This window comes from Rhipicephalus microplus, chromosome 8 (genome assembly GCF_043290135.1).
Source record: "Rhipicephalus microplus isolate Deutch F79 chromosome 8, USDA_Rmic, whole genome shotgun sequence".
NCBI classification, from domain to species: domain Eukaryota; kingdom Metazoa; phylum Arthropoda; class Arachnida; order Ixodida; family Ixodidae; genus Rhipicephalus; species Rhipicephalus microplus.
Genome location: NC_134707.1, coordinates 70,973,256 through 71,117,434, shown reverse-complemented (window position 1 = coordinate 71,117,434; position 144,179 = coordinate 70,973,256). Strand labels below are relative to the sequence as shown.

Below are 144,179 nucleotides of genomic sequence, written 5' to 3'. Positions count from 1 at the left end.
GAGAACTTTCTTATGTAAAGCTCCTTAGGTGCTTAATATCTGCAACGTCTTTATTTTGAAGATGATAGTCTTTCTTAGCATACTTCAGCGCTAGAAAACGTTGCTAGGGGCACCGAATGTTGCCGACACACTCGCTTATAGCTCTGCGATTTTCAATTCCTTTTGGTCAGTGTTCCGTGTGTGGCGGAATTTTCTTGACTGTGAAGTGAATCCCTAACTGTTGATACCTCTAGATACCATTCTTGAAGTTGACAACCCGCTTTTTCTCATCATTACAACCCTGTACGTACCAGGTTGAATGTGAGTAGGCAGCAGCAGCGCCTCAAGCGTCTCAACGGGGCCCGAGCGGCCAATGGCTGCCTCCACCCCTGCGGCTCTAGACGCGGGCCGCGACGACATTGATGACGTGGACTTTCGAGAGGTAGATGCGGAAGATCTTGCGACTTCGCGAGACTCGAATACATGGGAGGCTGGCAGTCCTAGGCAGCGCGAGCATGGTGGGGAGGTGGCGCTGACACTGCATCAGCGAAAGGCACAGGCTCACGAGCGCAAGAAATAGACGCTGAACAATGCCGGTGTTGCTAGGCAGCCGCCACCTTTATACGGGAGGACACAGGAGCGTCCACGTAGGAAGCCGAAGTATCTCAGACTTTCATCTCTTACCAGGAACAATTTCAAGGTCATAGTGAGGCCCCTCCTGGACCTTCCCATAGAGTATCTCACAATCCTGACGCTCGCCACCACGGTGATAGCCGCCTGCAAAGGCTTGATTACAGGTGAACAACTTTTGCTTCGCATGAAGCCTGGCTCGAACAACTCCATAATTTCTAGCCGTACCACGAGGTTACTGAGAAAGTCAGTCGCATCACTAGTTTGAAGATAAAAGGACGGCCTTATGCAGTTGACGCCATGTGGCCACCAGCGAGGGAGTCACCCGAGGCGTGAGCCATGGACTTTAGCCACGCATCCGATCCGTTGAGGTCCGGGCGAATCTCCGAATGCGCACACAAGGCGTGAAAGTCTTACAGGCACGGATGCTCGACGACACGAAAACGGCAGTAATCACCTATTACGGTGGACTTGGGCCACGCTTCATCAATTACCATGGCGGGGAGATCCCTTGCTACTTCTACAAGAACAACATGCAAGTGTGCAAAGTGTGTTACTACGTTGGCCATAAATCTGATGTATGCCCTCAACCTCACACTCCAGTGTGTCGTATCAGTGGCATGCGATGCTCTGTTCTCAGTCACGAATGCTCGCCCCAAGTGCGCAACTTGTGGAGAAGATCGGGATAACGCACTTGCAATTAAAGGTTCATACCTCGGCGCCACGTTCGCCACATCTCTTCCAACGAGCAAACATCAGAATCGCCACTAGGGCACACAATGACAAATACGAAAAAACATCACCAATGGCTCAGCCCGCGCGCCAAATACCTGGACGTGGGCTAGCCCAGTCTGCCACTTGCCACCGATAGGCCCTACTTCAATGTTCACTCAAGATCAGCGAATCTACCACGTTATGAACGCACACAAGTAATCTTGAGGTCTAGAATCGGAACTGCAACACGTATCATAAGCGCGTGGCAGCTCTTCACCAGTTCATGCAAACAGCACTAATTATTCCAGATATTATGTGTCTGCAGGAAACAGCTGCAAAGCTAGTCACGCTATGGCGTCGTTATACCGCATCCAATGAATATTTTCGAAAAATCGCAACGCTGGTGGCTAAGTATATCTCATCGAATGTACATGACATCAAAGGATGTTCAACTTTTTATCAGATTGTTAAGATTTTTGTCCGTAAGCGCAGCAAGGCCGGCATGATTACCGTAAATGTGTAGAGCCTGCCAAAAGAGAAGGGCGTGAACGTGAAAGAACTGATTTCTAGGGCAGGCTTCATTTTGCGCAAACTGGACTACCTAGTTTTTCTAGGTGATTTCAACGCTTCTGACACAAGCTGGGGTTACGAACGAGACTCTCCAAAGGGGAATTCATTCTAAGCTGTAGAGAATCACCGGTTCATCACATCACAGTCCCCTCAGTACCTGCGCGGTCTAAAAACAGTGTAGGCGTTGACACTTCTCCCGATTTAACTTGTACGTTAAACTGATGCCACCTAAACTAATCTAGAGGAGACTTTAGCCAGTGAACACTACATCATGCATTAATGGGTCCATAGCTTCTCTGAAGGTTCGTCGTGCTACCGGCTAGGTTACCAAATTCGACTGGTCAAATGACGGAAAAATTTCTCTACACCAGAACACTCTTGGTGATGCCAAGGCATGGGCAAGTCATTTGCGTGATCGACATGGTTTTGTTTCGAAAGGCATAGCCCTTACATCGGAAGCCCCTGTTGTGTACCGGCGTCTCCTTTATATGTGGGAAAGTAGACGCAGCCTAACTAAGTGGTGGAAGAACCTGCGCAATAATCGTAAAATGCGTCTCAAACTCACAGAAGCTTCAGAGTGCGCCAACGAATATGCTCGTAAAATTGCGCCGGAATTCTGGGTGCATTTCTGTGGCTCGAGGAGAAACACCTTAAGCACCGCAAAAACATGAGCTACTTTACGAAGCTTGCTCGACCCTTGTAGCACTAAATCTATGGTATCTAGAACAGTCAAGAGTTTGGTGGGCGCTTTCGCAGACACAGAGGAACAGCGCTTGAGAATTCTCCATTTGACATACGTGGGTGACGCCGGTGGCCCACCATGCACGCTTGAATACGAAGGCATGAAAAATGCAGCACTGGATGAGGCTATCACAAGGGCTAAACGTTTTGCCGTGGCACCATCTAGGAAATCTAACACAGCACCAGGACCCGATGAAGTTACTAACGCCTTGTTACGAAACCTTGGTGATGACTGCCTGTTTGAACTAGTCCGTCATTTTAAAGAGCACATTTGGGAGCCTGGAGTTGTTCCGCGAGAATGAAAAGAGGCTTCGATCATGCTAACTCCCAAGCTTGGGAAAATTCCCAACTTACTGAAACTTCGTCTAATTTGGCTCTCTTTCTGCCTCATTGACACGCCCATATCGCACTATCTCGAGGAACGGGGTTCTTTCTCTACTCTCATGTATGCTTTCCGCCAGAACCTCTAAACACAAGATGTTTTTTATCCGGTTTCGGGATGAAGTACCACGCGAAATTCCCTAGGGAACGGAACACATCTTGGTTGCTCTCTACCTAAAAAGTGTGCTCAATATCATGGCCCACAACCTTATCTAGCAGTAGCTCAGCTCCTCCAACTGTGGGGACAAATAATCTCTAATATCCAGTCTTTTCTCACTGATCGGACAGCAACAATAAGCTTAGGAGACTTTACATCATCGGCTTTTCATGTGCCTAATAGTGCAACGCTTTAAGAAGTCATATTGTCTGCTTTGCTCTTTAACAGTGGGATGGCTCGCCTTTCCCGACAAGTCGAGTCTATACCAGACTTGGGCTACGCCTTGCATGCCGATGATAAAACCCCGTTAGGCCACCCGAGGCTCTCTCCGCTGCCACAAAACTAGTCTCAGAGAAGCAGCTTCAACAGTGCATCTCTTTGCGGAAAGCTGTTGTATGAGTTGCTCACCAGAAAAAATCTGAATTCATTCGGGTACATAGTAGGGGTTACCGAAGTAAACCACCATTCGCACTGAAAGTAGGTGACCATTCTATTACACAGAGATAAGAGATAACTTGCTGGGGGCAGGAACCAAACCTGTGATCTTCGAATAACGCAGGTTCTGTTACTGCCCACGGCCAGTTATCTTTATACCCACTTTTCTTTCTTCACATTTACTTTACAAATAGGTTTAAAGTTTGAAGTTTGAAGTTTATTTGATTTCTTTCTGATACAAAGAGAGGAGGAAGAGCTAAAGGCCATAATGCCTTACAGAGGCTCCTACTCCCATGCGCATTCGGCATGCGTGTACATGTTTGCATGCAATGCGAGTATACAAACAATAGAGCAACCTGAAAAATCAAAACATGCATGTACATAATTGTCACTGCAAATAAAGCATTACAGGTAGACATCATACATGAAAACTCTCCATGAAAACAAACATATCATACAGACACTCCAAGAATATATACCTATACGCATTAAATTGTCAACTTTCAAATTGTAGCACAAACTGTATATGCGGTACACGTAGAAAATTAGATAGATATATTTTATAGATAAGTTATCGTGGAATGTAACAGAAACTTCTTTATATTTTTTTTAAGCGGGGTGAATGAAAATCTATATCATGTTCAACAATGTTCAATAGCCGGGGTACTTGGTACTCAAGGTCCTGACGCCCGTAGTTCGCATAAGTGGTGGCATTCTCGTTTTGTGGCGTAATTGATATCGAGGGGGAGAAACGGGCAGGCTACTAACATGGAGCATGCGCTTTTTTATGTGCTAAAGTAATTTATAATAGTAGATTTGATTTGCTCTGATTAACGAGTGTTTCTCAAAACGATTGTGTGTGGGTAAATCTCGCGGTCTACCGTGATAGTTTTCAAAAATTCGCATTGCCCTTTTCTGCAGAATTATTAATTTGTTCTAATTTTTTTGCAGTTGCTGTTCCCCTTATTAGTGCACAATAGCTAAGTATTGAGTGAAAAAGGGCGTAGTACATTGCCTTCTTTAATGTTAGTGTGTTAGTGGTATAAGACTACTAATTTTATACATAGAGCCTACTATTTTACTGAGGTCGCTGCTGGGTTTATTGACATGATCGTCCCAAGAGAGGTTTTCTTTAAACCATACCCCCAAAAACTTTTGCGTTGTTACCTGTTCTATTCGCTCTCCTTTAAATAAAACAGTAATCTTGACAGGCATTGGCTTATTTAATAACTTACCCAATACTTCCCCTGGCATTGTTCTCTGTTATATGTCAATATTACTGGGTAAAACACGGAAAACCAAGCCCTTAAGTATACACTTCCTTCCTAGATGTGAAATACCCGTGATGCAGTATTTGTAAAAAAAATCATTGTGTGCAACCTGGGTTTCGAGCCAGTGATTTGCCCCTCCGTGCACGTGTGCTCCTGAGCAACCTAACAGTGCGCCATTTTATGCTCCTTTTACCATCAGTGATAGGCAAGCCTCACAGGTGGTTAATTTTGACAGTGGCTTCTACACTATCACCCAGGCGATGGCGCCAAATGTAAAAGAGCGCTTTGAAGGCGTTAATAATACCAATATTAATAATATTAGCAATATGATTAAAATGTTAATTATAGCTTAGGTTTCACGTCCCAAACAATATCCTTAAGAGAGTACGTAGTCAATGGCTCCCAAAATACCCACAAGCAAACGTCCTTTAACGTGAACATAAATCTCCGCACACTGGCCTCAAGCATTTTCGCCTACATCGTAAATGTGGTCGCCGTGGCCACAATTTTTTCCCAAAACCTCTTGGTGAACAGTCGAGAATTGTAACCACTAACCCACCGTGAAATAACTGTTCATTTCAAAGCTCGTCACCCTGCTGGTATTTCAGGCAGCGCGTCTACGGTACTCTACTTTCTCCTACAGGGTGTGGTCGCATACGCGCGTGCACTCTTTCCTTGACTACCTTTATAGAGATTACTTATTGCTTTCTGCATGAAGTGCTTTCGCTGAAAAGTTCAAGACTGCATGAAGATGCTTGATCCAGCTTCTGTACTACCAGGCGTGCGAAGAACCTAACTGCTAGCCTTTCGTGACATCACAATTTCTTGCCATTGAACTTATTGATTTGCCTTAGCGGCATGTGTTACTTTTGGAACAAAGTTGTTTTTACGTTAACAAAATTCATATATACAAATTACAAGAAGAAAGCTACAAGATGAAGTTCCGGTGGTCTGATGACTGCGGCGTTGAACTCCGAACTCTTGTCTCTATTGAGAAATTTATGAGGCCCTCCTTCCTTACGCACGAACATGTATACACTAGACATCTCTATTTGCCTTATATCTTTCAATCACCAGCGGCAACCACGGCAGCCGAAGTGCAACGCCTTTGTGCCTTCACGGCTCGGGCTACGAACTCTGCCTCTCGCGTTCCCTAAGTGATTGATTGATATGTGGGGTTCAACGTCCCAAAACCACCATATGATTATGAGAGACGCCGTAGTGGAGGGCACCGGGAATTCTGACCACCTGGGGTTCTTTAACGTGCACCCAAACCTGAGCACACGGGCCTACAACATTTCCGCCTCCAGTTTCCCTAAGTGAGCGTATGCATGAGCAGAGAAAGGTCACCCCTCTACTCGAACCTCACACCTCGCCGTTTCTCTTCTGAAGCAAAGACACTTTTAATAAAGCCTACCGAGAACTTAAAGCCATCGTTGCGCGGGTTGCTTAGTATGGTTGGTGTGGGTGTAACTCAGCTAGTTCGACTATCTTGAAGGTTTTATAATGATGGTGTAGAGTAGTCGTGGTGATAGTTATGCAACTTAAGGCATCACTAATTGTCAATCCACCTAAATAGAGCGCACTAACTGCCAAACATAAGTAGTCCTTGTACAGGCACTCAAATATCAATGTAGTACAAACATTCAAGTACTCCTATGAAGACGCGTATTGCCTTCGGGGCTGTCGAAACGAGCGCTCATCAAAGCATGCGCCTCTAATTTCTAACGGCTACGTGAAAAGAAGGCGCCGTTCGGACGCGAAAAAAGCTGGCGTAACGAAGAAAAACGCATCAATAAACACCGCGCACGCACTCCTTTTCTCTCCCTCGAACAGCCGCAGCCATCACAGCTTTTAACAACCTCCTCGGATCTCAAACCCAGGGAACTCAATACACATCTCGAAAGGAAGGGGTGCTGCAAAGTGGCGTTGCAGGACGGGGAACCTGCGAGAGGGACGTCCTCTCTTCCCCGAAGCTGTGGCAGTGTGGCGCGCCGACAAACAGCCGAAACTTCGAGAACTCAGGGCGAACGTATAGAAGCAGGCAGCGAAGAACGGCAATAAAGAGATACATAGTTTTTTCCGCCAGTAATCGAAGGCTGTAGGAATTTAGGACAATACAGAGACAAAGCTAAAGACAGAGTAAGTCTTTTCCGCTAATGGTAGACTTCATACTCTGCAGTAGCAGTGTGTGAGTGGCCGATGTGTTACTGGCTTTTGGTATTTGGTATTGGTATTGAAGTAATAATATTGAACTTTGGGTATTCAAATGCTGTCAGTTGACGAATTGGAAGTTTTCTGGAAACGAAACCTCAAACACAGCGACACGACAACCGGCGCTAGAGTTAGAGTGATTGTTTCCGTTGTGTGAATCATACAAGCTTTGTCGCAAAATCTTTGGGCGAATACGTTTGATTAATATTTTAGTCAATAAGGTTCTTGGTTATTTAACTGATCAGACTGCATTGTAGCGTGCGTTGGTGTTTGTGGACATTGCTTTGCCTGTATCTGAGTACCTTGTAAGTGGTGCCGTATTGTTTTTCATAACTACCGAATTTACACGTTTGTATGTCGTTTGTTCTGCTTTTATGGGAGTATATTTTGGTTTTGCTATCAACATTCAGCTCTGCCTCAATCGATAGACTATGGCCGGCGTTTGATGGTGAACCAAAAGTATCAACACTAAATTGTTCGCCCTTTCGTGGAGCGTTTCGGGGGGCCGATATGTCAGCCGTAATTATCAGCCTGATGACTGCCTCCTATTAATAGCGTTAGTTACATTGGCAGCCAATGGCTATGATAATCGGGTCATCGATTTATTTCTTATAGGTCTATTCACTCACGAACAAAATCGTCCAGGAAGATCTACGAAATTTCATTTATACAAAAGTTCTCATAATCTTTACGAATTTATTTTTTTTCTTTCACCAGCCTGGTTTGTTTCAATCAAAGAAAAAATAATGGTAGACCATGCTTCAGTAGGCGCGTAGAATGATATATTTCAACCTTAAAAACTGTTGCCTTTGGATAAATTGTGAACGTGATATTTATAACGGCAATCTCGTGAACAGCATTGAGTGCTCTTAATCACAGTGCTACATTTAAGTCGTCTACGTGCCAACTAAACAATTAGCATCCCCCATAATAAACAGATATCTTGGTCTAAGACATTAAACCTCGCACTCTGTGGAAGAAGAAAACACATGTGCGGGGCGCACACATTAGTTTTGTGGGACATTACTTTTGCCAAATCAGGTGCGCCATCCAACGGAAGTAGTGTACGGACACACAGAGCGGGTTTACGATCGCCCCGTGTAGACTTTGTTCAACGTACGGTATTTCTGTAGCTGTTGTTGTTCTTGATGATGCTGATCATGGTTACGATGATAAACGCTTGGGAGTAGTGCCTTCGTTGCGATTGGTGCAGTGTAACTTCTAAGTTCATAGGCCTAGGCATATTTGTTATGCGACCACGTATTGAGTTTGGGACAAATCACCTGAACAACCCGAGAATAGGCTTTCATTTTCCATTACAAAACTCAAATTATCCTTACATACCATCATATATTACGTGTTAGCTCGTATTTCGGATGTGATCATGAGGCTTGCACGCCAAGATTGCCGTCATTTGGGCAAACAAATACAATTTCATTTTCCAGCACGTACTTGTTTTTCATTTCTTTAGCATAAAGCTTGGCTAATTATGTTGCAGGACCACCTGGACGACCGGCACCTCTCCGCCGTCCACCTTTACCTGCAAGACCTTCATGTACGTAGCTACTAGCTCGTTGTGACAGTATCATTTGATAGTATTGTACCCCATCCCATTGCCTCTTTTTGTCCACCTTGGTAGATAGATCACTGGCTAGGCTGCTCGGGTGCTGTCACAAAAGTAGTGAATTTGATCCAGGCTGAGGCAATTGAATTTTCATGGATTCCAGATGGCACAGGCCTATGTACTATGCGATGTAAGTGCAAAAAAAGAACAACGGATGGTAAAAATTTCCTTACTACTCCTCTACGCTGTTTCTCATCATGATATCACACTTTTAGATGCGAAGCAGCCCTTTGACTAGCCTGTGTAACGCTGTCTCTCTGTGCGTCCCTATGAACATGCCTCAGCGCGCTCCCCTCAGAGCAGTTGTTGGACTGGTGCCAAGTAGGTCACGCCGCAGCTGCTCGTCGACGTCATGCTCCCCTCGCAGTGCAAGATCACATCACTCTCTCTCTCTCTCGCCTGCCGTGTGCTCGCCCCAGCGCCCGCTGTTGCCACCTCGTTCGTTCACCTGCAACACCACCGACTCGTCGGTTCACGTGCAATGAAACTGACGTGCACTAACGTATGCGTTGAAACGTGATGGGGCGTGTCACCTCTCTCTTTCGACACTCGCAACGCTCGAGCGCACATCGAGTGGTAACACTCGCAAGACCATGGTAGTCAAGAGCAAACGTGCGCCACAACTGGTCCAGCGCCAACGCCCACTTTGAAGAAACGCCAGCCTTCGCTTGAAGTGAATTTTCCAACGCTCACCGCAGTACCTGCGTTAGCGCCGTTCAACTCGTGTCGGTACCCGTGCCCAACGCTGCCGCTTCGCAGTCCAGTAGGGTTCCCTTTTGTAACATGGTGTGAATTTTTGGACACAAAGCTTCATACATTTTTAGGTTTCTTCTTTCACTTTCATGAACATTCTTTTCAACGTTACCAGTAATACGTTTAGCTCCTAGAAGTTGAAGGGTGGGCAAGATGGTAAAAACTCGTTAAGAAAGAGACCTTACACCTTTCGATACCTTACAAAACCAGATCAAAATGTACAAACAATTGAAAACCTAGCCATCATCAGTGTGCACGGCTTTTTTTTATACAGAAAATGGTACTACGCTTCCAATTGAATGACGTTCATTTATTTTAGTGATCGTGTACAAAAAGATAGCTCAAAGGCTTCACTACACAGCGACACAGTAAAAGATGGCAATAGAATCAAAGTCGAAATACAAATGCCCCAACATGGTCAAGTGTCACCATCAAGTGTCAAGAAACACAGTAGGACAAGTATCGCATGCCTTGTGAGAATGGGTGCTGGCGGGTTTCTGTCCGGCTGTCCCAATAAAGGCACTAACTAGTGAAAAAAATGTTCGCTCGCTTCGCGCGCCTTGCTGCTGTGGGACAGTGAACTCACTAAGCACCCTGGTGGCAGCAGATATCACGGCAAAAAGCAGAGCGTATAATATCTCCTTAAACTTCGCAAAGTAGTGACAACACCATCCTCTGCTCTCTTTTTTTTCAATCTCCTCTCTTTGGCACTCTTTTTTGAACGTGGCGCCTTCTTTCTTGCTGCTGCGTAGCAGACGCCCTTTCACGGGGAAAGCGCGAGCATTCGCACCAGCCACTTAACTCATCCCAAAAAATCTGGAAATTAGTGTAACGTTAGCCCAAGACAGCCTTCACCTTCTATGCTGCTGTTATTTGTTAATTGTTTTGTTGTGAAATACAAGGCGGCCATTCTTGAGACAGGAATAACGGGGCAAGCGTGGGTGAAACCCATGTCTCCTGTTATTGTACAATATATATAGTATTAGAAAAACTTTCAAACTAGTTTGATAGAACTACGCGTTGTAACTCAGGTAATGTTCACTTTAGCTTTGCGAAGAAAACGCGAACTGTCATTAAAACATTCAGCGAGCGTAATATAAATCGTGCCATACAGCATAAGAAGACCGTTTGCTCGCGGGTGTTTTTGAAAAAAACAAACATGATGAATTCATGCCTAATAACTTCAAGCCGGCACCGAAACCACTTGTTGTTAGAGAGCTTTTTTTATCTCATTTCTTGTAAAAGTTCTCACTTTTTATTTATTGTTGTTACAGTTATCCCGGCGAAGTAAAATTTTGACACATCTGGGATGCTGCCAAGCTGTGTAGGCGAATTGAAATGCATCGGCAAGATAGGGAATGAAGAATTGGCTTAGAGATGTTATTTGGGCTCTTTGACCCTGCCTTTGTACTCATTGAAAAGAACGTGAAGTCTGTGCATTGTCGCAATAAAAAGCTGTCTGTACAATAAATGATTTCTTGTCTTTATAAATATTCCCCCACAAAAGAACCATATAGCTAATGATGAAGGAGATTGCAACATAGACGCTAGATAAACCAGTTCTCTTTCTGGTGACCGTTGCTGCAAAATAATAATGGAGCGACTCGGAGGTGCCATACTTTATCTAAGAAGAGGAAGCAGAAGGGAAATCGGGGCAGTTCACCTCTAGAATGGGCAATAAACGGACGTCTTTCCTTCACGCCTGGGCAACGAGTACTTTCGCGATATGTTTGGTTGGCAGTTCCGCAAAAGCCGGGACTGCCGCTCATGAGACTTCACTTCACGTCACAGCCTTGGCGAACTCTGAAGGCTTTTGCAATAATCATGGTTCAATCAGATCGGGTGTCACCCGAGCTCTCGCACTTATAACGGACCTACTGCAGAAACTGGTTTTGATGCCTCTCCGATAAACGGCCGCATAGATTACTTCAAGGACAAGAAGGCAGTACTGTTGAAGCTTGACGACGCTATTTTTGTGACTACAGGTGAAGAAAGCCTCAACCACGAAGTATAAATGGCGCAGGAATACAGCGAGAAAATTTTTTACGTGGTGGCACGCGCCAATTGCTGTTTTCAAAAACGTGAGAAGATGGAAAAACGCAGACTCAAGCAACTGGACCCGGGCCTAGCTACCTCGGACCCCCGAGCTCCGCCGACCCAGCAGGCCAGGTGAGAGAGCACCATCGCCATTCAGTTCAACTACCCAAGCTACAGATACTGACTGTAAATGACAGTCTCCGTGGACGGCAGTCATTTTGTAACCAATACACATCCACACAGGTCGCTTTCGACGCCAGAATCTGCTTATGAACGAGCGTGTTGATTATCTTCTTACGTAATGCGTCGCCTTGCGCTGAGCCCCGTGAAAACACCGCCAAAGATCTCAAAGCTTCGTCTGCTGCACGATAGTGTGCAGTTCGATGTCTGTGCCTTGAAAGGGCTCTGCATTTCACCCGACCGTTGTCTTAAACCGTGTCCTGATGCGATGTCAGCCAGAGGATCTCGCCATTATGTACAGGAAAAAAAATTCACAGAACTGAACTGCGCCTCCAGCATCGCCGATACCCATGAATACCGAACGCGGCTAGCCAAGGAGTTACTAGCGTTTCTCCGCATTCAAGTGGAAATTCTGGAGGAGGGCCGGCTATACAGTCTCGCCTGCGCCGCAAGATGAAACGAGGACCCACATATCTGAAGAAATGCATGCCGTGAACGTATACCATCAGTATCAGCACTACTCAGATCTACATTGCCTGTGACACCACCATGCCCACTATGTCAAACCTGCGATCATGCTATCACTGTCTGCAGCGCGAACCTATCGGCTGAGAAGAAGTGAGCAAGGCTGCAGGACGCCATTGTTGTTTTCGCTGTGGAACACGCAATGAAATTGACAGATTGTGCCGAAAATCTTTGAACCTCAAGTGTCGTAGCTGCCGTCGGAGCCACCTGAGAATTCTCTGCGAGTTATCCAGGCCAGCGGGATATCCACAGCCAAAGCTTGAGTCACCGGCGTCAACACCGTAAGGTATTATGCGAACCATAAGCATCGCCCAAAACAGTCGCATTGAATGTGCTCCTGTATTATATCAGACAGACCGAATTCGGGCAGGGTGCCGGGACCGATGATTCCTTGTGCGATTACTGTTTGATAGCGGCAGTCAGCCCTCAAACATTCGTGCAGAGCTGTCGAAGATTTTTCAGTGCTCTGTCGCGGGAAAAGAAGAGCTGTCTCTCGTCACATTCAGCGACTCAAGGTTATCAAGACAAATCTGTACAGAGCCCCTGAACGTGCGACTGCACAGCCAGTTCTACAACTCCGCAATAAAGGTGGAAGCATTACCGATTACGAAAATATGCACCGTCACAAGCCCCCCACTCACACCAACATTTTGCATCTGCTCGATGATTGGGGAAACAACACAGCTTACAGACTTCAGCCATATTCATGGCAACGAAGAGATAAGTATCCTCGTCAAATCTGGAGCTTTTTCACAGGTTGCCACGGAAAAATCAATCATATTAACAGAGGTATAACGGCGATTGAAACTAGTATTGAATGAATGGTGCAAGGCCCTATCAAGTTACATTTCTGCTCCCTGTCTAGCGCATTGTACGCCGTGAGTCGCGCTTCCACTCCGTCTCCTCACTGTCACGTTTCGATGTTTTCGAGATCGATCGGGTGCATTTTCGAACATTATACACGTAGAACAGCCAATATGCATTTGAGCAGGATGTTTCTAAGGGAAATAAGTGGCAACAACTTGATAATGCAGTTGCCGGCGGCAAGACATTAGAACAATCTGAGATGCCATGCAGGTGAATTGACTGTTGTCATGACCGCATGCATTTTCGTTGTTGGCAGTGCGACGGTTGTAACGCTGACCCTACGAGACTTGTTCCAGAGCGGTCCCCGTCACGTCTTCGAGATTCATCAAGTCGAGCACTTCGCTCTCAAGTACGCCAGAAAGACAATGTGCATAATAATGGTCAGTCCCATGTACGTAAAGGTGTTCGACAGCCGCAAATAAATGACCGCAGTGCTCAGGCGCTACCGGAAGCAAGGAGAGTGCCGTGCAAGAAATAAAATGCTGTTCATCAAATGCGAAGGCCCGCTCAGAAGCATTTCGACCGCAAAACACAGAAGGCACGGAAGCAGCACAACAGTTCCATCGATGACGATGTCTACGATAAGAACAACTTGGCACAGGGCAATTGTCTGGACCACTTGCCTCACTTTGACGATACGTCGTCTGCCGGAAAGGACACTTATATACTTTTGGTGGACGAATTTCATGGCAATGCTACGGTTGGCTCAACACTCAGATTACCGGCAAACCGTAAAAATTGTCCGCTACTGCAGCTCAGTTGGACATTACGTCACGGAGTTGTCGCAGGAGTGATCCCGACGAGATCAAGCGCTTCGTCCCGTCCAATTTCTTACTAACGGATTGAAACACCTTGCTACGACACCATGACTTCGCCTAGAGGCCCTGGAAAGCATATGTATCGCATTGCAAGATTCATCATAGCCAACACCTTGCAGTTGGCCAACGGTAAACATGCCAGAGAGCCACCCACCCAACTTTGTTCGGCCAAATTGCTATCACTGATGTTTCACCTTCGACGCTTGTGATTTATCTTGGATGCCCTGGGAGGATGTCGCAAAACAATGAAGGAGCAACTTGGAGTGTACCGCACTCTGTCAAAGAAGCAGAGGAGAAATCGGGGCACTTGCACGTGGTCCGAGAGCTCACCTCTAGACTTGGCAATAAAAAGACGTATTTTCTTCATGCCTAGGCAATGAGTCCTCTCGCTACAACCGTAATACTGACATTTTATCTAATGTCTTCATAAAAATTATTACGGTAACCACTAAAGTCCCTCATGCGCGGGAGTCAGTTCTTTATCTTTTTATAACAACTTTGCTCGACCTAAACTTTACGTCAACTGCTCTGTCGTACTGTAACAATGACCATCTTCGGATATTATTATGTGCAGAGCTAACCACACAATATGCGAATTCCCCTGGACAATCATGTTTTAATCAATACTGGAAAAGGCACAGGGTTCTTTTTGTGTATGTCTGTTGCAGATAAACTGCACCGATATAACTGAAACTGCAGACGCAACTGATGCAAGCGTTAAATCTTTTGCAATTTTCGAATGAACTTATTCTGTGCATTAACCGCAAAAAGAACGCAAATTAGACCTGAAAATTCAAAAAGCTTGAATAATGCCCGACTTAAACGTCAAGCTTAACGCCCGAATGAAAAAAAAAGAGAAACTTTACAAACAGTTCTGATAACACGTTTACCAGAGTACCAATCAACCTTCAAGAGATATCGCAACTGATTTACAAGATGTTTATGGTCCACGAGAACGCACTATCAGTCCACATATCTAGACGCTCCTGGTAATCGATGCAACGTTTTGTGGGATAAACTAAACACGCTCCTTCATTGTGGTCACACCAACCCTGTGTCCACGTTCAAAATCAATGGAAAAGATGTAGATGACTTAGAATGGACTGAGACAATTAGTTTTTTTTACTCATGTAACCACAACGAGAAGTGTGGAATGCTTGCCAGTTCGTCAAAGACCGAAATTTTCAGTTATTGTACTTACCTCCTGTCACCGTTCACGAAGTCTTGTCAGCAATTAAGGGTATAGACTTACAGTACTAGTTGTGATGACGGCGGAATTAAAGCGTGCCCCGTTAAGATAGTCTGGAACGTCGTTGCTCCTATTTTAGCACATATGTTTGATGTCAGTTTAACTAAGTTAGTTTTTCCACTCAACGTGCAAGTGTCAAAAATGACTGTACTTTTTCTAAAAATTTGATTGAAATGATTCAGGTAAGTAAAGAGCTGTTTGGATTTTAACCATGGCCCTTTTCAGGGCCATGGTTATACAAACACAATTTTAAGAAAGACCTCTGATAAACCTCTACATAGTTCTTTGAAGTTTTATGGAAAAGCGCAATTTAATTACGCCTGCTCAGCAGGGGTTTAAAAGACAAATCTGCTGAACTCGCAATTGTGTAGTAAAAAAAGTACATACGAAATTCGACGAAAAGGCACTTGTTCTTAGCGTTTTTGATGAATTTTCCAAGATCTTTCATTTAGTTATTCTTAAAATACTGATAAATAAATCAAATGGCAATTTTGTTCGAAGCCAGGCCATATCGCTTATGAATTCTTGCTCATCCAGCAGACCTCTTGTATGCATAAAGAACTCCTTCTGCAGTATGCACCCTGTACTACGCGAAGTTCCGCAAGGCAGCATATTGCGAACACTATTATTTAACACGTATCCTCACGAAATCGATAATATTTCCAACTAGGTCATATATATTATATATGCCGATATTACAATTGTATTTTTCAGGGCATCACATTAACGAGCTTATAGAAACTTGTAGCAAAATAAAGACAACACTAGAAAGATAGCAGCGAACTGCATGCATAATAACGAATAAAGAAAACAAAAGCTGGTATATTTCAAGCTAAGAACGAATTAATTCTATCTCACCTTGATATACTACTGAGTATTCTAAAAATTGAGATAATTATTCATTTTAAATGTCTTGGCGCAATTTTGTCGCAGGACATCAACTGGGATTGTCTTGTGGGGTATGTCTTACAAGTATTAGCTCAGATAACAGGTGTAAAGTGTCGAGTTCTGTATTTACTTCAAAATAAACAAGGTTTTACTCTATCATTCACTTTTCAACTATCTTTTAAAACATTGTCAATTGCTATGGGTTACGACGATGGCTACTATTGTTGATAAAATACACATGCTTCAGATATATGTATTAGCCTTATATTTAGTGCTAATTATTCGGCATACACTGGGCCGTTACTTTGTAGCTCAGTAATAATTAAGGTTTACCAGCTATATAGTTATGCCTTAAGCCGAAATACAGATCACATATACAACCTGACAGGCACATAAAAAACCTGAGCATTCAAGCCAACCTGCTTGCAATCAATTAAAACTACCCCATCCCTCACGGGGAAAAATGGAAGGTTGACACAGCGCGGGCAGACAGCACTTATATTACACTCTTCCATCTCTTTTAAATCACAGTTACCTGAAAGATTTTGGCTTCTTCAACTGTTCATACCACGACACCTGTGAATAATTAGCAAATCTGTAACACTTGTTGTTTAAAACAATATCATTACATACAATTATATACTGTTTCTCTCAGACAGAAAATTAAACTCTTAGCTATACATATATTTTTTTTCGATTTAATGTAGGTACTTCTGGGATTATGATCTAAATAGTGCATAAAGTAGTAATCTATGTAGTGTATTATGTGCCTTATATTCTCTTTCCCAGTGACAATCGCTATATGTTGTTTGTTTTATACACAGTATAAATTTCGTTTTCAATACAGAACGAAGAAGTGCCAGACGTTTTTTATCAGGTATTTATTCTTTTCGCTTTATTATTATATCGGAGAAACTTTCCACATGTGATCACACAGAAATTATTGATCGACAGGAACATATTTCATCAGCACAAAGGAATGTAAAAGGCACATGCTATAGCTTTCCAGGAAAAAAAATATTTGACCTATTCACTCCTAACGTAAGGTTCATCAAGCAAGATACACTAAACACACACATACCGACGAGACAGCAAGTGGTTTATTAAATAATTAGAGGAACGGAAATATGCATCTCAAATGCTGCGGAGAAAAGGTCTTTTGCCTAAACAGGCTGATCAGAAAGTGGCCATACATTATAACGTTAACCTAAATTATATACTAGAATAATTTTGTGCTGCTCCTTCTAATGTCAAGTGAGTTTCACCCCCGTATTAAGAAACGCTCCTTCACTCGACCCTTAACTCGAAACGCTCCTTGAGTGGCGTTTTCCCATTCACAAACCGTCTTCACTTAAAACCCTTCCTTCACTTGAGAAAATCTCGAGTGTTTCCTCGAGATTGTCATGGAAGTGATTGAGCTACCTTGAATCGTCCCTCGAGTGAAGTTTCTGCGTCAACATCACGTCCATGGTGGAGGCCGTCTCACTTGACGGCGTTTTTTAATCAAATAAGCTGCCACCACTGCGCTCTTTCGGCAGAGACGGTACGCGATTACAACGGAGCTGTCTTCGAACGGTTCAGCAACAGCTACTGTGGCGCCGGGACAGGCGAGCGTGGTATCGAGATGACCGCACAATATTGCCATGATGTGTTGCGTTCTGTGCATGAGCCAGTGGATTACCTGCCCTCAAGTGTGCGTGTACTCGCCGTGCGAGTGCTCCAAAATTGATTGCGGACGCCTGTGCATTGAAGTGTTGCGATGAAGCTCGCACACCACATCAGTTTAAGCGTGGCGCGAAAGATTTTCAAGCAAGCGGCAAGGAAACGTAAAAGCAAACTTCGGATACGCTACATTCAACGTACTTTACAGTGGCTTCCTCTCCGGTGAATATTTGTTACCCTATCCGAAATTTACGGCGAAGCTTACCTCCGTTAGACGACCGTCTGTATCAACGAGAAGGTAAGTTCTCGTGTTTTTTTTTTCATTTTTTCCTGCTTCGATCAGATTACTATCAGTGACAGTTTAGGAAAAGCTAAGGACAATACATTTGGACGCAATGAGTGTGCTGCTCTTGCTACTACGCTTGAAACATAGCTTCCATATGCAGTGTCTATGCATCTCACAATGCCAATGAACAACCAAGCCCACCCTTAGTGAATCAAGCCGAGGATTCATGCTATGTGAAACCTCATGTACGCAAGAATGCATCGAGTGTCGTATGAAAATGCAAACATATGAAATAGAAATACAGCAGATACATAATGAGATCCCCCCCTTCCGAATAATTGCTGGCTATGACATCAATTCGCGAAAGAAGATAATGAAATTATATACCCATATGCCCGGTCAGCTGCCGAAGTGCCTGAGAAAAACATGTGTCGAAATAGTCAAAGCTAAATAATTCAACCATGTCTGTTCTTGAGCGCAAGAAATATATTGAATGGGTGCACCGCTAGGAGTAAAGAAAATGCGGTTTTGGTGTCCGAGCTATTACGTTTTTCTGATATTATTTCTGGCACATTTTGTGCAGGGTACCATCTGCCGACAGAAGAACACAAAGGAAAGGACTCGCAAAATGTGCCGTATTAGCAATGCATTGCAGAGTTTGCGGGACTGTATACAAAAGAACAAAATCTGGAATGAATGCGTGCAGCTGCACTGCTTTAGGCACGCTATGGTGTCTACTCCCTCGATCCTATTTATGATGTTTTGCGATCTCATAGTTTATTTGTACAGTGTGTAGGTTGCATATGTTTCATTGACGAAGACTTTACAGTTGCATTCTTATCCAAGCCTATTTTTTCTCAACATAGTCTCCTCAGAGGCTTTTGACACTACTTATCCTGTTTGTAGTGAGGTTAGTGACCTAGCACATATGTTCTAGCAGTGCCCCTCGTTACGGGGCCCACGTCTGCTCACAGAAGAAGATTGGGACTCTGCCTTACGATTGTTCAGAGTTGCTACCACAGCTACGGTCTGTCCAGAGAGCCCACTACGCGGCGGTGAGGTTAGGCCTCCCCGTTCCTACGTTGCTCTAAAGGAGCAGTGTTTCTCAGGACCCAATAAAGTTCTTTGCCTGTCTTTCTGTCTGCGTTTTCTACGTTGCTCTTCATCAGTCACATGTGATAAAGGTTCATTGGCCAATTACAACTTCTGTTTTGTTCATTTAGCAAAACATATTTATCGGTGTGTTTATCTTTTTATTATGAGACAGGGCTGCAAAAGCCACTTTTTCGATTCTCCAAGAAAGCAGTTCTACAAAAATCAAACTTGTTTTATATAAAGCAGCGCCTCTCCTTTTCCACGGAACTGAGATGTCGTGATTCTAACGGGTAGAAGTGCTAATGATGCAGCAATAGCGGATATTTTATTTACAGGGTTTTGACCAGAGGTAGGCGCGATGACTGCGATACTCTTGAGTATTTTTCACCGCTTTGTTGGACTGGTCTTCAATAAATCAACAGAGTAAAATACGCTGCTTCTTGACGACGCTTTCTCCAAGGTTGAAAGAATCCACAGGATTGTTTTCAAAACAGAAGAGCGCCAAACATCATACGCGGCTTCAATTTTATGATTTCCAAAATAATAAAACATCTCCTATAAAACTATGTAGTGCCGAAACTTTGGATTGCAGCACAGACGCCACGATGCTTTTCAACAGGTATTCCCAGCAATCATATTCTGCAAATAAAAGCCAAAACATAAGTGCGAAGATTATTCGTGCACTAACGAGTGTGCTTTTAAGCTTGCAAATGAAGAAGACGGGAAAATATTTTAAGACGTTGCTGCTCTGCGAACTTGCAGACGGAAGCTACACAGATTTAGATGTTACATCTATTCAAATCTGTCAAATTAGGTGCATTCACAAATGCAGAGCAAATAGAAAAACATTTAAAAAAGCATCCATAGAAGTTTAACATGTTAAAATTGACACACACACACACAGACACACACACACAGACACACACCAGTCTCTGTTAACCGACTATGTATGCTGCTAATTGAAGAAAACAACAACTTTAAAATGCATTTTTCGCCAATAGTTGAAGAAAGGCACACGATCGCTTCTATTAATTTGCATAGCAGTGTAATTCGAACGCTGAGCCACGAGAATAACATGCCAACTTTTTAACGCTACCCTGGTATAACTTTGAATAACAGTTGCGAGCATTTTCCTCAAAATTTTCTATTATACGCTGAGGAAAAACTACGAAAGCATCATGCTCAAATTCGCAGTAAATGAGAAAATAAACAGTGCACAGGCTCCTGAAATTATGACCTGTGCAGTTATTCTAGTAGTGAGAATGAATTTATGTACGAGTGATCCTTGTACACAATACGGTGGTCAATTCCGAAAGCATGCCAACGTAATGTGATATATAGTAAAAATTACTCACTCCACCACGTTATCCGTTAGGAGCAAACATTAGTGATCAGAAGGCTCTCAGGAAAGCGAAAGTAAACAAAGCCACGAACCACCTTTTGTGCTTCCTGTGATCACTTACGTAGTTCTTTAGTCACCCCGGTGAAAGTAGGGTCTCAAACGACACACACGCAGACACGAACGTAAATATAAACTGCAATAAATAGACGCATACGAGATGAAATAAACTAAGCACGTAGAAACGTTCAGCAGCACACGAAACGCCCTCAGCTGTTCGTTCAGCTCCTTCGGTGCGACTGTTGCCAGACTTGAAGCGGGGGTTTTGCTACCCCTACCGGCACAAGGCTTAGGGAAACCACGCTATTACTCTATGTACATACATTTTGCTGTAATGTCAATTTATAAAAAACAATAACCAAGAAAAGCGTTATTCTATTGTACAGAGATAGGTAATTCTTAACCACAATCACGAATACTCGCGTTATCAGGCGCCTTTCTCGGCACGTGCAGTTCACTCAAGTGAAGGGAGCATTTCCAAGGCCTCCCTTGGCGAAGGAAGTGTGAAGAAGCGTTCATGAAACGCAGCGGCCCCTTGAGTGGACGAGCACGCTCCGCCTTGACTTCGTTAAGTCGAGGGGAGCCCTTGAGTAAAGGAGCGTTTCTAAATACGGGCCCTAAATTGATAGGCTAATGTGTTATCAGAATGTGTGATCAGGCTATCCTTATGCCCTCGAAAAACAAGTGACTCTTTTATACAGATACTGTACCATTTACACTAACTTATGAAGCTTTTGTTTGAACGACTGCAAACATTGTTCCTGCCACTCGGACTGCTAACAATGCCTGTACAATGACATATTTATCGCAATAATAATGAAGTTGCTGGCACTTCGCGTTATGAATCACGTCATCTAGATTTGTGGGACCACATATTCAAATATTCATTTCATACAACGGTCTAAACTAATAACTGCCACGGAACGAAGCAACACATTTTATTTCACTGGAAATATTTCACTTATTTCACCTAAACCAAAATGCCAAATTAAGAATGTTGAGAAGCGATATTATTGTTATCAACATAACGTAACACTGTGCCCATCACATTAAAGAGAGTTTATTATGTCCAAATCGTGAAATCCTCGTCCTTGAAACTTCCTGATATTACACAAATGTATGTTCGTATATAACGATAACGAGTGTCTATTAATAACTAAGCTCATGCATTGATGGAGCTTTTCTGAACAACTGAGTTTTCATAAACCTTTGTTTATCAAGCCTGAAAATTTTTAACTGCTGCTGGCTTCAATGTCGGTAGTTGCTTCTCTGAGTACTTCTGGGAATACCCGTGGATACCGTAACGCGTTTAATGTAACGAACCGAGGCGACACGTTGCTGAACAAGGAATGACCCACTGGTAATTTGTTCATGACGCTTATATATCTGCGTGGCCAGCGAGGGGAAGAGAGAGACGAGGAAGGAAGTGGCAAGCGGTATCCGCGCACATGCGCGATAGCCCGTTCTGATACATCTTTTATTCGTTCAATTTGAACTCATAATACCAAGCAAACAAACAGCAAACAAAAGAAACAAGTGAACTAGCACGTCTGACGAAAGTCTTCTTCGTAGCGCAGGCGCTGTGGCTCGGTCCGGGATCTCGTTGACCTGCGAAGTGTTGGCAATTCGGATGAGCCTCCCGTTGATTCTGTTTGCTCGGTTTCTCCAGAAACCCTCGTGCTTTGCGGGTTTGAACATCGGTCAGCCACTGCTGCGTCACACGTGCCATGTGCCGGTTCCGAGCCTTCGGTGGGTGGTCCTACGCTATTGGGCGGCTCGACGTCTTCCAGACCGCTCTCGTAGCCGTTCTCGTTTTCACAGCGTTCGTGTGTTGGCAGCAGATGTTGTCGATTTCGCTTCAGCTGCCCTTGACTTTCCGTTTTGACCAGATATGAACGTGGCGCCACCTCCTTAAGTACCGTTGCTTTGCGGCACCAGTTCGCATTCTTGATCCGAACAACGTTGCCTGCCTCAAGGGGCAATAATGACTTACCCTGTAGTGATTGCCGATATTTCAATACAGGGCACTCTCCATCGGCGTTAAACTCAGGGACCGTTGACCGAAGACGAAGACTTTGCAGCAACTCTCCGGGCGACCGTCCGTCTTCTAAGGGGGAAGATCGATAAGCCAAAATGCCCAGCCAGAAATCCTCACGGCCCTCCTTACTTTTCTTCAGAATTCGTTTCACAATCTGTACGCCCTTTTCGGCTAAGACGTTTGAGCGGGGGAAATTCGGGCTAGATGGTATATGTTCGAAGTCGAACCGTTTTGCGAATGCAGAAAATTCACCCGAAGAAAATTGGGGCCCGTTGTCGGTGCAGACGTGCGCAGGAATGCCATAGCGAGAGAATATGGCGGATATCTTAGAAATAGTTTCCGCTGCTGTTGTGCTCACCAGTCTTTCAACATCTGGGAAGTTCGGCAGGTCGTCATACACCACGACGTAGGAGTCCCCTGCAAACTGAAACAAGTCAATTCCGACCCAATACTACGGTCGTTTCGATGTAGGCCGTTGTAGAAGAGGCTCGCTCGGCTGGCTGTAGGCGTATTTTTGACACACCTGGCATGTTCGTAATAGGTTCTCAATGTCACTGCCTAGTCCTGGCCAAAAAACTAGCCTACGTGCCCTGGCCTTGCATTTATTCTGTCCCATGTGGCCCTCGTGTACCCGCCCCAGAATTTCTGATCTCATACTTTTCGGCACGACGATTTTGCTCCCTTCTAGCAGTACGCCATCCACTGCTGATAACTCCGATGTGAATGGCTTCAGTTCCCCTTGAATCGTCACACCTGCTTTTAGTTGCTCTAACACGCTGCTTAAATACGGGTCGGCACGGGTCTCTTCTTGAAGTCGTTGCTTTGTTCGTCTGCTTACCAGGCTTGAAACCACCTGAATTGCGTGAACCTCCATGTCTTCCACTTCATCAGCGGCCCCAGGCAGCGTGGCAGTACGGGACAGCATGTCTGCGAGCACCAGGTCTTTCCCAGGGATGAAATACAAGACAGTCGTATTTGAAAAGATGGATGAAAAATCGTTGCAGTCTTGGTGGCATGTCCGCAACACTTTTTTGGGCGATGGCAATCAGGGGCCTGTGATCAGTTTCGACAAGAATCCTGCGGCCATAGACAAACGGGTGAAACTTTTCGCACGCAAATACTATAGCCAGCGCTTCCTTTCCAATTTGAGCATAGCGTGTTTCACTCTCGCTCAGAACCCGCGATGCGTACGTGACCGGGCGCCAGTCGTTTCCGTGTTTTTGCAGCAAGGCGGCACCAATCCCGCTTTTAGAGGCGTCTGCAGATACTTTCACTTTTTTGAATCAAAGAGCGCTAGTATCGGTGGGTTCGTCAATGCGCTGCAGATCTGAGCCCACTCGTGCGCGTGTGCTGACGTCGATTCGAACACCACGCTTTCCTTCAAAAGGCCCCGTAGTAGTGACGTCCTGTCACTGAGCGAGGGTACATACTTGCGGAAATCATTCACAATGCCCAACATTCTGCGAGCTGCCTGTTTATCTTTCGGTTGCGGTATATCCTGTATGCTCTCGATTAAGTCCGGACAAGGACGGACACCGCTCTCGCTGATCACGTCACCATGAAATAATATCTGTGTCACACAAAACATACATTTTTGGGCGTTAAACGTCATCCCAGCTTGCTCAGCTTGCTTTAGTACGGCTTTCAGCCGTTCATTATGCTGCTCTGTCGAGTCCCCCCAAATTAGTATATCATCAATGCATACACGCACGCCTGTCAGGCCTTCAAAAATTGCTGTTAAAGTCTTCTGGAAGACCTCACTTGCTGAAGAAATTCCAAATGGCATCCGCAAGAACCTGTAGCGACCAAAGGGCGTTGCGAAGGTGCACACGCGTGACGTAGCCTCGTACAACGGTATCTGATGGAAGCCTGCGTTTGCGTCTAGCCGGGAAAAGTACCTTGCGCTCGAGATTTCACTTTTAATGTCCTCCCGAGATGGCATGGGATAACGTTCGTGCTTTATGCTTTTGTTTATGACCCTTGGGTCCATACATAAGCAAAGATGGCCATCCTTTTTCCTTACTAAGACTAAAGGGCTTACCCAAACGGTAGGCTCGTCCACTTTCACGATGATTGAGGCCCTTTTCTTGCGGTTCAGCTCCTCACGAAGCTGCTCCTTGATCGCCAACGGTACCCTCCGGGCAGGCTGCACTACCGGAATGGCATCCGGTCGCAGTACCATCTTGTACTGTCGCTTTACACATCCAGTTCGGCAAAATAGGTGCGGAAAAGCCAGCTACGGAGCGTCTTCTCTTGAGTCTACCGCATTCACTGTTGGAACCAGTTCGAATTCCTGACATGCCTCGAGACCAATGATGGCATAGCGACCTTTCTTCACAATAAAAAATGCAACGCGACGTTCTTGGCCGTTTAAATTCAGGACTTCTGTTGGTACTCCCACGTGCTTGATAATGCCTTCGTTATAAGCAGTGATAACTGCCGTGCTTTTTCTTGGCTCCATTGCTCGGTTGACACGCCGGAACAAAGACAGAGGTAGTAGGTTGGCTTGTGAGCCAGTATCTACTCTAAATTTCAGTTCTTGGCTGCCTATCTTTCCGCACACTGTCTGATCTGCTCCCACACCATCTGCCACGCCGCACACGCTAATGTTCAAGGTATCGAAATTATGATCTGCCTCTTGTGCATCATCCACTTGGTCAACCTGACGCTTTCTGCAACACGCCGCAAAATGATTCTTTTTCTTGCACACGTAGCAAAACTTTCCCCGAGCTGGACATTCTTCTGGAGCATGGAATCTTGCGCATTGACGACATCGAGACTGGTTTTTGCTTGCTTGTTGTGTTTTTCTAGTGTACTCCACTTGCCGGGTTTCCTTCGACCACTCTGCATTTTGCTGCTCAGATACTTCGGCTGCTTTGCACATTTGATTAGCTTTCTACAAAGTAAGGTCTTTCTCACTTAGCATTCTCTGTCTGAGTTTTTTGTCCCTGATCCCAAATACCACTTGGTCCCTTATCATGGATTGTTCAAGGTCCCCAAAGTTTCAGAGTTTCGCATGCTTCTTGATGTCCCTCAAAAATCTTGAGAACGGTTCTGCCTCCTCTTGTACTCGAAGGTGGAACACATGCCGTTCATAAACTTCATTGCCTTGCTCGACGCTGTACTCTTCAAACTTTTTGACCAACGTTTGATAATCTTCTTTGTTCTCACCTTCGGAAAACGCGAAGTTGTTGTACACGTCAAGGGCATCGTCACCTGCGGCGCTGAGGAGTATGGCCACTTTCACAGCTTCTGTCCTTGGCTTTTCTGACGATGCGGCTGTGAGGAAGGGCTCCAACTTTTGTTTAAACTGCAGGCAGTTTCTTCACAGGTTTTCGGAAAGCTGCAGCAATGGTGGGGGCTTGAGGACATCCATTCGGCCGCCGAGAAAAACCCTTCTGACACCATGTAACGCGTTTGATGTATCGAACTGAGGCGACACGTTGCTGAACGAGGAATGACCCACTGGTCGTTTATTCATGACGCTTATATAGCTGCGTGGGCAGCGAAGGGACGGGAGAGACAAGGAAGGAAGTGGCAAGCGGTATCCGCGCACATGCGCGATAGCCCGTTATGATACACAGCCAGCTCAGTGTTGCCGTACTACCAAAAGTTGTAGCACGGCAACACTGTTTGATCTGAGTTTAATAGTGCTACAAGTGCAGCAGACCAGCAATTATGAGGATCTTGGGGGACACACAATTTGGCTGTTCGACAAATTCCGTGCCAACTCTCAGCAATACAGAATTATAAAGATTACTTCTCGCTGATAATTCATGGCACCAATATTTCACTGATACGTTTGGTTAACAGAGTAAGAACACTTCAAAATTGCAAACTAAGTAGTGTGTTATATCATATGTTGTATTTACAAGTACAACTGTACATTCACTGGCCTTTTTTTCATTTCATTTGAAATAAACTTAGTGAGAGTACTAGGCTTTTTATGAAAGTGCATTAGAGTAATGTGACCACCAAAGTAAATAATATGTTGGTTTAGCAATTAGCACTGCGTGCGTAGTGAATGATATAATATGACAACAAAACCCCGCGCGCGTCGTCGTTATGAAGGGACGGGTGGTCATGAAATCACATTGCAGCACTATAACATAAATGATACATATGTGAGTCGTGTTGGCAGTGTCGTGTCGTGGTATTACATGGCTGTGCCTAGAGAAGCACATTCCCGTTCATAATTTCGAACATTGACATGTTTAAACATCCAATAGCACATTTAGTATGAGCATGGGTTGTTGAAATAGCCCGCTGTTTCGACCCATCTCGGAGTCGATAGCACGCCGCTCACTGTTTCTTGTCGTTACCACCACGTGGCGGGAACGAGCCAAATGCACTCTTCGGCACCGCGCAGTGTTTTTACATAGTAATGCTATCGGCTTAAGCAAAGCAAGCGTGCATAAAATGCTTTGTACACGAAGCGTACTCTTTAATTCACCAGTCGCGACCTTGAAACCTTACAGGACTGATTGTGATTCTACCCACTATATGGAGCTTGTAGTAATTCTGAGAAGATACATAACAAGCACACATTGTTCGCAAGTAAAAAACCATGTGTATTATGACAGCTCACGCCTACTATAGGCATTGGGAGGAATCGTGCATATGCATCCAACCAGCAGAAAACATATATCATGGGCACATAATACAATTTGAACTATATCAGATATTTTTAGGAAAATATTTCAAGAGCCTGTTTTTGTAAGACTCATTATTATGAGAATAACAGACAATGGTGCCAAGCCAAGTATACGGCTTGGCTTTAGTAGTAATTGGAATGTAAATCTGAAGATATAGTAATGGACGAAAGATAACTTGTTGGCCGGGACCGAACCTGTGGCTTTCGAATAACGCTTTCGATGCTGTATCAACTGAGCTCCAAAGAAAGCCATTTTCCCGGCCACTCTATGGATCATCTATTACGTGCGTTTAAACGTGAAAGCTTCCATCAGCGCCGTTAGTACCCATGATGACGAGAAAAAAACGCAATTTTTCTGCTTGTTTCCGTCACATAGCACATGGTCTTCTTCCGGGCTCGTAGCTGACCAATCGTTCCTTGATAATATCCGCTTTTATTCAGGTTTAAATTGCGCATACTGGTAATACCAACCCCTATACAAACCTTGTCGGATTTGCCAAGCTGTACAATGTGCTTGAATGACAGTAGCTACTTCAATGTCACAATCTAAAAAAACATGTTTATTCAACAACTGCTTTTCATCACTTTACATCAGGGCAATTATAGGGCAGCACACTTGTGGTTGGTCCAAACAGAAAGAACAAATACATCTCAACCGTAGCCATACCGCTGACTAGCTTTCATTTTTTAAACGTGGCGTTTTACAAAACGACCAGGCCTCCCGCTATCTTGAAGCACCATCGGCGTTAAACAGAGCGCCGCATTCTCTGCTGAGGACCTCTCTTTTCCGGACTGCCCTGCAGCATTCACAGTCGCCCGAAATTATTGGGACGGGTGATGCGCGCAGGTTGCCTGGCTTTATCTAAGAAATTCTCTTGTGTTTTTCTCTATCGTGATACCATGGTGTCTCTAAAGCAGAGGAGACCGAGGCTGCTGAACGGGACAAAGCACTGCTGCTGGAGTTTGGCTTTCTTTTTTACACATTCCAGTTCCAGACACGAGTTGTGGTTACCAAGTTACACCATGAGGATGGTGGTAGTTGAGCCATTTCTTATGCCCAAACGTCTTGTGCTGTAATCGGAGGTTTTTGAGACTTCTCGCCTTCGATGGCACAAGCTTTATTCGGGTGTATGGTAAGCGCACAGCATCCACGCCTGCCCAACAGAAGCTGGGATGACCTTGCACGCCAGGATCTTAAATAATCCCTGTACACTAAGGATGACAAGTGACGGTTTGCAGATTGTCACATCTGTTTTATCGTGTATACAATACGTTTGGCTGCTCCACTTGACCGCAGCTACCTGGTACGGGATGTGACATGAGGCAAGCCGTAACTTGTTGCTAACAGCATGAATTCTGTGACGCGAGGACCTTTGTCTGCTGCAGTGTAGTACACGTTCCTGTAAAGTAGTAACAAAAGCTTGTACCTCACCGGTGTATGAACGAGTTTCTGTTACAAGTTCCGGAATGCGTAAGGAACGCGTTACAGGCAAGTTTTCAAAAATAGTATGAGTCCTTATATTGAAGTGAGATCTGACTTTTTTATATAAATATACAGTTCTTTATATTCCTGAAACGAAATAAAGTAAGCTCACAGCAAGCCACACATATTCTACGAAATTGAGAACGCTGACAGCACGCAATATAAAACGAATCAAAATAAAAGTTCCAGGCCAAATTTTTTAGAGACCACTGACCTTACCAGGACTACCGAAGCATGTAAACTACCAACTACAGCTTGCGTGCTCGTCAGTTTTAAGTGAGAAACATGAAGCACTTTCTGAACCAGTCTTCAAAGATCTTCAGATCTTCAAATAAAAATCTACACCCATGCGCCTATAGGTTGCATTTCTTTGATAGGAAACGGCAGGAAACAAGACAATAATTTGGCGCTTTAGGATCGATGACTCGCTTTTTCAGTGTAGTGGAAAATAAAGTCCAGGAATCACATCTGCAACTTAGTGAAGCTTCCTGTTCGCAGACGGCCTACATATATCTGAGTGTTTGTCTCTATTTTTTAACTTCTTCTCTTTCCTTCTAGATTTTCAAGTTTCCTCTTGATTACACAGTTCCTTCCTCTTTTTCTCTCTAGTCACTCTTCTTCCTTCCTTCCTTCCTTCCTTCCTTCCTTCCTTCCTTCCTTTCTTTCTTTCATTTCTTCTTTGTTTCTTTCCTTATTCCTTTCTTACTCTCCTACTTTATATTTCTCTGTTCTTTCTCACTCTGTGCCTCATTTTATACATTCGTTCTCTCCTCTTTCTTTTCCCCTTAACCTCACCACTCTTCTCTAAACCGTTCCTGTGTCATATTCTGCTATCCTCTGCCATCGTGCGCGCACGTGACAGAGAGTAACTTAGACAATATATCCTTAAACATTTCGCTGGATTATGAAGGTCACCCAGCGAAGACATATACACGAAAAAACGAATAGTCAACCAGAATGGTATTTGCATTAGTAAGACACCTATGCATTTTTACCGCCGTTGTAGTGTATCACTGAAAAGCGCCGTTAAGCACTTGATATAATCGCTATAAAGAATAATGCTGATTATTTAGTGCTCTGTGTTCATCGTGAAGCCGCGACACTGTCGAGTGGACGTGAGAGTTCTATGTTTGTATTTATTTTTGCGAGGTGTCAGTCTATTTATGTATAATACCAGAAAAAACTGAATAACGAAGTGTTATGACGCTTGCTTTAAATATTGCACAGCTTGTGTTGAATCTCGGCTCACCTTGAGTTTTTTTCGCCAGAAATTTGCCGGTCTTTCTTTCCCAATGTTCTTTTCTTTTGCTCTCTCTTCCCTCGTTTTTTCGCTCATTGAATTATTGCATTCAACAGCGAACAAATCTAGGGCGCGTGTTCTCAATGGAAAGCACAAGATGGAGAGGATGAAGAGAGTGTGTGGTGGTTCACTATTATAATTTTCGTTCTACGACAGACGGCAAATCTCGAGCATAGCGGCTCTGCTAAACAAAGTCAACTATCCCATCTGCATGCGGTAGATGTCTGCGTCGCTCACTTTGCTGCACCTCTGACGGGTGCCTCGATGTATAAACCAGGATAAAGCTTAGTCACGTGCCTTACGTTATCGCCCATCCGCCCTGTTCTGCATGGTGTGCTGCGTGCGTGCACGCGCCCATTGAGTGCCGTGGGACATATAGCAAAAAAATGCTGTTCCCTCTGCCGTTCTGTTTTGAGCGTTACCGTTACAGTTCCATCGATCCTGAATTGAACACTGAATGAAACAGTGGCGTTCCTTCGTTTCTCCCAAAAGGAACTAGTTTGTGGAACGTGTTTCCTCAGAACGTCGACAACACTGGTCTGCTATGATCAGTTTTGAAAGCCCATGCTTAGCTAATATACTTTTGATATGTATGACAACACAGACAAGGATTGCGGATGATAACGTGGGCAGCTCCCTATATTAGAAAAAATAGTCTATGACCACAACGTACGTTCTACCATCTACCATGCAAACAAAAAAGAACACCTCCAACTTTCTACCTCGGGAAGCTACGAGACTCTGGCGGCGTTATGGGCTTGGAATTTCGTATGCGCAGCCTCACGCACTCTCAACTACTGTTGACTGTGGCTCCTATCTCGGTTCGGCACCGGGACACCACACAGATTGCCGTGTCTTGAACGACATTTCTGAATGTTCTGGTTGTCTTGATGCAATGAACAAAGTACCTCACTCCTCAATTTCTGAGGCACTACGGGACAAGCCCCACATAGAAGCACATCATGGCATATGGCGAGATTCGCTCTTTTTGACCAATAAGCAATCAGCTAAGTGCTCTTTTTATTACGACGTTGCACCCTCCTCTAAGTCTGTAACCGCACAAGGTGCGAGAGAACGGACGTCAGTGGGCTTATCTGCTTTTTTGGAACGTTGCAGATTGACAATGAATATCACATGAGCTTCAACCGGAATCTTTGTATTCTATGCGGAAACGTTCAATACGCTGAGCAACGATGCGAGTGGCTTGTGATCGGTCTCAAATTGCAATTTCAGCCCTTTTAAGCATCGTTCATGCTTTTTTCACAACCCACATCAGCACAAGCGCTTCTTTCCTATTCGCGCGGACCATTGTTTCATTGGTGTTCATGAACGAGAGTGAAAAACCTTTTCCTATCTCACTGCACTGGCATGGGCACACGGCAGAGACCAAATGACGATGCATCGGTGGACACAATAGTGCACAGCTTAGGGTTGAACTTTGTGTCGCATTGCGCAGAGGTGACTATTTCATCCAGACATTCAAGCATTGTTCACTAAGGCAGGCCCCATTGTCATTAACAGTCTTTCGCCAACAATCTATGAAGCGGTACCAACACGTCAGCAAGGTTGCTCACAAAGCTAGCAGCTAGGATACATCATGGTGCCCAAAAACCTGCGAATATCAGCAACACTCGACGGCGTTAGGACTTTGCTTACGGCTAACGTTTTTCTGAATTTGGCCTGTATTTAGGAGGTTTCACCCACGTAGCCTTAAATCGCAACTGCTGTGACGCAAGAATACTATTTTGTCCAATAAAGTGTCGCCCCGGCTGCAACCAACCTTTTCAGCGCTGCTTGCAAACCGTTCATCACGTCCATGCATCGTAGCTATATATACCAGAACGCCGTTCATAAATTTCACTGCCTTTTGAAGGCCCTGGAAAATTCCAGCCATTTGTTTTTTTTTTTGCAAAAAACACAGCACATTATCTCGGCGCCAAGTGTTCACCTTTGTATTGACATTTGAAGGTGGAATCTGGAACAACTAGTCTTGCATACAACAGCAGTGGTTGCCAGCAAAAGAAACCGTAAACCAATAGACCATTGAAGTCGACACTAAAGTCGACACTGCATTCTTTGCTGTGCAAAAAAAAAGAGAAAACATATCAGAACTGTACGGCAAACTTCATTGAAATGAAAGCATTTCGAATTATTCTAACACAACTCATCACACATCATTTATGCATATATTGAAGTCTTGAGAGCATTAGGGAGGAAGAGGATGGCTCGGAAAAATGCAAATGGGAACATCTTATAAAATTGTAATACCGTGTATAAGGGAAACAAGAGGGAATATTAAATGCGTCACTCTGAATAACAATTTTATTTTATTTGGTTTTCCGAGAAAATAGCAATTACCCCAGCTAGAACATGTCACACACCGTGACCAGGGGCGAGATTGTAGATTTCCGCACAGGCGTCGTGCTAAGGATTTAATAACCGTAAAATGTCAGCTACCCTGCAAGTGTTATACGAAAGCAGTTAACACGAAAGGTCCCAAGCAGTAAGTTTGGCTGTGGAATCTAAAATGTGATTGCATACAAAGAACCAGCAGATGGAACGTAGCGTGTGGCTTCGTTTTCTGCGCGGCAGTAGTTATGCTTTAGCAGAAACTATAGTGCGTGAGATATAGAGTTGTTTAGTTTTAGGGTGGTCAAATGTATGCAATATTCAGAGCGATCTCAACTACTTTTGTATAACTCCTTGTTCGAACAGTAGGAGATCCCTATGGGTATGACAACATACAGTTATCAGAATAAAATATATGTCGTGTAATTGCGATAAAAAAATACTGCTGCTGCACGTGCCTCGCATTCCCGGATGATGAGTAAAGCGCTGATATTGAAAAAAAGAGAAAGACTTACTATGTTTTCTGTTCTTGACTCATGCATTCACTTTAGAATGCGACTGTGGTTACGTATGCAAGGTATTATAAATCATGTCTGTCCCTAAAAATATGCATTTGCCTTTGAGCTATCGTTGCACCACTTGGCGCTATAATTCTACAGCTGCCTATGTCAGATTTTTAGAATGTATTTTTGATACATTCCTCACTTCTACGTCAACTACTTCTTAGAGCACTCCAATTGCTGCAATCATAATACTTCATCACCTCGAAATTTTTTAGCAAGAAGGTTTGACTGAGCGCCGCATTGTAAATGACACTGCTCAGAAATGTGGCATATCATTTCCTCTGTAAAATTGAATAATAGTTCTCAACTCAGGAAGCACGAACTACTATTACATTTCTAAGTGATGTAGTTCTATTTACTTTAAATAAATAAGCAATACTATATCACTAAGAATATTATCCGTAGGAAGGTTTGTCTTTGTACGCCGACGCCGCATTGTTAATTACATTGCTCAGGAGTGTGGCATACCGTTTCTTTTTGTGAAATTCAATAACAGATCTCAAGTTAAGAAGCAGGAAACTAACACTCCTTTAATAAGCTTCGTCCAAGCTACAGACCTCTCTATGATCTCTGAAGTACCGCATTTCTCAAGCTGCTGCACGAAAGCACATTAGCTGTGAATTCTGATTTTCCGCACAACCGCTCAATTAGCGCGACGACAGTCCAACTTACTCGAACTTCGAACGTGTGTGGCAGAAAAGTAAAGAAGAATGCTTCAATCAATAGAGTTTTGACGAGATTCAGTTTGATGCTGAACGGACTTGTTACAGTTTGCAAGTGAACTCGCGGATACGAGACGTAAACACTTCTGCTTTCTTTGCCAATATATATATCACAAATTCTAACCACTTTGTTTCAATAAAACACCAGCGCCCAAAGTCACTTTTAGTTCCAATCGCAAGCATCCACGAGAATGTCTACATACAAAAAACTACCCGGTTTTCTTTGTTGCGTAGCGACATACTCTATGCTGAAGGTTTCCCACGTTTCCCACAAAACACATCAACTGGTGTTTTGTGAAAGTGGCTGGAAGAGTGTGAATGCTAGACAGATTTCTGCAATGCTACTTGAAAATAAATATGTGGGGACTAACGTTGAGTAATACTCAGCTTTGGCCAATCAAGGCTACTTTTGTCACAATGGTAGAAAAGATCATCTAGCATTGACTGATAAGCACCATTGCTGCCGCTTGTTGGGCCAATAATTTAACGCTGCGTAATGCATAGTGATATCTGAAAATACGAGCGGATGCTTTATTTGAAACGTAACATCAAGAGAATTACCGTAAAATTCAATTCGTTTGGTCATTTTAGCATAACTGAATAGCAACAATGACACAGACCCTTTCATTGCGCCTTAGGAAGCTATAAATGCTCGGCAAACAAAATTACAGCAAAGGACTTGACCCGAGATTTGTTGTTTTCCACAAAATAATAGTAACTACCATTTTTGGCCTTGAAAAGTAGGCACACGAAACTGATTGCGAGTGTTTTGCCTACGAGTATTCCCGTTAACGCGTATTATTAACACTGTAAGTATAAAAAAATTGTTTGACAACAAGATAGAATCAATTAGTGCGATGACAAAAATTGTGATGTTATGAGAAGCCAGCCTGACAGCTAGCTCTTTCGAAATCGATATCAAGTAACACTACAAAGCTCTGGTGAATACTACCACTTCGTGAAAAGGAGAGTGCTGCACGCTGAGACCATTGCACTTGAAAGGTTGTACGAGCTGTCCACTGATCTATTCTTGATATATATATAAATATATATATATATATATATATATATATATATATATATATATATATATATATATATATATATATATATGTGTGTGTGTGTGTGTGTGTGTGACACTATGATGAATGGGCGACGCGGCCTGGCGCATACCCTATGTTTATTCCGTTCTGACTTCTTACTCCTCTACTTATCCTAACCATCCCTGCCTTCTTACGTCACAGGATTCCCCCCTCCCCCATAAAGAAGTCGTGTCAGACGAACAGAAACGAAAATTGAACATGCATGGCTTAGAAGTGAACACTGTTAAAAAGGGAAGATTGTTCCATGTTCCAGAAAGTTTCCGTTAACACACTTTAGCTTCACAGGAGAGTGCAACACTCCGGTAAGTGCTGGAGTTCTGGTGGGTGAGGCTGACTGTTGCGTACTGGAAAACACAAGTACACGTTGAAGGTGCGGATGACGAAGGTGCTTGTATACTTGCAAAGAATGAACGTGGTGCGAAGGCTTTGGAGCACCAGCAGCATGATTTGCGTAGGCGTCGTGTTCTTTGCCTTGATTGGTACACATGCTGCGCCACCCGTCTGCGTGTTTGTTGTCCAAGACTGATGAGCTGATTTCTGCGTCCTTCCGGAATACAGGGTGTGCTTTTGCGCCTTCTTCGTCGTTTTGTGTCCTGTCGTCTCACCAGCTTTGATTGTAGACTGAGTCTTGATCTCTCCTAAAGTAAACTTGTGCGATGTTCCTTTTAGCGAAAATACCTTGAATAAGAAGACTAGTTTGTATTAAGCGAGACATATTGAATTTGTCGTCGCTTCACTTGACCAGCTTGTAGACGCCTTCGTTTAACCCTTGAGTGATCATCCGATGATGTTTGTGTTCGTCGTTGTCTTTGTTCGTATAGCCCTTGGAATCTCTGTTGTTCTTGAACTTGCTGGCATTGATGATGTTGCTGCGAAAAGAGCTGAGGTGGCAGCCCTTTTTGACCATGACACTACTTTCTGGGCAACTGAATGTGGTGTCGAGTGGGCAGGTAGTTGTCTCTAGGCTCTTGTGCTGCATTTCGGGTAATAAAGGTAATGCTTCAGAGTTGATAGATACATCATCAGGGGCTTCTTCTTCGCTGTTCGCTGTGAGTGGTTCTTGCGCCTGAATCTGAATGGTAGGTTCAGGGCTTGGCTGAGTATTCTCCGAGCTCCGCAGCTCTATCCCGACCGTTGTGAGCGTGCTAGATGTGAGGTGGGCGTTGTGAGCGACGAAAGAGCCAAGTGACGGAAAAACAGGAGGTAGCCCGATTGTGCTAGATGAAAAGTAAGCTGATCCAATGTGTGAAGACTGATTTTCACTCTTCGAGTCGTCATGGCGTTGTTCGGCATTTTCCCCACGTGTCAGCTGGTCTACCATGAACAAGGCGTCCTTATGACACGAATAGTGACCATTAGGAGCTTTTGAAGAGCTGCGTCGTAGAAAACCAGGTGGCGGACCATGTATGCGAGACGAAGCATGAAAGACATAAGTAGGGTGAGCGATGTCTCGTGTCGTATGTTGGTGCCACGACTTTGGAAATGCCGACTTTCGTGCACAAGGGAGCTGCGCTCGATGGTTGAGTGGTTCCCGAAATACGCACGGCCGTCTGTCAGTGAACTGACTGATGTACCATTTTGTGTTGTGGCAGTGGTCGATTCATTCTGGGCGTTCGAATGCTTGAGGACTGCTTTCGACTGTGACGACTGAGCGTGGTTGTCTGTGAAGGGTGGGTTATAAGCGAATCTTTGTCGTAGTCGTCATTGTATTGTTTAAACCAAACGATCATTTCTTTTTTTTTTGATCTTTTCCCATGACTCGTCGTTTTGAAATATGTGGGTGAGGTAGAATTTGAAGGCCTTACCGGAGACGTAGTCTTTCGGTGTTAGTGACCATCTCCCGTTCCGACCATGATGCATCGGTAGCGTGGAGCTCGAACAGATCGAACCAGTCCTGCACGGGCCCATCGTCCACTGCTCCGGTGTACTTGGGGATGGATTCGTCATGATGGTTGCGACGGTGTCCAGTGGCGGTACACTTCTGTGGTCCGCGTTCGGTCACTGCATCTCGCTGAGGTCTTCGCTAATGATGGCCGGTTGATGAAGTGGTTGTGAGGTCTTCATCCTGTCGACTTGTGTGGCGCTATGATGAATGGACGACGTGGCCTGGCGCATACCCCATGTTTGTTTCATTCTCATTTCTTCCTCCTCTACTTCTCCTAGCCATCCCTGCCTTCTTACGTCACACACACACACACACACACACATATATATATATATATATATATATATATATATATATATATATATATATATATATATATATATATATATATATTGTCACAGGTAATGGCTTTGAGCCATAATTGTAGCGTGAAATCGCTTGGAAGTAGAGAAAGAACAGGACTTTGCTTCCTGGTCTGGGGGCGAGCGAGACGTCAATTCGTCGCTGTCTGTTATTTCATTCGTGGCACAGGTGGAGGCGCTGGGTAAATGCGCCTCGGCTGCCGATTTTCAGCTGACACACCGAGGTACTTGGAGACAGCTACAGCTTCCACGGCAAGAGCCCGTGGCCGCCTGCGAGGACTATCTCCCGAATACGGTCCTCTCTCTCAAGACAAGATGGCAACTTCGACTACAAACCAGGCGAGTCAAACCAACGACGCCTATTCTTTTCTCCCGCATGTTTTTCATGCGCCGCAAACACCACGCTAATTTCATAGGGACATTTATGAGGATGTTGATGACTGGCTTGACCACTTCGATCGAGTTGCCAACATCAACGAATGGGATGAAGCTCGCAAGCTGCGGAGAGTTTACTTTGCATTAGAAGACTCTGCCAAAACGTGGTATGAGAATCACGAGGGTTCCTTTGCGACGCGGCCAGAGTTCGATCGACAGTTTTGTGATGCGTACTGCAGCACTGAAAGGAAAGAGAGAGTGGAGCAGCCCATCTCGTCTCGAAACCAACGACCTAACGAGAGAGTTTCGATGTTTCTCGAGGACATGCTTCGACTCTTCAAGTGTGCCAACCCTGCAATGTCCGAGGAAAATAAGGTGTGGCATTTAATGCGCGGGGTAAAAGAGCAGCTCTTTGCTGGACTAGTGCGCAATCCACCGACGACTATGGCTGAGTTCATAAATGAGGCAACTACAATGGAGCGTACTCTCCAGCATCGGTCTTCACAGTATGAACGACACGACGTGACCACTGCTGCATGCTCTATTGGGGCTGACAGCGAGAGGCATGCTCTCGCCGAGTATAAAAGAAGCGTCCTGCGGGACGAGCTGCGCCAACTCCAGGCAGCGGGACCCCAACCACCCATAAATGCTCTCGCAGACAGAATCCGAAACGAGATCCGACAGGTGGTCACTCCACTCGCGCCAACAAGGCTTGAGTCCCCTTGCTGACTGATGCGGCGGCTCTGCAATCTCCTGCACCACATGCTCCTGATCCCACACTGTGGACAATAGATGGGACTAGCCATCGATTCCAGGGCACCTCTTCGACTCTGCCACCCGACTCAAGGTTTCCGAGTGCACCAACTTATCGTCCGTTCGAATCGCGCCAGAACGCCACAAAGGCCAGCGTGTGGCGTACGTCAGATAACCGTCCACTCTGCTACCACTGCGGCGAAGCGGGTCACGTCTACCGCAATTGCCAGTACCGCTAACTTGGTCTCCGTGGCTTTCACCCTGATGCTCGGTGCCAGCGTTACGGTGAGCGTCCCCGCGACATCGAAGCGTACCTTACGGGCCAGCAAGCTTCTCGCCTTGGTCAACGCCCCCGATCACGATCACCATCACGTCGCCACCCCACGTCACCTAGCATTCCCTCGTCATCTTATGCTCCTTTCAGAGGCCGGTCACCAAGTCCCCACAGGGAAACTAGAAACCGCGGCTCCTGGGGGTGAAGCCGCGTCCCAACAAACCGTCAAAGAGCATCCCTCGACGCAAAGACCCGGCGAAGAGCATTCTGACTTTCCAGTCGTTTCTGAAAGTCATAAGACTGTTTCCGCCGACATCACCGTACACGTCCATAATCACATCGTCACTGCCTTCGTCGACACCGGCGCCGATTATTCGGTTATGAGCAGCGCCCTGGTATCCCAACTGAGGAAGGTAAACGACGCCTTGGCAAGGACCCGCGTTGCGCACGGCAGGGGGCCATCTCGTCACGCCGACTGTAATGTGCACAGCCCATGTTCGAGTTCGTGCTTCGACGTTCACAGGGTCTTTCTTGTATTACCTGTGTGCTCCCGTTCACACTTTTTGGGACTGGACTTCCTTCGCGAACATGGCGCAATTATTGACCTACGAGACTTGCAGGTGTCGTTTGAGGACCCTTTTTATTCTGAACCTAAAAACACCCAGTTATCGAAGGCTGTCTTACGTGTATCCTTCGAATCTGTTTTTATGCCTCCCCGCAGCAGCCTTTTTGTCAATGTTGAATGTGACCAAGACGTCCCCGATGCTGTAATTGCAGAAGGAAATTTGTCTCTACTTTTTGCACAACAAATCTGCGTTGCCCGAGGTATATTTCCGCCCAGGAGGAAACAGGCTTGCCTATTAGTCACGAATTTCATGGAGGAGTATTGCCATCTCACCAAACATACTGCGATCGCATACCTTGAGGATATTGCCAACATCCCTGGTCCCTCAACATTGTCTGCTCTTTCGTCATGCGACGATTCCACCATCACATTCGAAAGCACTCTCGACGTAAACCAGGGTCTACCATTCACACAACGGGAACGTCTTTGGAAGCTACTCGACTCATTTCGGGTCTGCTTTGCTACGACTTCGAAAGTGAACCAAGCACCGCTTGCCAAGCGTCGTATCATCACCGAGCCTACCTAGAGACCCATTCGACAGCACGCCTACAGAGTCTCGCAAAAAGAACAAGACGTTATACGCCAACAGGTTCAGCAGCTGCTCAAGGACGATATCTTCCAACCATCGACCAGTCCCTGGGCGTCCCCTGTTGTGTTAGTAAAGAAAAAAGGTGGTAACCTGCGATTTTGCGTTGACTACCGAAAGTTGCATAAAATCATGACGAAAGACGTGTATCCTTTGCCACGAATAGATGACTCGCTGAACCACATTCGCAACGCTCGTTACTTTTCTTCGTTGGATCTACGCAGCGGTTATTGGCAAATCTCTGTTGATGAGCGCTACCGCGAAAACACCGCCTTCATTACTTCTGTCAGACTCTAAGAGTTCGAGGTCCTACCCTTCGGCTTATGCTCGGTGCCAGCTACTTTTCAAAGAATAATGGACACGGTTCTTTCTGCGCTAAAACGACAATCGTGTCTTGTCTACCTTGACAATGTGGTCGTCTTCTCGAACAAGCTTGAGCAGCACGTCCAGCTCTTACAGGCAGTTCTTCAGGCGATTCGAACAGCTGGACCTTCTCTCAAACCTGAGAAATGCAATTTTGCTTTCGAGAAGCAGAAGTTTCTTGGTCACGTTATCAGCCTCCCCGGTGTACACCAAGACCCTGAGAAAACGAAAGCTGTTGCCGCATTTCCTGTCCCAACGAACAAGTGCGATCTCCACCGATTTCTGGGACTGTGCGCATATTACAGACGCTTCGTCAAAGCTTTTTTAAAATTGCTGAACCACTAAATGAACTTACAAAAGACGGCGTACTGTTTGTTTGTGGTCATGATCAGCATCACGCCTTTGAGACGCTACGAATCCATCTCCAAGCCCCACCTGTACTTGGTCACTTTGACGACAATGCTGCCACAGAGCTATACACGGATGCCCGCAACGTCTGGCTTGATGCTGTATTGATTCAATGGCAAAATGGCGTAGAGCGCGTGATTGCCTATGCAAGTCGAACACCATCTTCCGGAGAGAAAAACAACTTTGCAACAGAAAAATAATGCTTAGCCGTTGTTTGGTGCTATAATAATATTTCGTCCTAATTTTTACGGTCGACCAGTCAGGGTAGTTAGCGACCACCATTTTTTATGCTGGCTCGCCAACCTCAAAGATTCTTCCGGTCGTCTAGCATGGTGGAGCCTTCGGCTGCAAGAATTTCACTTTACAGTTATTCACAAGTCAGGACGCAAACACACCGATGCTGACTGTCTTTCACGTGCGCCAATTGTAAGTACGAACGCGGACGTTGAAGAGAACAATACATTCCTTTACTCTGTATCAGCAGCCGACTTGGTTCAACAAAAACGCGACGACATGGACCTAAGCCCGCTGATTGACTACTTCGAAGGCCGAAAACGCAGCCTTCCTTAAAACTTCGCACGTTCGCTGGCATCGTTCTGCATCAGGGATGGAGCTTTCTATAAGAAAAATTTTGACCATACTCAGGTTACTTACCCACTGGTTGCGCCGACCTCGCTTTGGGACGATATTTTACATGCTTGTCACGACGTACTATCATCTGGACAACTTAGCTACACGCGCACATTGGAAAGAATTCGCCGCTCATACTACTGGCCCCGCCTCGCGAAGACAGTCAAGCAGTACGTCCGCACATGCCACGACTGCCAACGCCGTAAGACTCCACCTGTCCCACCAGCAGGACTACTACAGCCTATCGCCACGCCGAAGACACCATTCCATCAAATTGGCATTGACTTGTTCGGCTCATTTCCCACCTTTTCGTCAGCAAACCGGTGGATTGTGGTTGCCTCCGATTATTTAACACGTTACAGCAAAACAAAGGCCCTGCCCAAAGCTACCGCAGCCGAAATTTCACAGTTTTTCATCACCAGCATCGTAATTCGCCACGGAGCGCCAGCTGTGATAATTACTGATAGTGGTACAGCTTTCACCGCAGAGATGCTTCAAGAACTGCTGAGACTAAGTGGTACGGAACATCGGCAAACCAAAAGTTATCACCCCCAAACAAACGGACTCACTGAACGGTTGAACAATACCATTGCTGATATGCTGTCAATGTATGTGGCCGTTGATCACAAGAGCTGGGATGATATACTCCCTTACGTAACTTTCGCTTGCAATACAGCAGTCCAAGAGAGTACATGTTTCACCCCATTTCACTTAGTTCATGGTCGAGAGGTCACTACAATGCTCGACGCAATGCTCCTTCCCAACAACCTGGGCATGTTCAACGCGGATGCTGCCTTATTCGCTCAACGCGCCGAGGAGGCCCGTCAACTTGCCCGACACCGTATTCAGGCTCGCCAAACTGCCGACGCACGCCGCTACAACCTTACACACCGAGAGGTTACCTTCCAACCAGGCGATGAAGTTCGGCTGTCGACCCCTATCTGACAGCGTGGTAACTCTGAAATGTTGCTGCGGCGCTACTTCGGCCCGTACAAAGTTGTACGCCGACTCCGTGACGTTACATTCGAAGTTCTCCCTGAGAGCACGTCAGGACGTTACCGTCGGTTTCCACAAAGTGATGTGGTGCATGTGTCAAGTCTCAAGCTATATTTGGACTCACTTACCGTGGACTCGCTTACCATGCAATGACTATTTTTTGTCACATTTGTTTCTTTTTGATCGTCTCGTGTCCTAACTCCTTTCTTTAATGAGTACTTCTATGACACTAGCCCATTTTTTTGCCTTATGGCGCAGTTGTTAGATTCGATGGTAGCGCCTATTCTTTCTCATTTTTTTCAACGCTCATCACCAGCACCAAGACCATGATTTTCAAGGAGAGGGAATAACGTCACAGGTAATGGGTATGAGCCATGAGTGTAGCGTGAAAATCGCTATGAAGTAGAGAAAAAAGAGGACTTCGCTTCCTGGTCTTGGGGCGAGCAAGACATCGATTCATTGCTGTCTGTTATTTTGTTCGTGGAAATATGTATATATTGCCACAAGGCAGTAGTGGCATTGGGGCATAAAGCGGTAGAGGGTCCCTGCCTGAAAGAAAAGACTACGAAGTGGATAGAGACTGGTCCCAGCCCGCCAGTGTGCTAGGCATTGCCGTCGCCTGTAATCATCGTAAATATTTGCAAATATACGTTTCCGTGTAAGATTATTGGTGGAGGTGCCGGGGTACGCCTACCTGGCTTTCCCGGCAAACCAACACGAAACTTCGAAGTGGTCGCCACCTTCATTTTCCTGCAATGGCTCAACAGGCCCACCCACAAGAGCAACAGGAGCCGCAACAGCAGCAGCAGCAGCAGCAGCAGCTGCCTCCTCTGATTCTCCTGCCTCCACGAGAACCCGGAACCTTCTCGGGCACAGGCAAGGATAAGGTGAATGTTGAAGATTGGGCCGCATTGTACGAGCGCGTGAGCAAATACTGTAGGTGGGACCCTACGTTGATGCTGGCTAACGTTGTATTTTACTTGCGGGATACAGCGCTCACCTGGTATGAGACGCATGAGTCGGAGTTGACCAGCTAAGACGTTTGCAAACTGAAGCTTGTATAGTTATTAAGCAGGCCATTTGGGCGAAAGCAGGCCGCGAGGAAAGACCTGGAATGTCGCGTGCAGACATCGACAGAATCATATGTATCTTACCTACAGGACGTATTGGGCCTCTGTCGAAAGGTGGACGAGAACATGAGCGAAACTGACAAAATCGCTCACATAATAAAGGGAATTGCCGATGACGCCTTCAATCTATTGATCGTTAAAGATTGCGCCACCATCGACGTGGTTGTGAAAGAATATCAGCGCTTCGAGCACGCCAAGAACGGTCGCATAACCCGCAAGCTTGCGCGTCTGCCTAATACTGCAGCCACTTCAACCTGCGAAGACCGCCCCAAGTTCACGCAAGCTACATCGTCCGAAAACGTCACCCGAATCGTTCGCCGCGAACTCGAAGCAATAGCTCCTGCAGCCATCGCCTCCGACGGTCCTCAAGACAACGCAGCCACCGTCTCCCTCATCCAAGCCGTCGTTCGCCAAGAAATAGCAAATCTGGGCATCGCACCTGTTTGCGCTGTTCACACTACCGAGACCTCGGCTTCTGTTAACCAGATTCCGGTGTACCCTTCACGCTACCCTTCCCGCTACCGGAACCCTGCTGAATGGAGAACGTCGGATGATAGACCGATCTGTTTTCACTGCTCACGCGCCGGCCACACTGCACGGCACTGTCGCAATCGTTGGAAATCCAATTCATCTTGGAACACTGGTACATGGCGCCGCTTTGAGGCGATTCTCGCTGCTTTTCTACTCTGTACGATCCACAGCCTGCTCCTACTAACGTTCAGGACCGAAGGTTCAGCCGGTCACCATCACGCCAAGGCCACCGATCTCTCTCGCCGATGATTTTGCGATCCAGGTCCCCTGCACGACCTGGTTCCTCAACCTCGGGAAACGAGACCATGCAGCTGCCGGAGGTGACGCTGCATTAACGACCTATTCTGCAAATCCTCTGTTGACGATTCCTACACGCCGCAATATTTTGGACCTTTTGGTTGATGACGTTACCGGTACAGCCCTCATAGACACTGGCGCACAAGTTTCAGTCATGAGCGCTGCTCTCTGTATTAAACTGCGAAAAGTGATCACGCCTCCTATTAAGTGGGCAGTAAAGCTTGCCGATGGGAGCACATCTACCTTTCTCGGCATGTGCACCTCTCGCGTGTGTATTGCTGGGCGCCACACCGTCGTATTGTTCACCGTGCTTGAGCAGTGCCCACATGACGTGATTCTTGGTCTCGACTTTCTCTCTGCGCACTCCGCCTTATCGACTGCTTGACGGGTCTTCTTCAGTTTGAACTGCCTTTTGACGCCGCTGTTGCCCGTGACGCTTAAAGTCGCCTTGTGCCACCTAGTTCCTGCATCTTCCGCCGCAAGCCGCGACTTACGTGCAGCTCGTGTGTGATCCGCCTGTGCGCGATGGTGAATATGTCGTTTCACCTTTTACCGACGTTGTGCTAAAGCACTCTATTGCTGTCCCACACACCGTGGTGAGAGTACGCCACAAAGCAGACCCATATGTCTCTTTTGAACTTCGATTTCTCCACACACGTGCTGCCTGATGGTTTTAAACTAGGTGTCATGTCGTCGTTGCAAGAGTGTGATATTTCTGAACTGTCGGCTCAGCAACCTACTCCGCACGTCAACTTGCTCAATGCGCCCAACCTGTCAAGCATTGACATTGCCAAAATGATAGCGCCAGATCTTTCGCCCTCCGAAGCACAAGACCTCCACCGTCTGTTGACATCCTATGTGGACATATTCGATCTTGACAACCGCCCTTTAGGCCAGACATCAGTTGTGACCCATCACATCAACACCGGCGATGCCAACCCAATTCATCGCCGCCCTTACCGCGTCTCCGCTGCCGAACGCTCTGTCATCCAGAAAGAGGTCGAGAAAATGCTCGCCAAAGGCGTCGTTGAACACTCATCTAGTCCGTGGGCATCCCCGGTCGCGCTTGTCCAGAAGAAGGACGACACATGGCGGTTTTGCGTCGACTGTAGACATCTCAACAAGGTCACTAAGAAGGGCGTTTACCCCTTACCAAGAATAGATGACGCCCTTTACTGCCTTCATGGCGCAAAGTTTTTCTCGTCCATTGACCTTCGATCTGGTTATTGGCAGATCGCTGTTGACCCACGGGACCAAGAAAAAACAGCATTTGCAACCCCCGATAGGTTATACCAATTTAAAGTAATGCCGTTTGGGCTTTGTAATGCGCCGGCCACCTTTCAGCGCATGATGGATTCCCTTCTGCGCGGCTTCAAATGGTCCACTTGCTTATGCTACCTAGATGATATAATTGTTTTTTCACCGACGTTCGCAAGCCATCTTGAGCGACTGTCCAGTATTCTCCAAGTATTCCGCAACGCTGGCCTCCAGCTGAACTCCTCCAAATGCCGTTTCGGCCGCAAAATAACTGTACTTGATCACCTCGGTAACGCATCTGGGGTACAGCCCAATCCGGACAAAATTCGCGCAGTGACTCAATTTCCCGTGCCCTCTTCTCCCAAGGATGTCCGGAGCTTCCTTCGTTTGTGCTCCTATTTTTGCCGCTTCATCCGGAATTTCGCCGATATTGCGCGGCCTCTCACTGAGCTTCTTAAAAAAGATGTCCCATTTACTTGGAATTCGCCTCAAAGTGCTGCATTTTCGGCGCTCATTGCAGCCCTCACGACTACGCCAGTATTAGCCCACTTCGATCAGACTGCCCCGACAGAAGTTCGTACGGACGCGAGTGGCCACGGAATTGGTGCTGTTTTAGCTCAGCGTCAGCATGGTCGTGACTGTGTCATCGCCTACGCCAGCCGCCTTTTATCCCCTGCCGAGAGGAACTATTCCATCACTGAAAGAGAGTGTCTTGCTCTTGTTTGGGCTGTCGCTAAATTTCGCCCGTACCTCTTCGGCCGCAGTTTTACTGTTGCACCTGATCAGCATGCACTCTGCTGGCTTTCCTCGCTCAAAGATCCCACGGGACGTCTCGGTCGTTGGTCTCTCCGCCTCCAAGAATACACCTTCTCGGTCACGTATAAATCTGGACACCTCCATAAAGACGCCGACTGCCTGTCACGGTATCCAGTGGATCCACCAGACGCCATAGAGAGAGCTACGGAGGCTTGCGTCTTATCAATATCAGACTTTCTTGATATCGCTTCTGAGCAACGCCGCGACCCGGATTTACTTCCCATCATAGCAAGCCTGAGTTCGGCTACTGCACCCACTTCTCTGAACTTGTATTTCCTTCATGAAGGTGTTCTCTACCGCCACAACATGCGCCCTAATGGTCCCGACCGCCTTCTCGTCGTGCCTTCCTATTTGCGTGTAGACGTTCTCCGACTGCTTCACGATGAACCTGCCGCTGGTCACCTAGGAGTCACCTGCTCTTATGTGCGCGTCCGGCGCCGTTTTTTCTGGCCACGCCTATATCGCTTTGTGCAAAAGTATGTCGCCAGCTGCGACCTTTGTCAACGTCGAAAACGACCAACATCGCTTCCAGCTGGCCTTCTTAACCCTATTGAGATCTCTGCTGAACCATTCTACGGCGTAGGGCTCGACCTTCTCGGGCCATTTCCTACGTATACATCCGGGAACAAATGGGTTGCCGTGGCGACTGACTACGCGACACGTTACGCGATCACCCGCGCTCCTTCAACCAGCTGCGCTACCGATGTCGCCGACTTTCTTCTGCATGACATCATATTGCATCACGGCGCTTCTCGACAGCTCGTTACTGACCAAGGCCGATACTTTTTATCTCGCGTCGTCCAGAATATCAAACGTTCCTGTTCCACGAACCACAAGTTCACAACGGCATACCATTCACAAACTAATGGACTTACAGAGCGCCTGAATTGCACTATCACGGACTTGTTGTCAATGTATGTTTCTCCAGACCACCGTGACTAGGACGCAACGTTACCTTACGTCACCTTCGCTTACAACTCCTCCAGACATGACACCGCAGGCTATTTCCCGTTCTACCTTCTTTATGGACGGGAACCCTCTCTGCATCTTGACACACCCCTTCCCGCTGGTTCAAGCTTCCCTGTCACATACGTCCGCGATGCCATAGAGCGAGCCGACGCAGCACGACAGATTGCCCGAGAACGACTCATACTTTCGCAAGCCTCTCAGAAAGATCGATACGATCGTCACCACCGCGAAGTTTCTTATGCACCAGGTTCTCTTGTACTCTTGTGGACCCCATGTCGTCACATCGGTCTCTCAGAAAAACTTTTATTTTGCTATGACGGACCATACAAAGTCCTGCGCAAGATCACCAACCTCACCTACGAGATACAGCGAGTGATCGACGAAGCGCACTCAACGCCACCACCACCCACTGTTGTGCACGTCGTAAGAATGAAGCCTTATGTGTCACCTAACACTCCCCTTTCGTGACAAGCGCCGGGTCGGCGCTTTAACGCCGCGGGGTAGTGCCACAAGGCAGTAGTGGGATTGGGGCATAAAGCGGTAGAGGGTCCCTGCATGAACGAAAAGACTACGAAGAGGATTGAGACTGGTCCCAGCCCACCAGTGTGCCAGGCATTGCCGTCGCCTGTAATCATCGTAAATATCTGCAAATATACGTTTCCTTGTAAGATTATATATATATATACATATATATATATATATATATATATATATATATATATATATATATATATATGAAGTCTTACGACACCCAACGTTACATCCTATTATCCCATTGACGAAACAATTGTCTTGCTCTCATCAAGCAACAATTTTCTATAGAGACTGCCCTGTGGTAAGGCTACAATCAATGATTGATGTCTGCTCAAAACAAGGAGTGCAAGCGCGCTCACGACAATAACTGCTGAGGTGAGCCGATACACCACCCTTTAAAGAATTTACCACCATTTAACCCCACCCTTTAAAGACACTGCAACACGCGCATTGGCATTCATAAACTACACCCATCGAACACGGAGTGTACTTCTCAACGTGCTTGATTGAACAAGCGTTATGAGCCGCCCTTGTACAACACCCTTTTGCGCGTCTTCGAATCTTTCGACATATCCTACCTAATTTATTACTATCTGAAAGAACAACATCAAACAATAAAAATATATTATTGATGAAATGGGCTAAGCGGAGTACGCCTTCACCAAGGAAAAATTCGTTGTTTGACACATCACCAAGAGGGCAATTAAAAATGGAGTTTGTGCTTTTGACAATCGGGATATTTATTAGCCATCACCATGTTCTCCGTCAAAGTAATTGCATTACCACACCCAAACGTTCAGCATATATTGGCGTGCTCTCTACTGCTGACTAGTGTTCACGTTAGGTAGTCACTCGACTCCTTTTACCGGCATTCATGTATCGGTGTGGTTCTTGGCAGCAGTGAAGCAAGCAGTAAGTAATTCAACGTTCTTTTCAACTTTTTGTGCCCTATTTGTTTCATCTCATAATAATACGGTGTCTGCGTGGAATATTCGTGAATGTTTGGTCATCATTCATTGTGTGACCTCAGTCCCAGCACGACACACGTCGGTAGTTCAACAGATTTGACGAGGCAAGTTTATGCTATTGGAACTCCATCCTTACAATGAGCAAAGGCCTAATGGTAAGATACATGAAGTATCAAAACCTTTCATGTGCTATTTAGCCACATCTCTCGTTATTTCATTTTTTACAGCGACAGCTGTTATGAGATCAGAACTCGGGTGACGCGTGGCACCTTGGTTGCTCGCCGCCACCACTGTCCGTAACCACATCACACGAAATTAGAAAAAAAAGCTAGTACCAATGACACACTGCGGCTCGAATCCGGGTCCGCTGGGTCCACTGAGTGCCAGCCCAGCATTCTAACACTTAGCCACACAGGTGCTTGAGACTTCTTGGCAGACTTGCATTAGGAAGGCTTGATTGATAGATATGTGGGGTTTGATGTCCCAAAACCACGATATGATTATTAGAGACGCCGTAGTGGAGAACTCCGGAAATTTCGACCACCTGGGGTTCTCTAGCGTGCACCCAAATCTGAGCCCACAGGCCTACAACATTTCCGCCTTCATCGAAAATGCAGCCGCCGTAGCCGGGATTAGATCCCGGCTACGGCGGCTGCAGCATAAGCAGCCGAGTGTACTCGGCTGCTTATGCTGCAGTGAGCAGAGCACTTGATGGTACCAAACGGTCGCAATAGAATAAAGCCCATTTCGCAATATAGGCAGCGAATGTTGCAGTTCTGTTGAAAAAAATTTTCGAGTTAACCAAATTGTTTCCAAACAAATAATGTTCCTTAGGTAGCACTGATCTTTCTGCAGAGCTCCTAACACCAGACCATTTCCTTAACAGTTCACTGTGTCGGCATATGACTCTTCTAATATCTAGCACTGCTTGACACAGATGCATTAATTTCACCTGTTGTCTTTCGATACTGCCGTTGTGGTGCGTTAACAAGTAATGTCAAATATTCAAGCACTGCATAACTAGAGTAGGTGTTAAAATGAAGTATGTTTGACTGCTCTTTAATATGTTTTACATGCGAAAACAAACTAACATGACGAAAATAATCATGATTCAACAATGAAACTAAGCTTTTAAGAAACGTTCTAATTATGAAAGCCGATAAACATGCGAATAAGCTGGCTTCTCTTTCAGGCAAGGAACAATGACCATCGTCATTCGTTTCAACATATTTTTCTTGCTGGGCCTATTATGCCTTATGCACACCCTGCGACAAGCACCAACGGACACCAAAGCAGTATATGTTGCTCTCAGTGGTATGTCCTTTTTTTTCCTTTTCTAATGTGCATGCTGAATTGAAATACCGTGCATATCATAGAATTAGGCTTAGGGGCAGGACACTTTCTTAGGATATCGCGCTCAATGTATGGCTTGACCAACGCTTCAGTGGCGTTATCAATGCTATGACATTTCTAGAACATACGAATACGAGTGCTACTCTGTTAAATCATTGAGGAATCGTGACAATCTGTTCGTACTAATGTCAATCTAGCGAAGGCCGTTCTTAAACGCGCACTACTGATAAGACTCTCATCCGAGGGCTCGTTCAGGTCAGTGCTTCGCGATACAGGGGAAGCGTGCGAACGTGGTGCTTTCACACATCTGATTACTTCTCAACTACCCAGAACAAATACAAAACAATTTGTAGGTTGTTCAAAAGCAAGCGCACAGGTATCCGCCGATCACGCTTCACAGTGAAATCAGCGAAGATTTCTGAATTCAACAATTGCAATTTCTAACTCTTTATAATAGTAATCATGTTATCTGGGGTTTCACGCCCCAAAGTCATATGATTTGGCGAGACGGTACAGTCGAGAGATTCGGAAATATTTTGATCCCCTGCTGTTCTTTAAGTTACACTGACAACATAAAGTACACAAGCCGCTACCATTTCGATTGTATCGGAATGCGACCACCGTCGCCGGCATTGAGCCCTTGAGCTTCGGATCAGCAGCAAAGCCCCGCTACTGTTACACCAATGTAGCGGACACGTGGCGGGGGACATCTGATAACACATCTGTACGAAGATTTCGTAACTATAACATCATTGGTGGCCTGAACATTATTTATTCGTCTATAGCAACGTATGTCCCACCAGCACGTTCTGAATACGTATCACGTAGACGTAAACGTCTTACACTGTTCTCGTTGGCATCAATGTACGGTCTGCAAATGGCGCCATCCACCAATTACGCGCGCAGAATGGCAACTCAAGTGTGCGATAACAAATGTAAAAGCCTATTTTATTTAAATTTACCATTGTCAGTAAAGTTACATATACTTCTTATGTCTGCATAGGTTTAACCGAAATTTCAGAAATTTGGGTTTCCGCCTATAATTCTCCATAAACATAGATGCTTGACCAATTGCAACAGGTGAATGAAGCCAGGAGCCCACGCGGGCTTGTATAGGCCCCGTGCAAAATAGTTGTTTGAATACAAGGTCAATGCGAAAGCCGACAGCTGGGACAACAGAAGTAGTTGTCCGAGATATGCTTTTGAGAAAAACCAGTTTCACGCGGTATTTGTGCCCCAAAAAAGTACTGAGTAGGGCATCAGCGTAGCATTGACAATAATAGTACTCCGCAGATTTTTTTTCGTCCGTGTATTATTATTCGCATAAACATAGAAGTGGGTGGTTGTTAAATGCGCAGTTTATTTTCGTGAGGAGGAATGTTCGTTAATAAACTATAAACTTTCTGCCGATCGTGCACGCATTGGCACACCAAGCGTAGAGGAGCTGTAAGTGCATTGAAAGATTGAGTGATACTTTGTTGCGAGCTACAACGAAAACTCTTACTGGTACTGCAGAGGCTTCAGTTCAGGGCACAAAATTATAAAACCAATTCGAATAAAGACTGCATCAGCAAATCTTTCTCACAAACAAGCAAATGGTCAATGTAAACGTTTTCGCGAATTTTTACAACTGTACAAGATGATTTGTTACTGTGGTACGCCATGTGTGAAAAGGGTAAAACGACCGGAAACATTGAAAAAAAACTGCAAACGTTAAAAGACTAGGAATATTGTGTTAAGGGCGTAAGTACACAGAACGAGTGGTGATGTCAACGCATAAAAAACACACCAAAACAATTGCAGATTTACTGGCAACATAAATTGCAGAGAACAGTGATAAATCGTTCAAGAATGTAATACTACTGTGGGTAACTGGGTAACTTCTGTGGTGGTAAAAAGGCACACAAAAAAGCGGACAGCTAATCATCCGCGCAAACTCAAAAGTGAGCTTTGTTCAGTTTTAGTTAGCACTATTTATTTATTAGCAGGCCTTTATTCATCCGCCTACTTTGTTGTCTGCCTTCGTACAACGAATGTGTCACGGATGTGGGCAGCCGTCTCTCACTTTCTCACATGTCTTTAGCCTAGCGCTCTAGATAATGTAATTGACCTTAAAATGGAAATCTAGGAACAAATTATATAGAAGGAACGGCCGCAGGCCTGCATGAACCAACACATCCCTCCTGATCAACGCGATATTTGCATTAAGAATTCTCAGCGGCTGAAACACGCAACCATATCTCCGCAGATTTATTGAGTTGTCCTAGAGATATGAGCAAAAGTATCATATGAAAGCAAGTGCTGGTGTGTCCTTATATATAAATCTATGTGTTGGCCACAAGCCTTTGTGAAAAAAAACCGACTGACCCTATTTTGTATATTTCAACTTCAGGTATTCCGAAACCTGGTGTTATTAAAGGTACGTATTTTGTTTTTCACATACCTTACCTTGGAACCTTTAAAGCAACTGTTAGGTGGTACCCGAATGGGTATTTCTTCAAGTTATTCAATATTGAAGTTACAGTAGAGGTTCCAATCGGAACACTATGTGAGGGGGTCGTGCATAATATTTCAAAGAACATTGATTGGATGCACAAACTCGTAGGTTGTATGAAGTGAAGCTAGATGCAAATCTATTTAGCACGCTGAACGTATCAGACAAGTAATGATTAGGCTGTGAATGACACAGTAAATGCGTAATAGTACTGCTGCATTCGCAAAAATTGTTACACTCTGGTCGTTCATACAAATTAAGCAAACGGCAGAAAGTAAGCAGAAATTTAGGCAGAAAGTGAAACACGTTTATACAGTAGCTTAATTTTTTTAACTCTCTACGGCAAAGAAAAGTTTGTTTACTGAAGCTATGTAGAAAGAAAAAAACGTAATGTTTAAACAATTTATAAAAACATTATTTTAAGTTCTCCTTTGACAACTGCTGGGTCGCGTATGTCAACCAATTTTTCTGAAAAATCTTTCCAGTGCTATATGACATGGGGTAAAACCTATGAATTGAAAGCCTTTGTTCATCCGAAGAGACGTTGTAAGCTTCTAGTTATTCTGATGAAGCCAACATATGAGATTCCAATGCCTAGGCGGTAGAGTATATGTGTAAGGAGTGCAGAAAAGGTCGTCCAATTTATGTGCCGTTTAAATGTCCTCTTCTCGTCCTCTCTATCGCGATGCTTCATTATTTGTCTACCACAGGCTCTGGCACATGCTAGGCCTTATAGTATTGCACAAAAATCAGCAAGAGTGTCAATATTTTGTAACCAATCTAGCTGAAAGCGCTTAAGCTCCGGTTAGGAACCTGCACGGCAAGCGGAGCTTGCTCTGAAATAGGCAGAATATACAACTGCATGGGTTGATATACACGCGAGTGTAAATAAACCTCCCGTTCATTGGTGCACCAGAAAGAACTTTCCTGTTTGATGCACCTGAGCTTTTTAGGTGCGAAGCTCCTTAAGGCGTGGGTTGTGCGTCCCCTGTATGTAGCCACCTCTCGTATAGTTCTTGCAGTGTTCACTAGATGGCGGTACCGTCCCCTGTATGTAGCCAGCCACCTCTCGTTTAGTTCTAGCAGTATTCACTAGATGGCGGTACTTGTAGCTGATGACGAAAAGATGCAAGCGGTATAAACTAGACGGCGGTACTTGTACTTGATGATTAAAGTTGCGAGATGTTATAAAATAGGAATGATGTCACATATGGCGCGTGTCATTGGTGGAAGGCAATCGTTCGATTTAGTGCAGCGACGTACGCTAGGGGGAGCGTTGTAATAAAATCGAGTGGGCAAAATGTACGGAGGATTCATGGTTTACCAGGTTTACCTCCGGAGCTTCGCCCACTCATCATCATTCACTTCGTGGATATGGCGACACTTTTTCAACAAACTGTTAGTCGACTACTTGGAGCTCATCGATGCTTCTTCTCCATATTTGTTGTTAAATTGATTGGGCCTCCTGGAGCTCTCCCCAACTCACTTTTCTTGGGAGACCTAAAAGCTTTTGCTCGGGGAACATCCACTTTATAAACGAGGCATAATGATCTTTGCTAATTTACAGCAAATGTGGACAGTGTGTTTTTGATGGTGCGCGGGCTGCGTATAAGAGAACGTACAGTCGGTGACAACCTAAGAATAAATTTAAGTTCCACACACGAAGCCGCATTGCCCTTATTTTCCATGCCTCCGCGCTACAAAAGAAGTAGTCTCCAAACTAGGGCAATAATTTTTTCACATACAACCGTTATCTTACCATTCTTCATTAACATTGAGATAAAGGAGCCAAAGCTCGATAAGAAAACTTGTTGGAGCACGAAGTTCAACTTCAGCTTAAAAATATATCTGTTTGCCAAATTGCGCCCCCTACCGTGTTCATCTCGGAGTCTATAAAGGAGCAATGCACCTCTCTCCAAGCTGACGTTCTTGCTGGGTACCTATAGTGGTAATAAAACAAACAATTCAACAGAACAGTTAAAGTGATTGATTGATTGATATGTGGTTTAACGTCCCAAAACCACCATATGACTACGAGAGACGCCGTAGAGGAGGGCTCCGGAAATTTACACCACCCGGGGTTCTTTAACGTGCACCCAAATCTGAGCACACGGGCCTACAACATTTCCGCCTCCATCGGAAATGCGGCCGCTGCAGCCGGGATATGAATCCGCGACCTGCGGGTTAGCAGCCGAGTACCTTAGCCACTAGACCACCGCGGCGGGGCACAGCTAAAGTGAAGTTTAAAAGAAAAGAATCCTTCTTTTACGCTTTCAAAAAATGATACAGTGGCATAAATAAAATTTTTAAGGTCGTTTGCAAACTTTACGTTCTAATAATAAACTTTTGCTATCAGGTTTCTTCGCTATCTGCTGTAACTATGGCAACTATGACTCAAAGCGAAGAATGTAGAAGTGATCTGAGTGCGTGAATTTTGCTTTCTGTGCTGCCGTAATTACCGAATGTGCGTCTCGCGTTTCGGTACTTGTCATCCGTCTTTAGGCAAGCGCCAATGTTTCATTTGATGTCTTTTTTCAACGAAATAAAAGCGCGTAGCACACATTGTGTTTACCAATGAAAGCCATTGCATGCAAGGCGATGTATGTGGCTAAATGGTGGTGACTAAAGGCTGTTCGTGAATGTTTATGATTTTGATATGAGAAGTTCCATTCGATGGTTTTCCATGACTCCCACTCAGCCTTTGAAGATTCAACATTTTCAAAACGCGAACAGTTTTGCTGAAACAGGGTTCATTCTGTGAATCCGTCTGTACGAATGTGTATCTGTGCTGGCAAGAGGGTTGTTTCTCTCTAGTTTATGGGAGTGAGTTGCGTGTCAGACTTTGCTTTCACAGGGGAGTGCAATGTATCTATCATGTTTTGTTTCATGGGACGTAATTTAATATAAAGAAGTTATCATTACGTAATACATGCAAACAATAAGGCGAAATGCAAAAAAATGAAAAACGTTAGACAAAACTAAGACTCCCTAACAATATATCATTAGGTATCGTACAAAGCCTTAAAAACAAGATCTTTTTTTCTTTTTTTGCTCGATAGTAGCTTTAGCGCTGTCGCCTCAGCAACATAGTAGCGCTAGATGCATGCAAGTGATCGTACTTGTTCGTTGTCGCTGCCCCGATAACGATCGATGCAGCAATATTAAATAGCGTGCGTCATTTCCCGCTGTGAGGAACCTCGCGCGGTGTTTTTCATGCAAGGCGTTCATGCATCGAGAGTAAGACAAGTGCTTACGCAACGGGTACTTCAACGTGGCACCTAATTATTCACATATTCACCGGATGAGCACAATTCACTTAACATTGCATATTCTCTCCACCCGATTTGTTCAATTTCGTACTGCTTGGCGTAGCAGGTTTTCTTGGACGCTTTTTTGTCACGCCTTGACTGACCTCGGATTACTGCACAGCGCATATCGCAGAAGATTGTCAAGGTTCCCACGTTGTGACGTCCAAGTAACACACTCGCACATGCACATGTGGCAACGCGGATGCCACGGCTTTTGCGGGCGATAACTCACAGTTGTTACATTTCACAGAACACAGACGCGTCAATTCAAGCTTGACTTTCACCTTACTGCACACGAAAGACTGCGACAACAATCGAGAGTGGTCACCCTCAGGCGATATGCTTGGTGCATCTGAGCAGCTGATGAAGTGGACGCTGAGTGCCTGCTTCACGCTGCTGAAACGACGGAACGCCACGAAGCTCTGCAGATTTGGTGCACTTATAACCCTGCTTAATCGGAAACGTCACCATCGAACGACGGCCAGCGAAGATGATGCTGAGAGCGAGTCGATGAAATAGATTATTGACGAAGAAAACACCCCAGAAAAACCGAATGAACGCCTCCCACTCTCGGTGCAGTGGTACATCACCTCTCGTCGCGAACGGCGCCATACTGAATTTGTCATTGGTTCATCATCATTGGTACGTCATAACAAAGAGCGGCCACACTTGGATGCGCATAATACAAATGGACTGCGGTACATTTTATTTTTTATTCTTAGCTTGTCACCGACTGCAGATGACATACCTCACCAATGTGACGGGGCAGCACCATAGAGACGCTGAATTGATGTGCACCCTCCACGATGAAAAGAAAAATAAACAATGCAAACTTAAGGGTCGCCCAACACATATATAGTGTCGGGGAGGATGGTCCAGGCACTGCGCTATCTTCCAGCTCCTACCTGGAATAATACGCTTCTTTCCGTCGTCAGGTGTTCGCCGATTGTCGAAAACATGCCGGATTTTGGCCCACTTACATCTATAGGCCAACAACCTTGCGTCGACTAGCGAACATAAAAAGGGCATCCGGTCATATCTTTCCATGGTGCCCGATGTTTACTCGTGCCTCTGACGCCATCAATTCTGTGGCCCAAGTGCCACCTGGATCATCGCCACCCACACGTGAACCCATTTAGGGGAGAAGCTCCCTCAGCCGTGGGTCGTGCGTCCGCGATGTATGTAGTAGTAGTAGTAGTAGTAGTAGTAGTAGAGGTAGTAGTACGTAGCCGCGTCCATGGCAGGGCTAGAGGAGCAGCACGCAAGCACCCTTTTCAATTGAAGAGGAAAGCCGTGCACGTTATTCATAAATAAAAAGATAGTTGTTTTTGATGAAATAACTTTCAAAGACGAGTATTGAGGACTTAATCTTCAGTAAAATTTGCCTTGAATTCGATGCTTACATTAGAGACACGGTGAGCACTAGAAGCGATCGGACGCGTCTGCACCGAACTTCGGTGTTTTCCGATGCTTCAGTAGAAAAACGTGCCCATAGCTCAAGATTTCTATTACGAATGGTTTGCAAAAATCATAGCGGTTCCAAAGATACAACTTTCCGATAGATATTGGTCACCATTTTTAAGTAAGTTTTTTTATCTATTCACGCCACGCCGGCAAGCGCCAGCACTGGACGCGAAGGCCTAGCGACGCTGCACTGGACGCCACTCTCGCTGCCACCGGGACACCAGCCGACATGGAAATCGAGGTCGACAGCGTCGAAATCTCTCTCGAGGAGTGGTCAGACAAGTCCTGGACACCACCTTAATGTTTCGGAGCCCAGGCGAAACGTCACCAGGCACTGAAGCAACAAGCCCAAATGAACGACGCGCCAGCGAGAAAAGCCCCCAAAACTGCACTAATCCCCCGGCCATCGTCGGAACTAAAACGCTATCCCTTGTCAACACGGCCGTCAAACACGTACCACATCGTGGGACGCCCCAAGACACCCATCGACCTCACGCGCACATCACCCAGAGACTTGCAAAGAGCACTGCTTGAAGGGCCACTCACCAGGTTTGACAATTTTGAGCTGACAAGCGCAATGCGTAAATGAGGGGTTCCTGGTCACGTCTACCAAAATTGGCAACGCCACGCGCCGCTGAAAGGGGTCAAACTTCAAGATGAATGCTACTCCTTCATTTTGCGGGCACCTGCCCAGAGAATGAGAGTTGACGCGCGCGTATGAATGGCCCTACGTACACTCCAATGCAGTGACGTTGGTCCTCTACGTAGACGAGTATGCTCTGACGTTGCCAACAGTTGCACGTGACGTGGCGAAAACTATTTAACACAACATGTGTGGTTCATGTATTTGTTGTTTGAAGAGATTATTAAATCTCTCAATAAATATTGAGACGCAATGGGGGAATGTGAGCGTTCTTTTTTTCCTTTTTACTCTGAGAATTGCAACGAGATGCGGGCCTCATGAGTCGGCGTGGCCAGAGCATGGCCAGAGCCACCAGCTATCATACGCAAGAGAGTGTCATCTCACTCTTCCACCTAGCACAGCGAACCCACGCCGCCCTCAAGTAATGCTCCAGCTGGTGCATCATGGCCAGCACCCGCTTGACTATCTGGCAGTGGAACTGCAGGGGCTTCCGTAAAAAGAAAGACCACCTGCAGCTACTCGTACAAGAAACACAACTGCCCAATCGCCAAACGCCTCCAGGCGTCATCGCATTACAGGAAACAACAGCTGCTATCTTACTCCCTGGTTCACCTGGAGTGAGATAATTCACCGGGGGTGAATAATTCACTGACCTGCACAACCAAGAAGCCTCAAGTACAGGTAAGCTCGCCCCCAAGAGCCTTACGGCAAAACAACATGACTTACGATTCCCGGACATTCAACACACGGTCGTAGAAATTCTTCTGCGAAAACGCTCGTATCAGTCAGTCTTTATACTCAACGTATATTGCGCACCCCGGGCACGCGCCGACGACTTCAACCTGCTCTTCCAGAAAACCAAATTGCTATCTTGAGTAAGTTTGTTGCAAAGTAGGCCATACATCATTCAGTTTGCGAGATGATTCTTTGTCCTTTGGATGAGCTAAGGCAGACGTATCAACGGACATCTATACGGTCATTCCAGCTACGCAGGCGGCGCCATGCGGCTGTGCTCCGATGCTTGCACACGGTGATAATCTGGCGATGCAGTTTGGTTTCTCAGTAGTCATGAACGAATGAACGCGTATTCACGCTCTGTGATGCTGACGTGCATGCTCGCGACATCACTGTCTCGTCCACCATTTAGACGTACCGTTGCGCCGCCTATAGTCACTGGAATGTTTTTTTTTTTTTGCAAGGCCTAGTTTTGCAGTTGCAAGTATTCCCTCATTTTTAAGCCACACCTGATTTTGAAGCCCGTGAATGTAAGTTTGTTGCCGAAAATATGTTAGTCGCCCACATTGTTCTACGAGTCCTGCTCTTATTCATACAACACTCAGAAAGTGAGAAAGAAGCATGTTGACGTTCCAAAAAACCAGAGATCTTCCTCGTAGGATGTACCTTTTAGGTAAAGGCAAGATTAGCTCACCCCACATGTGGCTGTTGCTCCAGCCAACGTTGCCGCCGTAGCATGGCACAATGGGTGAGGCTAAAACATGCTTCCAAACATCATACGAAACAATACAGAAGGAATGCTAGTAACTAACACTCGAAAATATTATTGCTGACTGCTGTGACGTCCAAGCGTTCGTTAGCGGCACTCCTTCTTCGTAGCTTCGTTCAACGCCAATACGTTCCCTGTGGTGGCATCATATATGGCGAAGCATTTTTTAGCAAACTTCGGTGACTTTGAGCGTATCTATCTATCTATCTATCTATCTATCTATCTATCTATCTATCGATCTATCTATCTATCTATCTATCTAGCTGCCTACAACTTTGGTATCAATGCCAAAATTGGTATCGCATACCACGACTGTATGAAGAACATATTTGACTAGTCAACCGATGAAAATAATGATATGTACGCCATGAATGGCATGATTTGCATTTCATGCCCTTGCAGCTCTTGCGGTGGTTCCGTTCACGTGGCATATTGCGAAACTGATTTGGTATGACATGATTGCATGATGAACACAAGCGAGAGACCTTAACATGAAAATCATTACATGCGTGTCATGTAACAACATAATTACATTGCACGCTCATTATGCGCTCACAGCCGTTCCGCTAGCATCACATATACCAAATTTGGTATTACGATACGTCAACGAATGACGAATGTACGTGACCGGTGCAAACATGATAATAATGAGGTGCGTGTAATGTAACAACATGACTACAACCCACGCTCATGATGTGCTGGCAGATGTGTTGCTAGCTTCACCTATACCAAATTTGATATCACGGGGCGTTAATGGAGAACGACGGTATGGTACTGGTGCAAACATGATAAACATGAGATGTGTGTCATGTAACAACATGACTACATGCTACGCTCATGATGCGCTCGCGGCCGTTTCGCTAGCTTCACATAGACCATACTCGGTATTACATGACGCGAACGGATGACATCGGTAAATGACACATCCAAACACGATAATCACGAGAGGCGTGTCTTGTAACATCATCACTACATGCCACACTCATGATGCACTCGCAGCCGTTTAGCTAGCTTCACATATGCCAAATTTGGTATTACGTGACGCCAATGGATGACGAAGTTATGTGACTGGTGCAAACAAGATAATCATAAGATGGGTGTCACGTGAGAATATCATTACATGCCACAGTCAAAGCGCCAATACATTTTCACGTGACGCGGTGTGCGTACTCGCTGGCGTTGCCACGCTAGGCGCCGGTCCTGCCTTATACTCGCCGGCGCACGTCGCGCTGCGTTGCATTGACGCATGCGCATTTCAGCGCGTCCGGATCCCTCCGTCATGAAAAGAGGGAGACGCAGAGTTGTATGGGTAACGCATCGGCGTGAAATGCGGCATGTAGTATTTTGGGCCAGTTACCATGTGGCCGCGCCGACAAACGCTGGTCGCGCCAGGCGTCAGACTATAGAGTGCTCGCGTTTTGCTTACGTAGCGTCGCTGTGCCCAGCGTGCACGCGCGTCAACGCTACATTGGAGTATATTGGGCCCTTCATGATGCGCTCACGGCCGTTTTGCTAGCTCCACATATATCAAATTTGGTGTTACATGACGTGAATGGATGACGAAATATATTACAGGTGCAAACATGATAATACTCACCCGCGTGTCATGTAAGAACAGGACCACATACCCCACTCATAGTGTGCTCGCGGCTGTTTCGCTAGCTCCACATATACTAAATTTGGCATCACGTGACGTGAATAGATGACAAAAGTAAATGACACCTCGAAATATAATAATCATGACACGGAAGTCAAGTACGGCATCATTTACCTTCATCTCGTAACGTTGGGCTCATTTTAAAAAGACATATCAACATTTCTCATTCGTGCTTCGCATATCATCGATTCCCACCGACTGTACGTGGGATCTCCATTTTTTTTACGTAAAGCTTTTCGTAGGCTAACAATATACTAGTATACCTGATGAAATAAGCGTAGTTGTAATGTACCACAAGTGGACTAAACTAACTTGCACCCTGAACACACACGACATTGAAATGGTAGTGATATTGCAATGGCAAATATGAATATAAATAAATCACTGAATATTTATTTTGTACGTGAATACATAAATAATACTTAAAATAAAACACACTGATCCTACATCTTGAGAATCTATATAACACAAAAGGGATACGTGTCCTTGCAGAAGTAGTTGAATGTTCGCTTTACAATTATATAACACGATTTCCACAGTATCTATTGGTACTCGAGTATCTATTTCCACAGTATCTATTGGTACTCGCTTGGTGGTACATATCCATTTCGGCGAATAACGTTCATAATCAGTGAATAAACCAACTCGTGTGGTACATAGATGCCTGTCATAGCTGTACGGTAAGAGTGGAATCTCAGAAAGCTGTGTCAGAGAAATCCTTGATTCGTGGGGAGCCTGTAAAGCGCCAATTAATGGACGTCAGACTTAGGCTGAGGTCGCCTACTTGCGGTATTTTTAAGGTATCGAACACTACCACTAACATAAAAAAAACTCAACGCGCGTCTTGTCTTCCCAGAAAGCCAGCTGCTATTTCTTTGAGGCAAGCTCTGTCACCTGGACTCATGGCTGCTTACAGAATAGAATATCCTGGGTCCTGATTGATTTGGTTCATTTATTTGAGGGGTTTAACGTCTCAAAACCACCTTATGATTATAAGAGACGCCGTACTGAAAGAATCAGGAAATTTCGACCACCTGAGGTTCTTTATCAAGCACACAAGTCTGAGCAAATGCGCCGACAACAATTTCGCCTCCATCGGAAATGCAGCCGCCGCAGCCGATATTCGATCCCGTGACCTGCGGGTCAGCAACCGAGAACCTTAGCCACTAGACCACCGCGGCGGGGCGAGATTTTAGAAACTTGGCCGACCGTATCGCCTACGCGCGAAGCTACGAAAGCCCTCTTGTACTTTTAGGGACCACCAGGCTTCATGAGCACTTGTGAAAGAACACTGTGAGAACGTGCTGTGTAGTCTCGAGCTGACTATTCATCGTTCTCTTTCTTACTCCTCTTTTCTCTCTCTTTCCTTTCCATTATTCCCGCTTTCCCCCACCCCAAGTGTAGGGTAGCCAATCGAGCCAAGCTTGGTTAACTTTCCTGCATTTCTGCTCTCTCTCTCTCTCTCTCTGTGAGGCAAGCGATGGGAACAATATGTTTTAGCCACGCGACTCAACAGTCATGCATCGCCTAGCTCTGTTAACAACCAAGCGATGCCTACGCACTGTGCAATGAAGTCATAAAAAAGAGATAAAATAAAGTGCCGGCACATCATCAAGATAGCAAAGTGCATTACTGAACTTTGCATCAGCTAAAGCCGTATACATCATGCGCTGGCATGAAGTCAGGCTATTCAAAAGGCCAAATAGTATGCGCACAAACACAAACAAGCCTCTTTTGTTGTGAATGCCGTTTTCGGTACATTGTCAGGGTGAACTTCGACTTGCAGATACTCACATGAGCATCCGATAGTAGTAAAGAATCTCGCGTTTTCTGGAGGATAGGTTATGCTCGTTATTGCCGTCAAAGGATAGCAATCTCCCATTGTACCTGAGTAGAGCTTCCAGCATTCCACACAATGACGTGCTATGCCGTCTTTCTTTGGTACCAGTACAACCAGAAAGGCCCACGGACATTCCAAGGGTCACACGGCTCCGGTGTCGACCGACCATTTGTCCAGCACTTTATTGATAAGGGCTCGCTTGTACTGGCTCAGCGGTCTCAGGTTGCAACGCTAAGACTGGGCGTCACCAGAATTGATGCAATGCACTCAGACGTAAATCTTCCCAAGATGCTTTGTGAACATTCTCGAGAACGATTTCAGCATGGCCTGAAGCTGCTTGCGCTAGTATCCAGTGCCAGTGAAGTTCCTGAAGGAGTGCATGACAGCTGACGATAGAGTGGTTTGCAGGGCTCCCACGCCTTCCACAACTCCTGCTACCGGCACGGATTGTGTTTTCTCCTGAAAGAGTGTTGTCTCGGACTGTCTTTCAAGGCAGTGGCCTCTTGCAAGAACGTCGAGCTTGAATTTCTCGTCTGCAAGCAAATCTTGGCCGAGAAGTATTGACACTTATAGACTAAGCAAAAAACAAATTGCTGCCGCAGCGTCTACCCAATAAACTTTATCTGCAAGCGAACACAAGCTTCAGCGTTTGATAAGAGGTATGACGCGGTGTGCAAATGAATATTTACATTACCAAGCATCAGATTTAGAGCTATACAAAGCTTCTGCAATGCGCCACTGAATAAAGAGATTTCAGAGCCAGTATTAAGAACTGCTGGTGCGATAATTTCCAGTGCTTTAACATTCATTGTCGATCTGTTGACTGAACCTATGCTGTGCGGCAAACAGGGGAACAATGACTGACTCAACTGCTCGTTGTTTGTCATCTGCAGCGTTCCCTGCTCCTGAAATTGATGGCTGAATGCTGCGACACACTGCCAGTGTCTAGTGGTACCGGCCACAGGAGTCTCCTGAACAATCTGTATTCGCACTATGGAGTGCAAAGCACTGCCGCTTCGCATGAACTGTTTCACCGCACTGGTAGCATGGGATTCCACATTTCTTCGTTGGTCAGTTAGTCTATCACTCAAATCATGCTTTACGGCAGAGTGACACCCGGAACCCCATTACAGGAGCGCCCGTCGCAGTTAACTCGCGCCGGACTGGTGAACGCAACATTTCGGGATTGCGGGTCTGACCGATTGTGCTTATGTATGGCTCAAGTTAGAGGAGATCACTTAGCAATATGACGCTGATCCCCGGTTACTTCCTGTAATAGTTGACTCAGTATACAGTATTGAATTGGGCTTTACGCCGACCTTGCTCAATCTCAAAGGGTTGAAGGGCACGAGAGGAAACCGCAGTGAATGCGTCTGGGATCATAAAGTTGCATGGGGGACTAGCAACGGCGGCGTGACAAGCCAGTGACGGCCCAAGAGCAGATAGACGTGCTGATGGCGGCACGTAAGTGCTCTCCGTTAACGGGGGCCTGGTACACCACGGGCTTCCAATGCGAGATGCTTAAAGGCTTCGAATGTGCACCTGTTGTGAAATGAATGGCCTGAATCTCGGCTGACTCTGTCGAATGATCCAAGCGAATTCATCCCTTTACGATGCACTTGGTGCTACTCAGCATTCCAGTTCTTGCATTGTCCAGCCGTAGTAAAGCAGGACAGGACAAACAACTTTATTTGGTCCTGAGAGGCAAGGCGGCGGGCCAACTATGTAGGTCCCCACCCAGCCGTTGGCTAGTCCCATGTCGGAACAGAGAGGCCATGCCTCTCCGCTCGTTCACGGGCCCTCTGGACAGCCTGAAGCTGGACGTCTTGTCTGGGGTCTGTGATTGCCGTCGTCCAGTCTTCTTCTGTTTTAAAATCCTGTAACGCAGGGCACTGCCAGAGCATGTGACTCAAAGAGCAAAATTCACCACAATCTGGGCAAAGTGGATCAATATCCGGATGAAGCATGCTCAGAAAGCCCCTAGAGGGGTAAGACCCCGTCTGGAGCATGCGGAGCGTGCTTGCTTGTGATCTGTGGAGCTTATGATGGGGAAAAGGAAAAGTCTGTCGCTCTCCTCTGTAATGAGATGCTATCTCGTGAAAAGTAACGAGAGGATCACTGTGGACGAGCTCTCCCGAACCCACCCGAGAGACCACCCCGTCGCGGCTTGTGAAACCTCGCGCACAGTCGTGGGCTATCTCGTTTGGGTTCAGGTGACCCGGCAGTACGTCTGGTCCCATGTGAGCGGGAAACCAGACTATGTGATGAATAACGTCTGAGGGGGGTTTGCTGTGGAGAATTCTGGCTGCCTCTGTGGCTATCAATCCCGATGCGAACGCCCTAACGGCCGCTCGGGAATCGGTGTACACCGTGGTGCGTTTCGTGTCCAGTAATGCCAGCGCTACAGCAGCCTGTTCTGCTACATCGACCAAGGAGGTCTTCACTGAAGCTGCCGAGACAAGTTCTCCCCTGTCATTGACTACTGCCACGGAAAACCCGCTGCCGCCGGCGTGGCGCGCCGCGTCCACAAATGTCTCTGTTCCGGAGAGGTTCTTTATGAAAGCCCTAGCCCTCGCCAACCTACGACCTTTATTTTGTTGGGGATGGATGTTTCGTGGAAGAGGGTCAACAATAAAAGAATTCCTTGTTTGATAATCAAGCTGCGTAGTTTCTCCCTGATTGAAGATAGGACGGAGGCCTGCCGCATCGAGCAGTTTTCTTCCTGTTTTGAAACTCGATAACCGAATTATTTGTGCTGACCTTTGCGCTTCAATCAATTCCGAAGTGGTGTTGTGCACTCCCAACTTCATGAGTTTTTCTGTGCTAGTCGTGATTGGGACGCCGAGCACCTTTTTGACACTTTTGCGCATGAGCGTGTCCAATTTATCTCTTTCCGTTTTGGTCCAATTGAGAGCCGCCACTATGTATATGATATGGCTCATGAGGAAAGCGTGGTGGGCCCTAAGGAGGATATCCTCGCCTATGCCGCCCTTCTTGTTGGACACCCGCATAATTAATCTCAGAATGTTCTCTGTTTTTGTGGTGATATGGGCTATAGTTTTTGCGTTGCATCCCTTAGAGTCTAATAAAAGCCCCAGAATTTTCATAGAATTGACTCTAGGAATTGTGCGACCATCCTTGGTGCAAACGCTAATGGGCACCTGATCGAGAGGGGTGAGTCCCCTAACACCTCGTCTAGCCTGTCTGTACAGCAGGAGTTCCGACTTTTCCGGCGAAAGCGCCAGTCCCGTACCTTTCAGGAAAGACTCTGTAACGTCCAGAGCTTCCTGTAGAGCTTGTTCAACCGCCGCCTCCGATCCTCCGGGACACCAGATTGTAATGTCGTCAGCATATAAAGCGTGTCCGACATTAGGAACTTTAGAAAGGCTTGCCGACAGCTTGCGCATGGCTATGTTGAATAGAAGGGGGGAGATAACTGCCCCTTGGGGAGTACCCCTTCGTCCGAGTTTGAAAGGCTCCGAGACTGATTGTCCCAGTTTTATTGCCGCCGTCCGACTCTCAAGGAAAGATTCAACGAAGGAGAAGAATTTAACTCCCAGGTTCAAAGCCGATATCTCCTTAAGAATATAGTCGTGTTTAACAGTATCGAATGCTTTAGTGAGGTCCAGTGCGAGGACCCCTTTTACATCTTTGCCTTGAAAGTCAATTATTTGTGTTTTGAGGAGGAGCATTACATCTTGCGTGGAAAGTGAGGGCCTGAAACCTACCATATTATATGGAAATAGGTCATTCCTCTCGATGTAGCGCGATATCCTGTTGTGTACTGCATGTTCTGCAACTTTGCTAAGGCAAGAAGTAAGGGAGATCGGGCGGAGGTGATCTAAGCTGGGTGATTTACCTGGCTTGGGGATTAAGACCACTGTGGCCCTCTTCCAAGTTTCTGGTACGACGCCCTCCTCCCATACCCTGTTTATCTCCTTCACTAAGGCCTGAATGGCTTTATCATCCAAATTTCTTAAGAGCCGATTCGTAACTCCATCGGGACCTGGGGCAGACCTTCCGTTTAGGCTATGGAGCACTTCCCTGATCTCAGCTTCCGAGAAGGGAGCGTCCAACTCTGGGGAAGGCACACCCTCATACCGGTGGGGGACAGAAGTTGAGCTCTGGCTAAGCGGGAGGTACTTGTTGGCAAGTATCTGAAATTGGGAAGCTTCTGAGATGCCTGCCATTTTCTCCTTATTAATAAGTCGGTCTATGGCTAGTTTCTGATTGCCTTTGGATTGTCCATCATCTAGGAGGTGTTTGAAGAGGGTCCATTTGCCTCCTTTGCGCATTTTCCCGTCCGCAGCCGAGCAGGCGTCCCTCCATTGTTGTTTATGGAGTTCGGAGCAGTGCTCCTCAATATGCCGATTGAGCTCCGCAATCTTTTTCCGTAGCCTGCGATTTAGCCTTTGTTTTTTCCATCTCGCGATGAGAGAGCGTTTGGCGTCCAGGAGGTGCGCTAACCTTGCATCCATCCCCGGAGCATCAAATTCTGTTACTATTTCTTTGGTGGCCTTCTCGACATCCTTCTGGATTTGTACAAGAAGTTCACTGAAGGTGTCATGTACTGACTCATCTTCACCTCTGATTTGCCTAAAAAGGTCCCAGTCTGTATATTTATAGGTTCTTGGGGGTGGTGCTCTTATTTCCATCCGGAGTTCTATGATGCTGTGGTCGCTTCCCAAGTTCTCCTGTAAGTTGGACCACTCGACCACCGCATTTCTAGTGAAGCTGAGATCAGGCATCGTTTCTCTTGCGACCGAGTTTCCCAGCCTCGTGGGAAAACGCGGGTCGGAGATAAGCGTTAGGTTTAAGTCTATACTGGCTGCAACTAGATTGACCCCTTTCTTTGTCCTCGTAACATAGCCCCAAGACGGATGGGGAGCGTTGAAATCCCCAGCTACTATTAAAGGGTGCGATCTGGCGGCAGTTGCGACCATATGAAGGAGTGAGCGGATATTATGTTTATAAGCCGAAGGAGGGCTATACAGGTTAAAAACGAATATGTTGCTTCGTATTTTGCCGTTGGGGATGATTTCAATTATATGTGCCTCGAGACCGGATCTCTTATCCGAGTCGCAAATTTTGACTTCGTGCTGCTCAAATGAGGTATCTTTCCTGACCAACGTGGCGATACCTCTGCCATTTGCGCCTTTTTGACTAATCGAACGGTAGCCCGAGAGAACTACCTTCTCGCTAAGTGTTTCCTGCAAGAGCAGGACGTGCGGCATTGACGCCTGTGCTTTGATGAGCTGCAGTAGAGCAGCTTTACGCCTTAAGAAACTTGCGCAATTCCACTGCCAGATAGTTATGTTTCCGGTTTGGCCCGCCATTTTGAATATTATTGAAGGAACATAGCCTGCGGCGAACTCGTAGCGTCCGAATCCTGCTGCACTATTTTGGCTTTTGCAATCGTACCAGTGTTGGTCGTCTTGAGTTTGCTAGAGTCAATCATTTTCATTTTAGATTCGAGGATTCCTACTCGACGTGTCAGGTGGGAGACGCTCCCGTCCATACGTTCGATTGTGCTAGATTGAATGGCTAAGGCCTCTCTCACCTGCTTGAGCGATTCCTCAATCGCCGTTAAAGACGCGAGTACATTTTTCTCAGGGACCTGAGCGGGGGACTCGTCACTTTGCATTGCCACGCTTTCCGCGATCGCGGGGGGCGAAACGGCCTTGCGCTTATTCGACCCTTCTGCTTGAACCGGTATGGGTGTGGCTACTTCACGGGGTTCACGCGAATTGCGGAAGAGCTCGAACTCGGTCCTCAGCGTTCGTAGTGCTTCTTTAAGTTCTGCATTTTCTTTTTTAAGCATTAAAATCTCTGATTGTTCTCTTTTTTGCTCTGGTAAAATGCCCTGCGTTACCTTTTGGCCGCTTGGGATGTTCATCCTGGCCTTGTCCGCCCAAGACATTTGCTTCTGAACGCGGCCCTTGGAACCCGATCGTCCTCTCGAACGGGAGCGACTGCTGCCCTTGTCACGCCCTCTGGAGCGAGAGCGCGATTTGATGCCGGAGCGTCCTCTGGAGCGGGAGCGTCCTCTAGATGCCGATCTGCTGCGATGAGCGCTGGAGAATGATTCTTCTTCCGCCAGTCCTTCTTCGCCTCCAGCTGTGTCGGAGCCACGCCGCGCGCGCCTACGGCGGCGCCGCCGTCTTTGGCGCACGATGTAGGGCATCTGGAAGCGCTTTCTGCACTTGCGGTCCGCCGTTGGGTGCGCTCCGCCACAGATGGCACACGTGGGATCACACTGATGATCCGGTGATGGTGACTGCATGCCGCATCCGCGGCATTTCTTCTGTTCATCGCCCTTGGGGCAAACATCGGACCTGTGGCCCAAATCACCACATGCATAGCACACGTCCACTTACCTGCGATACAAGGAACAAGGGTATCGAACACCATCACACACAACGTGCTGGGGGACCTTTTGTCCGTCAAACAACACGATCACTGTTGGTGTCTTCTTGATTCTTCGAACCCCCAGAGCGTCAGGGTTCCTCCGGTTGACGATTATCTCTGTCAGTTCTGCGTCACTGAGATCCACATTGATTCCACGGATCACTCCTTTACATGTGTTGTCAGACGCAGCCACGTAAGCCGGCAAGCCTATCACAGTCGAGCCCATACTTATCTCTTGGACCCTGGCGTAGGCGCGCGCATTCGCCTCGAACGGCGTGGCAACGACGAAAATGTTCTGGAAGGGGTTCGTGCACAGCGTGTCGTCGAACACCTGCTCTGCTGTTAGGGAAGCCGCCTTTGCGAGCGAGCGCTTGAAGATAAGAAGGTCTGTCTTCTTGACATCCATCCCTCCACGTGGCCGTATAATGGTCTTAAAGTGATCCCTGGGAAGGTTTGGGATCCTGGAAGCTTTCACAACACGCCTCAACACGTTCTGTGAGGCGGCAGTGCGGGAGCCGCCTTTACCGCTTCCTGTCTCTGACGTGGGCGCATTACCAGCGTTACAATCCGCCCGCTCAGCAAGTTTCTTCTTCTTGCTGGCTACTTCAATCCATCCCGCGCACTCCGCTTCTTCCGGATTGATGTCCATGCCTTCTACAACCGACACATTGGGGTTGGAGGCCATTCTTCAGCTCGACGACGCGTTAGGCGTCGTCGCGACGCTGTTGCAGCGCCCGAGAAACGCGTCGACGCGCGAGGCGTCTGCGTGGCGTGGGTAAAAGTCCTGGGGATGTCCAAAAATTCCACCCACCGGTAAGATGTTGGTATCTGCTGGTTCACTACAACAAACGGCGTCGAATGATGCACAGTTCTTGCTAGTTGAGGCAAAAAATCCGTGCCAGAACACTTGAACAATCGGGAGCCGACGTGATCGCACATCCGCACTGGACGAGCGCCCCCTGGCGAGTCCCCCGTAGTAAAGCAAACTTTCGTCCGGATGCAGGGTCCTCAGATCCAGCTCACGCTGGACTCGCTGCGCGTAACCAAGGGACAGAAGTTCCTCTGAGAAGCGTTTTTAGAAATTCGCCCATGTGCTAAAAGACGATTGTAGCCTCTGCCACCGTCCTGTGGCATCCCGTAAAGCCAATGGCAGGATTAAATCTACCACGAGGCGTCAGTAGCTCAGGCATAGCTGTCAACTTCATTCAGAAAGCTGCAACCAATATATCTAGGGAGCTTGACGTGCGGTCGGAGTCGTAGTTCTCCCACTGTCTATGGCTCGACGACAAGACCACTCACGCGTTTCATGGCCATGTTGCGCAACTGATCAACACTCTCAAATGTGTGCAGTAGCTGTGCGAATAGCTGTTCAGTGGGCGGAAGCAAAAAATCTTTCCTGCAGCTGGTAGGCAACATAGTTTTGTATTGTATGTCTGAGCCTTATGGAAAAAGAAAATAGCGTGCCGCGAAAAGCACTTGCACAACCAAGTACAGCATAACCACGAAATGATTGATTGATTGATATGTGGGGTTTAACGCTCCAAAACTATCATATGAATATGAGAGACGCCGTAGTGGAGCGCTCCGGAAATTTCGACCACCTGGGGTTCTTTAACGTGCACCCACATCCTCCGACAGCAGAGCACTTTGTATCAGCGCAACCTAACTTGAAAGGAAGCAAGGGCTGTACTCTGAGCACACGGGCCTACAACATTTCCGCCTCCGTCGGAAATGCAGCCGCCGCAGCCGGGATTCGAACCCGCGACCTGCGGGTCAGCAGCCGAGTACCTCAGCCACTAGACCACCGCGGCGAGGCATATCCACGAAATGAATGATGATGTGTGATCCGAAGTTTCGGAGGGTTTTATCGGTAAACCATGAATTGTCCATTCGCTGGTCGTGTCTGTCTGTCTGTCTGTCTGTCCGTCCGTCCGTCCGTCCGTCCGTCCGTCCGTCCGTCCGTCCGTCTTTCAGTCGGTTATTCCGTCCATCAGTGAATATTCCAAGTTCCGCCATCTCGCATATTTTCATCGCATATTTGTCATATCCAAGTAACAACATCTACCGGGCATTCCAAAGATTATAGACGTTTTTTTGTGTGCGTGTGAGCGCCGCCTGTTTGCTAGCCGGGCCACCTATCTGGCATACAGAAAGCTCGCTGTTTGCACAGAAAGTGAGCGCGCCTGCACTTTTATCGTTCGTTTTTTTTCTTCACGCGGTGAATTTCGACTGAAGGAATGCAGGTTTTTGAACAAATAAGTCTATGAGACGTTCTGACATGGTTCAAGTCGTTGAGTGTCAATTTTATTACACAGTGCCACGAACGAGTTCGCCTGTGTTGATGCAGTTCATTCACAGCATGGACTTTCTGCACCAAGAATGTGCCGTATTTCCAGGTCTTTACTTTGCAAAATGAAAGACAATACTTCGAGAGCATAGTTAATATCTTTCTTGAGCTATAGTGATCCGCTTTCCTAAGATGAGTTTGTCACGCCGCAGCGTGACATCGCATACCGCTCTTGCATGAAGCTGTGCGGTAAAGTGTATTCAGTGTAGTGGTTCGTCTTTGTTTCATAGCACTGACGAGTTATGTAAACTGCGCACTAACTGCTGTCGAAATTGCTGTTCAACTCTGAAGGAATGACGGTATCTTACTAGCTCGTTTGTTTTTACGGGTGTGCATTTGAATACAGCTCTTACGCCAAAAGATGCTGGCGTACCTGTGCGTCCCCTTTTTATCTTCTTTTTTTTTTAAATCGCGATATTTCAGTTACTCTCGGTGCCATGGTACATTGACCTGCGATAGAGAGAAATGTTGCGTGTGGCTGTTTATTGGGGAAATATTGTCACCAATGGAATAGCTGTAGGATGCGTACCTTTCGTTTATAGCCGAGGTTTAACATTGGTGTCGAAGTCGTTGCACTTCATTCGCCTGAGAAAAAGGGCTCTGAATATACTCAAGTACTCGCGCAAGGTACACAGTTCTTTCTGCTTAAGTTTGCAAGCCATAGAAGCCACTGCTCATCCTAAACAGGAAACGGTGCAACTTGAAGAGTGCAAAGCCACAAAAACTCGACGTCTGGTGATGCACAAGGCACATTTTTTCCGACAGCTGTTTTGTTTTTCTGTAGTTGTTACTGCAGCTAAAAACAGCGCAGTGCTTCCCTGATGACAAATTCTTGGCCGTCATACCAATGAAGAAAAATAATATCTGCAGGTTGGCTTAATACGTGAAAATTGTTCGATAACGCCACACATGCAGGCATCAGCACACACACTATAAGCCGTGACCCGCATGCCAGAAAGGAGAATTGCGTTGGTTGCCAGACAAGACCTCATCGCTTGATGCAAAAGTCTATACGAGGGGTGGCTACCTACTACTAAAACATACGTCGATGACACACGATCCTCGGCTTAGGAAGCTTCCCCCTAAAAATTTTAGGACTTGTCACACGTAAACGCGGTAATCAAAACTAAAGGCCCTGACCTACACCCGCCGATCCATTCCTACGGGTGCAAGCGAAAACCACGTTGGCCACCAACAGTGGGCAGACGCTGTACAACTCTGGGAGTGAGGTGGCTGCCAGCTCGAACTGTGTTAACGCATCGACAAATCTGCACTTTTAATCCATTCGAAGCTCGCCAAACGGGACAGACGTGTAGAAACACTGCTTTGAAGAAAAATAGTCATGTATTTCTTGATCTTGATGCGATACTTCACTTCCGCAAAGACACTTTGAGAGGACAGTGGTAGAAATGAAAGGCGCCTTTGTTAAGCATACTGAATGTCTGACCATGGCGTAGCGGGTAGCGTGTCCGCCATCTCTTGTCGCGTACCTAGAAGACATAAGTTCGACTCCCAATGACGGTACATTTTCTTTGTCTTTTAATATTGTGTATTCTTTCGACGTGATTTGCGTGACCCTGGCATAAAACACTTTTGAAAACCCTGAAAACGAGCAGTTCTGATTGTTGGTAAAATCGAATGTTGCTCCTGGAGTTCCACTTGAAGAATGTGTAGTGACGAACGTTAAGCACACAACATTAATCATGTTTGCCTAACGCTTGTCTTCTTACGATATCAAACCGATTCGCGTGATGATTGAGGGCACGGCGGGACCGCAATGGCAACATCGCTATACCCTTCTGTATTTTTCGCCCAGGTTACGCTGTGCGCCCTTGCTCATCACGTTTCATTCACACCGAAGAATGACAACAGCAGCCTGGATCTACCAACAATGAATTCCAACTGGCCAATCCCGTGGACGCAGCACATATGACGTCACCGAAATCCAACTTCTTGGAAACAACGCTCCCTGCTCAAGCATATAAAAACAACCGCATCAACGACTTCTTCAGAGGGCACGGCGGGACCGCAATGGCAACATCACTATACCCTTCTGTATTTTTCGCCCAGGTTACGCTGTGCGCCCTTGCTCAGCACGTGTCATTCACACCGAAGAATGACAACAGCAGCCTGGATCTACCAACAGTGAATTCTGACTGGCCAATCCCGTGGACGCAGCCCATATGACGTCACTGGAATCCAACTTCTTGGAAACAACGCTCCCTGCTCAAGCATATAAAAACAACCGCATCAACGACTTCTTCAGAGGGCACGGTGGGACCGCAATGGCAACATCGCTATACCCTTCTGTATTTTTCGCCCAGGTTACGCTGTGCGCCCTTGCTCAGCACGTGTCATTCACACCGAAGAATGACAACAGCAGCCTGGATCTACCAACAGTGAATTCCAACTGGCCAATCCCGTGGACGCAGCACATGACGTCACCGGAATCCAACTTCCTGGAAACAACGCCCCCTGCTCAAGCATATAAAAACAACCACATCAACGACTTCTTCAGAGGGCATGGCGGGACCGCAATGGCAACATCGCTATACCTTTCTGTATTTTTCGCCCAGGTTACGCTGTGCGCCCTTGCTCAGCACCTGTCATTCACACCGAAGAATGACAACAGCAGCCTGGATCTACCAACAGTGAATTCCGACTGGCCAATCCCGTGGACGCAGCACATATGACGTCACTGGAATCCAACTTCTTGGAAACAACGCTCCCTGCTCAAGCATATAAAAACAACCGCATCAACGACTTCTTCAGAGGGCACGGTGGGACCGCAATGGCAACATCGCTATACCCTTCTGTATTTTTCGCCCAGGTTACGCTGTGCGCCCTTGCTCAGCACGTGTCATTCACACCGAAGAATGACAACAGCAGCCTGGATCTACCAACAGTGAATTCCAACTGGCCAGTCCCGTGGACGCAGCACATGACGTCACTGAAATCCAACTTCTTGGAAACAACGCTCCCTGCTCAAGCATATAAAAACAACCGCATCAACGACTTCTTCAGAGGGCACGGCGGGACCGCAATGGCAACATCGCTATACCCTTCTGTATTTTTCGCCCAGGTTACGCTGTGCGCCCTTGCTCAGCACGTGTCATTCACACCGAAGAATGACAACAGCAGCCTGGATCTACCAACAGTGAATTCCAACTGGCCAATCCCGTGGACGCAGCACATGACGTCACCGGAATCCAACTTCTTGGGAACAACGCCCCCTGCTCAAGCATATAAAAACAACCGCATCAACGACTTCTTCAGAGGGCACGGTGGGACCGCAATGGCAACATCGCTATACCCTTCTGTATTTTTCGCCCAGGTTACGCTGTGCGCCCTTGCTCAGCACGTGTCATTCACACCGAAGGATGACCACAGCAGCCTGGATCTACCAACAGTAAATTCCAACTGGCCAATCCCGTGGACGCAGCACATGACGTCACCGGAATCCAACTTCATGGAAACAACGCCCCCTGCTCAAGCATATAAAAACAACCGCATCAACGACTTCTTCAGAGGGCATGGCGGGACCGCAATGGCAACATCGCTATACCCTTCTGTATTTTTCGCCCAGGTTGGTGGCAAACACTTTTATACCAGCTTTCGTAGCGATTGTAGAGGAACTGTGGTTCTGCCGTGCCCGGCGACTTGTGCATGTCTTTTTGTGGACGCATGGACGGTCATTTTGATTCTTCTAGCGGGGGATGTTGAGCAGAATCCCGGGCCTGATACGGAAGATCTCATAAAAATGATGAACACTATGCTTGCTTCCCAGAAAGAATTGAAAACGAAAATCGAAAATTTAGCTACTGCTCACGATAAGCTAGAATCTACGGTTAATGCCCGAATCGACGATGTTATCGTAGCAATAAAAGAACAGAAAGTAGAGATCAAGGCACTGCAGACTGAAGTTGCAGCATTGAAACGTAATCTTCAACTACATCAAAGGCGTCTGGATGATTTATAAGATAGAAGCAGACGCCACAATCTTGATATTTTTGGTTTTCTTGAACCGGATCGTGAAAATGCTACAAAACTAAGAAAGAAGATAATCGAGGAACTGATACGGGATAAACTCGGAGTGGTTGTTAACTCTGTAGAAAGAGTACATAGGGTTGGGAAAAAATTCCACGATAAAGTGCGACCGGTATTAATGAATTTTTTTGACTACAACGAGAAGCTTAAAGTGTTAAAACACTGTCACCAACTGAAAGGAACAAAAATCTCGGTAAACCATTACTTCTGCAAAGCTACTATAGCAAATCGCAGCAAACTCTGGTCACATTCCAAAGACTTTAGGGCGCAAGGTCAGCAAGGTCGCAAAGTATCACTCGATTACGATAAGCGGAGAGTGGACAATGATATATACGAATGGGATGAGCAGAAGGATTGCCTGATATGTATCCGCCTGCAACGTAACCTCGACGAATGACTCGATCACAAACCATTACGAGTTGTTCTCCTTAATTCTAGGAGCATTGTCAATAAAGTTCACGAGCTTGAAGAAATCATATTTACCTATGATCCCCAAATCATAGCAATTACAGAGACCTGGCTAACTCCGGACATTCAAGATTCTGAAATAGTTCCTCCAACTCATAAAATGGTTAGACGTGATCGAGGCTGCAGAGGAGGAGGCGTTGCTTTGGTGGTCAAACAGGAAATCGCTTGCATAACTATGGACGAAATAATCTACAATGAAAGTGTATGGTGTCAAATTGATTTTCGTGGGCTCTCAGATCTCGTAGGTGTAGTCTACCGGCCCCCTTCTTCGCCGGAGTTGTTTTTGGAAAACATTCAGTCTTACATGCAGCAGAAGTGCAAGCCTAATCAAAAAGTCATATTAGCGGGGGACTTCAATCTACCATCAATTGATTGGAACACTCTTCACCCAGGTTCAACAGATGTAGCGAACTGTAACTTTTTGCTTGAATTGATGCTGAACTTTAATCTCGTTCAACTTGTTAAAGATGCTACCAGAGTTGCTCGAAGCACTGAAAGTGTACTAGATCTTCTATTTGTTGGAAACTTTCCAGATGACACTAATGCCAGTGTTTATGATGGAATCTCTGATCACAAGCTGGTTTTACTTACCGCGAATTTCTGCCCTGACAAAAAGAATTCTGCGAGCAAGAGTGTCTTTAATTTTGCTGCTGCGGATGACGAAGCTATTATAGATAAACTTGGCTTGTGCTTCGGTGACTTTGAGGCAGGAGGAGATGTATTAAGTCTGTGGAATACGTTTAATAACGTTACTGCATCGTGTCTTGATAAATTCGTACCGAAATTTCAGAAAAAGAAACGGTGCAACCCCTTGATAACACGCGAGATAATACACTTGAAAAGAACAATATCAAGAAAACGTAAAGCAGCGCGTACAGATAACCAGGCCATATCTTCCCTCTCAGTAACACTGAAGCACAAAATACGGACCGCTCGAGATTATTTTTTTTGAACGACACTTGTTAACTTCATGGAAAACGCTCCGCAAAAGTTTTGGGGATACTTGTCCGGAAACAAAAAATCTGTTGAACAGCTTCGCGTTGACGGCTGCGCAGTTACTGATCCTTACGCCATTGCTAATGAGCTAAACAGAACATTCCACAGTGTGTTCAGTCAACAGGGTTTAACCAATAATCCGACGGAACCATCTCCTCTCTCGCCCAACGTAATGCCGGATATAGATTTAAATGTAAATGGTATTCGCCTTCTTCTAAAACTTGATACCAAAAAGTCTTCTGGCCCTGACGGTATCCCTAATGCCTTTTTGAAGCGTTATGCGGATATTATTTCACATTACTTATATATTTCGTTCAATAAGTCTTTGAATGTCGGATGCCTACCTACTGATTGGTTGTGTGGAAAAATTGTCCCAGTCCCCAAGGATAGAAGCAAACTGCTCGCTTCGAACTTCAGGCCAATATCATTATTCAGTATTTGCTGTAAACTACTTGAACACATCCTCTCCAGCCAGATAACTTCGTTCTTGGAATCAAAAAACATATTAGGCAGCTTCCAGCACGGGTTTAGAAAAAAGTTATCAACGACGACCCAGCTCGTATCAGTCGTACACGAATTCGCTGATACTATCAATGACAGAAAACAAATAGATGCATTATTTTTGGACCTATGAAAAGCCTTTGATAGGGTACCACACTCTTTACTGATACGAAAAATGCAGCGTGTAGGGATTGCTCCCCGCCTCGTGGACTGGATTTCTGCGTATCTGAAAAACAGAACGCAGTTTGTAGAAATTAGCGGCTGCCAAACACAAAACCTTGATGTATTGTCAGGAGTGCCCCAGGGGTCGGTCTTGAGACCACTCTTGTTCTTGATCTATGTGAATGATATTTGCGATGATATTGACGCGGGAGTGACTGTGAAAACGTTTGCAGACGACTGTGCTATTTATACAACTGTAAGTAGCCCCTTGCATCAATCATTGCTTAACGACAACTTGTGCGAAATTGCTGACTGGTGTGAGAGGTGGCAGATGGTTGTTAACTACTCAAAAACTTCCGCTCTTACAGTAACAAACAAGAAAACTCCTCTTAAATATAAATACCATGTCCGTAACCAAAGTGTTGAATTTGTTAATACAGTAAAATATTTGGGATTGACCATTAATAAGAAACTTAGCTGGGACGCTCACAGCGACAACGTTTGCGCCAAGGCCTACAAGAAGCTATGCTTCTTAAGAAGGAAGCTGAGGTCGTGTGATTGGAAAGTTAAACTTGCAGCCTATAAAACCCTAGTTCGACCAGTGCTAGAATACGCATCCCTTGCGTGGGACCCATATTTAAAGAAAGACATAGATAAAGTGGAAAGGATTCAGCGGCTATGCGCACGGTTCATTTTTTCAGACTTTAGGCGCCTCTCCTCCGGTTCTGAAATGTTGAATAAATGTGAGCTGGAACCACTGGAATGTAGGCGAAGAATTGCAAGGTTAGTCTCCTTTTATAAACTATACAACAATGAATCTGGTTTAAATAAAGAATTGTACATTCTGCCACCTCCTCAGCGCTCAGCAAGGTTAAATCATTCAAAAACTGTAAGACCATATGCTCCTAAAAATAACACATTCAAGTACTCCTTTTTTGTAAGAACCATTGAAGACTGGAATTCACTGCCTTCCGACTGCGTGCACGCTCCGACTTCTTCTAGTTTTGACCTCTGTGTTAGGAACCTTATGTAACCCTCTCCTGCTAGGATGGTGAAAAACGGTCTGCAGTATTCCTTAAATAAATAAATAAATAAATGATGTTGATGGAAATGACTGCTACAAATAGCATTTTCTCCTTAGGAGCAAGTAGAGTTATGGAACCTCTGCTGACAAACAGACGAGCTCCTCCACTACCTATTATTTTAGGTGCGTATTTTGTTTTCATTTTTTTGCTCGTTACTTGACAATAAACATTTCAATTTTCTTAGTTAGTCGCTTTACATAGACACACTTTATGAAGAATGAGGAGAACTGGCATAACATTTTATTTCAGTGATGTGTGATATCAGTGTCTGTCTCGCTGACGCGGAAAAGTGAGACTTGAGTCTGAAACTTGAGTCGGTAGGATTACTGCACCACTGTCAAAATGCGTACTAGGCAGTGAATATATGCTAATTCTCACACGTGCTCGCCTCACGCGGTCACAGAAAAAGGTATTTTAAGGCATAATGTTAGGCTTGAAAAGCGAATTTCTTCTCAAATGTTGTTTTTTTTAGTTTTTGAATATGTTCATGCGCAATTTCTTGCCCGTCATTTTCGTATCTGGAAATTCCACCTCTGAAGTTTCTTTCAAAAGATACACGCAAAGGTGTTAGAGCAGCCATCACCTACGAAACCAAAACTGAAAGCGCCAGTTTTGTGTCCGTCAATAAATTAGCTTGATAACTACTATTTTATTGGCTATTTATCAACCATATTAGATAAAAAAAACATGCCATAACGCATCATTGTTAATCATAAACACCATAAGTTGTTCATAAGGGGATGCGTGAAGTGGCACAGGTGTTATTCGCACTCAAAGACGCGTATATATGTCAGTAAATAATCTAATTTGCTTTGTTAGATGATGTTGTCAACTCGAGAACGACAACAGAAGCACATTTGATATTTTTAAGGCAAATGGGTTTGAGCATGGTCTCTACATTTCAAAAGAAGCGTAGTTCACAAACGATCAGAGCCGTAGCGCGAATGCACGCCGTCATCCTTCCCATTCTGCCAAACAGGCTTGAAAAAAATTGAAACTTTTCCCTACAGAAAAGGCACACTGTAGACCCGCTTAAAGCTCAAGCACCTGCCCAATGCCTAGCCATCTTGAACTGGTGGCTGCGTTTGCACTTATGCACAATGTAGATAAACATTGTAGATAAACATGTAGATAAACAATGTAGATAAAGCCGTGATAAAACTGGCTGCAAATATTAGGAATAATAACCCTCGTCAGTATTTTGTGTAAGCACTTCACCTAATTCAAATATTCTTGCTGATGTTCTCTAAACCCATGTTTCTGGCATTTTTCAGTACGGGAATAGTCATAGCTATTTCTCTCTATACCATTTTTCCTTAAAAATTAAAATTCTTTACAACATGAGTAGGCGTCCAATGGAAGTTATAGAGTAAAATAGAGCCACATAATTTATTATGGATGCCTGTCATACGGAGGTGCTTCTAGTGCTCAAGCATACATTTTGGTTATTTATTTGTATGTCGTACTACTCGTCAGCTCTCGTTTCTTTTGATACATTGCACACACCTTTTTCTTTACCAAATTTTTTATACATTTCTGCAAAAACGAAAAACCATTAATGACCAATGCTTGAGATAAGAGTGTTCCCTCAAAACATATCATTAATAAAATACTTACGTTTAAAGAATGAACAAAACTTATGACGCTCTATAACCCTCACTTTTGTCTCTGCTTAATATTGCAGACTAATAATTTATAGTAAATGTTTTTTTTTAATATTTGTCACTGGGCCTCATACCTCCAAGACGTTAGATGTTTTCTAAGATACTTTAAACAGCGAAGTTTATTGCACACCTGTAGCAGCTACTAATGTGAATACAACTGTCCGGTGCAACGGAATGTGTTCGGTTGGAGAAGAGCATAAGCACTTGTAACTTACAACTCTGCTATACTATCACAGAGAACGGATCACTGATGAAGCAAAAGTAAGGAAACAAAAGGCAGGAAGTTTGACCATAATCAAGGAAGCAAAACTTTGGTCTGTCTGTCACACAATTCAGCGACCCGCTTAAAGCTCAAGCACCTGCCCAATGCCTAGCCATCTTGAACTGGTGGCTGCGTTTGCACTTATGCACAATGTAGATAAACAAACAACTAATACTTAGAACTCGTTTGCGAAATCAATGCGCAGGTATTAGTTGGTGGATTACTTTACTAAACATTACTTAGAAACGCAATCGCAACAACCTCAGTGTTTCTTACGCAGCGCTAAAAATGCGGCGCTATGAACAAAAAAGTTGATGAAGAGGATTGTTAGCCTACGGCGACCCCATAAGTCGTAATTTGTGAGTTTCTTAGGAGCTAATTTCAACATTGTATTACTAGACTGGGCCAGTAATTCAAGACAGTGAGTCTGCAAAAATAATATGAAAAAATCTACGTGCGACACCCTCAGAAGAGAGTAGCAGTGTGCGATTCGGTAGTGAGGGAGTGGAAATCGTAAAGAAACGAGTGGTGACACCGAAAATGAACCACGAGACTGAAGTAACAAGCAGAATAAGTAAGCAATTGTATCGGAATTCAAGGGAAAGTTCTGCCTTTGCAGCTAGTGCGAATACACCGACGTACTCTTCCAACGTCTCGTGAATGTCCTGCTCTTTGTTCTAATCGATGTGTATTTTTGTGTTTTGTACATAGACAGAAGTATAAGGATGGAGATGATGACAGTTGGCAGGCTTCCCAAAACTATCAATGATAGTTTGTCATATTCTCTCAAGATGGGTGTACATGATTAATGCCTATTCCGAGTCTTTAAGATCCGAAATACGAATGTTAAAAAAAAGGTTCAATTGAGACTGAGGACACTAAGGTGAGCAACGGGAAAGAAAACGATAGGCGCCACCCAAAGGGATAAGAGAGAGCTCAATGGGTCAGGGAACGCATGCCTGTTAAGGAAATGTTAGTATAAATTAAGAATAATAATGGAGCTTGAGCAGGGTATGCAGGGTATAGGCAAGATAACTACTGCTCACAATGAGTGGCAGACTGAATTAAAAGACAGAAGAAGCGTGCGGAAGGTGAGACAAAAAGGTACGAGAAATTATTCCTCTTAATGAGAAACGCTCCTTGACTTGAACTTTACTTTCATTGGTCTTCAAGGCAGCACGTTTCACGCATTTGTGCTGATTTGGCACCAACCCAGGCAGCGCATTTAAAATACAATTCTTGAAATCAAGGAGTATTCCTGAATATGGTGTAAGAATTTTTAGGTGTAATGGGGCTCCAGCGCAGGACACTCAGAGGCAAATTTCCTGCAGGGGGCGTAGTCAAGCTGTTGTAAATAATGATTACTTGTTTGTATATCTCAAGTTGAACAACACGAGCAAATCGCCTACCCATAAGCTTTTATTATTGTATTGAGCCTTTCAATGTTGCTTGTTTTGTTCAATGGCAGAGATATGTTGTTCGTTGAAATTCTCAAAATCATAGCTCATATACATTTCTGTCAATGAACATAATCCTCTAAAGCAGCTTGCAGTAATGAATGCTGACATGGTGACTAGAGATACGACACTGTTTCTTAAAATAGGGCAGATCCAAGATACAAGCAATGCTAAACAACTTATGTTCAACGAATAATGAATGCCTTTTCTTTGACCTGCCGCTTGTAATACGCTTCTCATTTTCTTGGAAATAGGACCAAGTACTTTGGCGAAGAAACTCATGGATCGCGTGAGTGCGAAAATTCCAGCACCACGTCCACTGCCACCAAATGTTGCATCGCCACTTGGTAAGTACACAATAATGCGGCAATGAAGGAGCAGCATATTTATGAAACTAGTTGAATCAGAGACTCCTTCGTTGGTACAATTCTCTGAGAGAAAATATGCACTTTCCATCCAGTTTGTTTCGTCACTATATGTTCTTGTAGAATTGGTCACGCACCGAAGTGATGAGATCCGTCTTACATAATAAACAATTGTAATGCACTCAAAGTGCGTATATTTTGCAATGTTGTTACACGAATGCTCTTACCACGCGCTACGCTGGCTTTCAACACTCAAAAACTTCTCGGGATGCCTCGGCTTATAAATTTTACGCCTTCAACAGTATGAGTTTCACATTTAAATGTGTGGAGAAAAACATCGAGACGCCAAAGCTTTTTTCTCGCTACCCACTACCTACCACTCCACTTGACATTTCCGTCACCAATCTGCAGGGTAAACACAGGGACAATACTTTTACATTGGTTACCTCTCTGGTCACTCCTGACCAGCTTCCTTTGTAGGACGAGCAAGACTTTATCTTTAGCCAGTTGGCTGACCTGCAGTGTCGGCGCATCATCGGCTTCTGAACTGGCAGTTGCTCTCCACCTAATGCGAGGATTCGTCGCCAAGTCTCGCAATTTAGGCCATACCAATTTGGTGCAATACCATCAAAGTTACCATCCTGACGATCAGCGCTGAATTGCCGTTCTACCTCGTTCTTTTTTGCCACATTCTGGGAGTGTTCAATGACGATCAGACTGCTGGTCATTTTGGTTCTCGAGAAACGTTCGGCCGCACTCAAAGTTGTTTTAGGGGTGAACCTCCTTTTAGTCTATCCTTGTTATGCGTCATGCGTAGCCGAGAGAAGAGACGATAAAGAAATGAAGGCAGTAGCTCCCGAACAGTATAATAGACTACACTGTCTAATAGAAGTACATGAAAACTCGGTTGAGTGATGATATTTCAGATGACGCTGTACCGCTACTCTGCGATTGACTCCAATTAGTGCCAAGGTACGCGGATTACGAGTGCCTCTCTCAGCCTCCTGGATAGTCACCGTTGATATTTTCTGTGGGGTTTCACGTCCTAAAACCACCATATGATTATGAGAGACGCCATAGTGGGGGACTCCGGAAATTTCGACTACCTGGGGTTTTTTAACGTGCGCCCCAATCTGCCTGGATAGTCACCGTACGTGGTGGATCGCAGGTGAGGCTTGAATGAAGCAGAGTGCCAGGTGCGTTGAAAACGCTTTCGCTCGACTTCCTTGGCTCGCGTATGTTGGGTGGTACCCGGGCGCCGTCTACATTCTCGAACATAATCGGACGCCTGGGCGCCTGCACGGATGGACGGACACGCTTACGAATTAACAAACGGATGCTTCGTCCTACGCATCATCATTCCCTCTGTGAATATGCTGTGACTTTTTTTACTGACATGGCATTACCACAAGTGTAGCCAGGTACGTCAGCTCCTGCACATGCCGATTCCGGAAACTCTCGAGATCTGCTCCTGCCGGCATACTGCAGCTTCTTGTGTGCCCAACGCTCACCCCCTGTTGTTGTAGGTGCCACTTTTCCGGTTCCTGCCCGTCAGTGCGCTGTCAACCGGATAGTGACAGTCGTTGATCATTTAGCGCGCAACGCTAACACAAAATGTGTGACTACTGGATCTTGCATTGGTGTCATGGCGATTCACCCAACAAGTGCGATGGTTCACTGATATTGAGACTCACGGCATTGATCATGTTCCAACGTATCTGAAGGTCACAGGTTTTGCAACTTGTTCCTCATCAACTAACAAAAGAGTTAATTGGACAATGTACAAGGCAAAGGTGGAAGAAGCATGCGTTGATATCGCGTGCGGCCTCGAGGAGGTAATGAAAAATGTGATGGAAGAGGTTACGTGTGCCTTTAAATACACATCAAAGCGTACAAAATTTGATATAGAACTTGAACGACTACGAACGATTCGTAGGCGGGCGGAAAGGGTGTACAGGCGCACTAATTTGATTCATAACCTCAGAGACGCTCGACGTCTACAAAAGAAAATCCAACATCGAATGGACAAGCTGGAGGACCAACAGTAGAAGAAATTTTGTGAATCACTCGATCCTCGCAAGCCTATGTCCCATATTGGTGTACGGTGCGTGGCCTTGGCTCGGCTCCACAACAACGTCCATTCAGCACATTGGCTCTCTATCAAGGCCGCCTGCAGGTTGACGTTGCTGAAGACTTCTGCGTGAGAATTGCGGGCAATGTGGTTACCATGAGTGACGAAGTTCTCGGGGATGTTCCTGTAGCACGAGTTTCTGAACTGAATATGTTTTTCTCACTCGAGGAACTGGATGCAGCTTTAGCCACCTGCAGACGTTCATCGTCACCTGGGCCGGACGGTATTACATATGCTGCTTTATGTCATCTTGGAAGACGCGGTCAAGACCAGCTACTAAAATGCTACAACCAGTCATGGAACGATGGCGTCGTTCCAAAAAGGTGGAAATCCAGCCGCTCGGTACCAATCCTAAAACCCGGAAAGTCGCCGCTTGATCTGGCATCATATCGACCTATTGCGCTATCCAGCTGTGTGGGGAAAACAATGGAAAGAATGGTTCTGACACGCCTCGAGTGGTATCTTGAACGCTATAATATATACCCAGAGGCCATGGCTGGTTTTCGAAGAGGCCGCTCTTCTATTGATAATGTCATCGACCTCGTAAACTCTGTGCAACAACAGAAATACCTCAAGCGCATGTCGGTTGCAATGTTCCTCGTTGTGAAAGGTGCATACGACAACGCAACGCACGATGCCATCCTAGATGCCTTGGCGAACATTGGAATCGGTGGAGAAATGTTTCGATAGATTCGGAGCTACCTACAGAGGAGATCCTTCTTTGTGCTCACTGTGAAAGGCCGCACCGTTGATCTTACACCACTCGTGGCGTTCCACAAGGCAGGGTTCTTAGCCATACGCTGTTTAACCTTCCCATCATTGGCCTTGTACAAAGTCTACCTCGATCAGTCAATATCTCTACATACGCCGATGATAAATCTATCTGAACTTCAGCAGTGACACGCCTCCAGGTACGCGCACGGCTCCAAAAAGCAGCGAGAATAACGTCGACGTACCTCCATGCTCGAGGCCTCACAATTTCCACCGATAAGTGCGCCTTAGTCCCTTTTACCCGCAAGCCCATGATCTATTATCTTGTTTCCATCGACAACGTGAACCTTTCGTATACGAGACGTCACCGATTCCTGGGCGTCATTATCGACAGAGATCTCTCGTGGAGTGCTCACATCTCACACTTGAAGAAGAGGCTCAGCTCTATCACACACGTGATGAGATTTCTCGCTGGTAAAGCGTGGGGCACATCAGTGTCACCTACGCTTCAGCTGTTCAGAGCGCTCTTCTTAGGATATTTGCGGTATAGCACGCCCGTGCTTTCGAATGTCGCAAAAATTAACATCAGGGTTCTGCAAAGCATTTAAGGCCAAGTCCTCCGCACATGCTGGGGGCTACCTCGGTGCGCTAATACGTTAGCAACAATCGGTATTGCTAAAGGCCATCTGATCACGACATATATAACTGTCGACACACTCCGGACACATATCCGTCACATATCCAGAGTGCCTAAGCCCCACCTTGCAAGCTTGCCACTAGAAAGACCAAAGGCAGCGTTTTCCAAAGTTGTTGCGGCTAACCAGAATTTCCTTTCGTGGAGATTCTCGCCCGCAACCATACCACTATCTCCAGAGTGGTGCATGAAAAAACCGACTGTGTACCTTGAAGTGCCGGGGATATCTAAAAAGCCAAGCCTGTCATCTGCAGCCCTCAAGCAGATCTCACTGGAGCTTTTGCATTTGTCGTACGCTAACCGAATTCATGTTTACACGGACGGTTCGGTCTCGGGAAGTTCGACAGGTACCTTTGTCATATCATCTCGATCAATCACCGTCAAATTCAAGACATCACACGTCACGACATCTACGGTATCCGAGCTCGCCGCTCTTCGAGCCACTGTGGAGTTTGTTGCGCAAGAATCCCCTAGTAGATGGGCCATTTTCTGCGACTCCAAGGCAGCCCTTCAATGCGTGCGAAATCTACGACGTGGAAACTACCACCAGATGGTGTATCGAATTAATGAAATTTGTCATCGCGCTGCTGATTAAGGACACGACATTGTTTTACAATGGTTGCCGGGCCACTGTGGCATCAGTGGTAACCACCTCGCTAACGACGCTGCCCGATGTGCCAACGATCGATCGCCCACACAGTTGATACCCTTGTCAAGAGTAGACGCAGCTAGAGAACTTCGTCACATCGCGCATAGTGCCACGCTTGCGCACTGGAATTCTCCACCTAACTCCAACCATCGCCCTAAGAATCTTAAGTCATTACTCCAGAAACAACTGCCATCCAAGATTTCTCGACGTGACGCTACAATGCTGTGCCGGCTGTGGACTGGGGTAGCGTTTACCAAGTCATTCAGCCATCGCATTGGCATGGCGGATTCATCCATGTGTGAAAGCTGCAACTGTATAGAGACTATTGAACATCTTTTGTGCCACTGTGCCCATTTGATGAAGATCACCGGACTCTCCAGTGTGCCTTGAATAGACTAGATGACCGGTCATTTAATGAAGCAAAGATCTTAGGAGCCTGGTCGCGCAGCACATCAGCACAGAAAGCCACACGAGCCCTCCTGAGATACTTGACAGCAACTTCATTGAGGGACGGCCTGTGAAACTCTGCATTGTATGTGTGATGTGACATGTGTCTAACCTTTTCTCTCTATTTTATTCCCCTCTTACCCTCCCCATGTGTAGGGTAGCAAACTGGACGCATAGTCTAGTTAACATCCCTACCTTTCCTACATTCCTTCTCTCTCTGTGACTACTGGTTTAGTTTTTCAAATTGCCGAATTCGTTTTCCGAGCCTTTACACTGCATCACGGAGCTTTACGTGTTCTGCTCAGTGACCGTGAAAATACCTACCTCTTTCAACTAGTCAATGAACTACACGCCTGTGGCAAAACCGAGATGAACTATTCAAGTTAGCCCCCCCCCCCCAGACTAAAGGCCTGATCAAGCTTTAATATTGCTCTCTTGCCGACATGATCACAGTTTATATTCAAAAAGATATTACAAAACCTGGAACGCAAGTCTACCATACAGTGAAAATTGGCCCTGTTCTGGAATTAGCCATCATTTCTAAGGTGGCTTAAGTCAGGGGTCTTGAGCGTTCAACCGCCGTTGGTAGAAGTTATGCGTCTCACGAGTGGCATTACCTGCCTCGAGGAGGCCCGTATAGGCCACGCAGTCTTTCGACTCCCTGAAGTACAAACTTCCGCGCTAAGATGATTCTGGCAGTCGGCCTTAGCCTGAGCGCGCCGGACAGTCTACTGATAGGAAAACATTTCGGGGGCTACACTGGCTGCATCGTTGCCTCCGGTGACGGCGACAAGAAAACTACTCGTGGGCAGCTACAGAACGCACATCTTATTGTGAGCTTCGGCTGCGTCACCAAGTCAGTGGCTGATTTCGGACGTCTGAATGAGGTTAGCCCAACGGTGTCCGGGAACCCAGACCGGATGTCTTGGCTAGCCGGTCTAGCGCTATCTTCTTCGTTTATCGGGGTATACTCAATCTCCCCTGAACAGAATGTGAGATCAGGGACAGGGCAACTTTCATACACTGAAGCCGGAGGATCTGGCCCCTTGACCGGATGTGTTTGGGTACGCATTCGGTGAATGAATGCCGCCTAATGAGCGGAAGCGGATCCAGTGGGTTTGTGAACACAGTAGTATGTGCCATGTCTTATACCGGTACCTTTGCGCCCACACCAGCATCCTTCCTGTCCGGCCTGCTATTCGGAAACGTAGTGGTTGATGCAAATTGCGTAAAGTGCGAGGAGCGACATTATCATCATTGCGAATTAGAGTGTTGTGTTCAGAATAAAGAACAGGTGGGCGGGTGAGCTTCACCATGGGAATTGCGACTCGTCGTTTTCTCTAAATTTTCTTGCCGTGTAACCCGAGAATAAGGACCGACGGAGGTAAAACGGAGCGGGCTTCATGACTTCTCGGCCACATCTGCAGCCTGGAGGAACTTGTGAAGCCGCCGTCACGTCAAGCTTGTGAGCCTGGCCCAACCACCACTGAGACCTGAGAGCACGACTCCCGCTGGAACTAAGACCACTGGGAGCACCCATGGACTGACGTGAGTGTAGGCATCGTCTGGAGGCTCGCCAGACGGAAGCCCTCACGTTTACTTTGGCTGCGTCCTGACTCACCCTTCACGACGACGGACCAATATTCGCAAGATCATAAAAAACGACAGCCCGACAACTGACGAATATTTATTTTGCAAACCTTCTTTGACGGCTGCTCTTTAACTTCGACTTTGCCTCATGACTTGGCCGGCCACTGACTTCTCCCGTTGCCGACAATGAACCGAATCATGAAGACCCTCTTCGTAAGGCGGAGTCAAACTCGCAAAGCCATCACGCAGGTCATCACAGATATCGAGCAGCACATTCGGCTTATCAATCACTTATCATAAATATGTGAGTTGACGAAGTTTCACAGAATTTTGAGTGAGCAGTACAATAAGCTTACCAGAATCAACGAAGAAGTAGAAGATGCAGTTGACATCGATAATTTGAAAGCTGAAATGAAGCAAGCGGATATTAGAGACCACCAGAATGTTCTGGCAAGGATCGTTGCAGAATTTAAAATCACGGACGGTATAAATGCTCGGCAAGCATGCTTGGAGGCAATGAGGCAAAAGATGTGTACAGAAGTGCAAGCTAACGTGAGCTCTTCGTCTGTGCGGCCACCATCTAGACACTGCTTCTTCAGCAGCAATCTTCTTTTACGGAAGCTGGACGACTCAGACACACGATGAATTGCTGAACGTGCTGGAAGCCGAAAAGTCGCCGATTTCACTACCATAACAAGCATACAAGCACACACAGAATCGCTACTTCCAAAGAAATTACCCATGTCTTTAGAACTCCCGTCAGAGCGCGCTATGAATGAAGGAAAGGACACGACAGTTGCAACCAAGTGCACATGTATCAGGAACAAATTTTTAATAATGAAAAAGCCTTTTAATATTTAAAGTGCATGGATGAAATATTAGGCATTGGTGCAAGCCAAAGCCACCCGATTCAGATGGTGAACTGTCCTTGCCATCATGCGTAGAAATCTCTGACAGAAGCAAATGAGTCTGCTTCCTGTATTAGTCATAAGGGCTCTACGAGTAAGCTACGAACATCAAGGGGAAGAAGAATGCGGACCGTACATGCTACCACACTGCCGATTAAGTATGTTGAGACAGGGCCACAGAGGTGATTGAAGCAATCAGGTCAGAGATGGAGGCAGAAGAATGATGCTTCGAAGGTGACTAGACCCAAGAATAAATTTAAAAGAAAAACTTCTCAAGGTAAGCCACACCAGAACCACACAGAAGAAACCATGTTTCTGCCAAAGAAACCTGATCATAGAGAGCGCAAGTTAACCGAAGTCGACGAGTTCGAAGGCATGGATATGGAAAAAGCCTCGCAAGCACCGTTGAAAAACTAGACGCAAGAGAATACCCGGATTGTTTCACGTGCATTGACTTGGACCTCACACTATTAGGGACGAACATTGTGTGTTTAGTGTTTACAGCAACTGTGATATCGTTCATCATAAGGTAACACTGTGGGGGCGCAAAGGATGTTGCATATTGCGTAGAGGACGAGAAGCGACATTACCATTATCGGGGATTAGAGCAGTGTGTTCGGAATAAAAAAGAGATGAATGGGTAGGGGTCGCCATGGGGACGGTGGCTCGTCCTTTTTTCAGCAGTTGTTGTCTCTGGCAACTTCGCAAGATCCAAGTTCTTTGGCTAAGAACCCTGCTCGTGGCCGGGGTCATTTTTTGCGCGGCGGCCTGCACTGCTCTCGTTGTGGTGGCGCCTGCGGGTATGTTCAACGCTGAGGTCGTTTTCCTTATGAAAAATGACATCGAGTTCAGGGATGGTTGCCTTTGGCTCTCTTGTAGCTTTCAGTGGGGGGGGGGCGTCAAGCACGAGAGCAGCTGGCATATGTTTGTGCACTAGTGATGGTGAACCTGGTGGCGGCTTCTCCAACTGCACTGAAAATTCACCGATCTTGGCGTCTCCCAGTGATGATTGATTGATATGTGGGGTTTAACGTCCCAAAACCACCATATTGTTACACGCAAGAAGTACACGAAAAGGTTGAAAAACAGGCGAGCCTGGATGGTTCGCGTTTACTTCCACAAGGGGTCTCGAGACAGCACACCCAACGTCGTCTTCCTTCTTCACCTTTTTTCTGAATGTTCATTCGCGCTGTATGCGCCGTGCATTGCAACCGCTCGTGACATTTCCCCGTTGGCAGACGAAGCCCGCCGGGCGAGTCACTCAGTGGTTCGTGCATTGCATAGCTTCATGCGAGCGACGTGCGCCACTTCTGTTTTAGCCGAGCGCCGTCCAGTGCTTGTGAGCCGTGCTATGCGGTAGTTGACCTCACTGAGGCGTTCGAGGATAACGTAGGGCCCGACATAGTGAGCGAGAAATTTCTGGTACAGGCCACGTTTCCGTAAAGGCGTCCAGAGCCACACCTGATCTCCAGGATTGAAGTGAACATGTCGGTGACGGTCGTCATAGCGGATCTTTGACCGGTCTTGCGAGGTGACGGTGCGTAGCCGAGCGAGGCGTCGCGCTTCTTCTGCTCTACAGAGAATCTCGTTGATCGGCTCACTGTGATGAGCAGAGTAGGGAAGCATAGTGTCAAGATTATAGCGTGGTGGACGAGCATAAAGGAGAAAGAAAGGTGAGTAACCAGTGGTCTCATGTCTTGCGGTGTTGAAAGCATAGGTGATGAAAGGCAAAATTGTGTCCCAGTTTTTGTGCGCGGAGTCGATGTACATGGACAGCATGTTGGCAAGCGTTCGGTTCGTGCGTTCCACTAGACCATTAGTCTGTGGATGGTATGGAGTGGAATGGCGGAAGCTTGATGAGCACAGACGAAGGGTCTCTTCGACAACATCCGCGGTAAATTGCCGCCCACGGTCGCTGATTACGATGCGAGGAGGTCCGTGTCTGAGGATAACTTGAAACAGCAAGAAGATGGAAACGTCTTTTGCTGTGGCCGACGGCAGTGCTGCCGTCTCACAATAACGGGTTAAGTGGTCTACGCAAACGATGACCCAACGATTGCCGTCTGTGGATCGCGGAAAAGGGCCCAGAAGATCTATACCAACTTGCTCAAAGGGGGTGCTAGGAGGCGAAACAGGCTGAAGGCGACCAGACGGCGCGTCAGTTGGTCGCTTGTAACGCTGACATTGGGTGCAGCTGGCGACGTACCGTTCGGTATCATTGCGCATCCGGGGCCAATAAAAGCGTTCCTGAGCACGGTAGAGTGTTCTTGTGCATCCAAGATGTCCGGAAGTTGGTTCGTCGTGCATGGCAGATAATACGTGACTGCGAAGGCTCTTGGGGACAACCAAAAGGTAGCGCGCACCGGTAGCCGAGAAGTTCGTCTTATATAGGGCGCCGTCACGTAAGCGAAAACGATTGTCTGCAGCGGACTCCCGCGCGGCCGCGAATAGCGGCTGTAAGCTGTCGTCTTTCCTCTGCTCTGATATGAAGGTATCCATATCCGGAAATCCCGTGGACACAAAAGCGATGTATTCATCAAAGTTGTCCGCGTCACATTCAGTCGTTGGGAGTGGCAGGCGAGAGAGACAATCAGCATCAGCGTGTCGCCGGCCGCTCTTGTAGGAAACAACGAAATCATACTCCTGCAGACGGAGCGCCCAGCGTGCTAGTCGACCAGAGGGATCCCGAAGATTCACAAGCCAGCATAGAGAGTGATGATCCGTGACGACAGTAAAGGGGCGCCCGTAGAGATACGATCGAAACCGTTGCACAGCGAAGACGACCGCCAGACACTCTTGTTCGGTGACAGTGTAGTTGCGCTCGGGGCGACTCAATGAGCGGCTAGCGTACGATATCACATGCTCGCTGTCGCCGACACGCTGAACTAGTACGGCGCCAATGCCAACACCACTAGCATCGGTATGAACTTCTGTCGGTGATGACGGATTGAAGTGGCGAAGAATAGGCTGGGACGTCAACAGTAGCTTTAGCTGCCGAAACGATGAGTCGCATTCCGAGCTCCACTCGAAAGGAACACCTTTTTGGAGAAGGCATGTGAGCGGATGAGCTATGTCAGCAAATTTGGGAATGAAACGGCGAAAGTAGGAGCATAACCCTAAAAAACTTCGTAGCTGCTTCACAGAGCGAGGTGCCTCGAATGCCTCCACAGCTGTTGTCTTTTGTGGATCTGGTCGTATACCTTCTTTGTCGATCAGGTGTCCCAGCACAAGTGTCTGTCGTTCACCAAAATGGCACTTTTTAGAATTAAGCACAAGGCCGGCCTTCCTCAAGCAGTTCAGTACCAAGTCCAGGCGCTCGTTATGCTCACGAAATGTTCGGCCGAAGATCACAACGTCGTCTAGGTAGCACATACAAACTTCCCACTTCAAACCGCGAAGTATAGTGTCCATGAACCTTTCAAACGTTGCGGGGGCGTTACAAAGCCCGAAAGGCATCACGTTGAATTCAAATAGTCCATCGGGCGTTACAAAAGCGGTCTTCTCTCTGTCATCCGGGTGCATAGGGATTTGCCAGTAACCTGATCGTAAATCCACAGAAGAGAAGTAAGAAGCCGCAAAGAGGCAATCGATGGCGTCGTCAATTCGTGGGAGTGGGTATACGTCTTTCCTAGTAACGGCATTTAGGCGACGGTAATCGACACAGAATCGCCACGTGCCGTCTTTCTTCTTCACCAGTATCACTGGAGCTGCCCAAGGGCTAGACGATTCCCGAATTACTCCTTTACCCATCATTTCTTCGACTTGAGCGCTGATGATCTTTCGCTCCGCAGAGGACACACGATATGGTTTTTGACGAATCGGTTCAGCGGATCCTGTGTTGATGCGATGGCGAGTACGGGATGCAGGAATCGATGTGGGGCCGTCGTGCTGTGCAAAGTCGAATATTGAAGAGTTTCGAGAGCAGGGCCATCAAAACACGACGTTCATGGTCACTGAGCGATGTAGCTACCATTCCGAGCATGTGTTCGTTTGCGGTGTGCGAGACACTGGTTTGTGCTGTATCCGGTAGTTCTGTAAGCACTGCCATAGGTATAAATGACTCTCCCTGAAACGTAGCAAGTTTTAGGCCTTGAGACAGCACTACGGCTTCAGTGGAGCAATTTAGCGTCCATAGCCCTGCGCATCCATCGGTAACTGAAACCATACAATACGGAACCAACACATTTTTCTTAAGACAGTTTCTATGGACCGGTTCCACCGCAACATCGAACGAAGTACTAACAGAAGACGAACAAACAACAGGAACGCGCATCGCGGATAAAGCGGGCACAACAGTGTCTTCAGAAACACAAAACACACTCTCTTGCTGGGATGATTCTTCTAAGAGCGCAGAGGACACACTTCCGCAAATACTGAGTTCTCCTGTTCGGCAGTCAACATTGGCGCCACACAATTTCAAAAAGTCAATGCCGAGAATTACATCGTGTGTGGAACGCAGAAGCACGGTAAACTCAGTGTTAAAGGTTTGACCACCCAAGGAGACATCCACGTTACACACACCAACCGGGTATAATGAGTCCCCACTCACTCCACGAAAGCTTGTGCTGTGGTCCCAATGAAACATAACCTTGCGTCCCAGCAGATTTTTGAACACCACACTCATGACAGAAACAGTTGCTCCCGTGTCGACTAAAGCCATGGTAGAAACGCCATCAATAAGTACATTAACCTTATTCTTCAGCATGAAGATAGGTGGAGGTATCCGAGTCGGCAGCAAAGATTTTCCAGCGACCTCACCTCCATCGGCCGCGCTGGCTAGTTTCCCGGCGGTGGTGACGCGAAGCGGCGTCGAGGAGATGATGACGTCACACGCCGTCTGGGAGATGGAGATCGAGACGCTCGGAAAGCTGGTGGTGGTGTCAGAGTACGTTCGGAGGCAGGAGAGCGGTAACGGTTTCGATACCTTTCTTGTTCTCCAGAATAGCTGTCCAGAGGGAAGTGACGGCTTCCTTCTTCTCGGAAGTAGCCTTCAAAAGTGGTGTTTCCTGGCCTATTAGTGTCCATTGCACGACCACCGTGTTGCATAAACGATCCCGACTGTCCATTGCTGAATGCCCGACGTCGGTTACAATACCTAGCTATGTGGCCAGGCGTGCCACAGTTGTAACACACGGGCAGAGGGCGAACTTCCGGACGCTGATTGAAATATTCCACAGCGGCCACAGGCTGAGAGTAACTCATCCCCTCCCCTTGGATGTCGTAGGCAGTGCTGGGTCTTCGTGGGCGAACGTCGCGTGGATGCTGATCAAAACGCCGATCAATCGAGTCGTAATGGCGTTGTTCGGTCTGGCCATAATGCGGGTCGTGTCGGTAGCTGTTACAATCCGCAGCATTCACCGAATGCTGCCAAGTAGCCGGAGGAGATGCGCAGACGGCGTCTCGGAAAGCGACGGAGGCGCAACGCGGCACCGCATAACGCGTTTGTTCTTCGTGCCGCAGGAGCTCCTCACGGACAATCTGCCGAATGGTAGCTGAGAGGTCTGTCTGCGGACTCGCGTCAACGCTGGCCACAGTCGTGACATTGGCTAGCCGTCCAAACTTCGGCGTGATTCGGCGAGTTTTCAGCGCCTCGAATGTGCGGCAGTGCCGAATCACGTCTGATACGGTGTTCAGGTTGTCTTTTCCAATGAGGAAGTTATAGACGTCTTCCGCAATACCTTTTAAAAGGTGTCCCACTTTATCTTCCTCGGTCATTCGAGAGTCGATGGTCTTACACAGCTTGAGAACTTCTTCAATATATGTCGTGCAAGTCTCGCCGATCACCTGAGCTCTCTGAGCTAAAGCTGTTTCCGCTCGTTTCTTCTTAGTGTCCGAGTCGCTAAAGCACTTCTTCATTTCTTCAATAAGACTGCTCCATGTAGTAAGCGTGTCGGCGTGGTTTTCATACCAAACCAGGGCCGTGTCCGTCAAATAAAAAACGACATGCCTGAGCTGGCTGGCCGGGTTCCAGTTGTTGCATTGGCTTACCCTTTCGTAATGGGTCAGCCATTCATCGAAGTCTTCCCCTGGCTTTGCTGAGAACGGCCGTGGCTCTCGGTAATGCTGATACAGCGGTGGTCTTGCCGAGGCATTGCTGAGGGGGTCATTTTGCTCCAGAGACATGTCGGGGCGCGATGGCGAAAGTCCGGCAAGGCGACGGCTTCTACGAAGTTCTGGTGCTGACGGCTCCGTCGTAGGTCGTGGGAGGTACCCAGCACAGCTCCACCAAATGTTACACGCAAGAAGTACACGAAAAGGTTGAAAAACAGGCGAGCCTGGATGGTTCGCGTTTACTTCCACAAGGGGTCTCGAGACAGCACACCCAACGTCGTCTTCCTTCTTCACCTTTTTTCTGAATGTTCATTCGCGCTGTATGCGCCGTGCATTGCAACCGCTCGTGACAATATATATGATTATGAGAGACGCCGTAGTGGAGGGCTCCGGAAATTTTGACCACCTGGGGTTCTTTAACGTGCACCCAAGTCTGAGCACACGGGCCTACAACATTTCCGCCTCCATCGGAAATGAAGCCGCCGCAGCCGGGATTCAAACCCGCGACCTGCGGGTCAGCAGCCGAGTACCTTAGCCACTAGACCACCGCGCCGGGGCACCCAGTGATGACATGGTGTGATGTATCGGCACAGAGGCGGATACCAGCAATGGACTGCAGGGCATCTATCTGACGACTATGGGGGGGAGGCAAGCAGATAAGATGATTGTTGTGGGGCTCAAGGGCATCGATTGATCATGATGGTGGTGTCTTCATGCGCTCTATTACCAATGATGCATAAGTTGGTGGGTACCCAACTTGCAGCTTAGATAAGGTGTGTTTCGCAAGTGCCATCCGGGATGAAGGCTCTCTTGTCAGGTATGGGATCAACGGAGTCAAGGAGTGGGCGGAAAATACTCGTCAACTTAGCACACCATTCCGTCCTTGAACTCTGCCGGGCGCCTGCCGGGCGCCTTTGTAGGCATTCCATGCCTTCGAAGCATTGCGAAGGTGGTCGAAGGTCACCAGCCATTTTCGTTGCGCTGTAGAGGCATGAACGTGCCGACTGAGTTGATGTTTGAACCCCTCTCGAAGACACGTTCCTGTTAGCCGCGGAACACTGGCACTGCCGAAATGGTGAACGGAAGCAAAGTGGTAGGCGAGCACCTTAAATTCTACTATGCCAAAATAACGAGCTGCTACGATGGTTTCGGAAGTACACGCAAGTGCTCCACGTCCATGTCGACTGAGTGTCCCGTGGAGCCCTGGGCAGTTTTCGCGAACATACCGATGGTATGTGCGGCGTGTTGCGGTGATGGAACATCAACACGACTAATCTTGTAATGGAAGTTTTGGACGGAAAGGTCATGGCAACGTTCAATCTGGCACCAAAGTATTCTACAGGCCCATCGTTGACTGTTTTGATATTTTCAAGAAGGAAGACATCCAACGCTCCTTGGGATGCTTGAACGCCCAAAATGCCCTCTGCAGCCCTGCAGCTGGTATTGACAGTAGGGCTTTGTTAGAAGACTTTGCGAAGCGTCACAGTGAACGTGTTACTTGTGTGGAACTTTCAGACTGAATATTTTTTTGTTAGTTCAAAGTCAGAAGAACGGGAGTGCAATGAAGACGTTTTAAAGGCTGGGGAAGTTTCAACTCCCGTATCTCCAGCCGAGGTTGGAGGGCATAATAGAAAGCTACAAGACTTCATGCAAACGCAACAAGCATTTTCACAGGTAGTGCACAAAATCTTAGGTTATCCAGGCAGGTTTGCTTGAACGACGTGTTGTCTAAATGAAAAGTAGTGAATTGCTTTGAAACAAATCATATTTTAGACTTTTGACTCAATAAATGATGTGCCGAATAATCTCGCATAGTCTAGAGCTATAATGATGTTTAGTCAATTTTCAGTTCACTGAAATATTTTGTTGGAACACTTGAAGTTCCCTCAAGTGAGAGTTGACTTAATTACTCTACCGCAGTCAAAACGTGCGTCAGGTATTTCGCCATGCCTGTGTTCAAAACATTGAGGCAAGACACCTTCAAGTTGTACGAATAAAAGATATCTTTCATTAACACGTTCCACTCTCTGCTGTAACTGCCGTAATTTAGAGACACTGGCTCATGCAATGTAGCAAGTAAGCAAAAGCTGGAAAAAAATATCACATCGAAGTCACTGAAATGTTAGGTTTTTACCATGATTCATCGCTTTGCTTTTTCATGCTCATTCAGTTCAGGAAATTTTACCGAACAACTCCAACGGAGTGTTTTGGTACCGAACAACTCCTACCGAGTGTTTTGGTGAGGAACCTTACAAAAAAAAACCATTTCCTAAGCTCGCAGTACTTTAAGGGTGGGTCTGTCGTATGCTATTCTGTGCCGTGGTATGCGCTGATACGCTATATTCGGTATTTGGCCTAACACTCTCTGTGCAGCGTATTCAGCGCACGCTTATGCCGAGGTCTTCGTATGTTTTATCGAGAGTCTTCTGGATGATGGCTTATCATTGTCAGCAAATCCGAACTATGCGCTTAGCGTAGCGCAGGTTAGGTTTCGTATAACGATAAAACAAATGACAAGACAAGCGCATAAAGAAACATTAGGAGAAGAAGAAATAGCAGAAAAACTAGAAAGTTTGGAAAAGAGAAAGAAAGCCACATCTACAAAAGAAGAAACAAACAGAAATAAAAAGAGAGAAAAATATAAAACGGTTCTAAAGGGGGAAAAAAAGGAAAGACAATAGGTAAGAAAAATAGCAAAGAGAAATAATGAAGGTTGCCCAGTTTCACAGTTTCTTCGGGCTTAGAATGCGTATTGCGAAGTTTGCTAAAGTTTTAGTGCTTTTTTTATTTTAAAAACAACTAAAATAAAACAGAGATGATTTGCGCGCTAGCAAAAAGCAAGGTTTTGCTGTGCGCGACGTGAAAGATGAAGGTGAAAATTGTGCTTATATGTCCTCTCATTTGAAGACACTCATAAAAAGTCACAGTTTCGGAACAATGCCGAAGCAATGAACGCGCCAGCAGCATGTTTGCTCCTATACGAAGTAAGGCTAGGAGAATAAGGAACCATACAGAACGTAGTGAACATGGTCGACTGTGCTTGAATTGACAGTAATACAATAACCACAATATCTAAACAAGTGTTGTTATTAGTTGACTTCATGACGTCCGACAGAAGGCAGAGTCTAATATCAAGATCAAGAAACGTGACCAGACACTGGTTATTATGTCAAAGTGCATTAATGTGATTATCACCGGCACATCTTGTAGTCACACAGCACAGAAGTTGTGCTGCAAGAAGTTCACGACCTCAATCCGCGAAGATACTGGTGAGATGTACAGTGTTGCGACGATAATGCCATGCGATAATTTAACGGCGCACGCGTCACCACAAGTCAACTGGCGTGGCGAGTTGAGCTTGTCCATCTAAAGGAAACCGAGGAACTAGGAACGTCCCGAATGGAACTGTACTTAACGCAAGCAATATTTTCTGTTGCTTCAGAGCTAAAGTAAAGCCAGATTTGTTTTCGTATGTCTCTTTCATCTAATCGTATGAGCTTCAGTGAACCCACCCCTCCATTGATCAAGTCATCGTACACGTCAATGTTTAGGTAAATCACGTATGCCCTGTCGAAATGTTTCTTCAAGAATGTTTTCTTAAGTAAATTGACACTAAGCCTATGGTAAATGGCGTATATACATAGCTCGTGGTTTGAGGAATGAACAGTATTAGCGGCATGGTCTACTTGCTTGATGCAGCACATTGAGGAGAGAGGTAACACTGGTTCGAATCCCCGGTGGTTGCCTTGAAGATTTTTTATTATTTTTTTCTGCATTTACCAATATATACATACATTTACGTATCCGGCACATGATGGTGACGGTGACAGAAAAATACAGCCGACAGTGTTCATATATTGCTGTCAAAATAAAACACAAAACTCCAAAAAATATAGTCACTCGAGCTGAGGAGAACTTTAGAAAACCCTGCAGAACACGTTAGGCTTGTGATGTTACTCAACTTCACGTGGCAAAATAACCGCTTCTCATTAGGAGTAACAGATTAAAGCCCAACAGATAGTAAACACGCAAGGTGAAGGCATATGGCGAACGTGGGCAGATGAGATGAAGTCAACGAACCCAAGTGAACATGCTTCTCCACCGCGTATGTGCTTCCTTTGCTGTTGTTCAAAAGCAGATGTAACCTGTGTCGCAAGTTCGGGCCATGCACAACTCATATTTTGTTCAGTGATTGAACATATCTCGCTAAAATAGCTCACACTAATCAATGCGGACATGGTGGCCGCTAATACAATGGCCTCATCTCATTACACAGGGCAACGCGTACATTCTTTAACATTTTTTTGTTTTAAGGACTTTGAAAGTTTTTTTTTCTAACTCTCGCGTCTTACACGTTGCCCATTTTCTATCTTACAGGACCAAATAGTTTGTCGACTACACTCCAGCATCCCAAGGCGCACATTAAAAAGGTACCTCCGCCACGCCCACCACCGCCTCGATTTGCATCAAAATTCGGTATGTACATAATGAGGCCTTTACAGCACTCAAATACCGGCATATTTATGCAACTAATTCAGTTATCGATCCGTTACTGCGTGCAGTAGTGTGGCAGTAACCCTGATTTAAACAGCGTTATTGATTTTGTGGTACCATTATCTCGGACAGGATCAAGAATAGAGTGGCCTGAAAGAGCTCCATTTTAGAAGATAAGTAGTTCTAATACACCGTAGAAGCTTGCAGTGTGCAATATCTTGTCTTCGCGCGCTGCTATGCGAATATAATTTGTTGTCACACTTACTTGCTGTTAGTTTTGCAGAAACATTGAAACATAGTAATTCGATGGTGTTTGGGTACTTTCCCTAGCGCGGATATATGTATATATATATATATATGTGTGTGTGTGTGTGTGTGTGTGTGTGCGTGTGTGTTATACCCTGGGTGTTTGTTTCATTAAATGCGCCTGTAATCTCCAAATATCAGAGAAATGCGAAATTTATTTGATGCTTTCGCAGTTACTCCTGTAGATTGATGGGAGAAAGTAATATTTAAAACAGTCATTCCTAATGTTAAGTAAATTGCTTCATTTTCGTATCTGTAGGGCCAACAGGGCAAATTAGGGAATTGATGTGATTCACGAGGACCGTCCCAATCAGGTTTGAGATATAGATAAACGCATCTTTTAATTACACCGACATAACCAAATTCAACCAAGCTCGACGCCAACAAGGAAACCCGAGTAACAATATGGGCTGTGAGCATACTACCAGAAAGACGTGACTGATTGAAAGAAAGTGCTCAGAATAGTAATTCTTGGTAGTTCTTTAACGTAGGTGCATTACGCGGGCTCTAACTGCAAGTGGCGAAATAAGGGAGTTCGCAGGAAAACAATAATCAGCTTGCGTAGGATAGGGTAAGCATAGATGTAATCGGGAGAAGAATCTATTCTTTTTTTCTATGCTTTGCGTCATTCAATAGCCGCCTGCGATTGGTCGAAGCCAAGCTTAGGCCTATTGCAGGCAGCTAATGGCGCGTTTCAACCAAAAGCAGATGGCTAATAATGGCAAAAAGCCCAGAAAAAAATAGAATCGTTCTGAAATTGCACCCCTAGAGATGATAGTCAGAGGACTTCGTCCTGAATTGGACCCGAACAATTAGAGAATGATGATGATGACAAATTAAAAGCGCAGCCCACAGACCTGTGAATTTCTGTGGATTGATGACAGCAACACTTTTACTATAATACCTAGTGAGGAATCTTGCACTACTGTTCATGAAGGCTCCTTCAGTGGTGTTCGTAAAACCACAGGAATTATGGGAAATACAGGCGTCGAATATGCTTCGAATGGATGACGTGATTACGTTCTTGAAATTTGCGACGTTTGCTTGCCCAGTGTAAACAAAGTATTATAACGTTATTTAAAAAGAAAAAAAAGCGCTTGCTCTTTCAGCGTAAGCCTTATACATAAGACAAACATAAGAGACATCTTAGAAAACAGTTCTGAGACCTAGCGTTGCCCTAGCTGCAGTAGAATACTTCGTTGCCACGCTGGCTGCTGGGGTTTCATTTCTGCTTAGACCCTGACATTTGTTCTTTGAAGGCACCGCGTCAACACTACTGATGTCAGCTTTTTCTTAACGCTCTCACGTTAAAGTTATCATGTCGAGTCTCGCCGTTTCTGGTTTAATAAATAAACTGTGAATCACTTGTGGCCCATACCAGCCGACGAAAATGTTTTGACTATGTACGCGACAGCATTGTGAGATTATTTATGGCATGAATAGGGAGTCATAATGGTAAAACCATTTTACCCACCCATACTGTTTATTGTTTACGCTAAGTTTAGGGGCTGATCACGAGGGAAAGAACGTAGGCGGCTAGACATATGGATGGATGGATGGATGGATGGATGGATGGATGGATGGATGGATGGATGGATGGATGGATGGACGGACGGACGGACGGACGGACGGATATAGACGGACGGATATGGATGGACGGACGGATATGGATGGACGGACGGAAATGGATGGACGGATGGATGGATAGGGATGAACGGATGGATGGATATGGATGGACGGATGGATGGATATGGATGGATGGATGGATGGATGGATATGGATGGATGGATGGATATGGATGGATATGGATGGATGGATGTATATGGATGGGTATGGATGGATATGGATGGATATGGATGGATATGGATGGATATGGATGGATGGATGGATGGATATGGATGGATGGATGGATGCTTAAAATGTCTTTGGGACGCAAAAAAATGCTTTGCATTTAAAATTTCTCTCGTACTGGGCGATTGGACTTCAAAGCCTGCGAAACCGCGCTCCGTGGCTCGCGGTGGCTTTAGCTGCTCCGTGAAACAGAATACACTATACTGTATTGCGGTGACGAGCCGCTTTATACACCATTTACAGCTGCTGATACGCAGGTCTCCGAGGCACATCAGTATTGCAAAGGCTTCATTGATTGATATGTGGCGTTGAAGGTCTCAAAACACCATACGATTATGAGAGACGCCCTAGTAGAGGGCTCCAGAAATTTCGACCACCTAGGGTTCTTTAACGTACGCCGAAATCTGAGCACACAGGTCTACAAAATTTCCGCCTCCATCGGAAATGCAGCCGCTGCAGCCGGGATTCGATCTCGCAACAAGCGGGTCAGCAGCCGATTACCTCAGCCACTAGACCACCGCGGCGGCGCGGTATTGCAGAAGCTTCTTCACCATCGCCAGTGAAATGATGCCATGGGCAAAGCAAGCGCTCTGCTCTCTTCTTGTCGCTTGAGATTACTCCTATAATTTACCTTTTTATCGGTCGCTGCGTTATCCTCAATTTAAGGTGAACCCTCTTTGTAAGTCTCTATGTTTCTGCTCGATAGCTAAGCACCGGCAAGATGCAGCTGTTACAAACCTTCCTCTCGAGGGATAGTGGCAATCTACCAGGCATGATTTGAGAGTGCAAGTGACAATATATATGAGCAAGTGACAAGAAAATGCAACAAGGAAAAGTTCCGTTGACGTGGTTGACTTGGGCATAAAATCCCGAACTTGGCCTGTGCAGATAGTTGCTGGGTGGTATACGCGCAGCTCCACGAACTCATATACACAAAGCGTTGTGTATATGCCTTATATATCTCGCTCCTCAGCGAGAAGAGCATTAACATAATTGGAACGCCTTCGCATCTGAACGTCTCAAGCTGTGGACTGTGCCGCTCAGATTCCAGAAACTGGTGGGCATGAGCCTAGACAGGTTACCCTACTACTGCGATGTTAACCCTTTGCCTTTTACCTCCTGGAACGATGACGCCTTGATTGAAAGCGATTGAGCACCAGTGTTCACTCTCTGTCGGATGGTGTATTATTTTTTTTGCTTTGAATTCACCTTAAGCAGGAACCATAAGTAAGCGAGCTACTTTAACTACAACAAAGCTTTGTGTCGTAACAGAAATTGTCGTTACGGAAATGCATCCGCGCAAAAATGTGCACTAGCTGCCAAAAACCAATGCTCTTTGCGCATGCTCCTATATAACAATGTAGGATCGATTTATCAGTGAAGTTCAATGTCCCGAAACAACTATATATTTATGAGAGACGCCGTAGTGGAGGGCTTCAGAACTTTTGACAACCCGCTGTTCTTTAACGTGCACCCATATCTGAGCACATGGACCTACACCATTTATATTATAGTGAGGAAAACTTTCAAATACGTCGGCGAATGTCTTTCTTTTTTGTTAAATACCGCTAGCTATGCTGACTGGAACATCAATTTATATAAAATAATTGTATTCAATTAGAGAGAAAATTTTCTTGATATTCTAGGAAAGCACCGTTTCATAAAAATTTTCATAATTTATATGAATTCATGAGTAGTGTGTATACTGCCCACTGTAGTAGCATTAATTTTTATTCCGCCAGTGTGGTTTGTTTGAATAAAAACGATATGATTTACCATACTTCGGTAGGCTAATAGCCTTACATATTTGAACCTCAGAAACTATTGAGGAATTTCGTTTGCTAAATGAGTGAACGCGACGCTTATATATTGACGGCTAAAGGAGTTCCGCTGCAGCTTTTCAAAAACATCAATACAATTTCGACAACAACATTAAGTGATCACAATGGACAGATTGGCCAGATCCGGCACTCTGGGGGCAAGAAAAAAAACAGAGGTGCAGTGACTCACATTGGCTTTCCTGTGGTATTAGGTTTACCAAGGTGGGCCCTATATACCGGAAAGCATGTACGATGCACAGAGAATGGGCCTCTAATCATCCTGTGTCAGATTCTTTCTAACCAATGGTATTGCTCTTGTTTATGAAGTTACCCCGCCGCGGTGTTCCAGTGGCTAAGGTATTCGGCTGCTGAGCCGCAGGTCACGGGAACGAATCCCGGCTGCAGCGACTGCATTTCTGATGGAGGCGGAAATGTTGTAGGCCCATGTGCTCTGATTTCAGTGCACGTTAAAGAACCGCAGGTGGTTGAAATTTCCGGAGCCCTCCTCTACGGCGTCTGTCATATTCATATGGTGGTTTTGGCACGTTGAACCCCACATATCAATCAACGTTTATGAAGATGATTTCTTTGATAATACCTCATAATACCACCATTTTAATTGGTGTAGAAAACTGCTCAGTTTAGACGCACAGGTAATATATTTATCATTCCACCACTTATTCTGTCATAGGTAAACCACCTAAAGTCAACGTTATGAAAATGTATTTTTTTCTTGACAACGTCCATCTTATCCAGTTATCTACCACCACGTATTATGTTATAACTTGCTAATACAGATGTGAGTGTGCTTCCAATCTGATATAGCAGTTAACTAGGCAAAATTATAGCAATTTTTGTTTGTGATATGTACTTCGTTTTTTGTAATGTTATGCCAATTGTGTTACAGGAGCACGATTGGGCAGTGGACCAAGAGTACCTGCCCGCCCACCTCCACCTCCGCCAATTTTGTGTACGTATTTCTTAGCTTCCTACCAAGCCAAAACTTGGCAGTATGGTGTCCAAGACTACTTCTTTCAGGATCATGTATATTCTTTTGAAGAAGCGTGAATCAATGCAAGCGTACGGAAGGTTAAAGTTGTCGGAACCCGAAAACATTTAGAAAGCAAGCTTATTAATTCCTCTTCCGTAAAAAAAAGAAAAAAAATGTTATAAGTTTACTGGGCACTTTTTCCCGCTTGAATGGCAAGGCTCTGTTTGTTTAACAAAACAAAGTACCATTCGTTCAATTCAGTGATGTTTCTTTATTTCGATAATTGCGTATAAAGAAGTGTCTGAAGGCTTCACCTCGTGGCAGTACTCTCACGTAGTTGCGACCTTGACAAATGCAGTGGTCGGTATGTCCAAGGTAAAACTTTTATTTTGCGGAATTGTGACCTCTAAACAAAAAAATCTGATTACAGCAATATACACCAGCGCTGATCGCGCTGAAAAAAGCGTTGGCTATCAATCTCCCCCTAATAGTTGGGACGCTGCGTTTTCTACACATCACGCGCCAAACTTTCCAGCCTTATCACTAGCAGTCGCTCAACTCTGAAATTATCTAGAGTGTTCGCACGCCCTGCGCAATCTGAACAAAATAATCCACTACAAACTTGAAGGTTCTCAAACGCTGAGGTGCGATCTGTAATGAGTGCTTATAACAGTCTTCGTGGGTATATTTGAAGCTCATCAAGATAACACGTGTAGCAATATAATAAAAATAAATGATAATACAATGAAATCCGAGACACGAAGGTCGCAACATGGACCACACTGGCCATTTAGCGTGAAGAAAAAAGATATGGTGAGTCTCACTATCATCGCTTTTCTGGGAAACGAACTCATGCTGCTGACTACGTGTATTGTCATCGTCATTCATTCCATTGGAAAGTGCCATGATGGCTAAAAGAAACAAGTGCTAAAGGGGGCTTTTTTCACACTGACAGTCAAAGCCCGAATATCCAAGCCACTCCCGTAGGCGAGAGTGTGGTTATAAGAGGGAAAAGAAGAAAAAAGTGAGCCCCGTAACTGTCTGCGTCAGCGTGCGACACCTCAACAGTAGCTCACAAAGGATGGGATGAGGAGGGATTAAAAGGATAAGATTAAAGGTAAAGAGAGAGATATATAGATGCGCTAGGGCAGCGAGTGAAGACATAAGAGAGATAGGAAAGATGAAAACACGGTCACAGGAGTCCGAAGACGGGGCACCACTTGCGAGAGCTCTTGTCAGCGACAGGAGATGGCGTAGGGCTAATCCAGTCGACCAGAGCTGCGCTGACGTTGTCGTAGGGGACCGGCGGCAGGAGGTGGCGTAGAACCAGCCCAGTGGGCCAGAGCTGCGCTGTCGTCCGAGATTCCGAGGGCACAACCGGTCGGCACGGAATCCAGCAAGCGAGCGAGTCCACACCCGTAGGCGCAATTTGCGTTGCAGAGCTTTCCTTTTCTTCCTCTAGCGCCTTCCTCTGAAAGCTGGCTCACGATAAAATAAGTATCAAATCATGAAGTTAACAACACTGCAGTATTAGGACCGCTGGGGCTCCTCCAGCTGTTCATGCCAAAATCAAACACGGGAACGGTTCACGTGCGTACGCCAGTAACGGAACACTGCAGCAGGTCGTATGTGTAAGCGGTGGGGTTATGTCGCGACTCCCTGCTACGGTCCCTTTTTCGGTGCGCCACCTACCCAGTGGTAGTCCCCACTACATATGCACAATCGCGAAGGGTGTCGTTTTTAAAGACGACAGTCTTTCTTGGGGACCTTCCAGGCCAAAATATTGGTCATTCTGTCTTCCTGTCAGTACATGTGTTTAGAAAAAGTTTTTAACAATTTAGAGTACATTTTGTCTGTTTGTCAGTGGTAACAATCCTCATTACGGCATTAAAGTTAGCAAACAATACCTTTAACAGCCAACACCGTCCGCAGCGCCCACCAATACTGCTCAAGTTTCAGCGTTCATACTTATGCGATTGTCAAAAAAAAGCATTATTGTGCATATATAAGGCACCATGACACTACGTCAATATTTTGTGTGTGTGCAATTTTGCTGAAAAAAGCAAACATAAGTAATTTCAATGATCGTAGCGTTTATCACGCTGCGTTGACAGTGCAACGCGATGCTCAAAAATGCAAGTGTTTCCAATGCTTTGCTAAGACGACACGGTGGTGACACCTGCCCGTCGCTTTGCGTTCTACGCCAAATCGCCTCGGCGACAGGCACACATCTTTCTCCGCGGACACGCACTTCTTCCTTCGTTTTCGAAGATAACTGCCAGATGGCGCTCGTGTTTAACGTGCCTCGATGCGCTCGTTAGCCTTCGCTGCACGGATCAAGACTCTCTAACGCAGTGCTTCCAGAATACAATTCACCTGTTTCCCCGCACAGAACATTAAGTAAACGTTTTTTACTCTCTCCACACGCAAATCTATCGTCTTTTGACGATTTTTGCAGTGAAACATGCAGATACCGGGCCAGTTTTTCTCATCACATGTTCATTACGCAGTGACAGCGCAAGCGGAACCGATAGGAGGACGTCTTGAGTGGGCTGCTTTACTATGAGAGAAAATAATTGAAAAGTCACAATTTTTCCGCAAGCGAGTAGCGATGAACAAGTTGCGATTCATGAGAAAAATGGCGAGCAGATCCAAACATGGAGTGCCCTGCCAAAGCACTAACTACGTACGAAGAAACTACATATAGTATGTCATAGTGCGAACAAACAACGTTCACATCTTGACACATAAGCGCGCTTTTTAGACGCAAATGACGGGCGAAGTATACGCGCAGGATTACACAAAACGAGCATGGACTAACAAGTGTTCCAGTTGTTACTTCACTGCATTTGAACAGTACGCGTCTTCCGCAAACGGAGCCCTTATTCCCTCTGCTGCATATATATATATATATATATATATATATATACATACTGCAATAAAACAGTCGAGAGTGTGCTTAATAATTTTTATCGAAATAAAGAACAGTCATAAGAAAGCTAGATAACTTGGTCCTACAGAGCAAGCAAAGATAGGGCCAAATGCTTGTTTTTGTTTTTTTAGTTTTCTCTTCCTGGATTGTGACATTTTCGGCGTGAATTCAGGTGGCTTAATCACAATTCGGCTTTTGTATTTTGTGCATTCCTATTGTGTCTGGTCCACGCACTCCGTGATAAACCCACCTGGCAGCGCTTTTCTCAGACGATGTTCGATCACTTCGCGTGGTGTACTTTCATTTGTGTCACATCCTCATTTTGAAGGAGGGGGGGGGGCATGAATGCTTTACAAGAAAGGAACATAGTTCGCATGCGAAACTGCACGGATTTGTAGATAGTTTCAGTGAATTTGAAATAACTTACTAGGAAACGCTAACTTTGGCAACTTTGCACCACTTCCTTCATAATCTTGTCTACTTACGCTACTCTAAACGCCATATATAAATTGTCTTTACGATGCGCGTAGAACTTTTATTGCTTTTGACTCTACCTAGTTTTGTCGTTATAGAGCAGCAGTACCGCTGAAATTATCGCGGCAGATCGTCAATGCAGAGTGTCTTCCGTTCATGCCGACAAAGCGCTTTACCGTCTATTCTAGAGTCAGAAAAAATACCCGGTGCCATTTATATGGCGTGCGTTAGATTTGAAGCGCAGGTAAATTGCCTGTTTTTTTCCTTGCATTGCATAAATGTGCAGCAAGAAAATTAGTTTGGCAGAGATACACGCTGCTTTAGCGGATGTTGCCGGTATTCAAATTACACTTGATGTAGCTGTGCAAAAAAAACATCAGCAGTCAATAAATGAGCACGAAGTGTGATGCAAATAGTGCTGTTGTGCAAAAAAAACGTTTTCATTTGCTGCGTTAGCTTATAGTATGGCATTTTCAAGGAAAACATATAGTAAAAAATTAGCGCTTCAAGAGCCCTAGACACATAAGATAGAAGTTCAGGTTACCAAATTGTGTTGTAGCTGGATTTATATAAATCTCTAACTTCACTTGTCCTGCCCTTTCAGGATTTCCAAGTGCATAAAAACATAAAAAGACTGGGATTGTGGGATGCCTCCTCACGAAGTAAAACGTGCGACAAAGGAAGCACTGTCTTCTACTTTTTATTTCTGTACTTTTTACCTACCATTCGAGATAATAAAGGAAACGTTATGTCAGTTTAGAGCTTAAATAAAAAGCCTTCAGTGCAAAAACTGTTTTGTGGTAATAAAAGAAGGAAAAGCCAGCCAAGTTGTGTTTTCTTTCACTTATTGAACATTTAGAAAAGATTGTCGGACTCTTTCAACCGGGGTATACAATAAAACCCTAGTCTCTCAAACATACTTTAGGTAAAACAAGCGTCATATCAAAAGCTGCACGCCTTTTTTTAATGCCAAGGTGCACTATTTTACCAACATACACTCGTGAGCGCATCCTTGTAATGCATGCAAGGTGGTCGCGAACGCTTCTTAAGCCACACCTCTTTAAAAATGAGCCAGAATCTATAATTCAAGCTCAACACACCAAAGTAATAAGGACGGAAGGAATCGTATGTAGAAAAAGTGGTTAAATCTTAAACAGGAGTGTTGATTCCTTGAAAGCTGATATCAAGGTGTTTACACCCAAAGGGTACCTAAAGACTGCTCCTTATTGCAGCGTTTACCTGTGCATTCTCAAAGATCACTATGGTGGCCCAGATATAGATAACACCATGTCCACGTGATCTAGAAGAGGTAGATGGTAAGTGGCATTTTGACCACTCATCAATATGTTACTATGCGGAAAACATGCAATTAAAAGAGAAAGCTCCAAGTCGATGATCCGTGCAGTCCATCGCACAAAACCCAAAATTACTAGAGCAGCCGCAGCCACATCTAGCATTATCCAGTGTCTAAGAACGCTACCACCACCATAAGTCTGTTATACCACGTACTGACGAGACATCAAACTCCTCAATTCAAAGCCAGTGTCATCACTGTGGCACCTAAGAATTAAAACGCGATCATCTGAAAGCGCAGGCAGCCAAAAACATTTTAAAAACTGCCTTTGTCAAATAAAGAACATTTTCGCTTTTCCAACTAGCTATTTCAGCACAAACGCTGTTAAAAGGATAGGATGGCAAAATCGTTTTATTAATTCCTTTTCAACATAGATCGCTGTTGGTATTAGCCAGGTCATACAATAGTCGTTGAGTTTGGAACTTTGTGAAGTACGTGTACGTTATATATGAAGTTTTACCTAGAGTTACATAAGTCTATGTCAAATTTATCATTGTAAGTGGCTATCTAAAACTATGAGGCGTTACGTTCATAAATTTTAATGAACTGATTCTCAAGGGTAGTCGAAGCGTCGGCCTTCACACATTCAAGGCCAAATACCTGTGACGTGAACACACTTGCCATCACAAGTTCTGCAATAATGGTCAAATGAGCAAAGGAACCGCATGCTCATTCTATGCATTGTGCTTTAAGCTTACAGTTCAGGCAATTAGTGGGAGTGACATCTACCGCCTTATGTGTAGGGCTAGAGCTATCCTTTGGTGGTGAGGATTACACTTATATAGAGTACTACGCTGTGTTCTGGGTATCGTGAATTCATCATCCCTCTATTCATACCACATTTACAAGAATTAGGGTGCTCTTCAGATTACTGGTTCCCTACTGAAACGTTCCGTATGAAATCTTACGGAAAATATATGGACTCCGTAACATTTCCTCATGCTACATATGGAAAAAATATGGAGTTTTATGGAAATATACGAAAGTTGTATGGCATTTACGGAATGCTTCTAATGGAGTATATGGAAGGATAAGGAAATTGTATGGCGTATACGGAACGCTTTTTAAGGAGTATACGGAAAGATAAGGAAAATGTATGGCATATATGGAAAGCTTTTTATGGAGTATATGGAAGGATAAGGAAGTTTTTTGGCGTGGATGGAGTGAGTTTTATGGAAAATATGGAAAGATAAGGAAACTTATGGAGCATACGGAGAGTTCATTATAGAAGATAAGGAAGGATAAGGAAAGTGTATGGAGTGTACAGAAGCTTTTATAAGGAAAATGCAGAACGTAAGGTCTTACGTAAATATACAGATTTTGTAAGGTGCTTACGAAAATGTGCAATAGTGTATGAAAGGCATGTGGATTGTTGCAAAATTGTGGAAACTCTACAGCTGTTGTCACATTATCAGCAGGAAATCCGAGCTCTATAAAGTTATAAATGAATGCACAGTGACATATATAGTACAAAAGAATTATTCAGGCTAGTCTGTGTTGTCAGTCACCGCTGTTCGCCCTTTTCCAGAATGAATACAACTTCTGCAGATGACCAGGTGTTAAAGTCTGTCACACGAAAATCTGTCGTTCACAAGGAATGACAATAACTGTCATTTTACCTGCATGCTGACACGAAGGGAGTCAAGAACTGAGAAAACTCAAACCAAAAAAATTAATCGAGAAAAAACTGAGCATTTCACAGCCAGACCAGTTTCTTCAAGGGTAGGCCCTAGGTATGCGCGAGACTTGCTATATGACTCACCTCAAGCTGTGGCAGCTGAGGGAAGGCCATATCACCAAGAAGCAGTTCCGAAATATATTTTGGTTGATGTTTTTTGATTCCTCCAAAATAAGGGCTGCACAATTGTGATCGAGCCAAACCAAGAATAGCGGGCACGAAGCCATCAGACAGAAAATGAATAATGTTGATTTTTTGAAAAATCGCCCTTAATAAAAGGAAGAGTTATGGAGTGCTACGTAGCTTAACTCGCAGTAGGAATTTTATATATACATATAGATAGCTTAAAATGGACCTTGTTGCACACACATACATTGGTTAAATTTCTTTGCAGCACAGTTGAAGCATCTATGTAGAAATGAAGCATCAAGAGAACCTCATGCGTCCTCACTTTATTGCGCTTTACATAGCTTGTATGCGTCCATGCACCCATGATATGATATATTTTAAAGCATTTGTTTAACCTATAATCTTCTTATTCATTAAAGCTGGCCCATAAGTTGCGTCTTATGTAGCACTACAATTGAAGCGTAATCTGCATGGTGGTCTGAAACAATGCTTTTGAAAATCTCAAAACGACCCAGCTCTATACACGACCATCCGTGCATCACTGATAAGCACCATTATGTGTCCGAACATATCAGTTGTGCTCTCATACTTAATTATTTTTCTGACCACTCCCTCTGCCCCTACCTCGTTTCTGTCATGAAGCTGTGGCAAGTTGTGTATAGCTGTATTTATAATGTAGGAGCACATACTATCAAAAAAAATATTTTTAGGCTACATGCAATTAGTTTTCATAGATATTCATTTCTTTTGTCGGTGCTCAGGAGAGCTAAGCTCATGGCCGATATTTTAAAATGACATTTCTCTTTGCCAATGTTAATGAGAACAGTTTTATTAATATTGACAAGTTCATTCACATTGAATTTAGTTCTCATTATTATTGTACCTTTCTACCAAAAAACGAGCCCTTGAAGTTATGCTTTTCTTGCTTGATTTGTTTTTGTGTGACAGCGCACGCAAGTAAAATGACAGTTATTGTCATTCTTGTGAATTACACATTTTCCGTGTGACAGACATTAGCCCCTGGTCATCTGCAGAAGTTGTATTCATTCTGGAAAAGGGCGAACAGCGGTGACTGACAACACACACTTGCCTGCGTTATTCTTTTGTTCTATATATGTCACTGTGCATTCATTTATAACTTTATAGAGCTCTCATTTTCTGCTGAAAATGTGACAACAACTGTAGAGTTTCCACATTTTTGCAACAATCCACATGCCTTTCATACACAATTGCACATTTTCGTAAGCACCTTACAAAATCTGTATATTTCCGTAAGACCTTACATTCTGCATTTTCCTTATGAAAGCTTCTGTACGCTCCATACACTTTCCTTATCCTCCCATATCTTCCATAATGAACTCTCCGTATGCTCCATAAGTTTCCTTATCTTTCCATATTTTCCATAAAACTCACTCCATCCACGCCATAAAAGTTCCTTATCCTTCCATATACTCCACAAAAAGCTTTCCATATATGCCATACATTTTCCTTATCTTTCTGTATACTCCATAAAAAGCCTTCCGTATACGCCATACAATTTCCTTATCCTTCCATATACTCCATAAGAAGCTTTCCGTAAATCCCATACAACTTCCGTATATTTCCATAAAACTCCATAATTTTTCCGTATGTAGGATAAGGAAATGTTACGGAGTCCATATATTTTCCGTAAGATTTCATACGGAACGTTTCAGTAGGGTCCTTGCGATTCTTTTTCACTTTTATTTATAGTCGTTCTGCTGCACTCTATTTAGGCGTGAAAACCGCTATCATGGATCGAAACAATGCGCTGCCGTCCGGTCGTAACAACCAGTTACGTGGTAATACGCCTGCTGCAGCCTACTCACGTGCAATCATTTGTCTTTGCTCTTTCTCAGCGCATGACAATGTTTCGTCTTTCGCCATTTATTGATTGATATTTGGGGTTTAACGTCCCAAAACCACCATATGATTATGAGAGATGCCATAGTGGAAGGCTCCGGAAATTTAGACCACCTCGGGTTCTTTAACGTGCACCCAAATCTGAGCACACGGGCCTACAACATTTCCGCCTCCATCGGAAATGCAGCCGCCGCAGCCGGGATTCGATCCCGCGACTTGGGGGTCAGCAGCCGAGTACCTCATCCCCTAGACCACCGCAGCGGGGCATCTTTCGCCATTTAGGCTGTTTATTTTGCCTCACCAAGCCATATATCATCGCTAGGTCAAATAAACAGCAAAAAGTTATAATAACCTGTACGCATCGCATTCATTTGGATTCAGGGAAGCATCAAAATGAGAGTAAACTGACTAAAAAAATCTCAGCATATCTAGGAAGTGAATGATGATGATTGAGGCAAAGCGCCCGTAAGTCCGTCCATGCTTCCATCCGTCCGTTCATTCTTAACCTTAAAATAACCGTTAGTTCGTAACCATAAAATTCTCACGGCTTTCCGAGACGATGCAGGAGGGGGGAGGAGGAGGAAAGGCGCTTAATATTCGCCTAATATGCGCCGCGTGTACGCATACATGACGCTGAGAGCTTCGAACGGGTTATGAACGCCTCTCTTGTTTACTTTCTGTGGAGATTGTTAGCAAAATTTTTATTCATAAACCGTGAACTGCGACAATTAAGGCGCCAAATTATTCAAATCCCACTCCCCGTCTCGCACGTCAGCTGCGAAATATTGAGCAAACGCGGCGTGGCGAGAAATTTGCGTGAATAGCTTCTGTTTTCTTTGTGAGGATGAGCCAGATTTTTCACCAACATTTATCGCCTCATTACGGCAACTATATATGTGTCCTCGACTCACTGTTGCAGAGAAGTGCCCGAGGGTTTCTCGCCAAAAAGCTTCTACCGTATCAAAATTTTTCTGGTGTTCAAACTTCAGCAATGTTCTATGAAGTATTCCTCGGTTTCGTTTTGTTTAATATGTCATTTCAGAAAAAAAAGCGGTCCTAGTATAAACAAATCACTTACTAAAGAACGCGATAATGATGTCCTGCTTTTTTTCTATTTTAAGTTTGCTTGATTATAAGACTTCCCAAGCTGATGTTGTCTTGCGATAATAGCTTTTATGTGCATATTCATGGCGCTTCATCGTCTTTTTTTTAGTGTCTGCTGGCCCAAGGCTTAGTGGGTTGGTTTCTGAGAATCTAACTTTTGTCACACATATTTGATTCCCTTTCTGGGCATATCTCAATCAGCACAGTACAAATGAAAAAAAAGAAAATACCTTGCGCATCTAATTACATTCTGGGCATTTAGTATACCCATCCTCTTCATCTGTACATTATCATCATTATGTGTTGCTCATGCTTCCTGATCGTTGTCGCGTAGGATCATAATCTTGGTTCGTTCATCGTAGCTGTCGGCTACTGGTTCCTCAGGCCTAATAAAGGTCTTCTAAACCAAGATTTCATACGTGGTGGAGGGTGCTATTTGATCCTTCGTCGTCATCTAGCCCGCTATACCCCCTGGAGCCTACATCAGGTCACCGCTTGGGCCAGGTGTCCGGAAATATGTCGCAGTAAGATGAGGTTGGTGCTGCAACCACTCCCACTCCGCCACCGCATGCCACGCCTTCTCCCGTCATTAACAGCCTCCAGTGTGAGCCCCATTCTTTCGCTGGTATGCGCAGCGAAGATGTGGAAGAGTAGCTGGGTGATTTCGAACGTGTCGACGCTGCTAAACGGTGGGATAACACCTAAAAACTCGCTCACGTCTCATTCTACCTGACGGGTGTCGCGAAGGCGTGGTTCATCAACCAGCTCATCGACATTCCAACACAGTACTCCAATTTCTCCAGCGCGCCCTTACAATATTATTTCAGTCACAGTTGAGGGAGTGGACACTGATGCCTCGGTGGACACTGGGGCTACGTTGTTCGTTAATTGTGCTAATTTGTGTGCCCGTCTTCAAAATGTCAAGACGCCATATGATGGACCAATACTAGTTACAACCCAGGGAACAACGATTCGCGCTTCCACTCTCTGTATTGCCCGTGTGCTAATCAACGACATTCTTCACCATATATAATTGGCTGTGCTATCCCCGTGCTCCCCTCAACTCATTCTAGGCTGGGACTTTTTTCCTCTGCGTCTGCGGCTATTTGTTGTGCACAACGTGTAGTCCATCTTACTGACACAGACCACTTGCTCAGCGATGAAACCTACAGGCCACTTCCACTCATCGCTGCTGTAGACATCGAGCTACTACCACACGAAGAGCAATTAGTCTCAGTTTTGTCCAACGACGTCGACTCTGGTGACATTTTGGTCACTCCGTCGCCCAGTTGCCTTATTAAAGGCATAGCTCTCGCATCAGGCGTGACTTGCTTCAACAATGAATCAGCTGTCCTCGCTGCTACGAACACCACATCAGATGAAATTTTTACTGCCACGGGGCACTACTGTCGTCTGCGTTGCCGATCTGGAGCCTGTGTACGTTGTGCCTCTTACACCTGTCTCCTCTATAGGTCACTCCGCTGATCATGCTGCTTCCTCGGCCTTTACAGCAGCCACCAACAGAAACTTGACAGACTCACAGAAGCAGCAGCTGCTTTATTTGTTCATAAAACATGCAAACTCTTTTCTACTCTATTCATCCACCCTGGGCCAGACTATACCACTACAGCACATCGTATTCAGACCGACGGAACATCCATTGTGCACCGTCATCCGTTCCGTGTCTCTGTAGCCGAACGAAAAATCATTGAGGAAAACATTGACGATATGCAGCAACGGGCGACAAGCCAACCCTCATCCAATCCTTGGTCGTCTCCTATCGTTCTGGTGCGTAAAAATGGTTCAGTACAATTTCGCGTCGATTACCGGGCACTCAATACGATCACTAGAAAGAACGTATACCCCTTGCCTTGCACCGACGACGCCCTCGTTTCCTCACAAGGTGCTGAATTCTTTTCAAGCCTCGACTTGCCTTCCGGCTATTGGCAAATCTCTATGCACAAAGATGGTAAAGAAAAAATGCGTTTGCAACACCGGATGGCCTATACGAATTCAATGTTATGCCGTTTGGTCTATGCAATGCGCCCGCGACTTTTGAGCGCACGATTGACACCATGCTGCGTGGCCTGAAAGGGAAGATTTGGCTATGTTACCTCGATAACATTGTTGTCTTTTGATTGACGTTTCCTCGACGTTTGCAACGCTTGGAGGAGGTCCTCACTTGTCTTGCGGGCACTGGCCTTCAAATTAACGCCAAGGAGTGTCATTTCGCCAGCAGATCTATCAAGGTCCTCGATCATGTCGACATCAAGGATGGAATTCGTCCAGACCCCGATAAAACTGCTGCGGTGGTTTGCTTCCCTCGCCCTGACAAACCGAAAGATTTGCGAAATTTCGTTGGTCGCACCTCTTACTTTCGGCGATTCATATGAAACTTTACCTCCATAGCCGCACAACTCCATAAGCTACTTGCTTCTGGTATGCCCTTTGAGTGGTCTCAGGAATGTGAATCGGCTTTCGACTTATTGAAGAGTGCCCCAACGACCAACCCTGTACTTTCTCATTTTTACGATGATGCAGCGACCTTTCTGCACACAGGCGCTATCGGGCGTGGTTTAGAAGCCGTGCTCCTGCAACGCCACAACTCTTCGGGAGAGCGAGTCGTTGCATACGCCAGCCGCGTCCTCTCCGCAGCCGAGAGAAACTACACGATCATTGAGCAGGAGTGCCTCGCCATCGTTTGGTCAGGCAGAAATTTCGTCCCTATCTGCACGGCCGCCGTTTCACCATTGTGGCCAACCACCACTCTTTATGTTGGGTTTGGACGCTCAAGAACTCTCCGGGACGCCTCGGCTGCTGGATTCTACGCCTCCAAGAGTATGATTTTGACGTCATATACAAGTGTGACAGAAAGCATAGTGACGCCGACGCTCTTTTTCGCTGCCCACCACCAGCAGCTCCACTCAGCGTTCCCACAATTACTTTGCACAACACACCCTCAGAGTCTACGTGTATGCCGGTTCCTCTCTCACCTCTGTAGACCGGCTGCCTTTGAACGACCACCACGATTTTTCTTCTCGACAGCTGGCTGACTCATGCTGTTGCCATAGTATAGGCTACCTCACTGGCAGTTCCCGTCGACCTAATGCGAGACTCCGTCGCCAACTCTTGTTATTAAAGCGGGACAACTCGGTGCTGTACCGCAAAATTTACCATCCTGACGGTCAGCGCTGGGTTCCCGTTCTACACCGATCGCTTCGGTCCAAAGTCCTCAGAGCACTTCATGACGATCCGACTGCTGGTCACTTTGGTTTCTATAAAACCTACGATCGCCTGAGAAGTCGGTTTTATTGGCCATTCATTACCACTAGTGTAGCTCGGTACGTCGGGTCCTGCACTTCCTGCCAATCTAGGAAACTACCAGCGTCTGCTCCCGCTGGTACACTACAGCCTCTTCCGTGCCCATCCACCCCATTTGAAGTTGTAGGCGTTGGTCTTTATGGCCCGCTTCTATTCAGTGCTGCTGGAAACCGGTGGCTAGTAACAGCCGTTGACCATTTGATGTGCTACGCCGAGACGGCATCCGTCACTACTGGTTCAGCATCTGAAATTGCCGTGTTCATACTCCTAGCCAATATACTGTGCCGTGGTGCTCCACTTGTATTGCTCAGTGCCGTGGAAGAACTTTCCTTTCAAAACTAGTGTACGAACTTCTTCATGCCTCTGGCACAACTGACATTACTGCCTCTAGTTATCATCCCCAGACTAACGCCCTCACTGAGGGATTTCACCGCCCTCCTGCTGACATGATCACCGCCGATATTCAACCAGGCCACAAAAACTGGGACGTAGTTCTACCAGTCGGCACTTTTGTCAACAATAGGGCCATTCAGTGAACGACCGGCTACTCACCATTTTACCTAGTTTAGGAACGCTCCCCTACTTCCTTCCTGGACGTCACTTTCTTTACGTGCCACGCGAATTCATCTCCATCCACTTCAGAGGGATACGTCTTACGACTCGAACAGTGACACCAACATGCTAGTATAAATACTGAAGCCTGACGGCAAGAAAAAAAGCTAGTTTACGTTGAATCTCATCGTGCTGTATCCTTTCGACCTGGAATCGAAGTGCTCCTTTTGACGCCTATCCGCGCACCTGGTTTGTGCGACAAATTTCAGCCATAGTTTATTGGGCCATACAGAGTTATTGAAGAGACTTCCCCAGTGAATTATCGCGTGACGCCACTAGCAACCCTAGCAGATCGCCGTTATCGAACTATTGGGGTCGTCCATGTCTCCCGTATGAAGCCCTTCATGGGACGGTCGTTGTCCCCTTGACTTGCCACGGCCAGGCTGGCCGCTTAACGTGGGGGTAATTAGTGAGGGCATTTAATATACCCATCCTCTTCTGTACATTATCATCCTCATGTGTTGCTCATGCATCCTCATTGTTGTCGCGTAGCTTCATCATCTTGGTTCGTTCTTCGTAGCTTTCGGTTGCTGGTTCCTCGGGCCTAATAAAGGTCTTCCAAACCAAGACTTCATATTATCAGCATATTAGTAACACGAGGCAATAACAGTTTACCGCTACCGACGTATGTTTAGACATTGGTTTTGGCTCAATTATTTACGTCTGGTTGTGCCTAGCAATTTGTACGCGCAATCTTTTAGGGGTCAAGTTCCTTATGGTCGGGTTTATACGTCCCGTTGTCGTACCTTGTAACCAGTGACACATAGCCGCATACCAGTGACACATACCTACTCTCGAGCACATGCCCGCATATTCACATGTTACGAAAAACGAAACGTAGCATGGCGTCGTTATCACGCTCTCGTTGTTAGCAAAGCGCTGACAGCAGAAATGTGGTACATACCCTCGTTTAGTCCTTGGATTGTCCACTGGATGGCGGTATTTGTATATCATGAATATATGATAAAAAGAATAGAGATGACGGTACTTGAAGTGTTCACTAGATGGACAGACGTATGCACGGACGGAGAGATGAACAGACAGACAGACAGCTGCAAGGACGAATGGACGAACAGACGGACGCACAGGCGGACACACGTATGGACGCACGAACAGACGCACGAATGGGTGCACGTACGGACGGATGGTCACATGGACGAAAGCACGGACGAATTGACGGACGCTTCACTCCCCTCATCATTATTCATTCCGTTTATATCCAGTGATTTTTGTTTAAATTGTTTTTCTGTGAGGTTACGTATCTCGAGACGTGAGGTTCGTTTTTTCTCGGTGTCCTCAGCTCACTTGATTGCTCGATTGCATCCTCACGACGACGCCTGGCTTCTTTCTGACTCTCCAACTCACTTTCTGATTGATGATGTATATGTGGGGTTTAACGTCCCAAAACTACCATGTGATTAGACGCCGTAGTGGAGGGCTCCAGAAATTTCGACCACCTGGGGTTCTTTCCAACTGACTTTCTATATATGTCGATAGAACCCAGTGAGCTAGCTTTTTCATATATGCGATGGAAGGCTGGCTACCTTTTTGTTGTTGCAACGCGGTTTCAGTGGCTCGTCCTCTGACGTCAAGTCAGTAGGACAAAAAGTCGCTGCTAAATGGCGAGATTACGGCTGATGTAGCTCTCGCTACGATATAATGAAATGCCTGGATTTTATGCGTTATAGTAGTAAATAATGCGTTCTTTTTTGTAGTTTTCATTGACCACTATTTCCTGTAGATTCCGGTAAACAGCCCATACTACTGATTATCACTCACTCGGACAAGAAATTGTTTGTCCTGTATTTAACTGAATAAAAAAATGGTTTTGTGGCACGAAAGCACGATGCGTGCGTATATAGACGCGAACGGGCTCTACAACACTTTCACGAAAGGGGGTTTCAGTGACGCAGTTGGTTTACTACAAACAAACAGGCTTTAATACAAACAACACTGTGTCATGTACTCTGAAGACAAAGGTTATCCCATGAGACCAAGTGAAGTACCAGAGAATATCTTGGAGGGTCATGACTATCTTACGTTGTGCAAAACAGTGTTGGCTTTTTTTGCCGCAGCAGGGCTTTTTGCCTTTGAGCCTCTTGATCCGCATTAAGTGAACCTATAGTGACGTAGAGGTTCAAATATATACACTATCGGCCACTCAGGCACTAGTGTCTCTGAGAACTGCAATGCACGGCACTTGAGCCGCCAGTATAATGAGGGAAAGTACACTAGTTGGCCCATTCTTGCCTTGTGTAAACGTTGTTCTGGCTCTGTAGGGCCTGAATCCACTTTGCCGATGACGAAGTTCATTAAAGGTTCAGCAGTTAGGCTTCACCACCTTGACTTTTTCAGACTCACCATTTCAAATTTGTTCGCGAAGTTCACGATGATTACTTTTTTTTCATTCGAAGCGAAACCAAAACACTGCAATTAACATGCTGCAAGTGTGTACGAAGCACGAAAACGTTGATACTGGGCAAAAATTGTGTTCTACCCATAAATCCCGTGGTGGCTGAAGAATGGCAGTGCCACAGCCTCCTTTGGTTCTTTCTAGGAAACTTCATGCCTAGCAGCAAATATAACGGTTCTTGCAGCGCATCTGATTTTGTAAGGAATCAAAGCTACGATTGGCGCGTCGCTGTGTGCTCAGCAAGCGGAAATACGTCAGTATACAACACCATGCCACAAATCACGAGCATGCCAACAAAGGAACGCTGTAACGCTGTTTAGATCTTAAGGCAAGCCGTACACCAAGTTAAGGCACCATACAGTTCAACAAACCATATCTGATGAATATTCTGTTCCTCCGCTAAGGAACAAAACGCCGCCGTCAGTTAAGCGGCCCACTTTTCACATTATTAAAACACTGCACACCTTGCTTATATTACCAATGATGTTTGGTATTTAGAAAGCGTCTGCACGAACGTAGTAAATGTGTAAAGACATGCTTCATTGACACAGCTCTGAGAACAAACGCGACCACGTTTTGTCAGGCGGTCATGGAAGCCGCAAACCCATGTCATTCACTGTTAATGCAGTGAATATGTATGCACACTCGGCCGATGTGTATTTAGAAAAGGTGGTTAACAAATTCGAGTACTTAGTACTCGACTATGGGAGAGCCTAAAGCCGTCCCTGGTGACTTCGGTTTCGTCTACTGTTAAGCAATGTGAAGTGTAGACAAGTATATAAAAAATGACTAATGAATGTGTTCGCTTACTGATCAACACAGCTAGGTCCGAGAAACTGCATTTTGAACGCTAAAAAAACTGCATGGGTATCCATTAATGTGTGAATGCAACCGCAAATAAAACTTTTAATGCTGTTACTCCAAACCTTCACTTTTTGCCGCATTAGAAGTTTTAGAAGTATTGCTGCGTGCCTCGACAGATTCTGCGAATTGCTCCTCAAAGCATATATTATCCACTCTGCCCACAAAAAGTCGAGTCATATGTTGCACTAATCCTCCAATTTCTCATACAGTCTGACCAGAATCATACGTTACATATTCATAAATACTTCAGTAATACTATGTTACTATGGCACACATGAGCGAGTAGCATTCACGCACTGTTGTTATTGAAATGTTTAAAAATTATTTATTATACTGAGCTTTGTTTAATTTAGGTACTACGCTGCATACACTGATAATGTTAATTATATTTTCCTGAGACCCTTCAGTGATTACATTTATAAAAAGCGATCCACGAGAACGTTAAATCGCTATGCAGTCGCTAGCCCCAAAGCTCCCACATTTACGATTCGATTGTAAGTTCTAAATTTATCTGCTCGTTCTGGAAGCAGCTGAACCAGTACGTAATATTTGTCCCTCCTGAGCCACTCATATGAACCCACCGCAGAAACTTGGGGTATATTGTATACTAACAATCTTTCAAATGAAGTTATGCCTTCATACCCCGTTGATTTTTCGGGTTACCTTTTTTTTCACCATTTGGACTGCTTTGAGATTTCACTGTGCGCCTAACCTGTGCCCTCAACTTGTAAAGGTTAGCCTAAATACAGACAACGCAAAATCATTGCGACGTACGTACGTATATAACATCTATTTATCCAAAATTATGTGAATATTACATGATCCTTGCACATTTATCCTGAGCTTTTGGTATGCATAGTGCAAAGAAACCTGTATGATAACTCGGTTCAAGAGGGTCATTAACCAAGTGGTCAATGTCAGACCAGCAACGAACACAACGAATAGCCTGGTACCCGTGAATTCCTTCTGTTTACGCAATGACTCGCACTGATTTTCTATGCAGCTCATACCACCATTATTCATGGCAAATGCAGCTGCTCACATTATTTACTGCATACATAAACTGACTGGCTGATGCACAGTCATTTTCAAGCGAGTATTTACGGCTGCCAGTGCCCTAAATACTCACTTTGTTGAATGTTGTAACCGCGATTCCTTTAAAAATCTCGAGTATTAAGACCCGCTGTAACGAAACAATCGGTGCGAAATTCCTTTGTATTATTTCCTATGACTGCAGGTGAAGTTGAAAACGTAATCAGTAGTTTTAAATGCAATGCAGCTGCAGGATTTGACGGCATACTGGCATCTCCGATAAAATATGTATCGAATATCATATCTACAGTCCTAGCCCATATTATCAATAGAATGCTCGAATTCGGAATTTTTCCAAGCAAACTTAAAATAGCCCGTGTCTCTACAATTCACAAAGGGGGTGCAGACAATTCTGTAAACAATTTCCGACCTATTTCAATACTACTACTCTTCTCAAAACTTTTTGAGGCTGTTATCATGAGTGGATGCACTCCTCAAAATAAAACATCAAATACTACAAAACATTAAAAATCGTTTATACATGGTCCGTTTATTCCTTGACCTCCGTAAAGCATTCGACAGTGTGAATCATGAAAACTGTTATCTAAAATTCATAGCTATGGGATACGCGGTACAACGTTAGATCTCATGCGAAGCTACTTAACGGATCGTTTTCAGTATGTTTCACTCAATCAGGTGACCTCTCCTTATCTTAGAGTACAGACTGGCGTAACGCCGGGATCCATACATGGCCCGGTATTATTTAACATATACTTCAATGACCTCCCAAGCATTTCACCTACACCGAACAAAGTCATGTATGCGGATGACACTAATCTTTTCTTTTCAAATTCATCCCTAACCCAGATTGAAAAAGAAATTAATGATTATTCAGACTTATTATCTGATTGGCTTAAGTTAAATAAACTTCAATTAAATGTCAGCAAAACTAAGTATATAAAATTTAAACCGATAAATATGCCGATGCCTGTCAAGATTACTGTTTTATTTAAAGGAGAGCAGATAGAACAGGTAACAACGCAAAAGTTTTCGGGGGTATGGTTTGAAGAAAACCTCTCTTGGGACAATCATAATAATAAACTCAGCAGCGACCTCAGTAAAGTAGTAGGCTCTATGTATAAAATTAGTAGTCTTGTACCACTAACACTAAAGAAGGCAATGTACTACGCCCTCTTTCACTCAAAACTTAACTATTGTGCATTAAAATGGGGAACAACAACTGCAGAAAAATTACAGCAAATTAATAAAATTGCAAAAAAGGGCAATGCGAATTTTCGAAAACTATCACGGTAGACCGCGAGATTTACCCACACACAATCTTTCTGAGAAACACTCGTTAATCAGAGCAAATCAAATCTACTATTATAGATTACTTTTGCACATAAAAAAGCACAAGCTCCGTGTTAGTAGCCTGCCCGTTTCTCCCCCTTTATATCAATTACGCCACCAAACGAGACTGCGAACTTATGCGAACTAACTACGGGCGTCAGGACCTTGAGTATCAAGTACCCCAGCTATTGACCATTATTGAACATCATATAGATTTTCATGCACCCCGCTTTAAAAAATTTATGAAGAACTTTTTGTTACATTCCACGATAACGTATCAATAAAAAATATGTGTCTAATTTTTAACGTGTACCGCATATACAGTATGTGCTACAATTTGAAAATTCACAATTTAATGCGTATAGGTGTATATTCTTGGAGTGTCTGTATGATATGTTTGTTTTCATGAAGAGTTTTCATGTATGATGTCTACCTGTAATGCTTTATTTGCAGTAACAATTATGTACATGCATGTTTTGATTTTTCTGTTTGCTCTATTGTTTGTATACTCGCATCGCACGCAAACGTGTACATGCATGCCGAATGCGCATGGGAGTAGGAGCCTCTGTCAGGCAATACGGCCTTTAGCTCTCACTCCTCTTTCTGTATCAGAAAGAAATAAAATAAACTTCAAACTTCAAACTTCAAACAGTATGCATGACACTAAATGCGATGAATAATAGCCTGATATACATCTTTCATCAAGGTATTGAAGCGGCTTTCACATGCCTGGGTGCGTATGTGTATGAGTGTTAGTATGTAATATTCATGAACATTCGCGCTCTCTACGTCCTAGAGAATAAATATAAGGCTGCTGTAATTTCTGCAGAACATGTCTTTTTGTACGGGAAGGAAAGAAAATTAGTTTAACAAGCAAGCTTGAGAAAATTGTGAGGGATAGTGCCCGTCTAATTTGCGCAATACTCGGCATTATCAGGGGTCTGCGTTGGTGACGTTTCTGTTGCTGCCCAAAATAACAGGCAATTTCGTGGAAATGAAAAAGTAAATCTATTCTTCATATTGTCTTCAATACATTGTTCCAGCCTATGTTCTAAGTTGGTCGTAATTTATGGATATTTAAGAAAAGTGAATCGGCATGCAGTACTTCCGACACAGTCTCTCAAGAGGATGGGAAGCCATTTGTCACATTCTAGTGTGAATCATGATGTACTGGTAGTGAAACCTACTTGCACATACAATTATTTGGCCCGTTATTACACCAGAAAGAAAAACTATATACTAGTAATAAAGATACAACTCTTGATTTGTGGGTAGGCAATATTAGTTATACGAGTTCTACGTTATCAATTAAAAAAAACATGCCAAGGATCGCACTCATTGTGAGATTTAATTTAGAACGAAGAGAAAAATTTGTTGCAGCCAACGCCTAGTATGTTAATGAATGATGCCATACAGGGCTAATAAGTGTCTTTGTGTACTTTGAGCAGTTTCTCGTTCGCTCTGAATTTTCCAGGCACGTCAACTACAACCATATTTTGAACATATGTTCTGACGTAACTGTTGCACTTCTATTAGCGCTGAGACTTCAACTGCTATACATGGAAGTGTGTCGTACATTGCATTGATTCGCATACCACTATTAGCGGTGATTGGCGTGAATCTGATAACGTTGTAGCAGAAGCATAGAAAAAGAGCTGTAGTCTTTTTTCTGCATTTTTTTCTTTCTGGCATTTTCATATGTATAGATACGTATACATATACGGTGCATGACATCGACGCCGACGCCCACGTCGACACCAGTGGCGAAATCCAGCTGAGATTGCCTCTATAAATTATATCGCAAAAAAAACGTGCAAATAAAGCAACAATACACGCCTTATGACAACAGACTTCTATAGTGCTGTTGCGTTCCGGTTGGCAATTGTTTTTTGTCTTCTACGGTTTTCTAATAATGTCTCACAATATATATTGGCGGGTAAATATGGTTAGCCATACAAGCACATACAAACTTTTCTCTTCATGAACAGCCCACTGATGTACAGTTTGCTTCGCTGTTTCCTGCAAGCTCGTTGTTTCACTTGTACCTTCAATGAAAGCTGATAACAACTTTTCGAAGCAATTTCAACGCTTTTATCCATCACGCCGTTTTGTCGGTGCATTCCTTGAGTAGAAATATTGTTTTTGATCAACTTCCCTGTTTTCACTAACCCTATTGAAATGAAGTACCATGATGTCGGAAACGTTTTTACCATAACGCCCTTCCGTGAACACGTTTTCTCCAGGGTTGTATACAAACATTTCTGCGTCATCCCACTTGGCGAAATGAAGCGGCCCAGCTAATGTGGCAATCTCATGACCTGGAGCACCTAAGTCAATGCCGAACGGCGCTACTGCGAGGAAGATGAAAGACTCAGCCAGGGATCAGGAGTGGCCCAATCTGAGGAGATACCCCAAGCGCAATTAGGAGCTCGCTGGCGGCTACCATTATGTTATACCACACGCACGAACTTGCGCCAGAAACACACTTGTGAGAGCGACTGACGTAAAAGCAGCGCTTTCATCTCGTGTGAAATCTCCTGAGGCATTCTGCTGAGCATTTTTTTTTGTTTTGTTTTTGTAGAAGAAAGAAGAATCTAAGTGAGCAGGCGAGCTTACCCTCTGGTCCCCAAGCGTTGTAGAGCGTTATAACCCTCGGGATTAGGTGAACGTATGGTGTTCTGGCCCCATGAGAGACAACAATGCAGACACAAATCTCCGAGTTATCTTTTGTAAGGAGATTGCAGATGCACAAGAAATTATCCTACGGTGTTTGTCGTTGTTTTCCGTAGCTCAAACAGTGAGGAACTGCGGCTTCATTAGGGTGCTTCTAAGGCACAGGTGAGCAGCTTATGTTTGGACTTAGCATTAGGTGCTTTGTTTCGTCTATGTATTTTGGTGTATCTGTTATTTTGTGTAATGTGGGGCTGCAGAGCTAATGCTAGTGCGTGGCTTTGCAGCGCACGCACGTGAGTGCAACTCGTCAAGTTCATTGGCATAAAAAATAAATAGAGAGGCAGAGAAATACAATTTAAGAATATAATGAGCACGCAACAATAAGAACTACCCTGAATAAAATGTGTAGTTTAACCTCCCAAAACCACTTCATGTAAATGAGAGACGCCGTAGTGGAGGGCTGCGGAATTTTTAACCACCTGGGGTTTTTTAACGTGTACCTAAATCAAAATACAAGTGCGTCAAACATTTTCGCCTACTTAGGTTCGTTGGCGCGAGAACTAACACGTAGCAGGGCACTGCCACGTCGGGACAGATAGGCCTAGCCTCTCCGCCATGTTGTTGGCCCGTTGTACTGCCTATAGTTGTGTACCTTAATTTGGACTTCATAGCGCTGCATCCCACTTGAACGACGTAACGCCTTGGACCCGTAAGGCAGGCCATCGAGCCAGTATTTTATTCATTTTTTTATTTTAAGCACGACTTTCACGATCTATACACGAATACGTTGGCACATGTATCTGTGTTACATCGACAAGCCAAATCACCGATAGCACGCCCCCGCGGGAATCGGCGCTATACCTTTGTCTTCGGTCATGTGGGGGTAAGTTTGGGAGTGGTACGCCCTTTCTACGTACTGAGCTTGGTGGACCTTATTATCAATAATAATAATACTAGGTGTTGGGTATTCTGAGCATGCACAAAGTGTGGCGGTTCGCTACGGCAATGGTGGTTGTGGCAGAAATGTCGAGGCCATAGAGCTTCTCACAATGCTTACTAGAGGAAACTCTGGCGCTAGTGTCTATGGGAACTGCAACACACAGCGCTTCACCGAGCATGGGAATGATGAGTAGTACACTCATTTGTCTAAACTTCGTACTTCTGCCCTGCTTTTGACTCCGTGTGTGTTCATGTGGCTTGAAGCTGTTTTCTCATGAAACAAAAATCGGCAAAAGTTCAGCGATTGTGCTTCACCAGCCAGTTTTTTTTTTCAGTACCTTTTCAAATTGGGTCACGAAGTTTAAAAGGGTTGAATCTTTCTTTCAAAACAAAATCGAAACACAGCAATAAACGAAGCCGCAAGTACGATTCGCTGCCCACAAGTACGAAGACTAGGCAAATGTGTGTACTACCCATCATTCCCATGGTCGCTGAATGATCGCAGCGCCAGAGTGCCCTCTAGTTAATTTTGAGAAACTCTATGGTCGAGGCTACCTTCAAAGTTCTCCGACTAAAGAGTTACAATGTGGGTACGTCAGATTAACTTCATAGGGTCAGTTGTACAACTAACGCAAGAGACACTGCACCATTAAATAGAAAGAGAAAGAAGCAGTTCATAATAATGCTTCACAAGAGTATAGTTAACTTACAGGTAAGAATAATATATGGTGCCGTCGAACCATTAATGCTATAGTGCACGACTTTCCCACTTCGCTGACTTTACAGCATTGCATGCGTTGGCCACGCCCCACCGCGCACACAGAAGAGCACTTCGAAAGAGTTTCAACATGGAGACTGGCTGGCGAGAATAATAAATCTAGCAGCAAAGAACACGACTGGTGTATAATCAATTGAGAAATTGCAAAGTGTATTGCATCATTCTTGTTGGCTCATTATTATTTTGTAATGCTGATGGTCTCGACAACAAAGTGACTACAGAAACATAGGGGGCTTTCTTTCATGCACGCTTCCTTTTGAAAAACATCACGTGGCTTTTCGTCGCAACTCCCACAAACTACTGTGTAATGATTTAACCGAAGGTGCGATGGACCATGCAAAACGTGCGTCATTTTCACGTTTATTTTGGGTGCAAAACGCTCGATGAAGCAAACACTGCGAAAAGAACATTCCATAATCTACCTTATCAGCGAAGCATTTCAGATGAATCGCATTGTGGAACTATTATTCCCATACAAATAGGACTTTATCGTTGTCGTCAGACAAAAATATGACTCCCACCTGCGCTGCTGGCGGTAGCAGTGAAATCGAGGGCGTTTTTTTATTAGTCAACTCTGCTCGATGACAAACTGTCACGTCCAGGTGCGTACATAGCTTTAGCACAAAGAAGCCAGTGGCGTGACGTAGTCACATACATACGGTCATTGCAAGGACACGGCCATCAAAGAAATATTCGCTTTAGTCATGGTAGTTACGGTGTAGGCAAGCAGAAACACACTGGACATCACGTCAGTGTGATGGTTTTCATGACCAGAATTGTAGCGCAATGTGGCACAATACGATGAACTCAAAAGTGTGGGCAACATGACAGTTTTAAATTATTTTCATCGATTTAGAGAAGCCCCATAAAGTAAAAAAGGTGACCTATTCAATTCATTGTGCACATCAGCGATTATCACCCACTTTCTTTTCTGGGATGAGAAGTGCGAGTGTCAGATCTGCAGCAAAACAATTTATTGAGGGTGCGTATAAATTATACTTTATATATGTCAATAAACGTGTTTCCATACGCGCGCGAATATACGGAAATGCAAAATTGAAAACTGTAGCGAGGGGAGGGTTGAGGGAACATTGCGTGGGAAGTTTAAACCCGTCAACCCTGGCTACAACTATGATCCCAGGCTGAGGTTTCCTATTTACTGACCGGCCGATGTGCATTGAAATCAAACCAAACTTACCACGTGTTCAAATGGATGTAAACGTCGATGTTTGTAATCACGATGTGGAATATTCTTCCTGAAGGACTAAGTCCAGCTCTCTATAAATGTCTACAGCAACAGCCGATAAAAAGGGTAGTTAGCTATTCCACACAAGAGATAGCGGTCGATGCTCCTACGTTCATTAGGTCGGGTAGCGTGACAGAGAACAATCCGAGAATTAAATTTTCCTTTCCACTATCCCACCCCTTAGTTGACATTACGTTGATGTACGATATCGTATTGTCATATATTGCAGAAGTGTGGCGAGTTGGGACTATGTTTGAACCCTCCACGATCAGAGTTGCAGTATTGCCCTGACGTTTTCTAATATAAATTTTATTGGAGCAACAGTACTGTAATTTTGAGCCAGCACAGTCGTCACCAAGCTTATACGAACGCTCCGCAGGGTGTTCTGTAGCCGTTTGACGTCATCTCATCGTAGCGATAGATTCTTTTGCCGAGGTATTTATTACCCATGCATGCCGACATACTCTCAAAGCACACCGAGGTCTTACCTCGCCAACAGCGCCTAGCACTTCTCTATTGGCAACAGTCAAACAAGTCTAGATCAAACTTTGAAACCTTCGAGTAAAACTTGCTTTCGAGTGTACGCAGATAATTTTCTGCAACGCTGGACGTATTCGGCACCCTTGAATAATTTTGCGAACCAGCTGTACTTGCACTTGCTCATTGTAATAATGGCATCAAAAAAAAATGCTGACTGCGGTTACCAGGCACTATTGGCCATGCAAGGGGCACACATAAGTAGCGGTAGCATGAAAAGTCAAAATGTACTGGGGTTAGTGACGCGGGTTGAACTCCAATTGCTACGTACACTTTTTGACACACATCATGCACCATTTTTGCCACATTTTTAGAGCATCAGTTTTGATCTGGTAGGTTTCAGAATATTTCCTTCTACATTGCAATAAACACGTCAAATGACCATTTGAGGTCGCTGCGGAGATGATCCTTTTGAAGCAGGAAAATTTGGAGTAACTTATGAATCCGGCTAATAAAAAAAATTGTTGACTGACCTTGGCGCATAACATGCATAGGTTTTTCAAAGCGCTCCAAAACGTTCCCATTTTTAGTGTACATAAAATGAAGAAGTATATGTATGGAAACATGCTATTGGTCCCTTTTTTTTCGACATGGCAGAGCATCAAGATAATGCGCTTATGGCTCTCCGCAGTATTGCATAAAAAGAACTCCACGCAGCGAATGGGAACTGCAATTGGATTTCAATTTCTAAATCAATTAAGAGATAAAAAAGCCCTAATACTTTGTGCACCACACATTTTTTAAATGACTTTCAATTTGTTTAGGTGACATTCGTTCAGAATGGTATAGTGTCTTATCGGGCCCTTAAGACCCTACAAATAGTTTTTTTAGACTCAGTGGTCAAGTTGCGCTTACCCAACGCTCGAAGGCCGAGTGTTTAATCTCACTCACTCTTTCCTGGTGTCACTGGTCAAAAGATCAATAAAATCAGAAAGACTAAGAACTTTTTTTAGTTATCTTTCCAACTTGTACTGCAGCGACAGACAAACACAAAAAGTAAAAAAAAACAAACGTAAGTTGTCAATAAAGAGCGAAGAACCGATATCGATTCCACCTACTAGTTTATAGCTACTTTTTCGCTAAAATTTCTCTTTCTATTTTATTATTGTATATGATAGATCATAGTCGGCGTAGTGTTCAAAGATGCTCGGCGAAATAACAGCTTTCGACGATCTGAAAGAAAATGGGTGATGAAACGAATTTAGTGGCGCTTGCCTCAACAATCTGCGCTAGGAAAAAAGACGACGAGTTGCGAAATTGGATGTCGGGATGTGCTTAAACGTTAGCAGCGTGACGTTTAGCAGTTCGGCAAGTTTTTATCTTTCGTATATGTGAGGATTACCCAGTCTTTTCATTTACTGCCACTGGCTTTTCCCCAAAACACTTGTCCAATTCTGGTCAAGTTCAAAGCGTAGAATAAATTATCGCACGTAATTTTAAAGATCAAACACGATATTCGAATTTGGAATTACACAGCTTCATTGTACATGCCAATTAATTGCTAACTCTAAGTTAGAACTGGTGCAGAGGAGTCCTAAGGTAGACTCAGAAATCCGCAGGTTAAAGGCGACTCTAATCTGGTCAACAAAGTGGAAATAATTTATTAATGCCTGCCCAGTCAGGAAATATTGCACGAAAACGGGAATCAAAACTGGCTGCCCCTGTGTTGATATGGGATAAGTTAGGTTCCACGGAGGAGCAAAAAATACTTCTTACATATAACAAAAATACTAAATTCAAGATACCTCTGGAACAACGTCTCATAAAGCAGTGAATGTGTGTTAACGTTGTTACACTGGCACTTCATTACAAGCGGCTAGTACAAATTTATCGGCTTATCTTGTTCACCCCGTTAACACATATTTGTTCAACCAAACACTAGAGTATACACAAGCAGTTGTTGCATTAGATGCGAAAAACTTATGTGAATAAAGTACCTTACTAACACATTTGAGGTCACCATAATATTACTGTTTGTTTCGGTAGCGTGCTTCACGGTCGTGTTACACTTCACAAAAACTGGGCTGCTTTATTTCCTCCATGAAGCGCAAGATACCCGTACGACGTGAACCACACATATATAGCAGAAAGTTAGCGAGTGTTGTGTTTTCAAGCAGCGCCGGCTGCAGGTGGTGTCAACGAGTGGTTTGTAGCCCAAGGCTTGTCCATAAGGGGTATTGCAGCTCTCCTTCCCGCACACACACACACACACACACACACACACCCACAAAACGAGAAGCTAGAAGTTGTTCTCGTGTACACCATATTTCGTTCGGATTGCCTAACTGTTCATTGACCGTTGTTAGGTGCAGTCGCAAGACAAAGAATAAAAGGTAACCGACCGCCATAAAAGCATCCTGAGAAAAGATAAATTATATCAGTAAGAACTCATCAGATAAATCTAATTAACATGGATGTTTCTCAGTGACAAAGGTTCTTCTATTTTCAGTGCTGTTTGGAAACATTTTCCGCGGTCTTTCAAAAACACTATAATGACCCGATTGGATGTGTTTCGGGCCACAAGATGCTTCTGTAAGGCCTGAGTAAGCTAATAAACTCTAAAACAAGGCTGGCTTAAAAGATATTGATTAGTACATTCACTGATTTCTTTTATGTCCACTGCGAACTGGAGCGCAAGTAATGTAATGATACTGAAACACGTTCCTCACTAGCACTTTTTTTGCGTAGTGTGAGTCAAAGAGCACACAATGCTGACGCTGACTGCACAGGAGTACGCGCGCTTCTTCTTCAAGTGTAAGCACTCGCAAAGCTACGCTGCAGCAGTAAAATCACTATGTGCAGAAAGCACAGAGTGGAACTCAATATTGCCATGCAAGAAGAGAACGCGAAATAATATAGCGGTTGGCAAGTATCAGATTACTAGGAGTTTTCAGTTTTGCTAGTCTCTCTGTGTACTGCCGTCTGAGTTTGTTTATTTTTATTAGCAATAAACATGTATATTCCCTCATAAAATAATAATATTTCTTTGTCAGCACGTCGCGGTGAATTCACATTGATGACTGAGTGGAAATAGTACGTAAAAAGTTGTAGTACAAAGGCTTGTCGCATGAACTTTTCTGAGGCACACTGTTTTCTTCCGTTCTAGAACAAATGAATTCAAAGACAAAGACAGCCGATGTGGTACGTCGGTTTTCCATAATCTTTGTTGACTATAAATTTAAAAATATTTGAATTATGAACATAACATATATATGAATGTACCAAATCCGGCTACCCTCCCTCTTTTTTTCTTGCTTTCAGTTACGGTTGAACGCATATGATACAAAATCTCTGCAAAAAGGTATCTGCTTTGAATATATGCAATGATACATTACAGGCTCAATAAATACCACATATACAGGATTCAAAATCATTTTACTCGATAAAATTTGTAGGTTTTTTCAACCTGAATATTATTCACATAATAAATCTGTTTCCGCACAACTTTCAACCATGAGTACCTTTTAGAGTACATGTACTTTTGCATACAGTAGTTTTCTGTCGTGTCGCAGTTATTGAATTGCTCCCTTTGTTGTAGGTGTACCAGCCAGATAACAAGTGTTTGATAAAAATTTATTTCAGAACGTGAAAATAGGCACCGGTTTTTGGATTCAAGGCTGAAAGCGACGTGAGATGTAGATTTTGACGATACGATGAGGAGCCCTTTTGCGCACAAATCGGCGAACGGTTTTTATCAGTGGTTTATTTGACCACTGTAATGACCATTTTTTCCGTAATTATTAGGCTTCTCCAAAAAGCCTCAGTTACAACTATAGCCCTTAATTACTGCAGAGTACTACCTTACATGCGCCTCGCGAAATCAGCTTCCCGAGATCCTTAGATTTTCGTGAAATACAACTTCTCGTCTAAGTGTCAGATCTTTAGATCATGTTCATTTGCCAGCGCCTAATTTGCCTGGAGTGAGAAACAGCTCCATATATTCGCAAATACGACACTGAGGCAAACATTCCAGTGGCCTAAACATGTGTTGAAAAAGTTTGCTCTCATCTTCCAGAGACTTACGGGCACGTCACTCACGTTGGGCTTCCATCGATTCTGCAACCTTCCCGTTGCTAGTACCATCTCGTTGCACACACTCCAAGCTTTTGGCTCTAGCATTGGCTTCTCCGTCACTTCTTTGTGGTAACGGTGCCGGATCCACTAATCGTCAACGCTGACAATGTCAGTTAACAGCACACCTTGATTCCTCGCATTGGTGTAGGACGTCCGTCTGCTCCCTTCTTCATCTCCAGCGGACCACTGGTGAAACGGCGGATTTATCCCAATTTTCTCGTACAAGTGATGAGCATGGTTTTCTTGTACATACCAAAGTTATTTTAGGCCGGCATAAAAGCCTCAACGTTAAAAAAACAGGGCGTGTTCATGACCTTCAGTGGTGTTTGTGACTTCTCAAAAAATCTGAACGCTATAAGTTTAATTTATTTATTTATACAATACTGCACACCAATCTAATGGTCCAAGCAGGACGGGCAGAAAAAAGAATGTTCACACACATACAATGCAATGCAATGTAACAAAAACAATGAAGCAACAAAACGCAGAATTCACTTGGAACTACAAAATAAACAAGCCATGGACCTACAAATAAACAAACCGACTTTTCGCACAAACATAGCAGGGTTTCCAATCCAAATAAAACTAGAAAATCACGCGCAACTTCAAGAAACATTGCTAAAAACCCGGACGTCAGTAATTAAAACTTTCTAAAATGATCGTGTAGGGCTGTCATAAAATTTCCACTAAAAATTCTTTCTGGCAATTTATTCCAGTCATCTACCGTGCGTGGAAAATATGAAAACGTAAACGTATTTGTTCGGGCAAAGAATGGGGATAAACTGTGGCTATGTGTGTGTCGTGTTTTCCTCGTGGTGAACGGACTAATGAATGGAGTGGGTGATAATCCAGTCTTACACTTAATTAGGGATTCCATAAAAGCTAAGCGGGCAATTTGGCGTCTAATGTGTAGTGGTTGGATTTTGTTGAGTGCCATGATACCTGACGGAGAATCAATTCTTTTATATTTATTATAAATAAAACGAACAGCCCTCCTCTGAACCTTCTCCAATTCATTAATGTTTTTGTTCGTGTGCGGGTCCCACACAACCGCTGCATACTCCAGTTTAGGCCTAATTATGGAATTATACGCTAAAAGCTTAACGTTACTAGGTGTACCTCGAAGTTTATGCCGTAAAAGACCAATTTTTTTTAGTGCTGAAGAAGTTACCTGCTGAACGTGGTCGTTCCAATCTAATCTGGAGTTCAATACAATACCTAGGTATTTAAACTTACTAACCTCCTCGATTAAGGTGTTTTTAATTTTGTACCGGAAAGTTATGGGGTTTCGTTTCCTGGTTATACGTAAAAGAACTGTTTTTGTAGTGCTAATTTTCATGCCCCATTTGTCGCACCAAGATGATATGTCACATAAAGCCCTATCTAGCCGATGTTGATCAGAAGCAGACTGCACTTCAGTATAAATCATGATATCATCCACGAACATTCCAATATTCACAGTATCACCAACCACAGACACTAAATCATTAACATACAAAAAAAGCAGGGGCCCCAGCACACTTCCCTGGGACACACCTGATGTCACTGTTAGAGAAGAGGAACAAGTACCATCGATGTCTACAAATTGCGTTCGATCTTTCAAATATGAATTAACCCAATTTACAAGTGTAGAAGGATTTCCTGCTTGTTTAAGTTTTAAAAGAAGGCTACCGTGAGGAACCCTGTCGAATGCCTTGCTTAAGTCTAAAAACAAAACAAAACATCAATTTGCCCGGAGTGATCTAAGATTGAACTAAAACTATGAACGGCGGTGACCAACTGCGTAACGGTAGAAAATCCCTTTCTAAAACCATGTTGGAAGGAACTCAATGTTTTATTTTTTTCCAGTACATTAAGAATATGGTTAGCTACAATATGTTCTATCATCTTGCAACAACAGCACGTTAAGGAAATTGGTCGATAATTGTCAACATGGAAACGGTCTCCATTTTTAAAAACTGGAATTACCCTAGCCATAAGCCAATCATGGGGCAGCACGGACGTCCGAAAAGATTCACGAAAAATGACTGTCAAAAACCGAGCTAAAGATTCTGCATAGCGACGCAGAAAGGCGTTCGGGATTTCATCCGGGCCAGTAGTGCACTTCGGATCTAATCGCAGAAGCATTTCAAAAACTCCTTCAAAAGAAACAAGCTCGATCTGTTCTGAATGAGCCTCCATATAAAATTCATCACCTTGATCGTTTGAAAACACAGAATGAAAAAAGGAATTGAAAGCATTAGCAATGGAGAGACGAGATGTTTCCATCTTGCCATCAACCAATAATTGATCGACTGATTTACGTGCACTACGGATGTGATTCCAGAACTTTCCTGGATCGTTTAAAATGAACTGGGGCAAACTTTCGCAAAAATACCGTTTCCTTGCGGATTTTACGCTGCTCGAAAGTTTGGAGACTAACCTATTTAAGACATCACAATCGGGACTGCGAGTCTTCTTGATACGTTTAATTCGCCGCTTTAGGTGAATAATATCTCGGTTAATCCATGGATTGACCCTTTTCGTTCGTTTTTTCTTATCAGGTATAAAAGACTTTAAACAAAATTTGCAATGCTCTTTAAACATTTCCCACAAATGCCGCACATCATTACCTTGAAAGCTTTCGTAAGCTATGTCAAGGTAATCCAAAACAGACTCGTCCCTGGCCCTGGAGTAGTCTTTGACATATGTATGCTTAACTCCCGCCAAACGTTTTTTAGGTTCCAGAAAGACATTGGTAACTACAACCTTGTGATCAGAAATCTCGTCACTTACATGAAATGAATAATCAGAAAAACTACGATCTAAGAACACAAGATCGAGTACGGACCTAGCCGTACCGCAAATTCTGGTGGGCTCAAGAACAACCGGGTTTAAATTATGAGTTAGCATAATGTCGGATAGAATATCAGAGTGCTCTGCGGCTCCGACACATCCAGTAGGCCAATCAATACCTGGTAGATTGATATCGCCAACAAGCATAAGCCTGGTTTTGCGGAAACTAAAGAAATGATCTTGGAGCTTTCGCAAATAAGAAGAATCAGAACTGAGAGGTCTGTACAGCGCACATAGGACGAAAGTGAAACTAGAAAATGTTATCTTGAGAAGCAGGCTTTCGTGGTCTCCTATTTGATTTAAAACCACAGCTTTTACATTTTTCTTTAACAGAACAGCCACACCCCCCCCCACTCGTGACCCACGGTCACGTCTGAAGACCGAAAACGATGAAGGAAAGACGCAGTCGTCAGTGATATCACTGGTTAACCAAGTCTCAGGTATTACTGCTACGTCGGGGTTGTGCGCAAGTAATGCAATTTCCAGGGATTGGGATTTATTGACAACACTTTGGGCATTCATATTCAATACAATGAGCCTGTTGCGATAAGAATCGCTGCCGGGATCATGTCACTTCAACTGCGACTGCGCGGGGGACAAAATGAGCTTCATTCGTCTTCCTGTTAAATCATCCCAAACATATGTTTTGTCATTAATTTTAAGTTTATCGTCATAAAGTTTTGGATCCAGCCCTTCATCCTTATCCTTGCGTGCCGATTCCCAGAGAAGTTGTCGCTTGCGGAGAGTTTCTTTGGAATAATCATTCTGAATGTAAATTTTCGAGCCTTCCAGGTTCTTAACGTTACTGAAAACAGCCATCTTCTCATTAAAGTCTTGGAAGTACAAGATTACTGGTCGGGTTTTTTGCTCGCCTCTACCGCTATCATTTTCACTGTTACCGGTCTCCTTGATGCGTTTTCCCAGTCTGTGGATACGCCCAACGGATGCAACCTTCACACCAAACCGTTTATCAAAGATGTTGCCAATAACCTTCTCCTTCAGTTCATTTTCAGATTCTGATTTAGCCTCGGGTACACCAAAAACAAGCAAATTTGACCGCCGGCTGTGATCTTCGAGATTCACTACCTTTTGCTGTTGCGAAATAACCGACTTATGGAGTGACTGCAGATGTTGTTCGATTGGTGCTATAGGCTGCAGGGAAGTTTGAAAACCTGTCACATGTTTTTCGATCTGTTCAAGTCTAGCCATTACACTGCAAAGCGAAGCATCAAGCTTGCATTGCAAGGCTTTCATTTCGGATATATCGTTCTGCATTGACTCCTGGGATTTTATAATCTTATCTAAAGATTTCTGGATATCTGGACCAGGGTTACTCTCAACATCGCCACACAACAATATTTTGAATACAGAAAAACACTCGTACGCAATGCAAAGACAGCGCCGAGGGCACGGCAGAACCACTAGTAGCATGTCATCACTTCGACAAGAAGAATCATGACCGACCTGGATAAGCAAAACGGGTGGCATGCTTAGAGCCAAGTTCGACAGCGGTTCGCCGTGCCCAGTGAAGACAAAGCGATGCAGCTCTTCTTTTATACCCGGTGGCCCTGGTGACGTTACACCTCCAGCGAAGTGGCCGATAGGCGGACAGTCAGGCGCCGGTGCGTCATGCCAAGATGTCACGTTCGTAGTTGATACCAGTGGATTGCCGAAGTTGCAGAGCACGTTGTTGAAACCAGCGAAACCAAGAAGAACCTGGATAAGCGAAACGGGTGGCATGCTTAGAGCCAAGTTCGAGAGCGGTTCGCCATGCCCAGTTAGAGGCAAGTTAGAGGCAACTTCGAGGCATGGTTGTGCATGGTGCTCTAGTACACTGAATGCTCGTTCTTCTGCTATTCGTGCACAGAGACCCGATATTGTTCCAGTGACGTCGTTATTAGATCGATGGAGGCTGTAAGTAGCCAGGGCGTCAAAACACGAACAAATTAACGAGGTTAGAACAGTACAAATGCCTCTTCGTGGTACCTTGACATTTTTCAAGGGTTCATGTTTGCAAGCCCTGTCTTTTTTTTGTAATGAATACGCATAAACTAGCTCAGCTCTTGAATATTGATAGCTGGCCAACTACCGAGAGGTTGTAATGTCATTTCACCATTTAAGCCCCCATGTTGGAGCCATGCTATGCCTGTATGATATCGCGGGCAACGCATCGGTACAGTGGCACTGAATTTCACGTAGGAATTCAGCAGCCTAGATGACTTGTATTGCATACAAATGTTGTTGGCAAGGAATGGTCGGTCGACAGCATTTTCAGCTTGTCGAGTCAGGCATATAAATATGATCACCGGCTTCCCACTGACTTAAGGACACAACAGTTTGTGAGCTGAGAACTTCAAATAAATGTTCGTAAGAAATGTACATGTGAAAAATATATACTGAGGGCTTCCGTTGCTATCTTCTTTATGTATTACTGAGCCTACGCTTAATATATAAAAATGAATGTTCTTGCATTCATCCATTCACTCAAGCTGTGGTGGAATATGTTTACAGGGACTGTCCACGCAAGGAGAGATACATCGCTTGGAAGTAAAGCATGAGATTAATGGTAGAAGGAAAAGAAAAGGAAATACATTTTAAAGTTCGTCATCTGGTCTAGTTATCTTCACTGCTCACTTGGTTGTTGGTGTTGCCTAAGTGTGTTATTCATATATGCATATATACATATATACATATATACATTTTACATATATACAACCATATAGCGTTCAGATGCTCAATATCCATTCTCAGTAAAGCATTTCACCTCGGTTTTGAAAGATTTGCCTTCAGTCCGCACTCTACACTAAAATCATGGCGATATCACTCGAACAGTGGCATGACGAGAATGTCGATAAGTAATACAGTGGCATTGCATGTGCATTCTCGTAAAGACGAGGGAGATATAAAGATCAAATATTTGTTATGCACAGCTTTGACGTATTTTCATCATTTTGTCATCAGTGTTTATCACTACAGGAAAAGCATGAAAGTTCTGCTTTCTTTCGGAGTTTTCATCTCTTAACGGGAAACTGCTAACACTGGACGGCACATGGTAAACTAGAGAAAAAGCGGTCCGCAAACAGACGACTGCTTGAAGACACGCTTTCAGACGTGGTGTTATTTTTCGCGTTCCCCGCTCATAAGCTGCGCTTCAGTTGTACTTGGCAACAATCCACGCTTAGGAACGCTGCTAGCATCTGCTTAGACTAAACAAATTGGGTAAGAACCAAGCCTTACCTGACGATGCCAGTTAAGGTGACGATGAAGCAAGGACTACCGGGAATTCCCGATGGGGCCTGCTAACGTCTTCTTGCAAAAAAGAACTGCAATTAAGTATTCGCAAAGTAGCATGAATCCTGGTCTTTCTATACATATAAGAAAGCACGCCTAAATATAAAAGTATGGTTAGGCTGAAGAACTCTTCATCTGTAGGTGCGTAGGTGTGCAGTCTTAAGTCTCTTTATCTCCAATTCAGAATTTGCACGTCTCCTCATTCTGTTGATGTAACTGGAAAAGGGATCACTGCTTAATTTGATATTTAAAAAAAGCACACGTTGCACATTTTCAATTTGTGAACACTGACAATTGAAATGAATTGCTTAGCTTACAACGTTTATATTGTTTGCTGCATGTGCAGTAATCTGTTACTTATGGAGCCTAAAGTTATTGTTTGTAAAAACGCATTTCCGAAATTTATTCTTGCGACGGATAGGTATATTGAAAACTTTCTAGAGCGTGTTTGGGAGAAAGGGAGCTCAAAGAAAGCGTCAGCTAACGAGCTATTTTTATCATTTGACCTAGTTTATTTCCTGTATATCAAAAACACGTATCAATAATGAATAGTATTTGATATCACGATTTCAAAACCACATACACACCGATCTACCAATCACTAAAAACTTCGCTCATGTATTGCAAAGTTTTTGTTCGGCGATTATCTTTTAACTCAAGAGGGCAGCATGCGGTGCTTCCTGAAAGCAAACAGTCAAGACTAGACCCGCCGGTGTACCTTACTCGAACAAAAGCTTATCTATAGAAATTACTGTAGGCGAAAACATAATGAGAGCCTCGTTTTACAATATCCTAAATGGCCAGCCGTAAAGTAAATTAAAAAAATGGCAGCATATCCACGGAGTGAATGATGGAGTGTCGGGCGAAAAATTCGTCCGTCCATTCGTTCTTGCTTCCGTCCGTCCATGCGTCCGTCAGTGTGACCGTCCATGGGTCCATCAGCCCGTCCGTGCGTGCGTCTGTTCGTGCGTCCGTCCCTGCGTTCGTCCATGCAGCCGCCCCTGCGTCCGTTCATGCGTCCATCCATGCATCTGTCTATGTGTCCGTTCGTCCATCTATTCAACACTCCAAGTACCACCATCTCGCATCTTTTCATCATATATTCCCCATATAGAAGCACCGCCATCCAGTGGACATTTCAAGGACTAAACGAGAGGTGGCACACGCACACTTTCTTACGGCTTGCGCTTCGGGTCCACTTCCAACCTTTAACGACCTCGAGTTCATGGTATATACTAGTTCACTGTATTTATGGCACTGCGGCCGAACGCTCGCTAAACCTTTCGAAAACCAAGGAGGTTACGCCCAGCGAGTATGACGTAGCAAACGTTTTTAGTCAGATAGTGCTCAATGTACATGCCATTGGCTGCTAATGGGAAATGGAAGGCGGAGAATTCGGCTTTTACTTTTTTACGGCTTGCGCTTCGTATCTACTTCCCATTTTTAATCACCTCGAGTTCATTCATGGTATATACAAGTTCATTGTATTCATGGCACTGTGGCTCAACGCTCGCTAAACCTTTCTAAAGCTAAGGAGGTTACACCCAGCGAGTATAACGTAGCAACCCTTTCTTGTCAAATAGTGCTCAATGTACATGCCATTGGCTGCTAATGGTGATCACAGCCTGCGCGTTAACTAAAAGCCGAATGCTCCTGTCTCTCATTCCCCATTAGCAGCCATTGACATGTACATTGAGCACTATTTTTTATTGTTCAACAACGCACAGAAGAAGTCCCTCACCGGCACCACCTTTGAGGTCAAAATGTTATACTTGTTACATACTACGGGAGATGAACGCGTGCCGCTATAAGGAGCTTTGCCCCTAAAAAACATGTGATGAAGACTGTCATGCGCGGGATGCGGGACGCTTCCGACGGGTCATCGTGCCGCTTGTTTGAGATCACCACTTCTTTACATAGTTTCGCAGTTCCCGTTTTCCGGTTATCAATGACGTTCAAATTACAGATCATGTGTGTAAATAGCGAACCAGTTGTGGAAGGCTAAGTCGTTATGAATACAATGATTTGCTCAAGACAGAAATTCTATGGTATATCATAAGACACTAGGATGATGAATAGGGCCGTACTTTCGCCCAACGATATGACAAATATGTTCTTGCCCTGAACGAACAAAGACAGAAAAAAGAAAAGTAAAGGCAGTCAGGTCAACTGGAAAGGATTCCGGTTGAGACCCTGCACTGAGTGATCTTGAAAGACGAATAGAAAGGTGAGAATAAGAGAGAAGGGAATCTGAAGGAGAACAGAGATAGGGGCAGTGAATTCACTGCAGTGTGTGTAACCGCACTGCAAGCCAGAGGCGTTCACACAAGCCCGTCATCCTCAAAACATCGGGAAAACTTTCACTGCTTCGTGGGGCATTGACAGATGTGGACCACATGGTGATGGTGGCACGATAGGGATATTTCCCTACAACTACCACTACATGAAGGAAAGCTTACCGCATCTTTACGGTGTGATCAGTGCGTTGCCCTTCGAGATACAAAGAACCAGGTAACTCCCTGGCCTCCACGGCAGCGTGTCAGCTACGTGAATTTCGGTCACAGTGATGCGGTTGTCCCCAATATGGCCTGAAGGTCAGTAATTCGTATAGTGAGAAGCTGTAACGTAGCTGAGCCGATTGGTTTTTATAGCGTCACTATCAAGGCCTTTTAAATGTTTTACGAATTTTTTATAGCCCGAACAAACCTCAACCACCCACACGGTGTTACTAGGCAAGCATCTTGCCCTTACAACAAAAATTGTCGAAAAAAAATTTTTTCTTGAAAAAGGGAACTTTAGTACCCGGAAAAAAGTTCTCTCTGCGTCTATGGGCACATGAGTTTGACGAGTTACATTAGCAGTACAGCTACATCAAGCGGCTGTGCATTGAATAATTGATTTATATGTGAGGTTTAACATTCTGAAACCTCAATATGATTACGAGAGACGCCGTAGTGCCAGACTCTGGAAATTTTGACCACCTGGGGTTCATTAACCTGCTGAGCACACGGGCCTGCAGCATTTTCGCATCAATCGAAAATGACTCCGCCTCAGCCGCGATTCGATACCCCGACCTGTAGGTGAACAGCCGAGTGCCTTAGCCACTACACCACTGTGTCGGGTCAAGTGACTGCTGCATGCTGCAGGTATATACTACACTCAACATCAACAATTAGTTCAGTGATTTGGATATTACGCCATGGCGCCTTAGATGTACGCGTACGCGTGAACGAACGTGTCTTGCTGCTTTACGTTTTGCCGCACTCTTGAAGTCTGGAACTGGCGTCGATACGCCATGCTGCATTTCTCTGACGTAGTCAATGCAAAGCTTTGGCTTGGAATGGTGACGGAGAGTACTGTAGGCCTATCAAATCTATGACTGCAACCTGACAAGGGAACCAATCGGCATGCTCTATTTTTACAAGTAATCAGTCTGCAATCAGCCGTAATTATCACGTTCGTGAAAAGCATATGGATTACTGCGAAGGGGCTCCGTCATCTTGTATATCACGGGAGATGCGCTGTGAAAACCAACCTGGGCATCAGCT

The 144,179-nt window shown here is 45.1% G+C and overlaps 1 protein-coding gene across 2 annotated transcripts; it reads left to right on the top strand.

The window, feature by feature from the left end:
* The first annotated feature begins 48,255 nt into the window (after window positions 1-48,255).
* LOC142768595 (uncharacterized) lies at window positions 48,256-109,342 on the top strand. Of its 2 annotated transcripts, none has more exons than XM_075870597.1 (8): window positions 48,256-48,390; window positions 49,639-49,760; window positions 52,192-52,218; window positions 78,780-78,845; window positions 82,361-82,453; window positions 100,030-100,128; window positions 105,031-105,093; window positions 109,125-109,342. In XM_075870597.1, coding segments are annotated over exons 2-8 (462 nt in total). In that variant the 5' UTR covers window positions 48,256-48,390; window positions 49,639-49,648; the 3' UTR covers window positions 109,127-109,342. The 2 variants fall into 2 exon arrangements, with proteins under 2 accessions (XP_075726712.1, XP_075726713.1); XM_075870598.1 differs by having other exon boundaries at window positions 48,269-48,390; window positions 49,623-49,760.
* The last annotated feature ends 34,837 nt before the right edge of the window (window positions 109,343-144,179 follow it).

Bases quoted from the DNA above. Each gene is read 5' to 3' on its own strand.
- LOC142768595 (XM_075870597.1), top strand. From the start codon at position 49,649: ATGACCATCGTCATTCGTTTCAACATATTTTTCTTGCTGGGCCTATTA. The intron at 49,761-52,191 runs GTATGTCCTTTT...TTTCAACTTCAG, and splicing joins AGTATATGTTGCTCTCAGTG to GTATTCCGAAACCTGGTGTT. The intron at 82,454-100,029 runs GTAAGTACACAA...TCTATCTTACAG, and splicing joins AAATGTTGCATCGCCACTTG to GACCAAATAGTTTGTCGACT.